The sequence below is a fragment of the Haemorhous mexicanus genome, chromosome 1 (genome assembly GCF_027477595.1).
Source record: "Haemorhous mexicanus isolate bHaeMex1 chromosome 1, bHaeMex1.pri, whole genome shotgun sequence".
In the NCBI taxonomy this organism is placed as follows: Eukaryota; Metazoa; Chordata; class Aves; order Passeriformes; family Fringillidae; genus Haemorhous; species Haemorhous mexicanus.
Genome location: NC_082341.1, coordinates 18,219,847 through 18,364,025, shown reverse-complemented (window position 1 = coordinate 18,364,025; position 144,179 = coordinate 18,219,847). Strand labels below are relative to the sequence as shown.

Here is a 144,179-nt window from a genome sequence, read left to right as displayed (position 1 = left end):
TCTGCAGGTGCTGCCCAGCCTCCTGTGTGTTCCCGTCGCCTTTTGGGAGGGAGAGAATGAGTGGCTCTCCAGCACAGGTGCCTTGAGTGGCCTGGCACCGTGTTGCTGAGGCAGAGGTGAGGCTACAGGGCAGAGCCAGGGTGTGTGGGTACAATGCTCCAGCCATGCCTCTCGCTCAACCAGCCCTCTGAGCAGTGGGCAGGGTGCCACTCCTGCAGCCTGCAGCCCTTCCCAGGGCACCCGGGGTCTGGGGCCTTCTTCAGGCTCATGAAATGAGCTTTGTCTTTCTCCAGAGTGCAGTGGTAGCTGAGGACACTGCTCCTGACCGAGGACATGATCATTCTGTGTGGAGCTGGGGTGCTCCACTGAAAGGAATACCAGGTTTATTGGGCCAGCAAGACAGACAACAAGAAGAGAGCCCAAAGTCCATGCTAAGGACCTTCTGCCAGGATGAGGGGACTCTGGGTCTCTGTCCTCTGAGAGATTTATGCACTTCATGCAGAAATTCTCATACAAAATACATAAGCAGCCTTTATGTCAGATGCTGGAGTTGTCCACCTGCGTGTGGTCTGCTAGTGCTACTGTTTGTGAGTCTGAAATCCTGCCTTCCAAGCTGAAAGGGTGAGAACTAATTGTTTGTGTGGAAACATGGCATCAGGCTTTCAGAAAACTTCTTAAAACCACAAGTTTTTAAATTGGTGCTCAGGAAATGATCTAGCACAGCCCTAGGTACAAGAGCCACGTGAGACAGCTTGTTGCTGCCCAGACAGGAGAGATGCTGCTGGCTCCAGTTGTGTGTGATCTCATGTTTGGTGGCAAGGCTGTGCAAGGAGCTCTTCCCCTCTTATCTCCAGTTTATTCATTCTTGTCCTTGTGCTGCCTGCTGTGCTGGACTTGCAGAGCTGTTTGAGTGGTGGTGAGTGATGAAGACTGAAGAACTGTTCCCCCTCCAATTCTAATAGCTCAGAATTCTACTGGGAAATTGTGCCCCTCCCTTTCCTAGGCACATCCCTACACTGGGCCTTCATTAGCACAGGCCACACAGGACTCACCTGCAGCTTCTGATTTCCCAAGCCATGTGATGGAGGGCAGGATAGATGGAATTATATTCAGCAAAAAGTTTACTTTTTGTGATGCGTAGTTTTCTCAGTGGAAGGTTTTTTTTCTGAGTAAGAAATTCACAGAATAGAAATCATAAGAAAAAGTACATAGAATGGAGCACTCAAAAGTAGGAAATAACAGGATGAAGCTTTCCCCTTCAAGTTTATGGTGCCTTACTATAAAGAGCTTTTGGTCCATTTAGATTTTGAGATTTTACCTTATCTTTGCTGGACTTGCAGGACTCCTGCCCTGCAAGAGAGTCCAGATTGTGTTTTTGTCCTTTCCAGGCACGGGCTGCAGTGCTGGGCAGGCAGCAGGAGCAGGCAATGCTCTTCCTGAGGGGGAACCCACAGGCAGCAGCTTTGCCTTTGTGACAGCGCATCTGTCACCTGGGCTGGCCTCTGTCACAAAATTTTCTGGTGTGGCTGTTCTGTGCTGTGCTTAGTTCTGGTCCTCAAAGAGCAGGTGAGACCTGAGGTGAAGAGGACCTGATCTGGGAAAAGCTTCTGTTTAAGTTGTTGAGAGCTGTGCTGTGAGCCCACGAGGTACTACAAAACATGAAGATATCCAAGACAGCTCTGAGGGCTTCCAGTTTGGAGATCCAAAACTCAAGGCACTGACACATCTCACTGTGTCTGCCCAGCCTCACCTGGGGCCTCCCTGACCCTGCCCTTGGCCCAGGGCCCTGTGCCAGCCCAGTCTGTGGCTGTCAGTCCCTGTCCCTGCCCTGCTGGCCCCAAGGCAGCAGCCAGACCTTATTGCTCCCTCAAGAAAACCCTTCAAAAGAACTGATATTTCTGCTTTCATTTTTTTCTTTCAATTTATGTCTTGCATATACAACTAAGAGAATAATGCCACCTTGCCTCACAGTGATGTAGTGCAAATACATTAGTATTTCTAACAAAATGAGCTGGCAAGGTGGGAAGGCCAGAGAAAGCCCCACAGAGAAACTGGTGGCAAAGTGAGAGGCTGGAGAGTCCCCACTGGAACACAGCTACAGCAGCTCCCACCTTAAGTTCTTCACATGGGAGTGAACAACTACGTGCTTCACTTTTTCTTGTTGTCTTGAGCAGCTTAATTTCTTAAAAACAAAAAGGTCCTTTGAAAGTCACCAGACGTGTTAGCTGCTCTGTAAATCTGAAAATGTTGCACTGTGATATTTTTCAGTCTGTGGCCTGTTACTTGCCTCCTCCAAAAATGTTACTTGCTGAAGTGCTTTACAGTGGCAGAGGTGACCCTGTTCTGGCCCTGTTGGAGTCAATGGGAATTTCCCTGTGACTCATGAGTGCCAGTATTTCCCATGGGGTAAAAAAATTTGCATTCCTTTGCCTCCTTAAATTCAGCCCAGGTCAGTGCAGATTTGGTGAGTCCTAAGTGTTACAGAAAGCTCTTTCCTTGAGCCTGCAGATACTGGCCCTGTTTGAGGTAAACTGAGTTGTGTTTTAAGTTCCAATTTTAGAAACAAACACAGATGTAATAATTACCACCTATGAGCAGGAAACCAAGATGGTGTAAATGGGTCAACATGCTGCCTGGGCTTGAGCCAGAGAAGTGTTTTATTTATGTAACAGAAACCATAGTGTGTTTAGAAGGGAAGTTTTAGATTCAATCACAGGCCTTTAGAAACAGCGACAGTCAGAGAAACTTGTGTTATTGTTAGTTCTCAGTAATTCTGCAGAGTTAACATCTGCTGCATGTTTTATTTGGTTTGGATATTATTTGCAACAGTATTAATAACGTTGTTTGCAGTATTAATAATGCAGGATTTCTGTGAACTTGTGCTGAACCGTGTGCAGAAAATGGGGCTGGTAACATACCACCTGTGAATTTGCAGCTATTAATTAGCAGCTTTGGTCGGAAGGGCCGCCATGCAGGAATTGCTGCCCTTGCCCTCAGTCTGAGCCTTGCCCCGGGGCAGCATCCCAGACCGAGGGGCACCAGCAGAGCAGGAGGGAGTGGTGCTGGCTCTGCCGTGCCTGAAGTCTGTGTGACAGCATGGAAATGGCACTCAGACGTCTCTGGCCTGCTTGCTAACAGAGGAGGATGTGAGGGTGAGCTTCTGGAGGAAAGAGGACGCTTTTCTGGAAAATGTATTTTTGCGCGGCTGAAGAATTTCCGCCGGGTACCCTCGCAGCAAAGAAAGGCGGCTAATGAGATGCAGAGCTCCTCTTTGCCCAGGCTCTCACGGCGCGCTCCTCGCCGGGATCCGGCCCTTGCTAGCTCTGCTAACAAAGTCTCAACCCCGATTTTCTTTGTGCCGGAAAAGAAGCGATTTTGGGAAGCAAGCCTTGTGCCCCGCCGCTCGGGAGAGGGAGGCAGGAGAGGCACCGTATCCCATGGAAACTGCAGGGGGCACAGTGTCATTACTAGAGGGCCGGGATAATTAGATGCTGCTAACTCGCCTTCCCTAAGGACGAGCTGAGAGGGGCTGTGGGCGGCAGGAGATCCAGCCCCGGCTCTGATCTGGCACGGCAGTGCAGGTGCGATGCCAGGCCAGCTCCGGATCCCGACGGTTCCTTGGCCCAGGAAGCCCCTGTCGCACCGCGACCGGCCCGTGTCACCCTGGAAAAAGCCTTCGCTCCTGCCCGCAGCACCAGGGACCCGGCTCGGGAGGATGCGCTAAACACCCTGACAATTTAAGGGAATAGTTTGCCTCACCTTTTCGAACATGCTAAAAAGCACCGAATAGAAAAGAATTCTTGTTAATGCATAAATTGTTTTACCTTCAAAATATATTAGTTTGGAAGCCGAATACATTCACTGTTACTTTTGGTGTATTTTTCTCACATGCAGCCGTGAGGCACAGATCCCTCTCCCCTGTTCTAGGTCAGCAGGATGAGGCATTTGCTTTCAATGTGAGCCATAGATAGGGCCTCTCAAACGGTGTCTTGTGGCAGGGTGTTTTTTCCCCCTGCAGAAATGCTTTGTATAGTTGACATCACTGGTTCAGCAATCTACAGTGCTGAATAATCATAAACATGTTTGTCCTAGTTATTCCCCTGGAGGATTTTCCACCTAATATATTTAAAGGAATATATTCTTGCTGTGACACAGGTCTATTTTAGAAATAATGTCAGATTATAGTACTGTTAAAGTTCATAGATTTAGTAATTGTTTTCCCACAATTAAAACCCAGAAGGTTTTGCCTATAGATATGGAGCTTTTTACCAGCTGAAAATGTCATAGCAGTCAAAGCAAAACCATTTATTCTATTTATATAAAACATCCTCTCATATTAAATACATGTAAGTGAAGTGACTGTTTTGTGGTCTTAGAACTGATAAAGTAACTCTGGAAATATTTTTTTCTCTGTGTGTCTTCTCTCTGAAATATAGGTGGGTACATAAGGAGTTTGATACTCCTTGAGCACTTGCCCTTTCTATACACTTTGGATAGTGATAGATTTTGTAAAGTTTTCCCCTCTAATACTTGTCTCAAGGGATCAGAATAAAAATGACAGCCTTTTCTTTTTTCTAATTATGTCTAGGAAAATGACAGTTAAACAAGAGAAAACGACTAACAAATTTTAAAAATATATAAGGATTGCTTACTCATATGTAAACTTAATCTTTGTGAAAACAGAGAAAAAAAATTATTGAGGAAATGGTGTTTCCTGAGCTTCCAAATTATTAGAATTTATTGTAGTAGTGAATAGAATTTCAATGAAAGTATTAATAATATTTATAGTATTTAATAATTATTACAGACTAATTAGTAATTATTGATTTTAGTAGTTTCCTGGGTTTGTTTTTATATGATACCAGTGTAATTTTCAGATTACCAGTCAAATGTAGCATTAGGATTTATTGATACTTTACTACAGTTAAGCTAGTTAATTAAGGAAGTTTATTAAACATTATCCAAAATACACTGTTTGTAACTGTACAGCGGGTTGGAACATTTATTCTCCTAGTAAAAAAAAAAAATTATCTAGTACTTCTACCTATATTTAACAGCAGAAGGATTCATTTAAGTTGGTAGAGGTTTCACCTATATTTAGCTGACTGCATTTCTAGCTACCGAAGGAATCAAGCAGAGAAGAAGAGAAGAGAAGCAGAGAAGACCTGCCAACTACTTTCACAGGTGGAATTAGGAAAGGAGTCCAATGGAGAAGAATCTTCTGAGTACCTTTCATACACAGAGTTACTTATAATCCATTTTTCAGCTCAGCAGGTTCCTGTGATGAAAGGGAACTGATCAGAGAAGACAGGGGCTGGGGATTCCTGCAGGTGAAACGTGGCTCAGCTGCAGGGAAGATGAACCTTCCCCACAGTTTCTCCCCTCTGACATGGCAGCACCACCTTGCCCAGGCCTGGCCAGCTCTGCCCTGGGTGTCCTGGAGCAGTGGTGCCAGGCACATCTCCGAGGGGCAGCTTTCTTCCCCTCCCTTGACTTCTGATCTGTCAGCACCTTGCAGCATCTGGGGCTAAGTAAGCTCTGCTATTTCTGAGGGGTACCAGAACAAATAATTCTGCCCATCTGCCTTTACCCCTTCCAGCACTTCCTACAGATTTTGTTTTGTGATTGATCCTGAGTTCCTGATGGAACTTTGCTGTGAGTAGATATTCACATGGTTACCTTGGGGGACTGTACTTCCACTTTTCCTTGTGCAGGGTGCTTAGTTCCCCTTTTCCACCTGAACTTCTGTTCCTCTGAAGATGGATAGGAACTGGGTAGCTCAAAGCAATCTGCACCTCCCTGTTAAATTTGGTTAAAGCTGGCCAGAGAACTGGATCAGACACGGAGAGAGTACACATGGTGCCTTTGCATCTCGGTTTCCTTAGGAAACAAAGTTAAAAAAGACATCCGTGTTTTTCCTAAGATCAGAAGCCAAATTAATGCATCTGTGTCCATGGGGAAATCCTTCCTCTGTGACTCCTGTACTTAATAGCAAAAAGCTTAAATGAAATACTTGAAGAAAATAATAGCTGGCTTCATGGGAGGCTACAAAGCATACAGGTCTGGCCAGTGTCCATAAAAGAGTTGGGTGGAAAACTAGTTCCAGGTCAGGAAGAACAACAGCTATCCAGCCCAACTTAGGCATGCAGTTGCTCCTTGGCTCACACTTTTATGACTTGTTTTCCAAATTTTTTATCACTTTTGTACAGCTGTCTATAAGGAAGCTGAGAGATTTAAAAAAGTGGGCATTGGGATTGCACAGTGTAGTGGTCTTGGGAGTGAATTATACTGTAGCAAAATCAATTCCTTTCACTCAATATTTCCATTTGCACCTTATGCCACAGGCTTGTGTTCTGGATGGCCTTTTCAGCTTCCCTCTGAGAAACTGATTTTCGAAGTAGTCTTCTGTCCTTCCAGCATCCCTTGCATTTCTGATTTCCATTAGACTTTCCTGAAATTTCCTGTGGGGCTGTGTCCATTTGTCAGAGCACATAAGAATAACATGTTCACTTCTTCCTGCAGACCTTGGTTTTAGTGCCATGCACCAGCTCTGCTGACCAAGCTCTTGAGATTGAGTAGACCATCGATGAGTATGAAAAGACTGAGAACTACACTCAGGAGGTTCTCACAGGAGAGGCCCTTTCAGATATCTTCTCATGAAATGCCATTTTACATTTTGATATTCTTCATTAAGACAGTTTTTAATCTATATGTGCCTAATTATTGCCATATGAAGTATCACCTGTTGTGTGGTTCCAAGTCAGACACCTGGAAGAGATCCAGCTGTCCAGGCATGGCCTCCTTCTGCTTTCCACTCACTGATGTCAGGCAAACTGGTCCTTAACTTCTGAGGCATTTTTCCATGTTTTAAAATAAGGAGGCACAATTTGGCATTTTCTGTACTTTTGAGGGAACTGGGGCTGTCCAGGCAGCGTTTGAGCTGAGAAGCTTTGTGTAGGTACAAGGGCTGTGGATGAAACACAGAGTGGAGGATGGGGCAGAAAGGGGTCAATCCCAAGGAGGAAGACTGGAAGTCTGTGTTGATTAAAGCAGGGATGGGATCTAAATCCCATCCCTGCTTTCTAAATCTTGCCTTTCTTTCGCAGTCACAAAATAGCTGAGACGTTTTCTGGTGAGTTGTGCTTAGTGTTCCCTTCCAGTGCTGGTCCATGCAGATGTAACAACCTGCTCCTGCTGCCAGCTGCTTCCTTACCTCAAGTGGCAGATGTGTTTGTGGTGAGCCCAAGGGTGTCAGCCCAGGTGCTGAGCCACGTGGTTCATCATCCATCCATCGGATACAATTGCTGATTCTTGGGGGTTTGCCTTCAGTAAAATGTCTTCATTTGCCATAGAGGTGGTATACCATTGTTTAATGATTAAGGCAGCCAAATGATGGTCTGGAGAGCAGCAGCCTATCTTTGCCCCTGCAGGGCTCTATGTTTCCCTCATCAGATTACTATTAAGGCCAAAATTTTTCCAGGCAATCACTGTTTTCATGTTTCTGAAATAAGACCTGTGGGAATGCAAGACACTCAGAGGTGGAGCTGGCATGATGTGACCTGTGCTTTAAATCTATGAAGTCCTATATAATGTCCAGTGCTTTGAAAATACGTTACAGGCATTTGATCCCTGATTAATGTCCACAACGAAATGAGTAATTCCTTTAGGATAGTAGAGTTTCAATAGCATGTACAAATAAAGTCTTGGATTACACCTTGAATAAGAGGAAGAAAACAGAATGCTGGGCTTCTGTTTGTTAAATTAACACTCCCTCCTCTGCATGAATAACCTAAAGACCTAGTGGCTAAACAGTGTGCATCAAAGATCATCTATTAAAATCTGATAAACAGATATGCATCTGGAGGCAAATCAAAGTCGCACAGATCTTTAGTTCTATTATTTTCCCAAATCCAGTGTCAGAAATCCACTAAAGTGTTAAATATTTTATTTCTATAGACCTCCTGAAAGATTATTTTTCAGAAAGCCACGCTAAAGAGCATCACGAGCGGTTTTGTGTCCGTCTCCCCACACTCCCTCCCTGCCTGTTGCCTCATACATGTCGTAAATCCTCCACATTGTTGCTCTCTAAGGAACTGTGCAACTGGTTCATTGTTCGTTTGTCAGTTTGCATATGCAAATGGCACGGCGCCATACATTTCAGCGGCAGAAAAAGCTGTTTCTATAATCAGGAAAACTAGCAATTAATGAGGTGGGAGTAGGAGCAGATATTGCTATAGGCAGGAGCAGCAGGCTTTTGTGCCGCTCCTCCACCACTTCTCGTGTCTCTGCCTGGGCTTTAAAACTGTTACGTGGTGGAGACAGCCCCTGGTCGTTGTCCTGCTGGTCACTTCTGCCTTCCCAGGGCTCAGTGCTATGTAAACATGCAATTGGAAACTCATTTGCTCTGAGAATGAATTGGAAGGTGAGGAGACTGATTTGAAGAAAACAGCCTAACTGAATGGCTTTCAGAAATGTCGTTCCCTCAGCACGTAGGCTGCTCTCTGGGCTGCCTGAAGGTGGGAAAATAAGAAACTGCAACAATCGAGGCAGACAGTGGCTAGAGATGTGTATGAGAGCTGGGACACCCTGCCTGAAGGGACCATGGACAGGAGATGCTTCCTTCTGGACACTTGCCCTGCCATATTTTCTGTGTATACTTCCACATAACCCCTGTATTTATCTAGTAGCACTCTACTCTGGTATAAACTGACATATTTTACAAATGGTTTGGATTGTAGCGTGGTATTTAAAAGGAAACACAGATGTTAGAGAGCAATTCAGAGAGGAAATGAAAAGAGGAAGAGCATCTGGAGACTTGAGTCTGGACTGGAGCTCTGGTTGCTGGTTGATTTAGTAGTCTGGGGTCTTTGCAATCAGATCTGGCCTTTCTGCTTTTAAGTAGGTGCTCCAAAGTATTCCCCAGCACACCTGACTTTGTTCTGGGTATGGGACTATGCACTGTGCAAGTCTGAGGCTCTGGAGAAAGGACAGACAGAGGAATTACTTTGATGCCAACTCCAGTTGCAGTATTCACAGCCACAAGTTTTAGATCCCTTTCAGATCTTATCATCCTTCTAGTAACACTGGTGTCCACCAACAGCTGTCTGTTTTACAAAAGCATTGGCAAAGGACAATCACCCAAGGGGAAGAGATTGTAGGGTCTCTACCTAAGGGGTTTGTGTTTCAGTCACTGCTCTGAGTCCAGGTAAAGCTGGCAAACCTGCTCCTTTCATAGATTTAATAGACAGGTTTGTGAGCATCTGCACAGCAAACTGTTACACCACCTGTGGCGATGATAAATATTTTATACTGTGCAGAATTTGTGACTTGGTTACAATTACTTGCATGTTTCTGCTGTGCTTGTGTCTGTTTGCTGAGTTTGTGCAGATGGTATCTGTGCATCTGAACAGGCTTGACAGAAAATTCTTGTGTTATTCATCTTCTCTCAGGCTGAGGAATAGAGAGTTCAGGAGCAGTTTTATGTTGGAAATGTAGCGGTGCAATGTTATTTTCATTCCCTGGTATTTGTTGGGAGAGGTGTTTCTTTAACATCCCCACAGCCTGGTACTTTCTCTCCCTCAACCTCTCTTTGTTCTCAGTGAAATGTGAGATTTAGTGAGTTCTAAGGCTTACACATAGCCAGTCTCTTTTCTCAGCTAATTTTATTATTTAAACAAACATTTTTCTATTTTGTCCCCTTCCACTGACTTTGTTAATGCATAGCCCTGCAAATACTGAGTGATTTATCTTTTACTATCAGGGATGTAGTTCATGTCTCCTAATAAGTAATATAGCCATTATCTGTGTTTAATGTAGAAATCTCTTTTTTTCCTTGAGGTTTGGTGCTGTATATTATATGCTATCTAAATCTAGTCAAACTTAAAAGCATCATAGAGGACATTTGATGGAAACCAACCATAGGGTTGGTTCTTTGTTGTCTTTGGAATTTTTTAGGAACTGCATGAAGGAAAAAGTAGAATCAGTGAGATGAAGAGATGCAGGGTTTTTTTCCTGCAGACTTTTTTCCAATTTATATTTAAACTTATAAAAGAGTAAATTCTAAAGACTTTTTTTTTTTTTGAGGTAGTTCTTCCTTCCATTTTAATTTTTGTTGGAGGAGGAGGAATATTTTACTCTGCTCTGGGGTATTGACCACCTTAATCCTCTAAACACAATATTCAAGCCTCCTGGATGTTTCTGCCAGTGCAGCTAATTCAGGCTCCTCGGGCTGCAGTGAGAGAACAGCATGAGAATACATGCAACACTTGTGGAGGCCAAAGGCATTAAAGGGAGGGGTGGGTCCACTGAGGGCTATTAAACATAATGGCCCAGATGCAACTGTGGTGTTCGTGGAGATGTAGACTCTAAATGCAAACTCATTGGTTAGATCAGAAGATTTTGTGGTATTATATATGTGGGTTTGGAGATATTTTTATTTAGTGTGTGTCTGTTTTCTAGATGACTAAATCGTGTATGAGTGTTGCAAGGGTATCAGGGTTTTTATTTCTCAAAGGTAGGAAAGAAAATGTACCCTTTATGTAGCTTCCTTTAAATAATATAACATGTAGGAGAGTATAATAGATTCAGCTCTAGGCAGGCTACACAGTACTTGTTTTTGAGGGAATTGTTCTGTTCTTTTTGTAAATCCATAGAATATTACCAACATGAATAGGATTGAATGGTAAATGCTTAAAATTATCAAAGCTAAATACATGCAATTTAGCCACAAATTGCATACAGTAACAAAAATATCACTAGCAGAACTTGTAAAGGAGTCTACATATGGGTTATGGTGAGCTTCAGCATTTAGAGGAAAAATGATGAAAAGAAAGAAGAAAAGCAAGCTGCTTATGGAAATCATTTTCTGGCTATCCTGGGTCATAAATAATCTGTGCCAAAATGCACAAAAAGCACTAAAAATGTTTCTTCAGTGCAAGTTTGACTGTTCTAGTATTGGACAAAGCAGCTAAGTTTGCACAACTGCGGAACTGCTGTGTGCATAAGCTAATTTTTTGCCTAATTTTTAAAAAAATTGCTGTTATCCCTTCTGTTATAATGAAGTCTCTATGGCTAGGACATAGAAAAGTTTGCAGTCTTTAACATTTTACAGGGCTAAAAGTAAAGTCCGTACGTTAAAAAAAAATCTGAATTTCTTTATAAAACCAAATGGCACCACTGTTGAACGGGAACATGTAGGTTGTTTTTACCCCACATTCATTGTCTTCTAAAGATAATACAAGTTTTGATGGTGCCTTTATGTGCCATGATTCTCTTCATATTGTGAAAAATGCTTTCATGTATCTGATGGAGAAATGATAATTTGCAATCTTGAAGAGATTGTCACATAAAGGAGACTGCATGTACTGAGCTGCATCTGCTGCACAGATGAGGTAATGTCTGTGGTGCACACTTGAGATTAACCTGTTTGAAGCACAGAATACCATTTTAATGATGAATTAAAAACCAAAGGGGTGTGTGTGTGTGAACATATTACTTTGGGCAAAAAGGTGAAATCCTTCTCTAAAAAGGTTAAACGTGAAAGAAAAGCACTGTGCTGCAGAAATGAGCTGGAGAATTAATTCATTGTCAGAGACAGTTTGGAGGAAAAAAGAATATCTTCCCAAGATGACATATGACTTACTGAGGGGCTGAAGAAATGTAGCGGAGGTGTAGAGGGGAAATAGATAAAAATAATTCCTGTTTCCTCTTACCTTCAGACTTCCAGGTGTTACATGTTTTCTTTGCCTCCTGAGCCTAATAAAGGACTTGTGGGAGTCGATGAAAACATTTTTGCCTCTGTATTCTATTTTCCCCCAATAACAGAAATTCTGAGGGGGAAAAAATGAAACACCATGGTAGTCTGAAAGGCATTTCTTTAGATGATGTAGATTGGAAATTATTTTCTTACAGGACAAGAAGTGCAGTCTTGGGTCATAGTCCAGCTATTACACCAGTTTGGATCAATTTTCACAAAACCAAGGCTTTAAGAAAACTAATTGCCAGAGAGCTTCAGAATTTACTTACTATTGCAAGTGATACATTGAAACATACCTTTTTGAAAAGAATTGAGGTATCATCAGTCCATATACTACTGAAATATACTGTTTTACCCACAAAGAGGGGAAAGAGCACGTTTGATAAACTACTCCACTGAAGCTTTAGAAATGCAGCACAGTATTGCATATCTAGATAGACTCAGTAATTGCTGAGACTTTGTAGCCTGATGATCAAGTCTTTTCATTTTCCAGATGTTAGGAATTTCAGCCCCTGTTATACAAAGAAACTTCTTGCTTTATTTGTATTTCTTTTAAACTGATATTGTAAGCTGCTTCACTAACATGCTCCATTTATCATGATACCGTTTAGAGTACACCTTCACAATGGATTTTGTGTAACTGCAGAAGGGGAAAGCTGAGAGGTAGTTTTAGTAATTGAAGAAGGTTAATCTTGTATGGTGAACTTCTTGCATGGATAATAACAAACTGAAACTTCAATTGTTTGCTGACGTCCCATTGCCACCAGTTACAATAATAAATGTCATATTAACAGGACAATTATATTAATACAGAAGTCCTTAGAGAATTGTTTTCATAATGGTAGTATCTAATTCTGGATAAGCAAGTGCAAGAAACACCTATTATTAAACAACTGTACCTCATGTTGATGGTTTCATACCAGCCAGCAAGAATCTTTCCCCTGGAAAGGCAGCCAAAATCCCAAGAGAAGCATGATGCAGGTCAGTGGACTTTAGCTCATGGATTAATGACATGAAGGTGTGTCAGGGGAAGTTTAGGCTGGGTAGAAGGAAAAAGTTCTTCCACTGGAGGGTGGCTGGGCACTAGAACAGGGTCCCCAGGGAAGTGACCACAGCACCAAGCCTGACAGAGTTCAAGAAGCATTTGGACAAAGCTCTCTGGCACAAGGGGTGACTCTTGGGATGGTTCTGTGCAGAGCCAGGAGCCGGACTCGATGATCCTGATGGGTCCCTTCCAACCCAGCAGATTCTGTGATTCCTTGCTGCCTGAAGTCAAACTGCAGCTGGGAGTGGTAAGTGATTTCAGTCGATGCACCTTCCTGTACAGCATCTAGAGGAGTGGAGGGAGGAGTTCTTATTGGATTTGCTTCATACTACACTGTGGAACAGGGGGGTTTTCCAGTAGTGTCCTTGTGTCTCTCAAGTCTAGCACCGTCAGTGATGCTGTGTTCATTTAATCCAAGGAGTGAAGGCTGCTGTGCCACCCCAACCCCCTGTGTGCTGGGGTGTTCCAGACAGAAACTGCTACACTTCTACTCTGCTCAGCCTGTGCAGCGAGCCTGAAGCTCTGGGAAGTGTTGGATTCACTGTAAATGTGCAATAAATTTAGCATTCGGGAAGTGTTTTGGGCTGACTGTGAATGTGTGAATCAGTTGTGCAGGCTGCTAATGGCAGATCTGAAGCTTCCAGGCAGTGTCAGACCTATGCTGTGTGAATATGCAGCCAGAATCACAGCTGGCTTGGCTTTGGAGGGACCTCTGAAGACCAGCCAGTCCAACCCTGCTGTCATGGGCCAGTCACCTTTCACTAGACGAGGCTGCTCAGAGTCCCCTCTGGCCTGGCTTTGAACATTTCAGGGATGGGGAACCCTCAGCTTCTATAGATGGCCTGTTCACCTCCCTCATGGTAAAAAACATGTTTTACTCCTAATCTAAATGTCCCCTCTTTAGATTAAAGCCATCACCCCTGGTCTTATCACAGTTGACCTGGACAAATCTTCAGGAAGTGCATTTCATTTCCAAGTGACAAGTAGCTGGAAAAGTGGCCTTGTTTGGGAAAACCCAGGCTAAGGCTGTCCAGCACAGATTGCTGTAAAGCTGGCCAATGCCTTCTGACCATCAGGGAGACTTCAGCCTTGTCTTGGGTTTGCTGTTCATTTAAGAGGGCTGTGTAAGGCCAGGAAAAAAAAAAAAGAACAAAAGTAAAAGTGGGGCTTCTTTCCTTATGGCTTTGCATTATGAGGCAGTGATGGAGAGGAGAATGTGGAGTTCCTGGAGATGAAGCATTTCAGGGAAACAAGTACAGGTATGCATCCAAGAAAGCAAAGTGTGCTTTGCCTCTTCCAATGAATCAGCTGAAAATGCTTTTTTTTTTAATCGCATTGAAAATAATTTTGCTGCCTAGTCTTGAAGTTGGAGGCTATTTTTAATTTTAAGAGGATTTCTCTCTTGATGAGGTGATAACCTGAAATGGCACAGGAGGATCAAATGCAGCATGTTTTCATTCAGGGACTCTGCTTTACAGTCAAGCCTAGCAATACGAGACGGAAGCTTGAAAAGAAATTGTTAACTTTATAGATCCAAAGTTGTTCACTTTTCTGCACATGTGTATTTTTGGTTTTGAACATTACACTACAACTTACATGCCAAAGAAATACTTGGATCCCATGCAGTCCTCCAACTGCTTATGTATATCCAGAATGTTGCTGTATATGTGGAAATAAACATATTGCACAAAAAGCATCTTGGAGAAGTAGCTAGGGAAATCTGCACAGGACAGGAGGGAATTTGAGGATGGACTCCTAACAAAAATTGAAAAAAATTATCTAATCATAGAGTAGCTTAGGTTGGAAAAGACCTTTTATATCACTGAGTCCAACCATTAACCCAGCACTGCCAAGCCCACCACAAAGCCATCTCTAAGTGCCACCTATATGTGTTATTTAAATACCTCCAGGGATGGGGAGCTGTGAAAGACTGAACTGTTAAGTGATAATGGCTCCACACCTTCCCCGGTTTGTGGAGTGTGTAACGGCCTTGGCTCAGACAGAGGTGAGCTTTTGGGTGTGTAATGGCCAAACCTCTGATCTGGAAAGGCAGAGAGAAAGAATGAGGGGCTATGAGTGAGAGAGGAGAGGATCCTGTGGAGATGGATGTGCTTCTCATCACAATTGTCCTTTCCTGCACAAACCACTGGGTTGTGGGGCTACCCCTTCCTCTCCAGGGAAGTAGGGACACTGGCTGTGGCCTGAGGCTGTTGGTCTCTGCTGATGGACCACAATCGACTCAGCTGCTGATGTGATGGGCAGCTGTGCTGTCTTAGAAGGAGTCAAGGGCTCCCAAGTTTCCATGATCAACACAACTGCATCAATCTCCCTGCCCCAGGGGAGGTCCCTGGGTGTTCCTGAGTGGATACAAACCCAATAGATGGTGTGCCCCTGAGACTTTTCCCCACCGCTTCTTAAGGACTTCCTCCTCCACCCGATGGATCCAGTCTGTGACCAAGACTACAAGCAGCCAAATCTTGTTGCAGGTCCTGTGGGTGGTGAGATCTTCATTCTGGTCCCCTCTCTTTCTTTATTTTGTGCTTCATGCTCCTGTCCTTTCTTTTCCCTCATGCATGTCCTTGGATGATGTTGTTGTACTTTCATATTGCAATGCTTTATATGTTGTTCTATTACTGCAGAAAGTAGTAACCAAAATGGCTACATACCAGCTTTCCTCTGCAACCAAATTGCTCTACAATAAACCCTACATATGTGTGCTCACCAACACCAAGCCTTCTGTGTTGTTCCCCTCTAACCTGCCCCATGGGATCTAATAACGAGAACCTGGGTTGCCCTCACCTTCTGTAGGGGGTTGTAACAGGACTCCACCATGGGCAGCCCATTTCTGTGCTTGATAACCTTGGTGAAGACTCTCTTCCTATTAGCCAATACTTAAATCTCCCCTGCTGCAACTTCAGGACATTTCTTCTTGTCCTGTCACTTGGGAATAGAGACCAACTCCCACATTTTAAGTAGAAGTACCCCAGGAGAACCATGACTAGCAATTGCAGGACTTCTCCCAGTTGCTTAAGGAATTTTTCATCTGCCTCTTCATCCTGGCTGGGAGGTCTGTAACAGACTCCCATCATGGTATCTGCCAGCTTCTCAGCCATAAAGATTCAATCCCACTGGTACCATCATTAAACTGCAGACAATCAAAACTGCCCCTAATGTACAGGGCTTCCCCACCTTCTCTCCTTCCTTGCATATCCATCCTGAAGAGTTTATACCCCTCCACTGCAGCTCTTCAGTCATGTGAGCCATCCCACCACGCTTCTGTCATAGCAAACAGTTTTCACAGTTGTCACAGTTGTCACAGTTTTCCTGCTGCACAACAGCTTCCAGCTGCTCCTGTGTGTTGCACTGGTGCAGATAGATTTGCACTGGTCACAAGGTTAAAGCCCAAACAAAAGGCAGAGGGCAGAAGGAATGTCACCACGTTGGGAAATATGCACTCACAGCTAATACTGTTGCTGCAGATGGATTTTCTGGGCACAATAGCTGGTAGCTGTCCCAGAACAAGCACAATTGGTGCTTCCACCCTACAAACAGCTGATTGTGGGTGGTGAAATTGCTGCCTTAAAATCAAGTCAGGCCATGAACATCCTTTTTCTTTGCCCTTGTTGCTTCTCTCTACAGTGACTTCCAGGGCATCTTTAATAACCTTTCCTTGGCACATACACCAAAGGTATCTATTTTTTTCACTTTTTACCAGAACAGCTGCATATTTCTTCTTGTTGCAGCCTCCACCCTCACCCCAAGGACATGATAGTAGGCTATGAACTTCTGGAGTCAAGAATCAGTCCCTTAACTGCCATAAAAAGTAAAAAAAAAAAAAAGAAAAAAAAAGAAAAAAGAAAAAAATCAATCTCAAAGAACCTTGGCATATTTTTCTAATTGATGTGAATGAGATGAAAGGGATAGCTGACTCCCGTGACCTCTGCTGGATAATTGTGTATCATGTGTTGCATGAATAAAGGGGTGTGCCATAGCTGCAAAAATGGGAATTGACACCATTCTGCTCTTTAACCACATCCACTGGTGTGTGACATCCAAGTACATTAACAGCTGTCACCCTTCATTTCTCTTCTGCTCCCCTCCCACCTTTGTTCATTTGCATGATGAAACTTGGTGAGCGAAACAGTTTGATGCTTTCAATTGTTGAGACTCTTGTTCCAACTTATTTTCATAAATGTGACTGTAGGTATTAGTCTGCTGATACTCTTTCCATCTTTACCAGAGCAAGACAGAAGGAAGGTCAGCAGAACATCTGGGCAGGTTCTTCCATATCTTGCAGTGTTGGAATTTGGAGAAGGAGTTCTTTGACAAAGGTCTACATTACAGATAAGACATTCCTTTGATTCCTTATCAAAGGAATAGGTTCTTCAGTGCTGCAAACTGACATGTGAATGGTTAGGACTTAAATTGCTCTCCAATGTTTTTTCCAATAAAACTATTTTGAGTTGATTTTGTGGTATTTCTTTCTCAATCAAGAATGAGTAGTATTGAAAATGTTTTGAGAAAAATCAGTTAATATTATGTATTTGTGAAAGAAATATTGCTTCCATGTTTTTATTTCATTAAAGCTTTTGTGTTTGGCTGTAAACCAAGCTTCTGTCACATCTTACTCCTCATGGAAGGTTCTGTAGCAACAAAAGCTGAATAGCATCATCTTACTACACCATTTCAGTCAACTTAGAGTTGAAATGGTCATGCTTGTGTTTTAAATTATGTATTTAAGTATCTTTTGGAATTGAGAAGGTCTAACACAGTGTGAGCTTGCTTTCCCTTCCCTTGGTTCGGGCAGAGAGTTCTCCTGTTGCATAGAGAAGCTGCATGGTACTAATTACACTATAGGAAAACCAGCACATACTCTGTGTGTGTGCTGGAGCTGGATTTGTTCTGCTCTCATCTGGTCTGTGGGAATTTATTTGACAGTTGAAAGGATGTTTGAGCTGGCTGTTAAGTACTACAAGAGCATTAGGCAAATGGGACTGAAGATTCTGTTCAGGAGAAGGTCTGCTCAAACATCTGTCTTGCTAAGTCATTATACCTAATATAGTTATACTCAGTAAACCTTTTGGTGAGAGGTTTGACTCTCCTTTTAAAGCTGCAGTTATGCTGTAGAGCTTTAGTACAAGAACCATCACACATCTTATGCTGGTACAAAGCAGAATAACTCCAACAAGCATCACAAGGAGATACTGGGATATGGGCTAACAACATGAGTACTTTTACCAAGATGTATGGTCTAGATGCATGGTAAGAAAGACTGGAAATACAAGTTTATCTTGGCACAGTTAAAATAGCAACACCTTTTAGTTTCACAGGGACTAATTTGTGTGAGTCATGGATGATGAAAAGGTTATGCTTGAAGAACCTGGTTCAATAACTATTGAATTTAGATGGAGTCTTTCCTGGGCTTTGGATCAAGTTATAATTTCCAACTCAAGTTTTTTGTAAGTTAGAAAATATTTCAAATGCCTCTGGATTTCTTTTGATGTGTTGAATGTGTTCCAGAGTGAATAATTTGAAGGAATAACATGTGCTTGACAGAGTGAACTTCAGAAATAGTACAACTTGCTTTTTACCATGGTAAATCCTTGCTACAGGAAACTCATAGCTAAAGCCTGACCTGATTGTGTCTGCACAGGGGGTAGTGCAAAGGAAGTTGATGAGACCATTTTCTATTATTCTGATTAAAAACCAGAACAGTGTACTCCAGGCTGTGAATTAGTCTGGAAGGCAACATTTTGATTTGTGGAATAAACAAGAAGGGGCTAAAGAAGTTTTTGTGAGCAGGTTGCTTAAAAACCACATTAAGCTACATAGGAGGTCTGTTTAAAATTATTTTGTTTAGCAAAAAGCAACAATTAGAATTAGAAACAGTTTGGCTGTTAACATCTAAAACTAATTTCCTAGTTGAGACTTCATGGCAATATCTGTATTATATGAAAGACCCAAACCCAAACATTGGTCAAAAAATCCTGAAAAGGTCTGGAAATATGTTAGAATGTGATCCTTGCCTGGTTTCTTTGAGCTATCCGAACTTTTCCACCTTTTATCTTCAGGAGAAACTGTGAAATGTAGCCCTCTGGTTATGCTTGGCTGTGACAGGCTTCTAGGAGCTGACAAGTCCCTTAACTCTCATATGCAATCTCCCTTCTTTAGCTGCCCTATGTAATGACAAAATGTATGCTTGGAAATGTTGCAAGCTTGAGAACACGGACTTTCTTTCCAACCACTCCTTTCTCCCAGACACAGCCTCTGTATTTATGTGGGCTGTGGCTGCCTTGCAAAAGCTACACCTGCTCTGGTGCCCACAAGCTCCAGCAAGCACAATTCTCTCTGAGCAGGGTCCCAGCAGGGTTTCTGTTCTACTCACAGCTTGTGCAACTCATTTACTCCCTGACTTCGGTTCCTCTGATCCTATTATGTCCCAGCTGCATTTTTCACACTGCCTGCCTATAAAGCATGGATTAATTCAAGCTGATAATTTTGATCTATAAAGCATTTAACAGCATAAAGCTTGGCTGTTTGAAGATCATCTTCAGCCTTCACCTTCTGGGTATTTGTGGTCAGCCACGGTTCACTGTGTAATGTTTCCCACCCTCTTGCTCTAAATTACAGAGGTATACTTGTCCTTAGTAGGGTGCAACCTGCTTTGTTTCTTTGTTTGAAAAAGCTTATGTTTTTGTTTGAGCATGTAATGGAATTTGATTAGTTCTGTAAATTCTTCCTCTTCTGTGAAGCCATGTTTGTCAAAATCTCCACAAATGCTGTTTCAGTAATAATCTTGGTAGTAAATGTACAGTTGCTCAGTGGTCCACTGTGCCTTTGGAGAGGGTCTGGATAATGAGCCCTGTTCACCAGTACAAGAAAATACATGACAGCAGCTCTTCTCCAGATGTTTTTAAGTACAGAATCCCATTTTGGGAAGGCATTTTTTATTTAAAACATTTGTATTCTAATTTTTCAGAATAACCATACATTTAAAGCATGAGCCTTCAACTGCTAAGTATATATCAGACTAGGTGACTTCTGATATGAGCTGTGATCTGCTCTTCCACTGCAGCATCATCCAACGAATTGATGAGATACATGATGCACCTTCCCCAAGCAGGCAAGTTAGGGCCCTGTTTGCTACCTTAAAGGCTGAACTGAGGGTTCAAAGCTACCTCCCAATACTTGAGAAGGAAGGGCTGCTTCCCAGTGGACCTTAAGAGAATGAAAGCCTTTTCAAACCTATCTTCTCATCTGAAGACACTGTTCCTCTCCTCTGTCAGCTCTCCCTTGCCCAAATGTGCCCATCAAAACAATTGTGTCAGACCAGACAACTCGGTCCTCTGAAGGAAAACACAAAGTGTTTGTGGGGACTGTGCCTGATGAAGAGGTTGAGTTAAAACAGGGAGAGATACAGGCTACACAGGGCACCAGGAAATGTTTCTGTCCAAAGAACATCCCCTCCAAACTAAGCATTTCCACGGACAGGTTTGGGCCACAGAAAGAGCTTATTTTGATGATAAATGTTCCATGTAGCCATCTTCCTGCTCAGTCTTTATCAGCATACTACCATATGACCCAAGTCCAGCAGTTTAATTATGTTTTACAGGGGTATCTCCTTCAACCTTTTACTGCATTGATTTTAAATATGCTGTGGGTCTAAGTTTTGTTTTTAGGGTTGCTATCATCTGCTCTCTAGGCTGATCAGTTCTCTCTGATTCGCTCTACTGCTCTACTTCCAACCTTACACCATAGCACTGTTCCCATTATTTCGGGTGAGAAGGTAATTATTGTAAAATGCTTTTATGGTGTTGTCAACATAGTAATTTATGTCTTTCCTTCTGCATCATAATCTTCATGGTCTGAGATTTTTCTCTGCTCCCATAAGGGACTGTCCTCCCTGACCCCAGAGCAGAAGCAGATAATGCCAAACCCAGTGCTGCTTCTTTGTATTTTGTGTCTTATTCTCAGCTTTATTTCTTTACTAGCCTCAGTACTGTCTCTTCAGAAGAGAAAAGGTTTTATGGTTTGTGCTCTCCTCTTACCCAAAACCCTTGTTACTGCAATCTGTGGAGCCCCACTAGTGACAGCTCACCAGTCTGATGTCACTTCATTCTCTGTTAACCTTTGTGCCTGAGCCATGAGCCAGCTGCTCACCCATCACATGATGTGTTTATCCAGCTCTGAGCTGGACATCTTGTGCAGAAGGACTCTGTGAGAGACAGCATTGAAAGCTTTACTGAAATCCAAAAATCTCGTTACACAAACAGGCTCCCCTTGATCACCCCCATGGGTTACCTTGTCACAAAAGGAAATCAGGTTGGATGAGCAGGACTTTCCTCTCATGAAGACGTGCTGTGACCAGTCACTGTGTTGTACAGCAAACACGTTTTTCTCCCTCCAGACCAGCACCTCCAAAAGCATCATTGTACTGCTGGGTCCAGTTTCAAGGCAACAAACACACTCAGCTTTCTCTCCTTGAGCTGACTTAGTGCCACCCTGCTCTCCTGCATCCAAAGAGCAGCCCAGCACAGAGATGCTGCAGCCTGTGGCATGTGAAACACGACTTGCAAACTTCTGCTCCAGAGCACTTCACAGTGTAATCAGATTAAACACTGCAATTCCTGCCACACAGATCTTTGCTGACTGAAGCAGCACAGCAGTACTAAGCAGGTGAGAATACACATCACTGCTTAACTAAAAGCAGATTCTTTCCAGTCTACCCTATGGAAAGATGATCATTATTGCATAGTAAAATTTGATATTTAACATCTTAAATACAAAGTCTTTGTGCAGTTGATGTACAAATAAATTTCTACCTAAGACTTACTTGGTTTTGTTATGCAATTCCACAGTGTGAAAGAAGACAGGGACCTGACCCAGAGTGTAAAGCTCAATTTAGCATAACATGCCTGGTTGAAGTAGGCACTAATTAATCAGACGTATTTGGCAGAAAGGATTCTTTTTGTATCACTCGAATCCAAGGTGCTGGGATAAACAGACACATCTTGGGAACACAGGACTTTGTCTTAGAATCAAACATGACCCTGTTATCCTCAGGTGATGGAAGACAAACCAGAACTGTTAGCCCAGCCACTGGAGCTAGCCCTTCCCTCTGCCTTGCTAGGACACATACACTCTAAACATTAGAGTGACTGAGATATTCTTGTAACAAAATAGCTTTGTGCATCCACTTAAAAATACATAAAACAGAAAAGAAAGTAGAGTGCTTTGGCCTTGGGCAAGGTGAAATACCAGAAATGTGATGAGTTAAATTACCTTCCAGGCTTGTGTGGAAGTGTTAAACCTCTTCAAAACACAAACACCATTTATTCCAATAGGACACACATTGCTAAATAAAATGAGTCACTATGAATGAATCAGATTGAGCTGAAACAAAGTAGAAGCTTTTTATGAACTCAAAGCATATTGGACAATAACTAAAATGCCTACAAATATTCAGAGTACTGGGTAAGAATGAATTTATGCCACCTTGCAAGAAGTATTTTCTGTATCTAAATACTTATGGCCAAATAATTATTTTCTTTGATTATCACTAACGGAGATGAGACAGGAAGCTGCTAAAAGGGAATGTGATGAGAATGTGATGAGAAAAGCTAAGATCATGATATTGTCTAGTTTGGGAAAAGGGAAAAGCAGGATTTTATTGCAGTTATAGCAACAACTACAGCCAAGGATTAGCTGTGCTCATTTTGAAACTGCACTTTGTGCACACAGCAATTATGACAATTTTTTTAGTAGATGGTAAATTAATGGCTACGAAATTCTCAAAACAGAAATTCAAGAAGCATCATTTTAACTTTTTTTTTTTAAATTAGGCATTACAGAAAATTGAATAGGCCATTCTGCCTTGCTCAAACCATTCTGATAATTTTGTTAAATAAGAGAGGGAATATTCAATTTAAAATGTGCAAAAGCTAATATTTACATTGTTCAGTACATAGAGGCAGGATTACATTAAGAGAAACTGGAAGAGGAAGAGAATAAACTGTTCTTAGAGTCCACTGTAGATAGAACAAATATTAATGAGCTTAAAGCATAGTAACATATTCAGGCAAGATTTTAGAAAAAAAAATCTTTGTAATGATAGAGCTAGTGAGGCATGGGAAGAGATAGCACAGGGAAGTCATGGGAGTAGCTCCCTGGAAAAGATTAACCCTATTTTCACCAATGTTTATTTACAGCTGAACTGCTCTGGGACAGACTATAATTACCTTTTCAAGTCCTCTCCAGACCTGTTTTTTAACAGTTTTAATAAAGCAATTTTTAATGATTTCACCTCACACACAAGGCCTTTGTCACTTGGCGTTGTAAGGGATGTGCTGATTGCTAGAAACAGTTCCTGCCATAGAGAAATCAGGACAGACTGAGATGAAAAAGATTTCTCCTTAAAGTTAACTGCTCTCTATTTTTGTATTTTTTCCCCCATTAAATATATGAATTTGAGAGAAACCAAAAGGACAGCACGTATAGAAAGCAGACACTGGATAAAGGCAGGATTTGCATCAGAATGCAACAGTGCCACTTGATGCAGGGACTTGCTAACTAGTATTACTTTGGAAAAGAAGAGTGCACAAGGGAGGGACCAGGAAATTCAGATTATATGTTTAGGTTATATAGTTGACATAGAAAATTATTGTTTCCAAGAATTTTTAATTTTTTATTTTGTTGCAGTCTTTGCATTGACAAGCCATCTGGATCTCCTATGTGGAATATCATCACTGCCTTCAGGAAAAAGAATATTTTTTTACACATTGCCATGTACACACTTCTGCTAAAGACAGGGTCTTGCAGCTGCTTGCTGCCCACCGTGGCTAATGGTCCACGTAATCTGAGCAGCATTCCTTGAGCACCATGTTCCCACTAAACTCTCAGCAGCTGGAGCAGTTGTGTGAAGTGCAACCTTAGGTTACTAGAGACATCATTAAGTGAGTAATTAAGGAGCTGAATCTCTCCAGTCTCTATCATTTCACCTACTTTTAATAGAATAGCTCCTCAGGCACCTTGTCTTTGGGGTATAGCTACTTTATCATGAATTCAGACATGTATTTTACACGTATTACTGCTGAAAATATTGCTTTGCTACATCTGTGCAATAAACTGAAAACACCAGAAAGTGACAAATGTATTAAAAGAATTAAAAGTTAAGTCAGAACAAAGACAAAAAGACACTTTTCTGCCATTTGCCCACAATGTGTAGCACAGGCTATATCATGCACTGAAAGCCTCGACAATCAAAGTCTTGGAATTCTAGAATAGAAATCCCTCCCTCCTTCCCATGAAAGTTTGGACTTATTCCCAAATATTTTTAAAATGATTGGTTTAGTATAAGAGCACAGCTAAAAAAGTTCTGCCTATCCTTCTATCAATTAACTATTGTGGATGATCTTCCTGTTTTGTCATTAATACTAGGATTTAGTCCACAGATTTGCCAATTACAAACCTCAGCATTTGCTCTCAGAGCCAGCCTCAGCCCAAAACCCCAGAGACTAAATGTTCAAGCCCCTTAAAGTAAGCATAGAAGAAGCATGTTAAAATCTAGTGAAAAATCTCAAGTTTAAATTTTGTCTTACTTTTTTTCCTTTGTGACACAGGCATTGAACATCCAAAATTCATCTGTAAGCAATCAAAACCACAGGTGAAACACAAGAACAAAGGATTTACCTAGTGAGTCATCAAAGTGCTTTATTTTATAAAGCCTTGCTCATGTTTGGAGTGTAATCTAAGCACTAACATACACAATAATGAGTCTTCCTTACCCTGTCCAAATAAACAGTTTATCAACAAGAGTGAGTGACAAAAATGCTACACAGACAAAAAGAATGCTTTGCTGTAAATGTCTAAAATGGTCTAAAATGTACACTCGTTGGCCGCAATTAAATATGTACTCTGAGTACCTTATTTTTACTCCAGGGTCTCCCTGTGGCCTCATACCTTCAGAAGCTTCAGAAAACGAAACTCAGGTGAGAACATAGACAACCAGGGTGTTTAGGGAGAAGACAAAAAAAAAAAAATCAAGCCACAGTACCAACTTATTTAAATACATACAATACAAAAGTATACACATACATTACAGTGCTGCAGACATCACTAAGTCAAACGTAACAAAAAATCCCTGTGGGAAAGGTTGGGGAAAGGAAGAAAAATTAGTACACAGCAACAGGGATAGTATTGCCTTTGGCCACTGGAAGTGTAATTAAGGGGTTGCTGTTGTAGGGGCTCCTCTGAAGTGAACCACAACACAGGTTATGCACAGTTGCAGGCTGAGCAGCACTGACACTGGTTATGGAGAAGGCATGCTGGCACTCCTGATCCCAGTTAGAAATGATGAGAGGGAGGTTTGACTTCTCTTATGTTGCCTACAAAACCTAACAATTTCAATAAAGAAATTTTAAAGGCACAGCTTTAGCACAGTGTATAAGTAGATAAACTTTTAAGCATATGTAAATTTGTCTCTTTCAAGCATGGAGTCTTTCAGGGAAAAATACAAGAGGAGAAGAAATACAATGTTGTTTAAAAATTTTAAACAAGTTAAACATGATCAGCACAGTTTCAGGCAATGTACTATACAATCAAAATTGAGTAAATGGTAGGACAGGTCGTTTTGATGCTGAAAGACAACCTTGGGAAAAATCCCTCCAAAATATCCTTTCGCATTTTATTGTAAAAGAGTCTATCATGGAGGTGAGCGAGACATTCACTTTAGTACACTACTGCATATTACCTCTTGGAAGATGACAAACATTACTTCATTTGTACTGCAAAATAACTTTACATGTAAACTCAAAAGTCTTATTTGTACACGGCTCTGAAATTCAGAAATATCCCTGCTTTCCTAATAATGTAAACAGTAAAATTCAGGGTTCATTTTTCAAGGGATAATCTATAATAAAATACTGCTATTTCAACAGTACAACATAAGCATTTAAACTTCAAATTCCCAGTAAATTACAAGGGAATGGAATTTCTATCAGTGTGCACATCTTTCAGGATGGGTAGAAGATGGAGCTACTATTGCCCAAAACTATGCGCTCCTTCAGATAAGCTACTTTTACACTTGTAACATTATTAGTTCCTATATTGCAAGAATATAAAACAAATGAAAACTTCAGGTAACAAAGAGAAATAAGCAAAGTTTTCCCTTAATGTAAGTTTACTATAGCAAAAATGTACACATAGCATGAATTATGTTAGCTCTTTGTAAGGTAAGAGATGCCAGCTCTCAGATATCTGAGAGGCTGAACTTCCTGATGCAATGTGCTGAAAAAGAAGACAAAAAAGAGAGGGAGGAAAGAAAAGGAAAAACCCAACTGCTAGGAAGCAAATGGGAAAAGCCTCCGGCACCAAGGGCTGTTGCAGCTGTGTTTTTAAGGAGTGCCAGTGTGCAGGGTGTAAGTGTAACATTCGCAGTAAGGTCTTCATTATTATCACCATCATCATCATGAAGAATACTGTCATGTATCTTTTTTCAAAATATAAACTGATCCACAGTTTACAGTTCAATATCAATATTGTAGATTTAACATGCATTTACTCTTCCCCACCCCCACCCCTCTCTGCTCATTTATTCCATTTCAGCTGGTAGCATCAGAGTATTACTGTCACAGTGCACTCTGAGTAAGCCTTTCTATTTATTTAAATTATTTTAAGGTTTTTTTTTTTTTTTTTTGCACACACAAAAGAGTCAGAAATAGCTAGAACTATGCTGGGAATATCAGGCAGCTGTTAAAGCGAGTACTCCACCCCACTTCAGTCATCTTTGCCAGCAGATGTAAACAAAGGGGTTGCTTTCTGTAAGATGAGTGCTTCTCTGAGTTCCTTTTTGTCCCTACACTTGTAGCCACTGCTGCTGTCCCCAGGTCTCGTGTCTGTCCTATGTAACATGATAGGTTACGTCAAGATGTTGGCAATAAAGTCCAAGAAGCGCTTTGAATACTGTTCTGGATTAACAGTTGAAATTTCTGCACCAGCCTATACAGAGAATTGGGACAAAAGAAGAAAGAAGGAAGAACCAGTGTTTTATTTGATGCTTTTGTCATTGAGGACGTCAATAAATTTCATGCGCAGTTTCCAGAACCAGAGACTAGAAACACAAACTGTAAATTGTGGCCCTCAAGCAGAATCTTACTGGTGCCTTTTTAGGCTTCACAGGAGGACACTGATAATCAGTACTCACCCTTGTGACAGCTATCTTCCATTTCTGAAAAATTTTCTTTTTACTTTCCATGCTTCTCTTTACTTTCATTGTACTTCAGTCTTCTATATGAATTTTTACAGCACATTAGCCATGCTACCCACTGATTCACCAGCAGATTCTGGTCTCTAGAGCAGCAGTGCCTTCATACAGAGAAGACTGAATTGCCATACTTACATCTGGCATGTCAACAGTTGTGTAACATGCATTGTTATCTGAATTCTACATAGCCTGGTTTGAGAATGGTAAGAGTAACACTTTTTCAATGTTTATGCATTTAAATCTGGACTCACTGAATAAGCCATACAACTGTTATTTCAATGAAGTAATGATTTAATTAATATTTTTATTCGAGTTTTTCAGAGCCTCACCCACGTTTTTTTTATCTTTTTCCTGTTTTAGAAAAGAGGCAAGTTGCATGCGTGCAATTAATGAATGAACTTCAGTGTGATGTGGCTCAGGATGGAGACAGAGAAATAAACAAAATGATTGTATGAAAGTAATGTTCTGCAGTAAGTTCCAATCACAATCAGCTTCAATAATCATAGTTGTTACTCACAACATATTTCTATCTGTTATTTAAGCCAGAAGTGTGAGTTTTTAAAGTCTGCTACTTTCAAAGTTCAGCAATAATTGCCAGATAATGGCTGCATATGGTCTGCATCAACTTTCAGCTGCCCAGAAAGCAGAGAGTAATGAGAGCATTGCTTTAGAGAGACAAAAAAATACCTCCTACAGGCCTTTGCAGGTCATATCATTCTCTACGGTAACTAAAAAGCCCAGGGCCCTTTGCCTAAAATTTCTCACAATGCCCTGACCCTTCAGACACTTAGACACAGGAGGGATTTAAGCCTCATGAATTAATATGCTCTTTTTAAGAAGTTTATGAAATCTGAATGTTAAATCACCACAGGAGTGATAACAGTAGACATAAATCATAAATCTGGAAGACTGGGCTGGTTCTTTGGTGTCTGCTGCTAAGCAGTAATTTCAGTCAAAATTAAATAATGGCAGTCAAGCAGAAGCCGTCACTGAACAGTCTCTGAGTATTTAATAAGTAAACAATATTTTTATGCCTGATTTTGTAAATTGTACTTTTTTTTTCTGAAGAAGTCTTCTGGAGTAAGCCACATTAGATGCTGAAGAAGTAACTTTCAGCAGGCTGTACCAAACAATGAAACCACCATTAGGGCCCTGCATCTGAAATTAGATTCATGACAGCTTTCATAGAGTGAACAGCTTTGTTTGCAAGAATACGGTGCATCTCACAAATTTAGGACCAAGTCTTAAAAAGCATCTCACTAGAGTTCTTTGTGGGTGAGAAAGCTGAAAAAGGGGTTCCACTCTCAGTATGTAATTTAGGATTTATTTCCCCTTTCCCTAGCTTTACTGAACTGTCCTGTATCAGGGCACTAAACAAAAATGCAGGAATATACACAAGTCAGAGGAAGAAACCAACCCAGATACTTACCCCATGTTTTACCGTCTTCGCAGCATGGGCAGCTTTCTTTTTTGCATCATAATGAGTAAGAATGTCAATAATGGCCATGAAGTACACCTCCTTCCTGGGAGCATCTGCCAACAGCAAACAGGGCAGTAAGAAGGACTTCTGAAACATCAATGAGTTCTCCTTCTAACAAAGGAGACTTGGTACAACTCAATCAGCAGCTAAGACAGGTCAATGTCAGTCATAATCAAGATGTGTAAAAAGCACAAGCTCAAGCTGTCCTTAATTCAGAGTTTAACTGCACTCATATATAATGCAAAATCTCCTAAATGAGTGTAAAATAAAAAAATAGCATACAGAAATAGAAATTATTGCTCAGTTAAGGTAATGTAGATTTCATCTTTGTGGAAAAACTATGAAGTTTTATATGAAAGGTAATGCTTCTGTGTCAACAAAGAGAACTGCAGAATAAACTAGGCTGGAAAAGACCTTTGAGATCATCAAGTCCAACCTATGACCTAACCCCTCCTCATCAACTAAAACAAGGCACTGAGTGCCATGTCCAGTCTTTTTTTAAACATGTCCAGGGATGGTGACTCCACCACGTCCCTGGGCAGATGATTCCAGTGCCCAATCACACTTTCAGTGAAGAATTTTTTCCTGACATCTAACCTAGACTTCCACTGGTGCAGCTTAAGATCATATTTTCTTTATGAATAAAATCATGCATTTATCCATGTCAATGCTTATAAACAAAAAGAAAAGGTAACTTTCCTGTATTGAACAGGCACAGGTACCCAATTATACTTAATTTTACACACTAACATTAAACTCAGTTTCAGGCTTCTTACACACTCCTTATGATGACTTTCTTAGCTGCAACACAGAAATTGGGTATGACTGCACAAATTTTCAAAAAGCAACCAAAAAAATGAACTATAACTTGGAACACTGCTTTTCTCATTCTCTTTAGACTGTTTTTAACAGTGTTATCTGCCAGAAAAGTTATAGTTACTAGACTTTCTGAAAGGGATGAAAACCCCATGAATTAACTGTTGAAGAACTGGTGAACCAGAATAGCTAAGCATTATAGAAATCTTCTTCTTTCTGCTGCCACCAAAGAGCAAATTTCCTTTCCACACAGTGAACTTGTTTTTCAGTTTACATTTGCCTTTACATGGTTGTGAGAACTTTAGAATTCTGATGCAAGGATCAAACCACCTTAACAGAAAGATATTTCTTACTGCTTACTTTCATGGGATTTTATTCCATAAACATCAATAGCTGGATCAAATTCCCCTGGGGCCAAAGGCAGCGAGCTGTTCAGTGTATTTCCTGGACTGTCTGGAGGAGTTCCAATAGGGTGAGTCCCATCACTTTCACCTTCCTCTTCTCCATCATTCTCTTCACACTCTATTTCTTCCTGTTCAGCTCTTTCAACATCATGAATTCCAACCAGCAAGCTGTAGTCCATGAGCTTTAACTGAGCAAGGAACTAGAAAGTGATAATAAGCAGTCTATCAATATTTCTGAAAAACACAAGCTCCACTTACAAAAAGATGTCACAAATTGAGAAAAACTTCTAAGGCACTTCTGAGAGAGAGCAAAGGGAAGATTAAGTGATAAAGCTGGCAAAGAGATACCTGATTTTACTAAAATGTATTAGCAGCACACAAATTACTTCAAACTTATTCTATAGCCCACTCTTCCAACAGCCTCAGGGGAAAAAAAATCTGTGAGTAGTGAAGACCAGTGTGCCTGCAAGCCAACAGCTGTTACTCCTGACTTGTTTCAGTAAAATTAGATTCACAAAATAGCCTGGGTTGGAAGTGACCCCCAAGGATCAAGTGCAACTGCTGGCCCTGCTGTACAGAAACATCCCCAAGAGTCACACCATGTGCCTGAGAATATTGACCAAATGCTTCTTGAACTCTGTCAGGCTTGGTGCTGTGGCACCATCCTCTCTGCCCTCCTTGGACAGCTTCCTTATGATGTGGTGCCCAAAACCACACACAGCAGCTGAGGTGGGGACTGCTCTGTCACTGCTCAGTGTCCAGAGCAGCCTCTGTGCTAGCAGGTGTAGAGCGTGCTATGATCTGGTGCAGAACCCACCCTCTCAATCCCTTTTAAGTCTTATTAAAGAATCATAAAAAATGTTCAAATGTTCTTGCAGTGGAAAGCTGTGAAGTTTCACACCCTGAAGACATGAAATGATGCTGTATTCTCTTCACAGTGACAGGCTCATGATTTACATCATGAAAGCAAAACATGTATGTGAATGAAAAGGTGGATTTGAATAAAGAAGAAGGATGGGAGATTTTAGGATATTGAAAGATAAATACACTCTATGTACAAACAAAGAGTTATTTTAGTTGAGGAGAACAGCATAAGGCAGAGAGAGGAGGATGGAAATAAGGAAGGTATAAAAGCAGGAAAATGGGGTAAACAGCCCAAGGGGGCAAAGGATAAGCAGGACAGAGCCATGCTGCAGCTTAAAAGCAGTACTGTGCTTTCAAACTTGTGAAGCCCATGCTTGTGGTATGCAGAGAAAGTGGCTGAAAATAAAAATTGCTTCAGTTTTTATAAACTCTAAGTGGTTATAAAAAGGAAGCTAGAGCAGACCAAGAAAGAAGGCATTGGTACAGAGAGACTGATGGGGATGAAAAAGATAAAATACTAGGTAATGAGAAACTCCAGTGTGTCAAAATCTGATTCTGGAAAAAAAAGATGAGCTGGAGATAAATGTAAATTCAAGTGCTAGAAGAAATATTGTGAGATTGAGAGGAGGTTTTAAGAAGAAGAAGAAACTGTTTTTTAAAGATTTCAGTATCATTTATTTCAGTATAATAAAACAAGAGATTCTCACAAGACTGGAAGAGATCTAAGTTTGAAGAGATGATGCACAACAATATACAATACAAACAAATGAGACTGGCCAAAGGCAATGGGGTGGAAGAACTCCAGGCATATTATTCACTACTTGGTAAATACAGGGAAAAAAAAAATCTACCAATAATAATACAGAACAGTATGAAAGAGAATGGACTCTTGGGAAAAAAACAGTGAGCTACAAATTAGAAGAGAATGGCTCTTGGAAAAAAATGTGCTGCTGCTAACAACAAAAAGACTGAGGGAGATCAGCACAAGGAAAAACTCTTATTTTAAATGGAAAAAATATGTAGTGTTTCTTGAGACACCTGCAATGGAATAAGGAGATGGGAAAACAGACAAGGGGACATCAAAACACAGTAATAACTGGTGTTTGAACATAGGAAGGGGACATAGGACTTGATTAGGAGAGAAATATTGAAACAAAGCTTAATGGAAAACAAGAACAGATATAAAGCTATCTAACTGAGCATAGTACTCCATTATATGTTTAACTATAAATACTGTCTGATAAGATAATCATATACTAAGTGTTGTGCATTTCCTTTCGTTGTAGTGAAATGTGAGCTTTTACACTCTGGTTACAAAGTGTGTCTATCAGTTATCTAATAAGGGCAAAAAGAACCAACAGAAGAAAAGTGAGGTTAAAGAGTAGCTTGCCATTGTCAAAATCAGGAGCCAGATCACTTCACACTAGTGGTTTACATGGACATTAAACATTTCTCTGTATAAACTTCAAACCCATCAAACCAACCTCTCAAGTCATAATCTGGAATCTGCCATTATATTCCCAGTCTGGTATATGATATAGATCATACACAATCTACTTTTCGGGGTAAGAAAGTACTTTCCACATTCCTTCCACACACTTAAGATATTATCTGCAACCTACTTGCTGTAAAAGCAGTAGTCAGCAACAGCAGTACATGTTAAAAGAGCACAAAATTTTAACCCAAATAAACTTATCTCTAGAGCTGTGACATCAGTAGAGCACAATATTTCAAATGTAAAATAAACACACATGGATATTTCACAAAGTATTTATGTTTTCATCGTCCTCACCACCATAAATTTCCCATTGTTACTATGATGGGATATTATATTTCCTCAGAAGCAAATTATTGGGCAAATTCTAAAGTAACAGTATTTTGTTTTGTACAACTAATGAGATAAAATCTGAAGAATTTGGAACATCAATTCACAGAGCTCTTTTGATATAAATAGCTGAAAGTCTTATTAAATCACAGACACATTTTGCTACCAAGTCTTTACCAAATCTGCCTTTTTACTTGAAAACAGATTTTAGTTTTTGAGTATAAAGCTGCAAAATACTGAGTTTAGGAAAAATATTTTAAATTATGCAAACTAAAGGCAAGTTGTGTGAACAAGTTAGTCTGATATTTATTATTTGAACAAAATCAGTGAAAATATTTCAATAAATTCATACATAAACACTTTTCTTTCAAGTATTTACTATATTCAGCCAAGTAAAATACAAATTTAAATGAAAGACTACATTAAGATAATGAGAATCCAATTGCTGTATTCAGATCACTGAAGCACTCAACTGTTGTGATACTTAGAATGATTTAAAACTGGATTACTAATGTGAAACAAAAAGGACATGCACAGCTGTGAGCAGGGCAGATGCCCCTCCTCTCTTATGGACTACAGTCCATGTCTGGCCTTTGCTCTGGTGGACCTCCACCTGTAAAATACAACTAACAATACTCACCTCTCTCTCGGGGGCATTTGGAAGCACTAGGCTTGTAAACCATTTAAGTACTAAGCAGTACCATCATTTTAACATCACATCATCAAGGCAGGAACAATGTATGGCAACCAGCTATGGCAGCAAGCCATTTATCACATCAGCAAAGCAGTGATCAACTCCTGAAAGTTTAAATTGTGTTTCATTTAAATCAGTCAGTGTTTACAGTTTTATAAACAAGAGCTTTTATTAATGAATTACAGGTATGATTTCCTGGGATATCCATAATTTGCCACACATTTTAATCACATGTAACCCAACAGGCACATTCTTACCTCAACATCCTTTTTGAGTTTCTCAAGGAACATCTTTTTGTTATTCTCATCAATATGAATCTTTTGGCCATCATTAATAAAATCATTGTCTTTGAACGTCGGCAGCTCTTTGGCCTAAAACAAACCAAAATTCCTGTAAGAGCAGGATTGTAAAGAGGAGCGTGGTGAAGCTGCTGGCCCTGTGCCTGAGAAGGCACCCCCGAGGTGCTTCTCCTCCATGGCACACAGCTCTCCATAACTGCACCCACACAGAGCTCTTTGCTCATCTTACCCCTCCTGGAATGGCCTGGAAGGTATGAGTTAGCTGGGCAGCAAATGCAGCTAGGACAAAATCTCCACTCAATACCAGATTTGCATTGAACACTGATTTGCATCGAGCTTCTTCCAAGATGTCATTTGTCAAAGCGACTGGCAGTAAGTGAAGTTAAAACAATCTATCCCTCAAAACAAAGGGCCTGCATCAGGTCTTACAGAGGAAGTTAAACAGGATTGCATTTTCCACATCTACTGTGAATGTTCACAAGTGCCAAATAATCATTGGAAAGCATCAAATGAATATTGAATTATGAAATTCTTCTTAAAAGCAGCAAATGCCAGAGAAGACCACTGCCTCTTCAATATGTAATTAAATATTCTTGATGTTGGAGCAACTTGATTACCTTCATCTTCAACTCCCTCAGTGATTTGCAATGCCTCAAATGGGCTCTGTTTTTAATGGACAGTGACTGGAAGTTTACTTAAAAAGCCCCAGCAAACTGACAAACAAAAGAGCAATTCCTTCAGGACATTTGGTCAAGCAAGTTAGAAGTAATACTAACTCCTGCAATCAGAGCTTTGAAAAAATTGGCCCATTAAGAGCAATGAACAGCCTTTCTCCCTGTCCCACCTTTAATCAATAGCATGGAAGAACAAGCTTCCTTTACAAAGAAAATGTTACAGAACAACCAGTGCTGCAATTTCTATGAGCTGTCAATGGCCAAGAACTAGTGAATACCCTGAATAAAAGAATTTCCCCTTAATCTGAAAGTCCTTCTGCTAGGAATAAAAGGCAGCTAAAATCAGTCTACAGGAATGTCCTCCATAAGTTTAACTAGTTAGACATGGCTTATAATCTTACTGGAGATGGTATTTTTCATGAAGTTTATTTTCTTCCTATGACACAGCAAGGAAAAGAACCTGAGAGCTTCTTTCCTCTACTCCAACAGGTATATCTCGAAAAGCACAGCATTCAAATGTGAGCACCACAGCAGACTCCGAGAGGCCCTCATAGATCTTCACAAAGGCTAACAGTTCTTTTTGCTGTTGAGCTGTGTGCACTGACGTGGCCAAAATACTCAGTTGCCCAACTGTCCAAATTAATTTTTTGGACCTCGAATTTGTAAATTGCTTGAGAATCCCACAATGCTACTTTTGTTTAGAAAAGTGATCCTTTCCTTCCAATAGCTGCTCAAAAACACTTGAGAAATTAGTAACTCTGTAATAGTTACAAATCCATTATTAAATCCATGGCATCCCAATACCTATGGAGTTTGAAAAAAAAAAAAGGTTTTAGTCTGGTTGCCCTGAATTATTATTGTCTAGCATCTAGAACATTCTGATATATTAAAATACCCTCTAACAGTGATCCTCTATCTATATTTAAAAAAAAAACCAACAAAACAAACACCCAAGCTGCTGAGGTGGAGCTAGAACATTCATCTGTCCCAGAGTCATTCAGCAGTGCTCTCCTGCTTTACTCAAAAACAATGCTGGACACCTCCTGAAGCTCACAACGAATTGTTTACCACAATATGACTGCACAGTATGGATTGATTTTCTTTCTGGCCTACTCAATAAGAGGTTTGGGACAAAAAGGAGCAGGGGTAACATTGGATAAGCATTCGTCTAACAGCTGTAGAGATTACCATACTCAATTGAGCAGAGTGTCCCATGGACAGGGCTAATTCGGCAGAGGCGGGACTGAGGATGCAGGGATGTTGCCAACACTGGAGGATGGAATCCAGTGCGTGGGATGCTTAAGAATGGAGAGGAGATTTGGATGAAATAATTTAAGATGAAGCAATAATGAAAAGAATGCAGGAAACCAAGCTTCCTTCATTTTTAGCCCAAAATCACTTTAAAAAATTCCCCAGATTATTTTTCCACCTAGTATTTCCAAGTTATTGATTAAATTAGGCAGAGGTTAAAGTGAAACAAACCCATTAAACAGAAACCCCCCCTACTAGTGCTGTTTAAAGCTGGAGGGTGAGCACAGAGGGAGGATGTGCTTGTGGTTAAGATGCTGAGATGCTTGTTTGCCTCTAGGCTCTGCCGCAGGCTTCCCGCAGAGCACAGCCCCAGCCACACCAGCGGGGCTGTGAGGGGAAGCTGCCTCGCCACTGAGGATAGTCCTATGGTGGTAAAAAAACCCTCAAATTACAAGTAGTGTCTTCTTTGGAAGATGCTAGGGCTGGTAAGCCAGTTGTGCAAGTGCCATACTTCACTTTAACCTTGTCTCTAACCTATTTTTAATAGAAGCGAGCTAGCAAAGCTGACACTGCTGCAGTTCTTGCCTGTCATCACAAGACCCAAGGGGCACTCCCAAGGACGTTCTGGGCAGTGAGTCAGCACTCCCAAAAAGCCAGACTCTTCACTGCCTTGTATGCAGGTTCCCCCAGACCACGATCATCCCTCTGACAACATTTTTCTGAGGTAATCTTTATTCACCCAAATACCCAAATATAGTTTTAAAGACTTGGCAAGTGTAGAACCATGTAAGTTAAAAGCCAGTTCTGAAGCAAGTGAAGAAAAAGGACAAAGTAAAAGCAGTGGGTCCCATCTGAGCAACTGAAGTTAAGAGCTCTGTGCCAGTGGTTGCTCTCACTACATTATTTGGATTATGCCCCTCAGAGTATTCTTTTCCCTCTTTCTAGGTGTTACTAGACAAACCCCTCTTTTTTTGTGTGTACTAGGCAATATTATTTTCCCTATTTATTTAAAGCTGGATAGTCCTAGGATACGGGTGCAGTCCCACATATTACTAATGACAGCCACTGGAAGAAGTGTTTCTAGTAGTACTTTAACTGAAATTCGTCTTAAAATTGATTTGTGAATTTAAGAATCAAAACCTATGAAATATTCAGCTAGGAGGGGCTCTTGTAGTTATGCCAAATTAATAACACATTCATTCATATTGAAAAATCCCACTATGTTCATTTCTTACATGCTGAAATAAACACAAATAGAATCACATTGTGGCAGTTTAGAACATTATCTGAATGAAAAAAAAATGAGGCTTTGCTTTAATGAAATAATTGATATGGTTAATTTTTTATGATGTCTCAAATATTTCCAATGAAGCAAAATCCTTCTTGGAAAATGATTCTCCTAGAATGTAATTCATTATAATGAACATATTACTGTCATTAAAGAACTAAATATTTTAAGAGCTGCACAGGAGATGAGCATCTAACTACTTCCACTAAATTAATAATAGATTTTCTTTCTGAACCACCTCCACTGTTTTTAATCTCCTACTTAAAAGACGCAAGAAAGGCACAACAGATTTTACAAATATAAAATATCTATTTATTAAAAAAGCATGTTATTGGCACACTTCAGGTTTGCATTCCATAGTTTGCCATGGTCACAGAGAATTTTAATGGCAGGAAGATCTCACTGTCTTTGAAAGGCTGAAAAATCAATAAAGATTTCTTAGTAACTAAGATGACAAATGCAAAGCCTCATTCAAAATAAAAGTATAGTGTAAGAGCTGATACTGTTTTGAGCTAAAAAAACCCCTTGGAAAGTAAGAACCAGGTGAAGTTTTATTTCTAGATGAACATGGTAACAGTTTTTGTATATTTCTTAGGACATCTCAATTCAGCATCCTACCCTAATGAGTTGAAATGAATTTAGCAATTTTGTTTCCCCCAAAGGGATTTTGCATGCATCATGATATCAAAAATAATGGTCACAGCTAACACTAATGCTGGCATTTTGGAAGCAGCTTGCTAAAATAGCTGTAGGTCAGGTAAGTTTCCAAATAAGTGATTAAAAAAGGAAAAAGACTAATTGTCCTCATGACTTGGCAGCAATTTCCTATCTAACAAAGACAAGGTTTAGGTTTTAGGAGAAATATTGCATAGCAGCCTTATTTTTTTCTCTGGAACTAGCCACAAGTCACATTATTCATGCAGCTAATCATGGAAAAATTTGGCTTACAACTTATAACTTTTGAAAATTATGTAAAACATCTGCCAAGAGTGAAGGTCCACACCCTGGGCTTTTTTAACAGCAAATGACCCACATACACCTTAATTTTTTAAAGTACTGGGCTCACCAGCAGATATGGAAGGCAGTGTTTGGGGAAAAAAAAGGCTATAATACTAAAAATAGTTTGCAATAATTTGGAGCAGGTGATTTTGAATTGAATCAAAACTCTGGAGTCACTAGATGTACAAGAGGGAAGAATAACTTCCTTTAGAATTACGCAGTTTCTTGCCTCCAATAGTTCTGTGAGCTGGCTCCAAACTTTTGTTCTACAAATTGCCTTGCTCTAGACAGGGGCTCTGATACAAAGGGCGTGCAGCTCAACTTAACATCACAGGTCTGTAAAAGGCAATGGAAATAGAGCTGTAACCCCAAAATAGTGTTTGAGGGTAAACACTGGAATGACTTTAGCCAGTACAACAGGCATGTTCTGTAGGAAAGAAAAGAATTGTGCAGGATGCTGTAGAAGGGTTAAGTACTCAAGCAAGTACCAAAATAGAAACTGTCTTCTCAATGCTCAAGGAAATGCATCCAGAATTATCCCTAGCATTAATGTCTTCCTGCTGCAAAATGAACATGTAACACATAAAATGCAACACAAAATTTCCCTTGTTATTTTTTAAATTCTTTCAACATATGGAAAGCAGACTTCTAAACAAAAATGAAACAAAACACCCCCACCCCTCAAAACCAAACAAAGGCAAACTAGCAATTTATTTTGAAAAACTGTTATGGGGTTGGTGTCATAAGAAGGCTAAATGCTGAAATCAAAACCCTGAATGTCTCTCCCTATCTTTGGAGTGAGATGTTTTGAAAGCTATAATATCTGTATATTGCAACATTTAGATTTATTTCACAGATAAGTGTCAGATACTTCACAAGTCTCTTGTGTGAGATCAGCACATGAAGCAGACTGAAATCACTAATTAGAGATAAGTACAAAAATGTTCTGAAATTAGTAATTCCTAAACAGCAGGAAAAAATAGCTCAGATTTTGGAATGATCTACCTGAAATAATGTTTTACATAGTGACACCAAAAATAAAAAAAAAAACCTGAGTCAAGACTGAGTGATCTTGTTCCTATGCTCCTCTCCTTCCTTAGGTTATACTTTCGTCTTAGAAATCATTTAATTACTATATGCTGTAATATATAAAGTTAAACACAAAGCTAACATCTAGTGACAACTTCCCATCTAATTATCATAGCTACATACTTTGCATACAATTTAATTAAGATGTAACATAGCTGTCAACTATGGCAATCTTTTTCCCAAAAGAAACTTGAATAGAAAATCCTTTATTCAATTGTATTGAGTATCATTTTACTGCACTTATGAATGGTGATTTATGAAACAACACATACTACAGAGGTGGCAGTGCAAACAGTTTTAGGTTGATTTAAAAACACGTGATAATCTCTGAAATTGCTTGAGAAAGATGAAATGTGGTGGGTATCAGTTCAGTTAGGATTCATTTTTCTTCTTCAAATTTCTTTCTGAACTGCTCACTCAGAAGCAAGAGCTTAGATTCTTTTACCAGTACAAGTAGACTCAGCTGTTACTGCTAATTTGATGTTGTACTGCAAGTATGGCATAATTGTGAGCAGCTAGACCACCAGGGGAGTTCTCCATTATCCTCATTTCACTTCAGAGGGCAAAATTGTGGCAAGAATGAACAGAAAATGCCCACTATTAAAATAATAAAAATTTCAGAAATAGTAGTAAAGCCCAAAAAATCAAAAGGATTTGATCAGCTGTCAGAATTTGACAACTGTTGAAACATACTGTTCTTTTAAAATCCAAGGCATCTGTAAGTGTATGTTATGATACATCTTGCCAAGAAAGTGCTGTCTTTATTATTAAAAGTATCATTTGTAACACAGATGAAAGGCATTGTGTGTTAAGGTGAAATTTAAGGGATTGGTGCTTGTTTCTGCACTGATTATCACAAAACATTGAAATGACAGTTTTGGAACTGCTCATCCATATGTTAGGATATTAAACAGCTGAAGAAAGTCAAACGGGAGGTAAACTGCAAACAGGATGGAAAAGTACCACTCTCAATCAGGCAACTTTTCATCCTAAAAAACTGATTTAAAAACAAGTTTGAATAGTAATACCTCTTTTACACTACTAAGCTAATGAAGAATTATACTATTTTCTCTGATTTCTTATCCATTAATATTTGTCTCTTCTTTATTGAGTAAATAACTTTTAGTTTGATAGGAAGAAGATTCAAGAACAGAAATTTCACCAAATTTGCATTTACAAAGTAATTTATCTAAAATTTACAGTCTGCATTAGCATGTGACTGAAAGACTTGCTCTTCTGTTTTCTGTCTTCTGCAGCTTTAAGAGAAGTAAACATATCATGCTTAATATTCTGAAAACCATTTGATTAGTTGAATGTTGTCATTTGAAACTTGATATGAATTGCTTAAAAGCCCATTTAAAAACTAGCCATTGCCAGAAAATTTAGCCATATATTTCAGTACCAAAAGCTTCCTTTATTACTCTCACATGTGAGTAGTCATACAGTTATAATAACTAATCATACTGCCACTAATTGAAATTTATTAATATTAATGTCATTTCAAGATAATATTAATAAATTAATGATTTAGCTTGCATCTGGCTAAAAATTAGCTAATAGTTTACTACACCAGCTCAGGTTTTCAGATTGTCTGGTTTTGTTTAATCCCTATGGCCAATTTCTTCTATGATAGGAGATGCCAAAATCTCTTAAGAGATTTTGCTAAAACTCCCCCCCTTCCCTTCAAATCAAATCTTTCCAGTTGTTTTCAAATTTTAAGATTGCTTTGAGATTCTCACAGATGACAACAAAAAGTTTGAAGCACTGACATCTATTTAAGAGAAAATGGAAGTAAAAAACCATTCTACAGAGCTCCACTTGCCACTCAGGAATAATGGATCATCTACATATTCAGGTCAACGGAGTCCTCAGGCTCTGGAGTCAGTGGCACATGTGCAGAAATACATCTCATGACAGCAGCTCTTTAGCACTGCTCAGAGTTTCAGAACCAAACTTCCCTTGTCTATTCATAGAAATATACAACACCCTTTTTATCTAAACCTAAAAGCTGTGTGTTAGATTTAGGTAGTCTTAGTGAGCAAATCTGTTGTCATGCCTACTGCAGGAGATTCAGATCATAGTGATGACAAATCTTCTGAACATATCCAGTGCACATGCAAAATGTATTGCGGCCCTTTCAAATCAAACAGCAGACTCCATAACTCAAACAAAACCCATGAAATAAGTAAAATACTAATTTTCCCTTGTTTGAATCCCTAAAAGTCTCAAAGTGTAAAATGATGTTCCCTCTATGAATGTAGAAGGCTACCCAATAATTACCTTTCTTAGTAATCTTTTTTTGGAATGCAAGCTTGTCACTTCCCTGCTGCATTGCACCGGGGTTTGAGGGGAATGCTGAGTGACAGAAAGCTGCTTCCAAAGCCTCAGACTGTGTGCTTACAACATCAATAGCCTTTGTGCAGTTCCATCCCCAAGAAACCACACCATTAAAAGAGCAGAATAAGAATCAGGGGGATGAGGCTTTTATACATTATTTTCAGAGACGTACTCAAAATCAAAGGGAAGGTTTTAGATGTGAAGTTGATAAGAATTTTTGTTATCTGCCATATGGAAGTTATGATTTCACATTAGATTCACAGAATCTAATGTGAAATCATTGTTTTATGCAGTTACATAAAACTACATAAATCTGTTTCAATTTATCTATAAGCAAATTCAATAGTAATTCTGCCATGAACTTACACAGGAGCAAAATTAAGGCACTGTTTCTTTAAGATTCTCACTCAATGTATTAACTACAATACACATATTATTAACCTATTTATTATTATGAGGCATATTCCAGAAATTGCTCAAAACTACTTTGCTAAACATCTGTATAGTATCAACTCCTGTATAGCTGACTATACCTAATATTTTAAAATTTTTATGTTACTAGTTCAAGCATTAATGTTGCAACCTGAAGCAGTCCCATCCAAATAATTTGTCCTCATCCTTTCTATCAGATTATTTTAATAGTACAGCTGAGGTTTCCAATGACATTAGGTATTGTTTCTAAGACACTGAAGGGTTACACCCTGCACATCAAAAACACTATAGTTGCCACTGAACAAGAACAAAAACAGATGACAAAAGAAAGAAAAGAGACCATTCAAGACATGATCTTGAGGGCCTGGTTCAGCAGAAGAGAGCTATTGCTGGCAATGGTAACTGCAGCTCGAAGGTGGGGCTGTGGTACTGCCTAATGCTAAGAAGAATTTAAAGTGTTCCATCATGCCTTAGGAAAGGTGGAAAAACCTGGCATGGAGTTTTTCATGCAATGAGAACTGACAGCTACTGCATGTCCCTTACTCCTTTAGTGCAGTTGAGTGATCTGTAGAAGACTCAGAGAGGCAGGTATGGCACAACTACTGCTTAGGAGAAAAACAAATGATCTGAATGGAATTTGGGGACAACAGAAAATGAAGTCTCTTAAGTGAACTCTTGAATTAGCTCATGCTAATTCAGGAGGAATGTGCTTGGACAAATTAAGAAAACAAGGGCCATCGGTTGTTAGACCTTGCCCAAATTTGAAATCTAAAAAGTCTCAGATGATGGAGACTATGTTACACTTCCAATTATCTGTAGAATCTCCAGAGAAACCTCTCCTATAACGCCATCTGGCTATTTCGCTAAAACCACAAAGAAAAACTGAGAACATTAAATTTTCCAAAAGAACCAAAGTTGGAGGTGAAGAAAAATAAAGCAATCTATTTCTGTTTAGAGCAAAGTTTCAGCCCAGAATTTGAGGGAGACTGTCTCTCATTACAGCTACATTTTCATCTAAGTCTGTCAGTCACTTGCTCATTTGTATGAACTTTACACACTCAAGGGTTCCCATAATTCAAGGTTTGATTCATCCTTACACCCAGTTTAGAAGTGGTGTCCCATCACATAATTCCATTAACTCACATGGAGTATTCATAAATTTCAATATTAAATAGGAAGAGAAAGAAGATGAAGCAGGAGAGAAGGGAACAAAGTTCTGATGTTTTCCTAGCATAGGGCAGGCCCTGAAGACACTAAGAGAAGAGAAAAGGAAAAGGAGGAGGTAGAGGATTGGCTCACTTACCTCTGAAATTACAACACCTTTGCAAACCAATATTCAAAGGTCTGCAGGAAATAGAGGACAGATAAAGGAGGGATAAAGTAGAACTCAAGAGGGAAGAATATGGCAGAAAAAAAGGAAAGGGTCAGAACAGCACTGGTTATGTTTGTTCTGAGTCTGGCTAAAAGGTTAATTAATTGAAAAAGAAACAGAAATGCACCATACCTTTTCTTTGTCACTGGCTTCTCGAGCCACAGTAGAGCCCTGAAACAGAAAAAATGGATCTAAAAATGTGCATATGTCAGAAACTAATTTGAAAATGTTATAACAGGTCAAAAAGAGGATGAACTGTATCCTTTTGAACTTGAGAAATGATTTAAAGAAAGGTGATACAGTAGGTAGAATGTCCAGGACTGCTGAACTGCTGTAATCATGTGAAGAAGATGCATCATGAGAGAAGAAAGATGGATTAAATCCTCAAATGCTCTACTTCTATTGTCCTCCTAATTATTGGAGCTTTTCCTCATCTCTCATCCTCATTTTGAGTGTATCATGCTGGAAGTTCAGTTTGCTTGGCAGACTTCTCATCTTTTTTTTTTTTTTTTTGGTGACAATTTAGCTGTATGGGTATGGACTAGCCTATTCTGTATAACAAATATCTGGACATTTGTAACACACATTTGAAAAGGATGTCACACAATACAAACACAAAAAGTATTTAAAAGATCATAAAGTACAAACAAGAACAATGCATCTCACAGCAACATGAAGTAAAAAGAAGAGAAGAGACCAGCTGTGGATTCACAAGACTTACAGTGCTTGCCAAAGATATTTTGGATTTTCTTTTTAAATTTAGTTTTTAGATTAAAACTAGTGAGCAATATGGTGCTTTCTGAATAACCTGGAGCTGACAAAAAAGAAGACTGTATACATTTCCTTAAAAATTTCTTGGAGCAGGACCACACCTTTAAATACCCAGCACGTGTTTATCATGTAACAGCACTGCAAGAAATAGTAACTACAAATATGGTAACTGGATATTGAAAGATGGGTAAATTACCTCTGCTGTTTGTTAAAGGGTGTGCATTGTGTAAAGAAGTGCTGGAGTGGAGTCCTACTAGCTTAAAGAATGTGAGGATCCCCAACCACACCCTTTTATAGCATGTTTTATTCTGTTTATGGAAAGAAACTTAGAAAACTCAGAAGTGATGGAAAGAAAAGATATATGGGACAGGATCTCTTAGTTATTATGTATGGCCCTGAAGCAGGGATTTCATTGAATTATTCTTAACTGATAATAAAGCCTGGTAAAAGCCTAACATTTCAGTTTACTCAGGAGACACCTTTTATATTATATTCTGTGCTCTAACAGATTATTAGGCCAGAAAAAAGATCAACTGAAAACCAAACTGAAGGAAAAGAAAAAAGGATTCACAATAGTAAAAATTAGGGAGGATGTCAAATTTGACATTTGGTAAAAAAAGGACATTGAAATAATTTTAACAAAATGCATCCATGGCCAAAAAAATACACTTGAAATCCTATGCTGATTTGTGATCTTTTTTTCTTGCATCTACAGAGGTAGAGACTTGTGCGACAAAGTGAGTTCTAAACTGGTGTCAAAAATATTCATGTACAAACAAAGAACTCTGAATCTACAACTGCAGATGACATAGCAAAGAATATCAAGAAAAAGTAATTTATAATAAATTCAGTGTCACTATAAATCTGTTCAGTGAAGGAATTTGTTCTGAGGAATATGATATTGATGTTAAATTTGAATTGCATGAGAAGTTAAAGCAATGCTGTCCAGCTGGACAAACTGAATAGACTACAGAAACATTCACAGGGGTAAATAACATATAGAGCTGTTGACACCAATGTTAAGAACACAGTGTATATAATTACTTTTTCTTTCTGTTATGCTTTCATGCCTTTTTAATGCATCTGTACATTATGATGCTCTAAATCACAGTTCTCTCAAATTAAAAAACCCAAAATTTCTCTGGTAACAACTGCTGCCAATAATACTGAATATCAGAAAGCAAATCGTCGACAATCTGGAAATCAGTTCTTATAAATCAAGTTCAGTCAACTATCTAAGCAATTGCTAAGGAGACTTGACAGTAGAAAAGGATGGTGCACTACATAGCATTACAAATCTCCTAATACAGAATGATAAATGAACACCTTAAAGCAAGCTTGTAAATGCACTTAGTGGTTCAGCACATAGAAATTAAATGTCTTAGAAAGAAGTAGGTTTCTAAGGGGATACTTTACAGAGGAAATTAAAATACCATCCCTTGGGTAGAAAGACTAAGGCTACATTTTGGGTATTTGTCGTAAGCCCTGTATACTAACTACTGGCAAAATTACAATGACAGATAAAGCTTCTGAAGCAAAACTAAAACAGATCTTATGACAAAGCAGATGTTTTGGTTTTTCAAAGACTCTTCTCCTTTTCACTTGAATTATTTTAAAAATATTATTAAACTTTTGCCATAGTGGTGTATTTGTTGGCAGCATTTATTGAAATGATGCTATTTAGTTGTTTTATAAATGCCCTCTGCAGAATCAACTGTGGCTTTCCACAATGTTGATAAAAACGTATAAGAAACAGAATTATTATTGTACTAGTGTGAAGGGTTTTACCTTTAACCATTAGCAACATTTAGCAAACATACCTTACTAAATTGCTGCACTTAAAAATGCACAAAAGAGATAAATTTCTATAATGTGTCTAAAACCACCCTTTAGTCTTGCTAAACCTAGGTGTAGAATGAAATAAGTTGTGCTGGTTCTTGCATAACAAAGTTTTAAATTAATTAAAATTCTGAGCAATATTCAAGCATCAGCATAATCTAACATTTATAGTAAAGATTTTCAGCTACTTTGTCAGTTATTTAATCAGCAGTTATTTCTCACCTTTAAATCATATTTTCTATAAACAGATAAACGATGGCTGAACACATTTCTTGTAACAACCATATATACTTCCACTCCATCAACAGTAAGCCGGTACATGCCCAAAAACTGGGGAAGAAGTGTATTCCCATGACACTCCACAATAAACTGCAGAATGAAAAGAAAAAACAGACATAGGATTAACATATATTACATAAACATACATTTAGATTTTAGATATAAAATACCAAGAAACAATTTTTTTTCTGAATATTTGTTTGGTGACAAACCTTCAAAAAATTATGCAAAAACAAACCCCCTCATGAGGAAGTTATTCTGCTTTGAGGCCAATGTTTGAAAATTAAAATCATAAACTGCTTAGCTTATAACACAACTTCCACAGACAGTCTCCTAGAAAGAGGAGACTCCATTGGACAGACCTTTTAACTTTTATGTTAACACAAAAAGCAAACCTAAAGCAGACAGCATATATTTGGTAGTTATGTCAAAACCCAAATATTTTTTTGAACATCACACTGCTGTAACCTGTACTGTGTTGTCCCAGACCATATTTAAATTGTATGTTTCTCCATTCTCGGTATTTGTTTATTATGATGAACATGCACGGTGCTGTCAGCAGCAAGGGGTATTATTTATTATCACCAACTTTCTCTTACTTCCTATGTGGTGGTTGCACTTTGGGGTCAATAGAGCTGAGCAATGAAGTGCAAATTCCCCGTATTTTTTTATTTATGAATCCTTATATTTCCTTAAGGTCACCCTATTCCATTAAAAATGGGCTATTAACCTTGAAAAAATTTGCCATCTGCAACTTGTCTTTTTTTTTTTTTAATCACTTGCCTTACAAGTAATTGTTCTATTAGAAAGACCACTGGAGGAAGCAGAAAAAGCAGACACACACTGATGATGAGAACTATTGAAGGATGAATTTTTATTCCCAGAATAAAAATGCCCATACTGTATTAAATCCTACTCTGAAATATTCACTTATATATTTTGTGGAACCAAGGAAAAGTTAAGCAACAATGATGCAAACGAGAAAGGACTTGCCAGCTTTCCTCTTTCTGTTAGTACCAAGTCTCAAACAGGAACTTGGAGAAAATGTAAAAACCCAAGGCCCACATAGGAAGCATGAAATCTAACCAACAGCCAGCTTTTAAACATTAATTGCATACTGAAGCTGCTGTTCCTTTGTACCAAAGTGACCCAGTTATTAGAAACACAGATTGTAGAAGAATTTAAAACAAGTTAACTGAATAAGCCATTTCATTTGTTTAACAAAGGCAGGTAGTATTTGGTAACAAATAATGGTAACAAAGCTCTTGAAACCCTGGAGATCTTGCAATTTTGGGCTCCTCTGCTAATTTTAATGAATTCTTCTCACTAACTTCATACTGGAATCTGCACATATCACAAGACAGACCTTTTAACTGGCAAAATAAAAACTGACTTAAGACTCCTGAAAACAATCTTGTCCACCAAGAAACAAAGGAAATGAACAACAAATATAGAAATTGTTGACTGTCAGTTGAACCCAATATTGACTGATTCACGAGCCCTGTTAAATCTTGCTGGCATATTTTGGGCTGTAACCCTGCTTTCCTACTGCCCTGGAGCTGTACTGGAGGTTCAAGCCCTAAAGCACAGAACAAAGTCACCAGTGTAGCTGCACCACTTCACAGCAAAGCACTTTAAAGTTCCAACTACCTATGAATAGGCAAATTATCTTATGGTGCTGCAGAGACTCGGTGAATACAAATCAGAATCTCAGGAAAGGAGTAGGATTGTATGCCCCAAAACACAAATAGAAGTTTGGCAGTAAAAGGCCACAAAAGCAAAGTCAGTCATGAGCAGTGCACGAAGATCGATCAGTTTGCACCTGAGAGGATTTCTGTATTTAAAAAAGTACTGAAGTTTTAAGTTGAAGTTCTCAGTTTGGAGGATTTTCAGAGTCACAGGGCTGTTAACAACAGCTGTTAACATCACAAAACAGTTATAACACATTACAGGATACACAACCTATTTTGACCATCCTTTCTGTTAAAGATTCAACCATAAAAGTACTAATCCATACTAGCAAAATGCATTGATTATTTTTCAATAAATTTAAAGTACTTGGCATATATTCTAAAAGTAAATACTTTTTTAAAGCTTTATAGAAAATAAGAGGGGTTGCTCCTATAGAAACATTTATTAACTGACTTCTACTTTAAGATGATTATGTTCTACAAGATGAAAATGAATCTAGCTTCCAACAAGAATTTAGTGTCACAGAACTTCTAGCTATTTTAATAGACCCAGCCATTCCTAATCTTACGGCTTTTAACTACAGAATTTGAATTAAAATAAATACTATTGTTCCAGTTTTCCATATGGGCATCTGAGATGCAGAACCTCTACCTGAAATCATACAGAGAGTTTGTGCCATGTGAAGGAATGCCAGCTAGGCATCTTGAGTACCAGACTAGTAACCCTGTGCCCTTCCTCTCAGCTGTGAGTGCCACAGTACTGACACTTTAACTATCACTTCAATCCGAGCTACTGCTAACACTCCAATTTTAGCCTTTCTGGTCCAAAGAGTACCCATCTGTAAAATGGCAATGCCATTAGCAGAGCACGAGCACCATACCCACTGTAACATCATAAAATAAATTACTTGGTTAGCAGTGTACAACCCCCCCCCCCCAAACCGCTCTGTACTATGTAACAAGGACAAAAAGGCCACTAGTGACAGTTGCTTCAGTCCTGTTTGTAAGTTAGGGTTTGGCATTTGCCAGCACTGTTGTTTCATTATCTTAGTGTGCAAACAAAGACTTCTGAAAGGGCAGTGTTACCAGCATGGAACACAAGACATGAGAAGCTCTGCTAGTATTGCTCCTCTTGATAAAAAGGGACATGGCTGGGCTTTCCCAGACTTCTAAGAGACACTCTCAAAGCAGACAAGGTACTGAACAGTTGTTTCCTATTTGCTGCTGACTATGGACACTCATGTCATTGCAATTGAAAGAAAAGCCTCTAAAATTATTTCAGTGTTTCCTACGACAGTATTTCTTATCCTAATGGGGAGACAAAAGAAAGAGGGAGGAATGTCACTTGCTTTCAGCATCTACAAGGTTGGTCTAGAACTTCCTACCTTTGCAACTATCAATCCCCCATATCTGCATCACAGAGGAGGCAAAACGTGTCATCTGTTTGGGTGGGAGTCCAGCAGGACTTGCACTGGTGACTGTGGTTGGCAGATTTTCAATTTGTCCATCTTGATATAAAGGAAGTAGCAATTTAGTCACCTCAAGGTGCTTTTTAGGAATGATTTCCTGAAGTTTCCCACTCACAGCTGGAAAAAAAGTGAGCCTAGAAAATAAGCCAGTACATGCTTAACAGGACTGCTAAATTTCAGTGAAAGAAAAAGACCTTCACTCCATTAATTTTTTCTAAAAAGAACATTAAAACAATTCTACTAAGCAGACTTGCTAAATAAAACTGTAATACTCAGCTAATACATTTACAAGTCTTTATATGCAGCAACAGAATATTTTTTTTTAAATGAGTGTTGTAATAAACACCCCATCATATTTTTTTGTTAGTTCAGGCAATTTTCATGTTTGTGCACAGCACGAGGACAATATTATTATTAACACAGTAAAGTAACATCAGCATATTGACACATTTAATCAGCTGTGCAGCACATTTCAAATAAGGAAATTTCTGAACTCTCTTGAACCCCATACTTCAAGTTGAAAATTAGTAAGAAATTCTTTATGAGCCTATTTTCTCATTAATTTTTGTATAAATACAGCTTCAGGATTCTTAGTAAGAATAAAACTTTACCGATCTAACTAGCTTCTTGCTTCCCTATGGCAATGCTAGTAAGGTATCAGATACATAAAAAGATAACATAATGCATACCATTTATTGGCAAAGAAGTTATACTACTTTTGGCTCTTTTTGGGAAAACATAGAATAAAATTTCTGTTTCTACCATTTCTCCTTCTCCACTTGGAGATCATCTGTGGAATGACTTGACATCGGTACAGATTAAATCCTGAATTATATCTATCTTCATTCTATATGAAAAGTCAGCATTCCTATTTCTCACAGCCCTATTTGGTAAACATTAATTCAGAAATACACAACATGCTAATTCTCTGTTACGCCTTTATATATTTTTTGGTATCATGATTAAGACAAGCATTTGATAATTCAAGCAGAATTATGTGACAAGTCTATACATTCACCAGGATACTTTCACTAAAGAAAGTGAATAGCGAGTTAGGTAATTATTTAAAACTATTTTAGACATTGTGCAAGCCTAGACATTGATAGTAACTTTTGTGCTCAACCTGTTCTTTTATAGCCTCTTGTTTGCAGTCAGAAATATCCTTCACTAATTTTGTGTACAAGCATTTGTATTTTGTGCACAAGCACTGACATGTGGAATCACTCCCCCCCAAAAAGATTGAGAACGTGTTCAGTTATAAATATTCAATTTATTGCCATTTTCCTGTACCCTAATAATTTCACAGAATATTATGCATTGGATACTTATGTGATGTAGTGCAAGTATTAATTAGCCAAATTACAGCATACACCAGAAAGTTACAGATTTCCAAGGCATATAAAGCTGTTTTCTTCAAATAAGCCATGTAAGAAAGTAATTTCATTTAAAGAAGTAATCAATAAATATACAGGTTTTTATATACAAGCCGTGCGATTCACAGCCTTACACTTCACATTGTTTCAGACATGGCCAGTTATTTTTACTTCTAATTGCAGTGTAACCTCAATGTCACCACCACACGTGATTATCTAGGCTGCAGATCTGTTACCAGGAACATCATACCTCATATTGCTACAACTGACTCACTGTGTGGATTGATCCCTTCTGAAAAGTGCTGTGCCCAACATCAATAACTCATATATGCAAAAACCAATAGAAAATACCTGCCTAGTGAAACCCAGGCCTCAACAGAGCCAGTGCAGCCAAGACCATTTTGCCATTTTGTGTAGTTATTTACCTATGAAATGTCTTTCAGGGAAGACTTTCAATGTGGTTTTCTTTGCTACAATTCCAGTCTGTGTGGTCCCTTTGCATATCAGCCCTCTTCAATTCCATCTGACAATCACCCTAGCGAGTTTCCCATTTTTAGGGTCACCTATAAGAAGAGTGGGCCTGTTGGGTGCAGGTGAAAGACAGACTGCTTAGATGAGAACACGTACATTCTCACGTCTCCTTTTTCTGCCTCTCCTGTTTTTTCAGATCAAAGTTGCTTTAAGTGAGTTATCTTCACACAGGGCAGAAGCTGTGTTCTGTGCTGCCTCTGGATTCTCACACAGAACTGCTGAAAGGCTTTTTTTCATTGCATTTCTTTGCAAACCTCCCAGAAATCTTCACCTCTTACTATCTGAGGACACAGAGAGTCAAGGACACCATTACATCCTTCTTCATTCACGTCTGTGTTTAAATAACATTACATTATACTGCCTTGCTTTGCCTTTTTATCTTTTTCCTTTTTTGTGATACACATGAACAAAACTCACGCAGCAAAAGCAGAGATGGGGGTTGGGAGGAAACCACTGATAACCTGTGCAAGTACTGATGTGGAGGGAGGATGACACAAACTTTAATGTAGCTCTGATTCAGCAACCTACCAGCTTGACAAACCCATTTACACCAGTGCAAATTCCTAGGCACCCACTCCCCATTTTCTTTTCTGGGTTATTCTCCAGTGTATGTTGTCATCAATTCTTTGACAAAATTGTTTTTAGCCTACTATAATGTTTCTCTATTTCAATATTTATCTGTTTATGATTTTAATTTTTCTCCTACATTCCACACAACAATCTGCTGCTGTTCCTTGATTCCTGTGTAGCCCTGAACACTGTTACTGGTGCAATTCCTCCCATTTTCACCTTATTGCCTACATTTCCTCCCTTTAATTTGCTTTCTTCTTTCTTTCATATTTTTTCCCGTCCAGCAGCTAAGGTAGTATTTTCCTGCCTTTGTTCTGTCTTTTATTTCTGCCTGTTTTTGTCTGTCATTTCCTCCTTTTTGCTCATTCTATTCTTTCCTTTCTTCCCATTCACTTCCTCATGACTCCACTGTTTGCTGTGTCTGGTAAATGGGCAGTCCCTCTCCTTTACCGCTATCCACTATTTCTGCTGGTTGCCAGGGAGACAAACAGGCAGTGCAATAGGTGTCAGTTCTGCATACAATTACCTGTGCAGGGAAGAGAACTGTGCCTTCAGCAGGGACAGCTGTCCACAGAAAACCTAAAAGGGACCAGCACTCAGGTCCCTTTTAAGAGCTTTATGCTGTAAGGTTTGTATGCTAACAATTCTCTCCTGTTCACCTGCTTTGAGATGGCTTCTCTTTTCTTTACTAGTTACTTGGGTGTCAGCAATGAGAAGTCATCCCTTCTGAAGTAATTTTAATAAAAAAGAAAGTGTTTAAAAGAGATACTAAAATTGCTTTATTTTATTTTTAAAAATTTCTAACCTGCCCATAATCTGTTCTCAAAGAGCAAAGGACTCCTCTTTTACTCCAATTTAAGATTTAAAGCAAGTTAATGTCACTGTAAAGGGCAGAATGTCTTGATTCTGACATTCCAGATACTATAAAATCTGCCTTCAGAATTTTACTCAACTATTACTGATTTCTGCCCTTGAAAATAACACTTGTACTTTAGAAAATATCTACAAATACAGTAATATCTACAATACATATTTTATATAAATTCATAAACTTTTTACACAGGACAATATATAAAATATAGATATATAAAACTAACTTGAATATATGATAAAATAGAAAGTTTTCCTTTAGGAGGATGGAGGGTATTACCCATTACTTAAACACTGGGTCAAATTCTGACAACACACTTATCACAGATGACTATGCTGAACTCTTCCTTAACAATGCCAAAGGTAGCAGTAGGTTTTAAATCCATTTTTCTGGTCCACGTTCTTGGGGTCAGGAGGCTAGGTTTAAAACATGATTGCACTAGATTTGGAGGTGTTTACAGTGAATATTTGATTTTGCTCTCAAATACTATTTAATAAAAACATGCTTGATTAACTTGCACAATTTTAAATGGTCCAACTACATCTATGAGCCCATACAGCAGAAGTTTTTCTAATACTTGAAAGTCTGATCCATTTGAGCATATCAATGGTTCTACTGCATTTGATAAGTAAATGACATTCAGCTGAGTAACACTGAAGAGTGGTGAGAGGAGTTCTAGTCATAACTGACAATATACCAATAATACAAGCAGTCCAAACTGATTGCAAATTACTAATAAATGTGTCTAAAAGCAGTATTTCAAACTGTGTACCAAAAATTATTACAGTAGTTAGAAACTGGCTAGAACGGCTAGTCACAGCAAAAGAACCTAGCAGGCCACATATCTGTATTTACCCTAACACTTCAAAGCCTAGCTCTAGGCCATTTTGTCTTTCAAACATAGATAGAAGGCTGATCCATGCATGATGGTCTTTAATAGTCTTGTCATAAAACACAGGAGGATTTGCTGCTTTAAACACGGTGAAAAGTATAATTCCTCCTGTTTGCTTAATGGTCTGTTTTGCTCAGTGTTTTGGTTTTTTTTCCCTTTTAACTTTGGAAAAGAAAATAATTATCTCTAGTGTTTCTACTCAATACTAAAAGTGTCAGACTCATCGGATGAGTTGACAGAATGTGTCAGTGTTTAGACTGAAGTGTTCACCATCTGTCTGAGGTTGTGGGCCTGACTGCCACTTAAAAAAAGGCATCATAGGGTAAATGATTTTGGAAGCCCACAATTTTTGAAAACTCATGATTTTGAATAGGAAGTATAATTTACAATTGTCAAGATTATTTACAGTTCAACAATTTTAAGTCAGAATCACCATATATACAACAATATATGCTGTTTCTGTAACTTCTCCTAACACTCCTTCAAGCCCAGGCCATTTTCAGTTATTTATACATTTCTAGCATGTAGCCCTGGACTTGGAATTTATCTTTGATCAGATCATCTTTGATGATTTAAAAACATCACTCTAGATTTGGGATTTTTAAACTTAAAAGTGTCTACAGCTATGAACTATTCCTGCTCCTTTTGTAAACTCCTACATATACAGACTGTGTAATTACAACCTCAGCTCCTCTGCGCTCCAAAGAACAGACAGGTTATTACATCTTCAGACAGCTGGAGAGAGGAAGGACTAACAGAACTGCATGGGCTTGTGAAATATACATTTCCATGATGTCCAGTTACTGACAAAATAACCTTCATTTCTACCTGCCAATAGCAGTGTACATGTCTGTATCTAACCCTTTGGTGACTTTCCAAAAAAATAACTGATACCTGGAATTAGATTTTGGAGGTTCATGGGAAAAGCTGCTGCACTGTATTTCTCTGCCAACCACACAAACTCCCAGATGCCTCATTGGTAGCTCTGTAGTTCAAAAAGGTGCAAGGAAAACAATAGCTTTTTTGCAAAGCCATGATCAAAATGGTTTTGGTGAATGAAGGACGACACATGGAGTCTCCCACTTCTGCCTTGTGATGGCTCCCTCTCCAGCATTCTTTGTTTCAACATAGATGTCTCCTCTGGCATTTACTGGTAAGCAGCTCAAGCAGTCTTGGAAAATATTTGATAAGGCTTGTTTGGTCCAAGTAAAGACAGAGGTGTTTTCAAGGTCTAGAATGATTCTATCAGCCTTGTGCTATTAGCCTTAATAAGGAAACGAGAAGGTGAGTAAATATTATGGTTTAAATGAAACTCATTCAGAGGTTCAAACAGGGAAAGGAACCTGGAATGAATTTGCAGAGGGGAGAAAACAAAAACTGGAAGAGATCTTCTGTCATAAATGGCATAAATTTCACTCATACTTATGTCAGAAGAAATGGAAGATAATTACTGCCTTCGTGGGCACTTGAAAGAGGGTGCAAGATAATGGTTTACAAGACAGTTCTTAATGGAGAGATGATCTAACTTCAGCTCCTTTAGGGGAACGAGGGAGAAAAAGCCTAAAATTCACACAAACCACTTCCCTAGACTTCATGCACCTGAAAAAGGGTGTACTTTCCAGGATGATCCCTGTACTACCTAACTGGGTATACTCCCTTTCTCAGAAGGCTGAATCTTTAAAATACAGCTCTGCTCTCAGGGCAGCCTGGCACAGGGTGTGCTGCAGGGGCATGCCACTAGAAGTTCCAAACCATTCCCACTCGGGCTGTGAAACACAGCTCGGCCAGGAATTTTCACATATGTGAAGAGTGATGCTGACAATCAGAGAACTGAAACTGGAGAAAAGCTAACTAGCAGAGTTCTCCCTAAAAATCCCATATTTGGTACTCTAGGGTAAAATTATTAACAATCAAAAAAGATATTGGACAGTAAGGTATGAAAATCAATAGAGGGAACTTGACAATTCCTGTATTGGCAGAAGAGAGTATGCCAAAATAAAACTAAACTCATGAGAACTTGTTTTACTGACAAAGATTTCTACAAGAGTACCAATACAGCATCAGAAAAGTCTTATGCTACTGCAACTGTGCCATCCTACAGAACCATACAGTTACATCCACACCAGTGAAACAGACAGGTCTTGAAGTGTCCTCAGGCATCAGTTCAAGCTGGAATGGAATAACTCACGTCTAAGTTATTAACCTCCCCTCTAAAAAAAAGGATGCTTACATTCAAACTCCTAAGTAGGAATATTAACTCATCTTAATTAACACCTTTATTCTTGCCCAGAATTACTTGAGAGACAATAAGCTGGCCCAAACCAAAACCATGATAGGCACCACTAATGAGCTCAAGTGCCAGTGGATGGTATCTGGCATTGCACTGGTTGCTAGCAGAAGGCCAAACTGTGTGGGACTATTTGGCTGAGGCCAATCTTTGTGGGACAACTTGGTCAAGGGAATAATAATACCTTTCCACCAGGACAATGGGTTTGCTAGACTTTGAAAAGCAAGTGAAGATAACCTTTGCATGCCTGAAAAACATCTAGAGAAACGGGAGGACAAGCTGCTGTATCTAGTGATCCCAAGTATTCAACTTCCAGCAGCAGCATAGAGGACACTGTGTCAGCTGTCATTAGAGCTAGTGAATTTAATTTAGATCTTGTTCAGCACATTGCTGAAGATATTGAAATGAATTTATTTAAATTAAAAAATCCAATTATTAAACTGTCTTTAATTTACTTTGTACTTGAGTGCTTCTGTATTTAGTTTGTACAGTGCTTTCAAGTTCTGAGACAAAAAGAAATACAAGTTGTATCTTTATGAATCTCTTGGAGGCATTAGACAGAACTATTTTATACAAAACATTTACCAGTATAAATTGAAATTAGGTGCCTGGTAGAGATAAATTTCAGATCACTATTCCTTGTAACGTAGCCTAATATGAACCCTGATGTTGGAAAGCATTAATGAAAAATATTCAAATTATTAAATTCATTAATGTTAGCACTGCCTTCATTGATACTCTTGAAAAGCAAAGTTACTGTTTTGAAAAGCAAAATGACTTTTCAGCTGGATTAGGTCTCAAAATCTGTATCATTAATACTAGCTTCTAGTGCCAAATATGAAACAAACTAAACTTTAATTCTGCTGTACAGTTTCACAAATCAAACCCTTTCAGATGAAAACAAAAATAATAAGTTGGAAAACTCACTTAAAAATAACCCCCAAAATACAATTAGATTTAAATTAGGTTTAGAATTTTTTTGTGGTAAAACTGTCATTAGGAGAATGTCTTAAGAAAATTTCTGATAGTAATATTTATTCACATTAAAACAAACACATGATGGTCCTATGTGTTTAAACAGAGGAACACCACAGGAAGAGAGAAAAGAGTTCATATCTAACATCCTGATGGCTTCCCAAGTTACTCTGGACTTGGAAGGCCTTCAGAGGTCTCCCTTTGAGATTTACAAAGATGGCTGGCAATATCTTCAGTTCCAAGTATCCTGAAAGAATGCTTTGGCTTCCCACCTCAGAAGTTAAAACCGGTTTTACAAAATTAATGTATTAAAAAAAACCTACTACAAACAAGAGCATTGCACAACAAAAAATAAACCACCTAAACAACAATAAAAAAGCCCAACCCTAAATGTCCTTAAGTCTTTACCTGGAGTTCCAACCCACAGAAAGAAGAAGGAAGATGGAAAGAGGGACAAAACACCCCAAGCATATTTTAGGTGATCTTTTAGAGTCTTTTCTGACTTCTGTAGCTTTAGAACAGTATTCAAACAGATGTAGGGCTAAGAAAACTAGCACAGATTTTCATAAAGCCTTTTGTAATTCCCAGGTTCTACTCCCCTCTGTGCCAGCCACAGAAACTATGCACCAGCACAGTATGGCAGCTGTCAAGGTTGATTTGAGGGATCTCTGCTGTTCACTTTTAACATTCCAGTTGTGTATGAAAATTCACATTATCAAAACCAATTTTTTTAATAGTAGGATTTTTACATTAGTCATATCCAGTTTTTAATTTCTTATATAATGCCTTAATCTTTGAAATTTGTTGTGAAACACAGAACATTCACTAACCACACCAGAAAGAGAAGGTCACCTGCAGCACTCATACACATGTACACAGACATCTTCAAGCAAGCCCAGAAGAAAATACCTTCAAGCCTGGGAGGCCACCAGCCGAAAGAAAGACCTGCTTTTTAGCAAGGCAAAGGACCTTACAGCCTCCAAGTTACCTCTATAATATAGACATTTCTTTTTCATTAAATGCTAATGCAGGTATTTAGAAAAGTCCATCCTTGTGAATTACACACATACAGTAAATTGCTGATGCAAAAGGGAAAAAGTCTGAAGTGACTTTTTCCATAATTATTAATTTAAAACTTTTAAGCCTCTAAAAAAGATTGGCATTCTAATATTTAAGAAGACATCCCACACCTTGGTAGAGTTAATTTATTACCTGATGGTACTTCTTGAGTATGTTGTGCATTTCTGCTACATCTTCACTTGTTATAGTTTTGATGATATATCTTTTGTCGTAAGATGTATGAAAGCGGGCACCACTGCGTGCTTGGGAATCATTGGCAAGGGGTGCACTTCTTGTCAATGAATTCTGTCAATTGATTTAAAACAAAAAAAGCATCAAGTCAGACAGAAGTACTTAACTTTTATTTAGAGCACATGTAAACAATTGACGCTTATTTTAAAATGTTTTTCAATACATCTGCACCAAGCTGAGTTCTGAAAAGCATGTATTCACGGACTACATTATCTTGAGAAAACACTTCAAAAATATTCTGAGAAGAAAAGCATGTTTGAGGAGGAAGGTATTGCTCATCAGTGGTTCAAAACCCATCCTCAATATTTAATAAGAGTTTATTGGACATTGGTACACATATATTATCAGCTTTGGGGAAGAAAACATACAGAAATTAAAAATCCAGAAGGAACACTGCATTACACCACAATAATCATAAAGAGACACTTCATCCATATAGTTTCCCTTAACATTAGCAGGATTTGCTCTTGAGACAGTGTGATCTCGTACATAACCAAGATCACAGTTACATTTCTGAGTTCTAGTACCAGAGCTATTCCCATGATTTCATATCTAGAGTTAAGCAAATAATATTGTAAAATACCTCCTTTTGTAAAATAAGCCTACCTACATACTGTCTCAAGAGGAGAAAATTAGTTAATGACTGTATAGCATTTAGAAGAGAGATTAAGGGCTATTTTTAGACTGACGTTTAAAATTACTGGTGCTTCAACAGAACCAAGAGAAGCCCTCTGCTTTTTTCAGAGAAGAAACAGTATTTAGATTAGATTTCTTTACACTTATAAAAACAAAACCAAGAATAAAATAGACTAAGTATAACAAATTCTTAATTGCCTGGAAACACCTTTCTTTAACAATAAGAATTTATGCCAATTGTTATAAACTTGAATTGCACTAAAAAAAAGAAAAGTAGTAACAGCAGCAACACAGCCATGAGAAAACAACATTTTGGACCCCTTGTATATTTCCATAAATACAAACATTCTCTGAAAAGGTTAAACAAGTTAATGATAGATTAATGGAACACTTCTATGTTTATGAAACAAACTTGCAGTAACCATCTGGAATATCCCTACTAGTAGCAGAAAATCCCAGCTCCTGCTATGCTTCCTCATTGTACCATGCTGCACAACCAGCTCTTGTTAAATTGAAATATACCTCCCTTCTTTCCACATTCACATAGCATAATGTTCTCCCTGCTAGCTGAAAAGCCATTTTACTTTCAAAGATTATTTAAATAAAATGTTACATATAAATGCAAACATTGCAGATTCCTAAACAGCAAAAGTTCAGCTCCAAGTTACAGAATGAATGTTTGTGTGGTTCATGCTGTGACCATGAACTAAGTCACAAAACAGATTTGCCCTAGAAGAACGATGATGCTCTGAGAGAGTAATTACCAATACACTCCATCTACCACATTCAGGAACCAAACCCACACATCTTATTTTTGTAAGACCTGTGTTTTATTTGGAGGTTTTAATCATTGGTAAATCTGTTTACATGCTCTATGGACTTCAGCAGGAGTTGGACATGCAGATTCAACCCCTGCAACAGAAGGTCAGTAGTTACTATGAAGTAATAACCTCAGCCAAGAAATTAGGGTAACTATAGCCCCCAGTTTAAGAAGACACGTGTACACATACAGTTATGTCTCTGTATTTTGGAGATCCATTGATTTCAATAAGCCTTCAAGCATTGTTTAATTTATCCTAACTGTGGGGTGCTTTCTGAAATCAATTTGACATGAAATAAAACCATTTCCCCACAAGGTTACTTAGTTCAACAGAAATACTCATGAGTGGTGGGAATAACAGTAAATCACGTAAAAGCACATAGCTCTACAAGGGCTTATTAGAATGAAAACTTTAATTATGACATGTAGGAGAAATAAATCTTTTGTACCTCTTGCTATATATTTCTAGGCTTGTACAGTGAACCAGAATAATTACTGATGTCTATGATAAAAAGTGACATCTTTCTCTATTATCCTCTCTACTCAGTAATGAATGAAAGGATGTGGGTGCTTCTTTAAGGTTTATAAATCAACATTTTTTCTAGACTAATCAGAAGAGAGCTTTAGGGACACCACTGTAGAAATTGCAGTTCCTCTCTACACTGGCTTTTGGACAGTCAATTTTAGTATGTCTTGATACACCCTCACCTCACACAGTATTGAAGATCGTAAAGAATTCAAGTATTACAGCAGTTTTCTTTGCCTGTTTTTGGATTTTTTTCTGTTGAAATTGATTTCCCACCACTCCATTACTGAAAAGTTTTAATGTACTCAAGTCTATTCAAGCAAACGAGTATTATAAACTGATTAAATTTTCTTAATGCTACACTTGATACCAGCGTTCCATTAATTTTCAAATTGAATTGTGGAGGTAGTGTTAGAAACCCCTTGTGCTCTATAGTCAGAAATTGGTTTTGTTTCCAGGCCTATATTTAATAGTTCAAGATGAAGAGCTGATAATAGAAGTTAAGATCAAAAAAGAAATACAAATTTAGTTGCCTTCATCACAAATTGAAAATATGATGTAATGTAATAATTATTTTTAATTTTAAAAAGAAGTGAACACATGGGTAACCATTAGTGTATGTAATGAATTAAACTACTGCTAAGTTACTCATCTATAATTTAGTTAGTAATAATAAAGGCTACTGAGTAATTACTTGTTATTGTTCCCAGCAGAAAAGGGTACATTATTCTGAGGTTAACTATTGCAATAAAGCAGTAACCACAGTATTCTGAATGTGTTTTTCCCACAGAACTCTAGTCTTCAGACTGTAATCCATATAATATAAACCTTGAAAGCAATTAACCTGGCAGGAGACTGAAGTTGTTTTGCTATAAAAAGCTGCAAAAGAGGGTATTGGCTAGTCAGCCACTGAACATCTGAAGGGGGCAAAGAAGGAAAATGTGAAGTACATGAACTCAAAGTTTCAAGTACTCTTAAGGTGTATTTTAATATCCTTCATGAATAGATTTTCATATTTGAGTGAAATACAGGAATGGGCTGTACTTGGTATAAAAGATGCTAGTTGACCGGCCATTAGAAAATGTGATGCCCACCCACAAGAAGATCCAGAAGGAAGATCCCGGGAACTACAGGTCTGTCAGTCTGACCTTGGTGCCAGGGAAGGCCATGGAGCAGATCCTCTTGAGTGCCATCATATGTGCAGGACAGCCAGGGGACCAGGCCCAGCCAGCACAGGTTTGTGAAAGGCAGGTCCTGCTTGCCTGACCTGATCTCCTTTTCTGTGATAAGATGACCCACTTAGTGGACGGGTGAAAGGCTGGGGATGTGCCTACCTGGACTTCAGGAAAGCCTTTGCCACCACTTCCCACAGCATCTCCTGCAGGACCTGGCTGCTCACGGCTTGCCCGGGGGCTCTGTTGGATGCGTAGGAAACTGTTGGCACGGCCGGGCCCAGAGGCTGCTGGTGAATGGAACTGCACCCAGCAGTGCTCCCCAGGGCTCAGTGCTGGCACCAGCTCTGTTTAATATCTTTATCAATGAGCCACACCAGGGGATCCAGGGCACCCTCAGGCAGCCTGCAGACACACTGAGCTGGCTGGAGGGCAGGAAGGCTCTGCAGGGGGATCTGGACAGGCTGCATTGATGGGCAGAGCCCAGAGCTCTGAGCTCCAACAAGGCCGAGTGCCTGGGCCTGCTCCTGCCCTTGGCTCACAACAAGCCCTGCAGCTGCAGGCTGGGGCACAGTGGCTGGAAAGATGCCTGGAGGGAAAGGTGCTGGGGGTGCTGCTCAACAGCAGCTGAACATGAGCCAGAGAGTGCCCAGGTGGCCAAGAAGGCCAAAGGCACCCTGGCCTGGATCAGCACCAGTATGGCCAGCAGGACCAGGGCAGTGACCATAACCCTGTACCCGGCACTGGTGAGGCCACACCTTGAGTTCTGGGTCCAGTTCTGTGCCCCTCACTTACAAGAAGGACATTGAGGTGCTGGAGCGAGTCCAGAGAAGGGCAGTGGAGCTGGGGAAGGGTCTGGAGCACAAGTCTGATGAGGAGCAGCTGAGGGAGCTGGGGATGTTTAGCCTGGAGGAAAGGAGGCTCAGGGGTGACCTTATCCCCTCTCTACAAGTGCCTGAAAGGAGGGTGCAGCCAGGTCAGAGTCAGTCTCCTCTCCCAGGTGATAAGCAAAAGGACAAGAGGAAATGGCCTGAGGTTGCCTTCATCTAAACAGATCCCTGTTTTTCCAGCAATAGGTTTTTCTTCCCCTAATGAAAATTTATTCTGCCTGATTGCTAACTATAATGAAAATCAATTTGCAAATACAACTATCATACCAAAAATGTTGCTAACAAGAAAATACATCTCTGGATAATTATTTAGCTGCACTTTACTTTTTATTAATATTTTAATGGGTTACAGATAGTGATGCATTTATTTTTTAGTAGATGGTTATTTTATTAGTAGTTATCTATATCAAGATTAATTAAGAATGCACATAGCTATCATTTTACCACATGCATATTAATTTGTCAGAATAAACCAACCAACTTCATGCTAAGCAGCATCTTTCCATACATGCACAGATAACCCAAGTGCCCTCTCTACAATACTTTGACCCTACTAATAAATTAAGAGCAAATGTTTAAACATTAAACATGTTTAAATAAAAAACAACCTCTACTTAAACCTTTAATTAAATTAAAGTCTTTGAGGCTTTATTTTTACTAACTCCCTACTCTTGTGATAGCTCTCTCAATACAATGCACTTTTCAGGTACAAAATGTAGTTACTTTGAACTTTAAAAGCACATAGAACATAGAAGACATTTAATATTACTATTTTCTGTGTTTTCTTTTGATACTTGCCCAAGTTTGTTAAATAAGTGTGGTTTAAAAAGCAGAAAAAATAAATCTAATTACATCATATTGTGCAGATTACTAGTAATTGCCACTTTCTTGTGTTGATAAATACATAGTTGAGTTTTGTCAGTAGATGATTCTATTTGCAATGGCTAATTCTCCCTTCTGTGAATAGAGAAAAGTTCAAATGCCTTCTCAAGTAAACCTTCCAGGTACCTTGCAAAATACCCCATCTCTCAACTATACTAGTTATACTTGTTTATAGATAGAAATCAGTCTTCAGTAAAACACATTGACTGTTGCCTGGTGATGATAACCAATCTTTAAGTAGAGTGATAACAAGTATTGGCTTCACTGGCAAATCATAGTTAACAAGTAAGATCAAGAAACAGCTTCGCTGAAAGGATCAAACTGGGAGATTTCAGGGTCTTCAAAGAGGAAGCTATATGGCTTTTTAAATCCACTATGATTTTTCCCTTCTGCTGAAGGTGTTGTACTCAGACTGTTCAGGCATCTCATTGAGCCAAATACTAACATTAACACTACAAACATTAACACAATACAAACACTAACTAATATTAACTAAGTAAATAGTACATATTTTGGAATTGAAGGGATTCTTCATTAGAAAATGTTTCTTCTGTGAGTTAAGACACTAAATGGCCAAGAAGGTCCTGCACTTAAGCCACTTTGAAGCACAGACATTAGTTAACAAGTTTAACTTACTCTGGGGTTATCTTGTGCAAGTTTTTAAGAACTTTATCTTAAGACAGACAATAATAACAAAGTTATGCAATTGTGCTCATTAGACTAAAAAGAGACATTTATTTGAATTGTACTGCCCTGTTGTTCAGACAGCTATTGGTCACATTGTACAGACTCTTCTCTTACTGTTGAATGCAGTTTTGAGATACAAATGGTAGTTTCTGGGATCCAGACAACTTTTGCCAGAACACACAGATAAATTTCAGTGATGACTTGTACAAAAAGTAAGAAAGATAAGTTGCACTGTAGACATCTGTGCACACATTTCTTGGAAGCAAAGCTGATTGAACCTGCCTAAAGAAAGCAGCTGTAGGCCTTTTCCTCTGCTTGAATCCAGGAGGAAATTCAGCTAAGAGAGACCCTTCTTAAGTGAGGCATCTCTAGTGGACTAGGGAGGAAATAAATAATGAAATTTAAGCATCTCCCTTTTCCAAAAGGAAAATATAAACGGGGTTGAGGGAGGGGGAAAGGCGAGACACAGAGAGAGAGAGATCATGGCAAATACCAGATTGAATTCCCTCTGGCTCTGCTTTTTAATTAGAGGAAGTCTAAGTGGAATATGAACAGATGGGAAATGAGCCACTCCTCACTTAGCACAGACAGATCTATGAGCTACAAAGCCAGAACAGGGAGAATATCCTTCAGATGGAGACAAAAAAATGCTCAGCTCTTACCCTCCAAGAGACAGAGGTTTGATGCTGTGACAACCCTTGTACCACCACTTACTGCTAGGACAAGCTCCTCCCTACCGTGCCAGGAGGCAGCAGAACATGTCTCCAGCTGGACAACGTTGGAGGTATTAGCCCCATTAGGTTAATAAAAATCAGCTGCTTATACAATAGCATTAGTGAGCTCAAAATTCAAAAGTAAGGGTCAGACTGCCCTGTACCCTTCAGATTTTCCCAGCCTTCTCCAACTCTTCCACGGTGTGCCTTGGATCTCTGGCACAATTAAAACATCTGTCAGCCACGCATACCCTGTTCCACTTAACAGCTTCACTTAGCAACTCACTGCAAGTCTCCTGCTCCCAGTGTGCCAATTCCCCATTCACTTCTCATTTGTGAAGTTTTAATCTTGTGCCTGCTGGTTTTTTGGTCTCAGGAGAAAGAAAAGGTTTTGTACTTTTAAAGTGTGAATACTTTCATGAGGTCACTTAAAGACTACACTAAATTACTTGTGTAATTACTTATACAACTGAAGACACATTTAACATGCCAAACTCACAGATACCTCTAATAAATTTCTCCATACATTCCCCTCTTTCCCAAATAGTTTCCCTCTAACAAGTCACTGTCTGGAAGCTTACACACCCTTACATAAATGAATATATTAAAAAACAAATTACCCATACTGCATTGACTAGCAGGCAACTAGAAATATTCACTTCATCTTCAGTGCTGAGAAGCTACAAATCACAAAGAATTTGTCTCATACACATAGTAATTTCTGATAAAATAAGTAAAAAAGAAAAAGCTTTAAATATAAATTACCGAAAGCTACACCATTTACTAGTACATCTAGTACTTAACTTCCCAGAGAGTTCTTGAGAAAAAAAGGTTAATGAGCACACCTAAATTACATGTCATCATTTCACCCAAAACCAGGATATTCTTCAGCAAATTACCTGAAAGGTTCCTTAATTTCACTATAGACTCACTCTCTCTTCTTTCCCAAACCCTCAGCAATCTGCACAGTTTTATTTCCTACAACAAATATCTAACAGGTAAGGAAAAAGGGTTTTTTCCATAGGTGTTTTTAGGACCTGATCTACAGTTCTTTGACATTCACAGGAGCTGCTTCTGGAGATTTCAACAAAATTTCATCAACTAGAATCCAACAGAACTGCTTCCATCAGAAGCTATTTCATTTCACCCAGCACTTCCTAAACTGAACTCCAACCTCTACTTTTGGATTAGGTAAATTCCAGAAAGGCAGGCCTGATTTTTTCTATCTTCAAAAGACCAAGATCCACCACAACAGTTTTTCCAGTATTTAGCCATTTGTGGTGCTGGAAAGATGAGTTTAATTCTGAATTTTAATTATTTCCTTCTCTGGTCATTCATATTTATTCCTGAAGAACCTAGTACTCTTTTTCTGCAAAGATATTCACACACTACTTACTTCTTAACTCTAATTTTTACAAGTGCAGCAGATCAGACTCTGTCACTCCCAACCAAATGGCATTTTCTAGTCCTTAAATTCCTTTGACAACTTTCTGGTATTTTTTCTACATCCAAATTTCAACCTCCTCTCTTAAAGACTACTAGCATCAAAACTATATATAGTGATAGCTTCAGGTATAAAACAAACAGATGTCAAAAAGAAGTTAGAACTCTTCCGGATCTTCTTTTTATGCCTTCTAATTTATCCACCCTAGTGTGCAGTTACTCCTAATCTGAAGGTTCCTCTAGTGCTAAATTCTCATCCTCTTTGACCTCTTGTTCCTTCTCAGAGCTACCATCTCCCTGAACAGAGCCCTCACCTCTGTAGTTCTGCACTCCTTTTTTAATCATATAAGTATTCATCTCACCATATTAACAAGACCTCATTTGGACAGGCTCAGAATGCCAGGTGATCAAAGTGGGTTTTATACAAAATCTTTGACTTTATTCCGCTTCAACATTTTAATGGATTTTGCATCCTCTGCAAGATTTCACTACATGAAATGTCAATTGCTTGTTGACAATTAAATTTTGACTGTTATTTAATTATCCATTATTTATATAATTTTTTTTGGCTTTTTATTATAAAGCTCTGCAATAATTAGCATTTTAAAAGTCCAAGACAAAAAATATCACAACAAATAGTTTGTAAGAAGCATCCTCAAGAGTCCTTAGATGCCAAATAAAACACTAATGCTTTATCCATTGGAAGTTTATTTTTACCTCACACATTGGTCAATAAAAATAGCAACCTACTGTAATTAAATAACAATAATGATCTGACTCAATGTCAGATATCAACAAAATTAAGCTAATTTCCAGAGAGGCTTTGATTATTTCTAAGAGTAACAAGTTAAGCTTGTTTGGAGCTATTTTATCTAAGGGAAACTATTTTTGTGAAGAAAACACATGGGGCAAAGCCACTGAAGTACAGGAAGAACTTGTCCCCCATCTCACATCATAACTGCAAGCTATATTTATAACTGGCAAAGCATTGCTCCCCTCTTCAAAGACAAACTGCTGGTGAGGCTCTTCTTCTCTGCCCACTTTGCTTAAAATGTTCACAGCATGAATTTTTATCTCCACAGTGGGAGGCCAAGGATTAGCCCCAGTCTCCAAGAGGGTGGAGAGATTTAAAGGTCAATTTAATTAGCTCATTCTAATCTCTCGCACGCCTAATGTAAATGTCATTGTTTTCTAACTGCTACTTTAGCAGACAAGATCGTATTTTAGAAACTTTGAACACATGAACTATGTGTTGGATGCAATACAAACACTCTGTGTAACTAATTTAAAAAGGGATCCTAATAAAATTGCCATTGAGTCAGACCTTTTCCTAAGAAAGAGAAAAAGGGCAATAGGAAAATTCTGGTGGTAAAGCATAGAGAGCTTTAGAAGAACAGTAATCTTTCAAACTGACTGGCTTAACAGCTTCTCATTGATTTAAATCTTCCCTGTTTCATGATGTCTGGACAAAGGCAAACAATGGTTTCTGATGCTGTGATCTCATCCAAAAGCTCTGGAAAACTAAAATGAGCTTTACAAGCTCAACGTACCCTAAAGACAAATCAGATCACATCCCAGACTATTTAAGAGTGCCTCTGGGCAAGCTTTGCATGAACAAATAGGCAAAAACAAGTGCACAGATGATGCTCTGTGATGACTGAAATCATAGGTCAGTGGAAAAGCCTGACAGTGGCTCATGACTCTTGGATGATGGTGTACACATGGTCTGGCTGTTCTCCTGCAGCAGAAGTCACGGTGCTGCTCTCTGGCCCAGGCACAGCTTCCCAACAAGACAAACCTGGAGCTTCCCCCAACCTTTTTTTTTCCTTCTTTTTTTTACAAGACTTCAGGAATGACAAATATAGAAATTAGACCAGGATTACTGATTAAGAAAGACATCAGATAGACAGCGTCATACAACTGACATAGATGCCCCCAAGGTTATATGTTGTAATTTGAAACAAGTAGGCCACTTGTGAGATGATTTTCAGGACAGTTTTGTCAGTGACTTGTAGAGTGAAGAAAGGCAAAGCACTGGGCTTTTTTTAAAAACAGAAGCAACAAACGCAGAGATATCTGGGTGGTCATACAGGGACAGGTAGGGATGACTTTTGGGTCTATTTTGCATGGTTCTTGCCATTAAGAAGGTGCTTATCTGGAAATCCTGTTGCAGAAGTGTGACCAGACAACACTGATTTCTGACACTGGAAGATCTGTAAGGAATCTGATGTGGAGAAAATCCTACCTGACCTACCAGTAACATGCTTCAAGCACATTCAGGGATGCAATCTCCCCTGCCTTTGCCAGATATATGAACAATTTTGCACGATGATTTCTTGTCAGCTCATAAGCATGGCTCTCAAAAGGCTTATGGTGAATGCCATGGGACCCCCAAAAGATGAAAGCAGGACACCACAGGTCCTGTGCTGCACCCATCAAAAATACAGAGCTCCTTCTATGATCTTGCTAAGGTGTGGATGCACACACTCCAAACACCTATGAACACTTATAAAAAAATTGTATTCAGAGAGTGATTACTATAGAGAAAGATGTGAAAAACTTTGACAGAGAAACAGGAATAACTTATTTTTTGCATTGAGCTATCCTTCCAGGAGAAGGTTTATGGGTTCCTTGATTTCCTTGAATCAGAGTTAATGAATAAAACATGAGGGTCTTTCCTCAATCAAGCTATCCTATTGAGACCATAGATCTGGATTTGGAGCTGTCAGCTCAAGGCATGCACTTGCTCTGGAAAGAGTTGTGGCTCTTTTTCTGGAAGCCTTTTCGCTTTAGCCCTGCAAAGCTTGGCTTAATGCCTTCCTTTCAATATCTGTAAGAACTCGGGAGTACCTATCAGTTTGTTCTTTTCATGTTGCCAGCACATGCAAAATTACTATTTTCCAGTTTGAATGCCCAGCTGTGAGTGACACTCAGTTTAGGCAAGGAACAGCCAAAAGCAAGGCAAATTAAATGTTTTCTAGGGAAAACTGAGAGAAACCACAAGTTAGAATTTCTGTTGCCATATGTACTAAGGTTAACTCCCACCATCACTAAATTATTATTTGGGCTGACACTTAAGGCACTAAATCTTAGAACATTAGATTTTGATTGAAAACTTCAATTTTTTATGTGCTGGAAAGACTACAAACAACAGAGGTTTTGTTACTAAAGCTGGTTCAACACTTTACTACCACCACTGCCTATACTCATATCAAACAAGATGTCAGCAGATCTGAATATCTTGGTGTCAATGCCCCTTTGGGATTTACAAACTGTATACTCTGCTATAGGAATCTCATCTGACAGACAAGCCCAGGAACTTCTCAGGCACTGACAGATTCACCATGCTAAAATACAATGACTAGCACTGGCATTTTCTTTACAAGACACTTCTTGCTTTGATGATTTTTAATGCACTCTATGGAATTAATTGAAGAGATTGTCTTAGGAATATGCTCCAACTTCTAACACAGCTGCTGCTGAACTCGCTGTCTGTAGTTTGATGCTGGAGGTGGCTTGTTCTTTCCCAAACCAAGGGCCAAGAAATAAAAGCATGAATTTTATTGCAGAAGCACCAGCTGAGAGCACTGATTAGTATTTGTTTTTCTAAAAAAACATATCATCTTGGATTGCAAAGTACTTTAAGTTCTTAAGATGATGTCTTAGAATTGGATAAGTCATGTAAAATGAATAAAAATTTAGAGATTAGTAAGAATTTTGATGATTTGAAGTTTAGATACCTCAAAATAAAATTATATTGAAGGCTGACATCTAAAGAACAAACCTGGAATTTGCATTGTTTTCCTGATGCCTTGATATGAGCCTAGACTACAAATCTTTCTGCATTGAAAGCTCTGGGAGATATTGAAAAGTATCCTTATCAGAAAAAGCTGGACATGAATTCAGATGGTTTGTTATTAGAGAAATTGCTTAAAAGCAGGGATTCTCATTAATTATTTTGGATTTCAAGCTTTTATATGGAAAAACGCTTAGGGAAATATCAAGCATAGGTAAATGAAAAAGAACTTACAGAACCATCTGCTAAAAGTTCTTTATTAATTCTTTGTCCTGTACAGAGATCTCTACAAACTGCTCCTGAAGAGAGGAAAAGTCAGATCTGAGCCTGTCTCCTACTACAGCGAGTACCAGAACTTCAAGGGCAGTCAGCTGTGCTCTCCCTCATCCCCACAGAAGGCTCATTAGGCACACTGGGACATTGGTGCCCTCTGGTATGAGCAACTGTACTTTACTGGGCAAGAACCCAGTCTTCCTCTTCTGCCTGGCAGAACCCAGATGTAGGATTCAGCAATAACTTTAAGTAAAACCAGATGTGGTGGAACATAGTAAAAAAAGTTTCCCTTCCCCATAACAGCAGCAGAAGCATTTGTAACAGTAGTAAATCCTATTTTTCTACAGATTATTGGGGGTTGTTAGGTGAGCTGTCGGCCTGTTAATCTCTCATAATTTTGCAGTTTACAGAAGCTAACCCTGTAATTCTTCTAACAGAACTCTACTCTTGGATTTTCTAAGGTAACAAAGTATGTCAAATGACTTGAGAAGTAATCCCAAATTAAAAGAGCTATCCCATTAATTGGGCAGAGAGGGAACAGGGTGGGGGGGTTGGTAGAGGGGGTAGAAATCTTTCTGTAGAATACCCTTTACAGTGTCTAAAGCTGGGGGGGAATGCAAAAATTAAAATTTAGTGCTTAGTGAGGGACTTTACAATATCTGTTTTCTAATCAATTTTTTTCTGTTCTACTAGAAACAGTTAAGGCTCTCAAGTATTCTCCCATGAATATTAGAAGGATTCTTTTTCAATTAAACAAGAAAATACTAACAAAAATACATCATTTACCCTATCAAGGCAAAAATCTGTCATTACTTAGTAATCTGGCTTTTGGAATTGACACTCTAAAAAGTAATCTTCAATCAGAGATCCATATGTGCTTGTAACATCCAGCAGTACAAAACAAAAGTCTCTTTCCCTTTGATAATTTATAGTTTTTGTAAGTGGTTAAAATGGTTTTGAAGTTTTTCCACCATTTAAATGCAATTTTGATTCATACTGACTGATCATCAGTTGTGTTCCCCCTTTTAAGAAAAAACAGCCAGACCAGTTTTTAATTTAATGCAGTAACTGTTTTAGAATTTTTTTAAATATAACAACATTGTTTCTTTGCCTAGATTAAGGACCTCATTTATCATAACAAGTTTGTATAGGCAATCTTTGAACGAATCTCAATGTTTCACTAACTTTATACTGTATTTTCTATGCTGCTGTCCATTACAAAGCATGAAGCACAAAAAAGTCCACACTGTATTAGCAACTGCACTGTATCTCCACAAAACTTGAATCCCAGTTCAGTACTAAATGTCTCTTGGAGATGCCCAACTAGCTATGAAATATAGACAGATGCAGGACAGATTATCAAAACCATCTCAAAAAAGGGAGTTGGTTTGTGTCATGTCAAGGAAGGGAGCTCATTCCAAGAACTGTAATTGCCATTACTAGAAATGGCTTCCTGTAAGGCATGAACCATACACAATTTAAGGAATTCCTCTGACTCCTAAGTCAAGACTACTTGTAGGAAAAAGCCATGTACTTTGAGATTTAAATCTCTCTTCAGAGACCTAAGGAGATCTCTGTAAGACAAGTTTCATATATTAATTATTTCACATGTGAACTAAATCAATGCATTAAACAGTCCACAAAATTACTACAAAATGAGAAACACAATGTAAAGAATTAAAATTAGTATAGCCCACTACTTAGAGCATATGCTACCAATTTTTTTCATGAGGTAGGTTTTGTTTTATTAGTGCTTACTCATAAGGAAAGACTATTTGCCCTCTGGAACAACTCATCAAGGATATCAGCAGAACATTTTGAAAACAAAGGCATTTAAAATGAATGTTCTTTGAGACTGTGACTGATGTCTGACTAATGAACAAGGTAATTGGTTTATTTATCTAAACCAATCCTTTCTGCCTCAATAATGGGAATGACATTGTTCACAGTTGACTAGGACTCCCTTCCTGAAAATCACTATATAAGAAAAACTAGAGAAAGTAACTTGATATTTCTTCCATAAGCTTTCCCTTACTTTTACACTGCAAATAATTTTTCAATTTCATGTTTGATTCTAAGACAATCATTTTAACCAATAATAATTGAAATAAATTCCTTGAAGATAAAGATTATCTGAAAAAAAGTATATATATTAGATTCCCTTTTAAAATCACAGAGACTGTAACATTAAATTAAACGCAACTTCTACTTTTAATAGGGATAATACCTATCTTACACGCAAGGAGACAAATTTTCTTTTCGTTTAGTTCTGAAAAAATAATTTATTTTAAAAGTGAGTTCAAAATACATTAATATTTTAAGCATTTATTTTATTTTCTTTTTAATCAAATTAGTCCAGTAGAAAAAGAATTCAGAGTGATAAATTGCTTGGGCTGAGGAAAAAAGCAATACTGAAGGCAGACATTGTCTTCCCTTAGGTTAAAACTAACTATCTTCTGTTTTTCAATAAATATGCTTTAAACACTAAAAACCATGAGATTCTTTTTGTAATACATAATTTTGTTGTATCAAAACCAGGATGTAGTTACATGTTCTAATTTTGGGTTGTTGATTGGTTACATTACCAAAACACATAGCTACAAAGAAGTATTTTTGGGTTTAATCTGAAAATATAGACAATTCATCCAGTGACAGTTACTTAATGCAGTTTTATCATTGTTATCATTAATAAATCCAAACAGTAGTATAACATAGTTACAACAGCAATTTCTGCTGTAGAACAGCAGTGCATTTCACAGCAGAGTGGAATGCAGCACTTTGGATTATGCCAAGTTTGCCAGTTTTAACTCATTGTAGCATCTCAAGTCTAACATTTACTGAACTCTACCTTCCACTGTCTAGTAACGTCAAAAGCCCATGCTCTAAAGACAGTAAGCATGAATTGACATCACAATTTTAAGAGCAATCACATGTCTTCCTTCTTTATCAAGAAAAATGAAATCTTCATATAAAGGGATCAAGTAACTTCTCAAGCAATAGGATCCTGCTAGGTCCAAGAGCAGACCTGAACCAGGAATGCCATTTGATACATCTATTTAAACTGCTGACCTCAGCCTTGGTGCACTTCCTTTTAAACAGCTCTTCATAAACAGGATAATGAAAAATCATGGAACACGATCATGACAGCTCCAAAATAAAGCAACAATCCTCTTCTCCACTGACTGGCAGTGTCTTAGCAAGGCTACAATGGCTATAAACTGAGATTCATAACCTAATCTCTGTCTACAACCCTGCACATTTTAACACACCTATACATTTCTAACACATTGATCCTGAAAACGGGCAAATTGGGAAAAAGAATTGTTGAAGGACTCAGATATAGATTTTGGCTGCAACATTCAGTTTACTCCATCAGCAAGAATGGGAGTGTTATTGTACAAATGCATTTTGTACCATTTGTTTAGCTACATTAAACTATTTCTTAAAAATTCTCTTAATATATCTTAGTGACATAAATATAACTGCAACCCACATCAAAATAGTTTAAAAAAGCAAAAAATATGAGAGGAAGCAGTACTGGGTTACACAGCAAGCATTCTTTAGGACAGGACATCTTGCAGTGTGACTGCAGAAGGACTTATCTCCGTGACTGAAATGCTGTGCATTAGGAACTGTTAATGGAAAAGGGAACTGTCAGTGAGAACTGGCAAGTCAGGCTGAAGCAGAGTTCAGGGACTTTCTTTTGCGAAGGCAGAAAGAAACTCTGACTGCATGGAACAGCCCTGCCAAATCTAGAGCAATTTCTTGGTTTGCTGTATCTACTTTACACAAGCAATTTGTTTCCAGATCCTCTTAACAGCAGGAAAATGAGACATGATGAAGCAGGATGAAGCTCGCAGGCCATAGGTCACTCTCCTGTAACCAAAAAAAGCATGAGGGGAAAAAAGAAAAAAACAGGCTGTGGTCATTTCAGAAACCACACGTCATACAGACAGAACACTGAACCAACTGTTATCTAAGCGACTGGGCTGAATACAGAATCTCTTGCCAGAAGTGTCCAGACATTATTTTTCCTCCTTATTGCAAGAAGTATTACCCTGCAGCTTCAATAAATGTGGCTTATATGCAGGCACTTTAATGAGAAACACAGAGGACTAAAGATGGCAGAAGGGCAGGAACCAGAGGAAAGCTGGGGCAGGCTGAAAGGTTAAACAGAAAAGTGCATTTCATCAGTCTAGGTCTTTTTCAAAGTGAACTTACCTGAAAGTCTTGATCATCAATTCCAAATCTCTCTCTTAGATTGCGGAAAACCATTGGACAATATTCTTTAAATTTGAAATGACTTGGCATGTTTTCTCTGAAAGAAGATAAAACCAATTAAACTTCATTACTGCGCATATATAATAAGCAACGAGATTTTTGTTTCAAAGCTGTTCATAGAAAGCTCAGGGTAACAATCCTCTTACAATTTCTATTCTAATGCTTTTTTTTTTTCAGAGATTGGGTTATCTTATCTCGTTTTTCTTCACAATGTTTCATGAATGTTTATTAGCTCACTATAACATCATTATGTTGTAGCTAAGGAACTACAACAATGATGAAATGAACACAAACTCCATTTTGACAATTCTGAAATATGGACTCAAAAGAAGAAAAGAATGCTTTCCCACTGCCCTAAACTTCAAAGGTGAAATCTTAGATTGGATTATACAAGAATTACTATACATCAAAAAATACTAACAGTGCCAAAACTTCAAGAAAATTTGACTCATTCAATAGAGAACCAGTTTTAATATCCTAGTGTTCATTTTAGACTTATACAACAGAAAAGTTATTTTTACCTTTGTAACAGAGCTGAAGACCCAAAGTAGCAGTATTTTTCTTTTCTACATATATTCTTGAATAAAATTCAGGTTATACACACACCAATATTAATAGTTTTGTAGGTCTGTATGTACTGCTCATGAGGCATTTTATTTTTAAGAGACAACAGATATTACATGAAATTACCATAATGCTTTTGAAGCTTTTATATGATGGGTTTGATTTTCGTCTTATGGAAAATAAGCTGAACATTCCTCACACTTGATATAGGCTTTATATTCTCATTCTTATTCAAATACAACACTTTATAAAGAGCACATGAAGTTATATTTTTAGAAATGCACAAATAAATGCTTATATCAGCCATAAATACTCACACCAAGAAAGGATCACCTTCAGTATCTAATATGCTCATAAAGCAATAATAAACCATATGGAGGAAAAAATTCTACCCAGCAGTCTTTGCTGTTGCTTTTTAGAACAGCACAGACGGTTATGTTTATCTCAGGATTAACTTAATCATCAAAACTTCAGTTCCATGCACTGAAAAATAACAGAGTTCACAGTACTTCATAAAAATATCACTATCACTATCCACTTCTGCACAAAATTGTTACTTGCTTGTACTTACTTGTTGAAAAGGTGATTGTCCACCTTTATCTTTGAGTACGCTTTGAAATCATCTGGCATCAACATAACAGGGATTTGAACATGGCTCAGTTCATTGATCTAGAGAAAACAGAATATATTTAGTTGCTGCTGTCTTTGCAAAGATACTACATATATGTCTTAATCCTGAAAGTCTACTATTTCCTGTGTATATATCCCAGGAGTGAATGCAGGTAATGGAAGAATGTAAAAGCAATGTTATTCTTTCCAGATCAAACACAATCTCAAGAGTGACACTTTGGAAGAGAAGAAACAGCATTCCATATTTAGACTTGTTTCAGGAATAAAAAAGTGCTTTAAAGCACAGCTGGAGTGTACTTTTTATGGAAGGTCAATGACAATGCCAGCAAAATGCTTCCTATACCAACACATTGTTCTTGTTTTGCCAGTCAAGCTATGTTTTCCAAAGATAATTCAACTTCTTTATTTCCAATGACTATTTACCCCGGCAGCTTATGAAGAAATCTTATATGCCTGTGTCTTGAACTGTTTGTAGATAAAGTGAAATTTTGCATGCATGTGAATGTACATATTTTCAGTTCAATAAGCAGAAATTTGTTTCTTACAGTAGTGCAAAACTCAGAAGTTGTAGTATTCAGTATTTCCTTGATTGTTCACATTGGACAAACCATTTAATTAGATAAATTTTTGCTTAGAAATAGAGATGCACATAAGTACTAAGGTTTTCCTTATTTTCTTACATTTATGTAGACCATCTACTCTTTCTAGCTTTGAAATTAACATTGTCAGTATTCTCCAGATTAGGATTTTCCCACTTATATTTGTAATTTACTTCTGACCACATCTCTATTATAAAATGTAGACAACTTTACCATGACCTAGTTTGTAGGCATGTTTTTAGTATTACATGTATTAATCTACTCTTACTTGATTTAAGTTTAACTAGAACATGATAAATACAAGACAGAATTGTTAAGCTTGCAATGGTCCTTCCAAACCAGGAATGAGATACCCATTACAACAACAGTTACCAAATACCCATGACATATGTTTTATCCATGTTTTGATGGCACTCTACACTCTGGTCATGCATCTCAATTTACCCACTCAAATCTTTTTGCTCATACAGAGCACATTTTTCTCAGTAGTTTTCTACAGGGTTTATAGGGAAGTCCCACCCTTTAAGAATGGGAACATACACCGGTGCTGGAGGTAGCAACACAGGTGTGCTCCTCTGCTCCCTAGCACTGCTTACCCACCGGTGTTTTCCAACTAGGAAGATGTTAATTGCTTGTAAATGCTGCCCTGCTTAAGAGAGGCTTTTGGAGAAACCTTCACTGAAGCAGCTATAGGTTAAAAATACTGGAAAAAAAAAAAAAAAAAGCACTTTCTGCAAGCATGACCTTTAGAAGAGTTGAAGTTAAACAAAACAGGAGAAGAATGAAGAGTCCTCTAGCTCTTAAGCAAAAGAAAGAAACCTCCCTTTTGGCAGGAAGGTCAGGCAGTCTCCTTACCTTTCTATACTTTAAAGCCCCAGTAATGTTCCCTGCTATGCCTCATTTTTGTCATTCAGATCTTGCAGCCTACATGAAAAGTGCAAAGAATGCTTCTTTGGAAAGACCTGAAAAGTTCTTGATAGAAGCCTGGCAGCTCTAAGCAGAGCAGAGAAAGGAAAGAGAAATGTTGGGGATGAGCTCAAAGTGTTCCACTCCTTGGTGTTGTAGGGAGAATGCTCTTTTCCCACTCCAAAGGGAGAGAAAAAAGAAACTTCAATAAATTTTTGAAAACACAGCTGTACAAGCCTAATAAATCATGATGACACCTCATTAAATACAACATAAAATAACAAAACACTGATTGAAAAATCACTACATCCAACATACACGCTCTTTACTGAAGCTGATACTGCTGTACATCAATCTCACCCTGAAGTCACAAGGCAGCTCATGAGTCTGCAGAACCAGTCTAGCTGCTGTACAAACAAAACTAGGGACACTTAGATATATTACACAGAGAGATGAAATTCTGAATTTGTTTTACAGAATTACCATCTCTTTCAGATTGCCAGATCACACAACTAATTTCACACTTGAACAAAGAGTAGCAGAAATGTACATGCATATACATTACAGACAAAAATGATCCCAAGAACACCTTCGGCTGAATACCGTAAAAAATTATGAACTCATATCCTCGACTATCTTCAACAAGTTTGCTTGCAAAATTTCATTTTAGGTTATCAAAATTGCATTGATCCAATTTTTGTGTACTTGCTTTCTTAATTTGCTGATATGAAGTTTCCCTGCATACATCTATAGATTAGCTTTCATGCTGTGGATATTTAAATTTGTGCTACATAATGGCACAGTTTTACTTGTGCCTGTAGGCCTTACAAGCATCACCTACACAGTAGAATGAAAAAGCCTTTGTATGTGCATACTTTAGGGATTCTTTGATTTTAGGAAAAAAAATTCCAAAATACTTCTCCTAAGAAGTTCCCTACAAGATGTAAATGTACACTCTCCCCATTCCTCAGTCAGCAGGTTTGACGGTTTTGTTCTTTTCAGGAGGGATTAATTTTTCAGGGTGCTTTTTGTCTTGGTTTGGTTTTTTTTTGTTGTTGTTGTTTTTGGGGGTTTTTTGTGTTGTTGGTTGCTTTTTTTTAAGATTCATCCAAATTAGAGGTAAGTAAAAGTAATTCCTCTAATATTTCTAGGAATTCCTCTCTAGCAGAGCAGGAAAACAAGAAAGGTGATGAACACACAGTAGAAGTGACCTTTGGTAGAGCACACCAGCTGAGTAATGGCATATCCCAGCAGCACAGACCATTCACTAATTTAAACCTTTTGAAGTATAAGGTTTGGTTCTCTCTGCAATAGGACATTTTTGGACAAATTTGTTGAGGCTAGACTGGAAAATGTGCACAAGAGAGAATGGAACACCCGTGTCATTAGATCTTGGTGGAAACTGGAACCACATTGTGGTGGGGGAGGGAGACGAAACAATATCCAAAACACACCCCCCCCCCCACCCAACCAGCTCTTGAAAAGCTAAAAGAAAAGGGAAAGGTCAGAGGGATCAATTCTCCACTTTGCCATCACTGTGTGAAGAAACAGTCACATCTAAAAGACACTAAATATGAAATGCAAAGAAAACATTTTGAGTCTTCCAACTTATCTCAAATGAATATCTTGCTTCTTTTTCTGTGTTTGAAAGTTAAGCACAACAGAAAATGTGTTAAGACGCCTGTGATACCTTTGACAAGTATTATGTCCATCTCTTCATGTTACCCTTTAAATACAGTTAGCTCTCTTAGTAATAGCAAATGAGATGTGTGTGTGAGGATGAAAGTTCAGTGTTCCAAATTACAATAGAAACTGTTACAAGAGCTGTAATAATTACATAAGAAATACCCATTTTCCTCTAAGGAGTGCTTTTGAATGTAATAAAATCATAAGCAAGAAACAATTGCCCAAGAAATTGAGGTAAACAAGAGATAATTGCAAAGCATAAATGAAATTAAAAGAGCTCACTGGACAGAGGACTGAGGGTTCGGGATCAAACATTCATTTAACTGCAATTACTTCTGAACACCCACATGTACAGCATCTCTATAATAAATGCATGTGCATCATATCAGGAAAAATCTTTTAGTCCTGCAACCTACATCCTTTAACTGCCTTGAATTATTGTTGCCAATGCAAATTTTTGCTCCAGTTTGTCTTTTTTGAAAGGGACAAATCCCATTAAATAGCCTTAGAGAACGTATTGCTTTAAATATGAATGACTAAAATTTTAGTTGCAGAGTAACCATGTATATTATGTATAAATATCTCATGTGTATGTATTAATAACATTTGTAAACTCACACACACATGATATTAACAAGTGACTCAGAAACCTCCCTTTAAGTAATTCATTCAGTATCTTTTGTGATATTAGTATAAACACAGGTGGTTATGCGACTTGGAAACATTGCCAGACAACTTACAAGCTTTAGGACAGAAGAATGTTAAAAGCCTTAGACTGGCATTGCCCCTTTAAACATGCATACAAAAAATTGTGGCTCAGAGTGGTGGCTTGGCCACGAGAGGTGAGAGAGGGCTAAAGCAAAAAGAAGTTTTCAGGCAAAAAACAACTGATTGCAACTCATTTTGCTCCTGCAGGTTTAGCATTGAATTCACACTGTCAGGATAACAGAGGCTGTAATTAAACTGCAAATAAGGGAATAATAAAAGCCTACTGGACACTGAATAAATAGTAAGACTCAGCTGGTAATGATTTTGAAATTAGCACACAGAGAGGTGTTCCCACAAAGCCATCTTATATTGGTGACATTTCAAATAAGCTTCTCTAATTTATATGATCTGAAATCAAGCTATGACTATATCATAAATTGTTAGGCATTATTAATGGCCCTTATTTAATTCAGATACATTCACCCTAAACACCACATTACTAGGGCAATGCATAATTAAGCATTAGTTTTCATTCTGTCAGAACATAAGCAGCAATAAATTGCTTGTATGCAAAGCAGACAATGAGATATTTAAACTGCATATAATAAAGGCAATTTACAACATATATTGCACGTTTAGCTAGAAGAATCAGAACAATAATCCTGTTTTCCAACAGATACAAGCTGATGTTTACTGCTACAATGCTACAGCAAGTAACCTGTATAACACGTTACAGCTAATATTACTAATATAAAAACCCAAATCAAGGAATCAACCAACCAACCAAAAAAACCCCATAAAAAAACCCAATAAAGCTATGCACAATGTCCAAAATTTAATCCCAAGTAGACCACAAATCACATTCAGACTACTCAGCAATGCTTGGTTTCTTTTGAAACTCTTCCTATTTAAAGCCTTCATACTCTATGGGTTTTTTAGAATTTAATGTTGCAGCTTTAGTATACAGCATATATACTGTTTCCTTTTAACATCTCAGCCCGCCAGACTCGCTGAAACTATGGAGGGATGAGGTGTTTTCACACCGAACAGCCTGATAAAACATCTCAATTGCAGTTACAGCTCTTGGCAGTTTCACACACAGGAAAATCCCTGCTGCTCCTGATGCTGGATGTGGCAGAAGTTGAAGTGCTACTTCTTTTCAGCTGTTTATCTCCCAGCTCTCTTTCTGTGCTGAAAGCTAATTCACAGCAGTCTGATCTGTTGAGACAAACAAGCTACAACTGGTTTGTTACTCTAGGAGAAAGTCAAGCTCATTTTTCACAAATTTGTGTATTTTTAAACACTGATTTTGGAAGAAGTGGGAGTGATAGAGACTTCAGAAAAAAGAAATTATTGGGATGTAAAAACAGAACTGAACTTTTAACACCACCAACAGTACTGAGATTTTTATGTTCAGGGTTTTACTTTCTGCATCACAGCTTGTACTTTGGCAAAGAAACTTGCACAGAAATCTGAAGAGAAAAAATATCAAACCATTTTTTTGGTTCAGACACAAAGTCACCATTTTGAACGGGCCACAGACTTCCTCAACAGCACAGTTAACTCATTTACTGGTAGGTTAATGCTTATGAAAGCAAGCCTATGGGCTTTTGGTGGACTGGTCTTACAAAACGGGGCTGTAGAACAAGAACACAACAGAGGAAACTCTCTGGAGTATAAAACTCCACATTTAGGGTCTTCCAGCAGCTTCTTGACCCTGCAGGTCTTACCAAACAGAGCATTTTCCTGCTCACTAGAGCAGGCGCCTACAAGAGAAAGTTTCTTCAACTTATTCATTCTATTGTCCTGCAAAAAGCCCTTTCCAAAGCTGCTCCTATTTTGTAAGGAGCAGAGGTTTAGGTTAAAGCAGCAGGCCAAGTGGTGACAGGCAGAGCTATAGGCAGGCATTTACATCCTCTCCTTCCCAGATGTGGAACACACTGTGGTATTGCTACCAGGACAGTAAACGCCTTGTGCTGAAGTATAAACTGAAAGTGAAGTGATTATTTTACAACTCTTTGAAATCTACCTTGAAGGGTCTGAAAAGGGTGGATGAGGTCAGCAGCTAATCAATTTTGTGGAAGACATTTGCCTGTTACAGGGCAAAACCATCATTTGATAAATGTCATTTGACAGTTTAAATTACACTCAAACCCATTCTTGCAAGAGAAATAAAAGGTTAAGTTAAGTTCTGCTGTAGAGAAATAAATCAGTTCAGCAAAATACTCCTTAATATGTTTTAAATGAGGTTTTCATCATTTCAATCACACAAAAATTCATCTCTTTCCTCTACCTCCCCCTGCTACCCTGCAAGGTAAAAACTTCCAGGCTTTTTTTTTTTTTAAATTTTGCAATGCATTAAACTTTAAAGGGCATAGAAGGCTTCTATAAAAGGAATATCCAGTTACCTATTCAGAATCAAGTCCCCAAATTAATGCAATTATATGACTAAGAAAAACAGAGGGCAAAGCATTGAACTTTTTCTGAGTCTCTGGAATCATTGCAATTTAAAGTATATGAACAGAAAAAACCTAAAAAACCTCCCAAATTCAAACAAGTGACTGGCAGCTACATAAAAGAATCTAAATTTTACATGTCTCAAAACATCTACTGTAATTACCATGCAGCTTTGTGTTTTTTACAGTTCAGGTGATGCCTATCATTAGATTTCTGGTTTTCAATAAAATTCAGTAATTTAATACTAGAAAAGGAGGCCAAACTGTACCAAGAGTATTCCAAACTGCCTTAACATGTACTTTCCCTAAAGTACTAACCACAGAAAATCTGAAGTACTCTGCAAGAGTAAGAAATATGTATCATATTTACCAATACTGAGAAATGAACACCTTAATAACAGCTATCAGATTTTATCAAAAAGAGTACCAAGAACTTTGTGAAGTCTTACAGTCTGCCTCTGAATTGTGAAGTCTTACAGTCTGCCTCTAAAAAAAAATAAACCAAAATAAATCCACAGCAGACCCCAAATATTTTCATGAGGCTTCTTGGCTGCTGTTTTCCACAGGAAAAGGATCTGTTTGGGCAGGGAAGGTCTGCAGTATATGCATCCATGTGGAAAACAGGATATTGTGACATACTCAAGAAAGCTCTGGACAGGATATTGTCCAAACACAGTCCTAAAACACAGCAAAGAAATGGTTTCCAAAATGCATTAATGTTTGTTTTTAAATTTGGAGTATCAGGGTCCAAAAATCTAGACAAAGGATTTTGGTTATCACTCCTGTTCAGAGAGTTTGGAATGTCAGAGTTTAAAGAATCTATAACAAAAGCACTTAAATTGCATTTCCTTCCCAACTATTTTGATTGAAAACTTTTAATTCTTTAAGTCTCTTGGACACTTGTACAGTCTAGAATATCCAGAACAGCTGCTGTACACTGTTAGATAAGCATTAAGTCACATTTCTACAGATTTGGTTAAAGTTCCCATGAATCTCCTTACACATTTCATTGAGTGCAAAAATTTACACTTCATAATGTGCCAAATAATCAAAGGCCAAAAATAAATTAAGCAGCTCAGATATAATGTCTGCCATGATAATCCCTCATTCTCCTAAAAGCTAGGTCAAATGGCATAATATGTACAAATACATTAATGCCCATTAATGAACTGGGAAATAGAATAATAGAAATATTACTTGTTTGTAGTGGAGATTTTTGACAAGCTAAATAATTCTAGTAGCAACTGGCTGGCACACAAAAAGAAAGTCCTGTCTCAGTCCAAAAGAAAATTGTAAAAGACTGTAAGCTCTTTGTACTTGGATGAGTAGTGAGGCACACTTTAGACATGAGCTCATCCTTGTTTGCAAATGAAATTGTTAAGAAGACAACAAGACAAGGGACACAGCTCAGACAACAATTTGCAAGCTATTAGCTTGCCACAAATCTGATAAAAGAGCATTTTATTTTTTGAGGAAAAATATCAAGTCATCCTCTTGAAACTTAAATTTGTGCTGGGAGGTTGATGCACTTTGACAATTTTTCATATCAATGGGCATCCTCAATTATTGCTTGGAATAGTGATTCAAAATGCACACACTTGTCACAAGGTCTGATTGCCATCTGGTCTGTATTTTTCTAATTAAAAAACAAAATGCTTATCTGGCAACAGATAAACTTTTAGCTCACTTGACTTTGTCCTAAAATCTTCACAACAGAATGACTAAAAAGAGGAAGATGGTAAAAAAATGACTAAAAAGAGGAGGCACCAGGTATTTATTATGACATAGAAAGGTTTGAAGAAGACAAGTTCAATTCTATATACAAAGTAAAATTTACAACTCACAGACAGATGTTCTGCTAAGTCTCTAAATTATCTAACTTGTGGATTCTAGAAGAAGAATTCAACAAGGAAGAACACAATGAAATAAAATTTTACTTATATAATGAATCATGTTACTAAGATTTGGAGAAAAAGCAAACTTGCCAAGCAACCAGAAAACAAGCCTAAAGGAGTCTATTAAATAATGGTCATCTCACAACAGTTTTTAAGATTATATTTTTCAAGTATAATATTTCTGAAAAGGAAAAATGACGTAATGAAATAAATATAAAATTCTAGTATGCCGTTGAACAAACAAGGAGATGTTGTAACCTTATGTGAATGCTATAACTAAAAAATGAAAATCAATAGAAAAAACTTCTCTTCAACACAGAAAGGCAAAGTATAATGGGAAGAGAAACCTGAGGAACCCTTTTGCCTATAACAAAAGGGGGTTTAATGTGCTGTCATATATTCCAACCCTCACAAATATGTTATTACTTAGAAAACTGTTGACTTGTGAAAAGATGACATTAAAGCACGATTCCTTCTGGCCATTTCTGACTATGCATTAGGTGAAGACTGGAACTGTGAGGCAAATTTTCTGCAAACAGCAGCAATGCTATTTGCATAATAGAAATCTAATTTAAAAAGTTAATTAACTGACCAAGAGTGACACTGGAGGTACACGAAGGTCACACCACCTGTATTTCTGTGCTCTGTACGGCGGTGCAGCAGTTGCTCTTGGTAACATGGACCAACAGAAAAACTGGAGAGCACAAGGGACAGAACTTGCTCTGCCAGCTTGTCTTAGCCTGCAGCTAAATGAACCTTTTTCAGCCTCAACCTAAATCTCCTATCCTTCAGAAGTAATAACTTTACATGTAAGCACCATGCAAAAATATTGTCCTAGAGGTCCAAATGGGTAAGAATTGCATTTCCTTGGTTTAGAGAAACCCCTCCATTCACCTCTCTGATGCATCTTGGTTGTGGCACTGTATTTCTCTTGTATTTACCATACAGTCTTTTATTTCAAAGTAGTGTAATGCCTGATGTTGGGCTAACAGGTCTGTAGTCACCTATGAGGGTTATCAGTACTTGAGGTGATGCGTTCCCCTCCATACCCTGTTCAGGCTGCACTGTGATCTGAGAACTGCTCATTAGGTCTTGAAAACAGCACCTGGGCTCAGCTCCTCGTGAGCTTATCAGAAAGACTATCTGTTCCCAGGAATGGCTAATGAGCTCCTGTTTCCCTTACGAACAACGTTGGAAAATTTTTCTTGCCTGAATGGCATAACATTCCTGTTCTTACACTTTCAAAGAAAGTGCCGACCCAAACTGTGGCCAGGATGAAACTGAAACAAACAAAACAAATTATTTTGTTTTGAAAACAAATTATGACTAAAGCCCACTCTCTTGTGACCCTATAAACAGTGGTCCAAAATGAGCTCTTCTGGGCTGCAGTGGGCTGTGGCCAGTGACCTCCCTCTGACTGGGGCCTCTCAGAGCCAGAGAACCCTCATGGCTTGCCAGACTTGGAGTCTGAACAATGAGTCCTGGACTTACACATCCACTCCTCGAGGCTCAGCCCTTCACCCATCAGGAGATGCAGGACACTCAAATCAAGTCTTTCACTGACCTCTGATGGGAATTTTTCACAGGTGCCTTGCCTGCACTGACTCTATGTCTGTGTGCATATGCTACAGCAAATCTGAGAGGAATGCTGCTTTCTTAGATGTTTAACTACCCTGGATATTGAAGCAAGATAGGCCTGTAAGTAAGCTTGTGACATATGACTTAACCTTACTTAAATACTGCTAAGCGTTCTTTCGCTGAGTTGCTAAGTATAACTTCAAAGTTACAAAGTTAGGTTACATGCTAGTAAGTGTTATTCCTTTGTTAAATTGTCATGATTAAGTCATAAATTAAAATTAAGGTGTAAGTTAAGTTAGGTATAAATTAAGTGTTGTTCCTTCATTAAATTATCTGGCTTAAGGTAAAAGGCATAAGTAAAGTACTGTTGAGAGCTGTTAAATGCTGTTTTAGGCCATGTTCCTTTTTATCTCACCCTCACTGCCCTTAACAAACACATCCCTAGACAGTTCACAGTTCATTTCTGTTTTGATTGCCTGGATTTTGTTTGGTTTTGTTGTTGCTTGTTTTTCCTTGCTGTCCCTTCTGTCCTGTAAGTAGTAGAGTGAATCTTGCCAATGAACTTTGTCATGCTGTCACTTAATATTAAATCTGGCTTTTGCTGATACCCTTGCCGATGATTTTTTAAGTGATCTCAAACACTCCTTCATAATAGGAAGCCATCCAGACAGTTTTTGCTACATGAAGCCACTGTATGAGCTTCATTGAAGAAAATGCTCTCACAGCAATAGCAGAAGCTCTTGCTGGTCAAGACACCATGACATCTGGAAGAAGACATGGAAGGCCTAAAGTCCCAAGGAAACCCAAAGAAAGCCTAAGCTGAGTAGCAAGCTCAGAACAGACATCTGGGATTGTTTAAAGGTTGTTTTAGCACTTTCCTGTCCACCTCATGGTCACTGACTTCTCCTGTATATAATTTCTAAATATGCATTAATCTCCCCTTCTCACAGACAGTAAAATACACTGTTGCTGTTTGGATATAAACTCTGCAGCTTCTGGCTACTGAAGCAACGAGTTTACACGCTGCTCCTTCAGTGTTTGGGAAGGACCAGTATCCAGGCATGGTTATAAAGAGCTGGGTTTTGCTACTGCTCAGGATCTCCTTTTTCCTCACAGAATCTCAATTTATTTTGGCAGCAATACCACATACAAAATTTCATTAATTTGTTATCATTACTCATGAGATATTAACTGCCTAGCTGCAACAACTGTAACATTGATTTTGTTGAAGGCCAAGTATTTAAATTACTGCACATTATTTCAAAACCCCAGAAAGCCTTCCCAGCCCTGCAGAAGAAGAGGGGTGTAAGGGGAGGGTGCAGCAGAGCTACCAGGGGCTCATTGTCTCCCAAGTCCTGTAACTCTCCTAGTTCAACTAAATTATGAGCTGAGATAATTATACAACTCAAGGTAAGCATCTTCTTTATCCCTTGATATGAAATATAATTTCTTAAAAGCAACATAATATAACCGTGCAACCCTTTTCCTCTGTTTACAGGTCAGAATTTAGCTATCAGAGGATTTCCATAAGCTTAGGGGGACAATAGGACACATTCAATGGGCGAAGATGACATAAATCCGCTTTCCATTTATACTTTTTATAGCCCACAAATAAAAAGCAACCCCAGTGGTTTTAGTGCTGTTAATCTGAACATGCACCAGTGCCACAGTGCCTCTGAAAGGAGATCAAACAGAAACTACCAAATTTGTCATTCAGTAAGCACAACAACAACAAAACATCGCTTTAACTGTAAAGCCAAACTGTAAGGACAAAGTTTTCTGCAGCAGTTTCTACTATGCTAGCCGTGGTAACACTGCTCCAAATCCAGTCAAAAAGCATTTCCCATGATGAGGTGGTTGGTGACAGTATTTGATCAGCTGCCACTCATTTCCTCTCCTGAACCCAGGAATCAGATTTCCACTACTCAGAGAGCAGAACCACCCCACAGAAACTCTCATCACTGACATTTGACTCAGGTTATGTATTGCTAATGAACAGTATGAGAAAGAAAATCTAGCTTTTTGATTATTTCCATATGTGAAAATCCAAATTAAAAACATTTAATGATTTAATTTATCCCTTAAGCAAGAATTTCATATACATACATATTTTATATATACACAGAAATAATTTAATAAAAAAGCCCTGAGCTGCCAACACCATTTTCAACCATTAATGCTAATCTGAACACAGCAAATTCTCCAATGCAAATTACAAAAAACAAACAAACAAACAAAACAAAACCAAAATTTAAGAGTTCTAAATAATGCACCCATGGTGAACACGACATTGCATTTTTGAAGAGCTGAAGACACACGTTATGAAACCAAGCAATATTTTTGGGAGCAGAGGCAGGAGCAGGCTGCCTGCACAGCACAAGGGCTGCTTAACTCAACTCACAGCTGCTTTGCATCATTGCACCAGCACAGGCGATCTGGAACGTGCACCCTCCTGCCCTCCACGTTCCTCTGGGCACACATACTCATTTTCCCCTTTTCAGGCTAAGAAATATTTTCTGAAAAACAGCGTTAAAAGGGAAATACTGCCCTTAGTTTTCATTTACATATAAAGATCTGAAAAACATACTTGATTTTTTTTTTCAAAGAGAAACTCACAGTAAGAGCCACTGCCATTTTTCTCAAGAAGACTGAGACCACAAGCTGCCATACTTTGTAAAATACATCATAAAACGAGAAGTAACAGCAATCTGCACTAATGACAACACAGACACTGATTTCTACACCAGCAGAAAAGTGAAGGGGCTGCAGGGTCAGGTGTGATGTGTTGGCCCTCCAAGACACAAGAGAGGGAAGTTCACATGCAGCCAGTTTAGGATCCTGCTTGTCACTTTTAATGCATCAGGTAACACACAAAACCCAGGATGGATTAAAAGTATCTACTTCAAGCTTGTAAGCTCAGGCTTTTATTTCTGGTATTTGATGCCCCACCATTATTTATGGAAACATTTATGATTTTGTACAAATTTGACTGAAAATGTGCAGTTAATACTGGGGCACTTTACAGGAAATCTAGAAGAAACACCTCTGTCTAGTTACAAGAAAGCTTTTGAGAAGAAAACAGGCTCAGTGAGCCACAGGTGTTCTCAGAAAAACATACAAAGGCCTGTGCTTCAAACAAGTCAGTGTTGCCACCATTGCCACAAAAGGAACATTTCACATCTGACCCATTTTTTTCTGCTTTTGCAGCAAGATTTTTCCCCTTCTGACATGCCTGGGTGTGTTGTCAGTTGTGTGGCAAACCAGAGCTAGAACCCCAACTAAACCTGCCAAAAAAGGACTTTTGTTCATTTGGATGACTTGCCAAACCTTCTCACTGCGAGTTTGCAGGGAAGTGGAGGCAGCAGAGAAATGTTTCCTTCTGCAATTCCTTACCCTAAAGTGTTCGGACCATGAGCTAAAGCCCCTCAAGCTGGGAGCACTGCTTGCAGTCTGAGATGTAATTGTTATAAAGTGAAGAAAAATTAATCCAAAAATGTACTTTAAAAGTTAAATGAAATTTTAACTTCAATACCTTGTACAACACATGACAAAATGAAAAATAACAGTTACCAAAACTAATGACTGAACCTCCTGGACATAAACCTACTTTGACATTTGATTTTGCTGCCAACATTTAAGTACTTAAAAGACCCCAAGTTTGCTGGAATGCAAAACTAACTTTGGGTAACAAACTTTTTTTTCAGGTGAAGACAGAATATTTTCCTCATTTCTGCTAACAAAGTTGTACAGATAGGTCATTCAGAGTTGAGAAACCAATTGGGACTCAAAAAGCAGAAAAAGACTTGTTTTCCTTTTCTGGTCCCCTAATTAAAAAATGTTATGGAAGATGAGATCTGGTTTTGAAATCTTAAAGCATGGTTGTGAGTTGAACTGATTATAGTCTTCAGATAATACTTCTGTTGTTTAAAAAAAATATTACGATGTCAAGTATAAAACTTAGTTTTATTAACTTATTTTCCAGTTTGTCTATCTAGGACATTTAAGGCTGCTTTATTTAACTCAGGAAAAAGAATGCTGGTTTAGTGCATTGCTTTGCAATTTATCAGATGGAGCTTGACAAAGGGGATTTAAAAAAGGATCTTTCTTAAAAAACAAACTCTTGCCTGCCAGCCCACTGTCAAGAACCTTCAAAGCAGACTGGCATTCAGTGGACCTACCTTCCTACTTAGATAATACTGACTTCATTAAATATAAATACAAAACTGAATTAAAATCAGTTACATTTCAATACCAATCAGTTGCTTATCAATTTAAGCTTCATTTAAACTTCTGCTTTAGAATTCACAACAATCTGCTGCCTCAGAGTCACTTAAGCCTCAGAGTCACTTAAACTTGACATGTTTTTTGTCTCATACTACCTTTTGGAACCTAAATGGATGAGATTTCCCTAATGCCCAAGTAAACAGAATTTCATCTACTCACAGCAAGAAAATGTACAATTGCTAAGCAGTCACCAAGAAAATAGAATAATCCTCAGTTCTTGGCTTAGAACTGCCATGCCTAAGCATCAACAAGACTGAAAAAGTATACATCACTTGAAAGAAAAACATTAGGTTTCTTTTTGTCTTAAAATATTATTGTTCTTTAATTCAAGTCTGTATGACAAATTTTCAATACTTATACATCTTTCCCAGGTAAATTTACTGTCTCGGTATAAAAAGACTTGTAAAAACTTTGCGTATTGGTCAAATGCAAGACAAACATTTCTTTTTTTTGGACAGCCAGATATTAGAAAAAAAACATTTACTCTAATTAATTTCTGAAGTTCTACAAACTTAGTGTTGAATTTTTCTTTTTAAAGTTTGAAGCAACAAATAGTGACACACACTATCTCTGCCCAGGCTTGCAGAAACAGTTATGTCAATAAAATCTTTATCAGCCAACAAACTTTATACCACAACCTAAAACTTGAATTCAAACAGCAGTGAAGCCAAAAGCTCTGCTGAACTTTTGGCTAGGAAGATTATCTTTCCAATTCTCGTTTCTGTTTCCCTTAGACTGAAGACATCTTTGCAGGCTTCAAACACAGGAAGGCTGCCAGCACTGTAAGGACATCTTCCTGTCTTCAGGCTCCCTGTATTGTCTCCCTCCCACCTCTACTGTCTAGCAGTAGATAAACCCAGAAGGCAAGACAGATCAAGTAAAGCCAGTTTTCAGAGCTGCATTTGGCACAACATGAGGAATATGTTGTTTTTATAAGGTCATAATCCGGGGGAAAAAAACCACCAGAAAAAAGAAATTAAAAAAAAAAAGAAAAAGAGGCAAAAAAAAATGTTTTGGACTACAACGTGTAAATTCAGCCGGATAAAAATGACTCATGCAGCCTGGCTAGTTCAAGTGATCTCAAATACTAACACAGATACCATTAAAGAAAATACTAAATAAATACACATTCTAAAATAACATACCATCTATCTGCCAGTGCTAAGAATAGCCTTGCACTAAGCTTTTCAAATACTGAATGATGGATAAACAGATGCTGTCGTACTGTGATCTCTCTAACCACAGCAGAGGTTGTGCTTACCCGACCCAGGACTGAAAGATCTAAAAGCAAGCACAAGTATTTTGTGCATGTCTGCCCACTGCCTAAGAGAAAAGGTCCTCCATTTCCTAACACACAAGGGCTCCTGAGAATCACCTGCAGGGCAAATGGGCTCTAGAGGACCCAATGTACAGGTATCCACAAACAATCAAGGTAATTTATCGCTCTCTGAAGAAGCAGAGGTTTTGTTTCTCAATGTCATCTTAATGAAATAAAACATGTCAAAGAATACAGCTAGCTCAGACGAACCCCACAAGGAAAGCAGCCCAATTTCCTCAACAGTAAGGTGGAATTGAGGACTAGTACCAACCAGGAAGGCATTTGAGTTACTTCTTTTGAAGTGTTAGTTACTTCTTTTGAAGTGTTAGTCCACACGAAGCATATATACACAATACTGTATTCTCGTATTTCATTTTGGTTTACCATCTGGAAATTAGTTTTATTCAGGTTGTAATGCAGTTATAGCTAGCTCTGCACCTGACAGTGTCACCAATAAACCACAAAGTAGACCTAATTTATGCCAGCAGAAAATTGCACCTCTGCCAGCACAGCTTACTTCATCTCACGTGAGCTGGAGACATCGGTACAAGCTGTTTCGGAAGGAGTGCAGTTTCACAAACAAATCGAAAACACAAACCAGCTCTTGTCTATCAACTATGCTTGTCAGAAACCAACTCCCTTTGAAAGGATGGCTGGTGCACCTGGGTCTTTTGCATCCAACCTTACACGGATTTTTAGAGTACTCCTCACCTGGTTTTCAGGAGAGCACAACAGAAACAGCTCCCACTGACTCGTGTTCAATTTTGGAAAGTCTGGACTTCCAAGAATTAGCTCGACAATATTTCTAATTAAGGTTTGAACATGAAAAATTGATCTCTGCAGATAAGGTTTAAGTCAGAGCTTTCAAACTGAGGGAGCATTAATTGTTGTTGAAATGTCTCTAAATTACAGTCAAAATAGAAGTCCACTATTGATTTTTATTAGCATTAAATGATGAGTTTACTACTGGCTGTTGGTACTATACAAGCCATGTTTTCTGTAAAATATACAGCTCTTACAGCCTAAAAGTAATAAAAGGTCAGTGACATAAAACAGGAACGACTTTAACTTCAGAAAGTATGAATTTTGCTATTTAAAGAATCTCCTGATAAAGCAAATGCTGGAGAGAGTGTGATATGAAAACAACTATTGTCCTATTTCCCTTTCAGAAGTGCTAACTCACAAACTCACCAGCTACACGTTTTCTTTGTTTTTGAAAAAAACAGGAACAATTTTTAAAACCAGTATCACTGTAACAACCTCTCTTTCAGCTCCTGACACCATCTCACACACCAGACATTTCAGCTCTGTTTTAACGAGTGCTCTGGAGGAAGCAAAACATCCAGAGGACTTAAGGCTCCACTCAGAGATAAGAAATGCATTTGCAGTAAAATTATTGAAATGCTTATGTGGCTCTTTAATAGCATGTATCCCATCTTTATACAATTAGTCACTTTAAATTTTTTTTTATAGGAGATTGTTTGAGAAGAGGGTGTTTAAAGGAAAGATGTTCCTGAGGTCACAAATTACTGCAAATTTGTTGTTTTATGGAACCTAGGGGAAAACACAAGTATAATTTATCCTTAAAACATCCACTTCATTGTAACACTTTAAAAGTATATGGAAAGCATTTCAAGCAATAAAGAGGAAAATAATATTCAAAACATTAAATAAATAGTTTCAACAAAGAAGTTTATGCAACTTGCTTTTTACCTTAATAAGAATTACAGATTGCCTTCTTTCCTTGTGCCACTAATATATTTGAATAACAGGCTGAATTTGGCCACAAAGTGCTTTTTAACGGTATGCTTAAGTGCGCTGCTTACATTAATGCCTTCAGGCAAGCAGTAAAGCCAAAAGCAAATCTGGCTTTCACTAGCTGAGGTGTAGGCACTTCCAAAGCAGTTTAGTTGTGTGCTTTTACTAAAAAAAGCCCAAACAAACATTCTGCTCCCAAAACAACCCCCACGACACTTCACTAGCATCTACTTACCTGTCAGATTGTTGCTGTTTCAGTTGCTATGACACACTTCCCATTCCCGAGTGTAAATCACATCCAAGATCCAGCCTGCCAGAGCCTGTTACCAGCTCACAGCTACATAGTGACCAAGAGCACCTCAAGTGCTCATACCAAGTCATTAACAGCCTCTTAACCTCCTCTCTTCTTCAATCCACCCAACCAAAATCATATTTTAACAACTCCTGATGTACAGGAAATACAGCAAACACCTACATAATTTCTCACTTGCTTCGCTTTCCTTCCTCTACCCTCCTTCAACAAACTTTGGTCTTCCCCAGATAGAAATTATATTGATTGAAGGATTTAACTGTAGGCTGCTTAAAGATTCAATGCGCTCATTTAAGTTGTAATTAATTAATTCTGCAACTATTAATTAAGCAGAATTCAACTGACAGTGGAAATAACAAGAGATGAAGTACAAGTTGGTAAGTGCATCTGGGCCTTATCATGATGGTGATCTAGTCAACAACAAACTGGGTCCAGAATGATCTTGCTATGGTCAAGTATTTTTAACAGGAAATAAGACATAATGACCTTCGTGCAGAGAAAGTGGTGCTTTAATTCCCAGTGGAGTTGAGGGTGACTAGTTCAGCTCTAGACATCTGCTGCTGTGGAGGCATGGAGGATTGATTTCATTTATCATTCTTTGCTGCTCTGCTACTCAAATATTTGCAAAGCACCTACTTACTGGAATCTATTATGTAGTATGAACAACTTTTGGAGACCAAGGAAAAAGACTGTTGACTGTCATGCAAAATACATTTTACCTAGCAGAGAATACAAATACACACAAGCAAACAGCCAGGGGGACATGCAAAGGTGCTAGGAGAAAAAACCAAACCAGACATACAGCAAGCAGAAGGCCTGTGAGCAGCTGCTCTTTTTGCAAGAACCAGACCTCTGCAAGTGCTCTGAAGTATCAGTAATGCTCACCGCAGGCTGAGAAGGGGGCAGAGAAGGAAGGAAGAAAAAAAAATAAAAAGCCTTCGTTTTGGTTTCTTAAACTTGATGAGACTTATAAATAAGCATGTGTCTTGTCAACACATTTCAACATGAAATATGCAGTGTTATTGACAGAAAATATTTTCCTGGCTCCAAGTCTGAACTATCTGTCATTTACACTGTAACTAGTTTGAGATCTGTTCTCTTTTTAAATAGGTATATTATGCTTCCTGAATATTTTTCTGATGTCTTTAAGTCGTATTTTGCAATTAGCCACAGATTATTAACTGTTTTTTAATAAAAGTACAGGTAGGGAAAAGGGAAAAAAAAAGAAGTCATTAGTTAAAATAATCCTGGACTAGAAAGAGCAGCTAGCAAACACATTTATACCATCAAAAATTATTTACTGAAATCTTAACCAGGCCAGACTTTCCACCTCATGTGGAGTGAATCTAATTTTTTGATTAGTATATAACCATTAGCATATGTAATTTCCACGTGGAATATTTCTATTTCATGCACTAATTTACCCATACTTTCAACTGTAGAAAGACTCCTAAACACTTAAAATATAAAATCATGGGTACAATATTTAACCTATAATCACATCAGTTTTGATTTTGTGAGATTTTTAGTTAGGAAATCTAAGTTACTAAAACCAAGAGTGCTGCAATTCAAGGGCAAATTATGCTCTTCTTATCAGTCATTGCCCAAATTACAATATTTAGTTATAGCCAAAGCATTGAGAAATGGTTAATGAACTGCAGGTGCTTAACTATACTTCAGGAAAGAGCTGACAGGCCTTAGATCAACTCTTACAAAATGCAACACACCTTTATCCCAAGAGCACAGAGGGAAAAACTTGCTGCCACATTGCTAAATGGCTCCTCACCAATGTGGTGACGTACAGCACCCTGGAAAGCTTGTGCTAAAAATATCCACTTTTTCTTTTTCTGGAAAAACCAAAACATGCTCAACCTCCAGAAACAGTAATCTGCCTTATCAGAAAAGGAAGACTGCAACAACAATATAAGTCACAAATACAGTTTCAACGTGCAAGACAAGTAATTAACTGATTACAGGCTGGATTTGCCTGTTGAGAGGACCAGAACAATCCCAGGAGGATGCTCTGTTCACAGTAGCCGTTTACCTCCCAGTGTTACAGCTCCAGTGAAGATCTCTGCCTTTGGGCAAAGCAGCATTTAAATCCAAGCATCTTCATTTCCTTCTCCCCCCTCCCTCAAAATGTGCTCTACAAGAAGCCTTAGACCAGGTGTGACAAATCTGTGGCTGCAGACATAATCAAGTCAAGTTACTATGAGAAGTGCATAAAAGTTTACAGTCACAAGAAAGATTCCTTGCAAACACTTTTCAGCAGTCAGGAACAGGGACTCATCTCAATGGTGTCTTTCATAAATGCATGTCAGGGTCTCTTCCAAAACAATCTTTGTTTTCTGCAGAATCATTAGTAATAAAAAAAAACCCACCCAACCCATAACAGATTAAACTAGTTTCACAGCAGGTTTTTTGTGGGTAGCCTTCCTCTCTCTCTGAAATGCCACACCAAGACATTGAATTTATGATAAAACAAGCCAGAGCCTTTAAAACAGAAAGAACAAAACAATTCTTTTATCTAGAGGAGGAAAAAAGCCACCATTGTTTGCACAACAGAATGAATGCTGATTCAGTTTCAAGACCAACTAATACTCTATGGAACCTCCAAGGTAGGACAGATACCTTAAAGACATTTGAAGTGCCTTTGACAGGAGTATTAAGTGTTCAGATAGATAAGAAGTGCTAAAGAGACCTTCAGTGTTTCTGACTTTGACATAACCACAGCCCTGAGTCTCAGGCAGTATGCAGCAGCCTGGTGTCCCCTGACACCAAACATTATGCACAGACATCATGTTATAAGCTGCTGATGACTTTGTATCCCAAAAGCTGTGGATCAAAAACATCTACGATGATGTCTGTGGAACGGGCTCCTGAACCCACTGAAATAAAAAGGTGAATCACACACTCAGTGTCTGTCTTCCCTATATCCAAGAGAAGGAGGGCTAGGCTGCAGAATTGGAACGATGGTAACTTAATGGAAATACCCACTGATACTGACAGTTTAGGAGGAAGAAAAGCCAAGAGCTGTGTAGAAGGAATCTCTCTCCTAAATGAAGGAGAGAGAAACTCAGTGGTAGCAAGGAAGAAACAATAAAAAGAGAATCCAGGCAACTCCCAAGGTATCAGCATGACGCTCAACCTAAACCAGCTATTTTTGGAATACAAGTTGTTCTGGGCACATCACCTGCCCAACCAGCTTCGTAGTTGTGCATGTTTCTAAAATAAACCAACAGAAGGTTACCTGGCCTTTCATACACCGTGATTTGGAAGGGAAACAAAAGACTGAACAATAATATGGGTAAAATGGCAATCCTGCATTGTAAATAAAGCACTGCAAGTTCATCAGCGTTATTCTTGTTTCAGTCTTTTCTGACCCAGATCTTGTTATTGCAAGGAAGAGCTAAGTCAGCTGCTTCCTGAATTAAATTTAACTGCTTTTCTACAAGCTGAACAAAAAAAATTGTAAACCCTCAGTAAGAAGAAATGGCAAAAAGCCCTCCAAATGGTATTTCCTTTTTTCCTGAAAACCACTTTTCATATGAATCCTAACATCAAAGCAGTTTTTTGGTGGGGAGCTAACACAAAGAGCCTGACACCCTAGTGCATCCCACCCCTGTGCCTCTCCTCTTGCTGAGCCACAGGAACAGCTACTGAGATTCCTCCTTCTCTCTTCAGTGGTTAACTGGCTGAGATGGCTCATCACTGATGGCACCACATCAGTGCCACAGCCAGCACGAGACAGCAGGATGGGGTGACACAGCACAACGGCAAGCAACAAATTAAGCAAAATATTATTACTGTACTTTTGTACAGTATTTCATCCTGAGCAGTGCCCAGCACAACCCCATGACAGTCCTTCTGTCCATATCAAGGCTTTCCATTCATTTGTGTCAAGTTATCAACTGGATCTAAGCAACTGTTGTCTTACCTCAGACTGAAGGGGACATTGCCAGGAGATCAATGGGGCACGACAGTGGCAGTCTAAATTGCTGGACCACAGATATAACTAAGCAAATGACATAGCATATATTCTGAAGCTCCAGAATCCTTCTGAGCTTTCCAAGCTTTCAAAGACCTAATTAAGGAAACTAATTCTTCTCATATTATCCTATATTGCTAAGCTAGCAGTAAGTTCTAGCACCTGATTATTCCAAGGTATTTTCAGTTAACCAAGAAATCCAAAGATGCTTTTCCCCAATGATAAAAAAAACCCAAAAAAAACCCATTCAAACCCCCAATAAAAAACAGTGTTTGTAGAAAATCCACTCTACAGCCTGCTTAAACAGGGATATTTAGTGCTCACATGGAGTCTACAGTTCATTCGATTTTTACTTTACCTCTTTAGATAATCTCTGCTTACTTGAATGACAAAGATTCTTATGAACCACCATATTTATTGGTTGATACTAACTCATGTATTAACTTCCATTGTACTACATGCATACAGCCATAATAAATTATTAGTATTAAGAAAATGACATTTTTTTAAACTGTAATGTCTCACTGCCTGTTTAGAGACAGCTTTAACACCAAACAGTGTGAAACTGCACTCCCCAGTAGTAAGCTACCACTATTTCCCTGAAAAAAACCAATTAAATCAGGGATTCTCATGAGAAATTACATATTTGATTACAGCACTCATCTTTCTGGAAGTTTAAGAATTAGTTTAAAAATACCGTGCTCCAGCTAGAAAACATAAACATGCATTGAAAGCCCCACATGTGGCTCAGATCCAATAGATCAATCCCAAAGCACATCTTCAAGACTTAGAAACACAAGGCAATTTTTTCAAGTTTCCTCCAGCAGCACTTAAGGAAGCAAGCAGTAAAGCTGAGAACATACATGCAAGTAATTTCAACCTTATCAGACCTGCAGTTTTACCTAGGTGTACACAGGGGCAATAGGAACTCAGACAGTATTTAAATAGGCCCCACCTGCACAACAGTGAAACTCTGCCCACTTAGAGCCTCACCCAGGGCACAAAACCCATCCCTGAAGCTATAAAGCTTGCACTTCTGGGGAGCACAGAACTCTGTGTTGCTCCTGCAGTAGCAACAGATGAGTCCAAGTAACAACACTGAGCATCTGTAACAGCATTAGACATCCCTAACCAAGCAAGGAGAGGTCTTGGAGCTGGATGCCATTTACACTGATGGTTAAACCTCAAAGCAAAAAGAACTGGGACAGAAAGAGAAGGGTTGAGTCTGACTTCAGCTATTGTTATTTCATTATTTTAGCACATTAAAAAAACCAGTAACACTTCCTTCAACTCAAGAACTTGAAACTACACCACTATTTTGTTCTCATGATAAATATTTATCAGTCCAGATGTAAGAACTTCAGAGTCGACTATTCTAACAAGTCCTTCTAGTCTCACTTAATTCAGTCTTGTTTTGACTTTTTAACAGGAGTTTCTTATCTATACAAATCACATTACATTACATGAAGATCAATGAATAAGCTAGCATGAATTCAAGACCAGCATTTTTTCCCCAGAATTGCCAGAGAAGATAACAAGCTCACTTGTGCAAGTCTGCTGGAGCACACTGGCACACACTGTCAACTCCTGACTTTTACACATCCCTACTGTGCTTTTGAGAACTACAGGGTGCTGCAGCAAAACATATACTCTGATTAAACTAAAGGTTTAAGGACTTTTTCATTTAAAAAAACCAAAACACACAAATGCCAAGCCTTGCTAATTATCCCAAAGACTTCAAAGTAACAAAGATATATCTGAAATAGGAATAGTAAAGTCACACCACAAAATACTCTTCCTCTGTCCTTGCAGAGGTTAGGATTAGAGAAGTAGTAGTGCAGATCTGTACTCTGGCTATATTTTACTCAGCCTACACTTTCAAACCAGTGCCTGATAAACAGAAAACCAAACATCTAGAAAACCTGTATCTTATAGATTTTAATACATTGATTTTGAAGTGCAGTTGATGAAATTTTGAGCAGGCAATATAACTAAATACTGCAGACCTGGTTTTTGTCCTGTCTTACCAAGTGTTAAATGTAATAAAGAGAGCTTCTATAACTCCCTCACACACTTTCTGTTTGGTAAGGAAACTAGACACATCAAACATAAGAAGCTGACTGTTCATTACATGAAGCATTTCTTCCACAGGGAGGAAATTCCTTTATTCCTTCCTGAAGCCCATCACCACTGCAGTTTGGTATCCCAGGCTTTGCAGAGCTCCCCCCAGTCCCACCTCTTTGGCTGAGTTCCCAGCAAGCACAACAGCTCAGGGCAACAGCTGCCACTCCAGTTATGGGCTATTGGTCAACTAATCTGTTTTTATTTCAGAGGAGAAAGTACTGCTTTCCAAAGTGCTAGGCTGACTACAGACGAGGCTCCCTTTCCTCCTTCAGTAGTGATGACAAGGAAAATGCAGGGCTTGTGCAGCTCCTGTGAGGCTGAGGATGAGGGTAGTTTTGGGAGATTAACTCCCACACCACTGAGCACAGCAAGCTGCTGGGATTGTTTTGGAACAGTCAGGACCACTGCCACCTGTGCCTTGCAGCTGTCTTACAGCTTACCTCAGTACAAGAAGAAAGTGAATCATGACAAGGACAGTGACAGTACCCAGAAATTACCTTAAGGATGCAGTGACTTTTTTTAAAGCATCAGAGATGAGCGTGGGCTAAGGAAAGCAGACTATACCATTCTGATCAGCTACTGTACCATGCCAGAATGAAAAGGAGCATTTTCCTTCCCTTCTGCACAATCCTGAGCTGTAGAGATCACACAGTACCACAAGAATCTCTGTTCTGTTTCAAGCCAACTATCATCAGCTGACAGCACGGCAGAAATCAAAGGATCCATTTAATTGCTAACCACTTGTTGTCAGATCAGCTGTAGATGCTTCTCTGACAAGGGTGCACGTAATTTAAAAGAGAAAGATACCACAACAGGAATGACTTGATATTTCATAGTAAGATGATGGTGCTTGTGTACAATTTTTTCATTGATACTACTGAACTTGTTATTTTTGATACATCCTTCAGCCCATAAGAACAGAGGTCTGTTTTGTTTGCCCTGGTGCTTGATCAAACCATCACACGTTCCAAACACTTCCATGTAAAAATGCAGAATGTTACAGGAGCCTTGCCTATTTTCCTTTGAAAGTTTACAGCTCAGTAGCAGCTTACAGCAGCATTCACACGCTCCAGCAATCCACCTTTTGTCCGTAGAATCTCCACTATGTTCTGCAACCAGGTAACTAAAGAAATCTCCCTACTGGTTAACTTGTATCATATGAAGAAACCAACTTTTACAGTGATACAAGTGTATGGAAGAGCTGCAGTAGCAACAAAGAACCAAGAGCCTTGAAACTCCTGAGGTCGACCTGCAATGGATTATAAACACCACGTTATCCCAGCTAAATCTTAAAATGTGAGGAAGGCGTAAGTAATCTAGTCTAAAGCAATGAACACCTCCTGCTGAAACAGGGACTTCCACTACTAAGTGAGGTTCTTCTCCAGAAAGCAAATTCACTCCTAAAACATCTACTGCTGGTAAGGGGAACAACATCCTTTGTCATTTACACCCTCTTTTTCAACATGAATTATTTTTTATCAACAAAACATCAGAAAAGCAGATTAACATACTGATTTTTTTTCCCCCCGATTTCACACAAAAAGAAAAACTATTAAACACTACACTGATAAAACTTAAGTAAGGAGAAAACAGCACAAATAACACCATTACTGAGACATACCACTTAGTTAACTAATGTTTTTAAACCCTAAGGAAACAGTAAAAGCAGAAATTGAGTGCTGTTTCCAGCACCAAGAGAGCTAGGCACCAAGTTTTTCTTAGGTGCTCACTAACCAATCTCAATCTCCAAGTTGCTTAAAAAAATCCAATTAAAAACACCTTATAATTTGTCTAATTCAGAAGAAGTCACAACCAGATATCAGAACAATTAACATTCCCTTTACTCCTTTTTTACATTATAACAGATATTTAGGATAGAGAGCATAAATGCAAGCCATCACCCAGATAGCAAACTGACCTGCTCTCTAGAGTACATCACATGAGTAAAGACTATTTGATTAAGGAAAGTCTTGACAGCAAGTTTCTTGGCTGGTAATAGCTCATTCTTTTCTTTCTGGAGGTGTTTGAATGAGTAAGGAGGGAGTGAGATCCTCTGTAGCACAAACCTGGAATCTGTCACTGAAATCCCCTGCACATTGTCACAGTGGCATCAACTCCTACTGCAGGAGCCACTGCTATTTACTTCAGAAACATGTTATCCTGAAGACAGTATCCAATTCTCTGAGCAAGCAGTAACTGATATTCCATTACATTTCCATCAGACTTCAAGTCTCTACAAGTTATTTAACTCTGAATTTCATATTCCCTGTGTTTTTAAGTTTCCACAGAAACTTGTGAACAAAGCACTATATTCTAAAAACCAAATAACTCACTGATAAAGGGGTTGCTGCAGCTGGCTCACTGTTGTTTCCTCTGGGGCCTCAATATTTAGGGTTTAAAATGAGACTTCAATGGAAAGTGTCAGTTTGATTCCTTTCATTAAATCATCAATTGCCTCTTTATACAAGGATGTTTTTTCATTGTAGGAGGATCTGTACTAGCCATTCCCATCTCGGGAGGAACATGGTGTCATTAATTGTCACACAGTGCTCTGAAGCTGCATAAACACTGCCAGGCTTGGCCAGTTTTTGCTCTTTTCTCAGGCAATATAGAGGCAACTGAAGGATCTAGACTAATTAACGTGTAAAAATATTTAAGTGTTGGTCTGTAAGCTGTATTTCTTCTAATTTTCCTGTCACAAAAAAGATGTTTTTCTAAACATTCATCACTTGCAAAAAGCATGATAAAGTTGTTACAGCTGCTACTTATAATGCATTTAAAGTCTAGCAATAGTATTTTAATTGAAATAGTAAGGAAAATGTGAAGATCAAATTCCTTTTAATAGCTCAAAGGCATGTATTATGATCAGTCAGTAACAAAATTAGATTGAAATGTTTTAACAGCAACCATACAGAACTGTAATCCTCCAGTCCAAAATGGCAAATTCCAGAGCAAAGTGATTATAATCCTTAGTAGAACCATGGTACAGTCTTAACATTTTCTACTGACAGAGAACACCCCCAGCCCCACAATCCAGTCTTGTCAGTTTAGAGTCAGAAGCCATCATAAAAACCACCCTGCACAGACAAGAATTTGCAGTAAAACTCAGCTAAGAAAGTAAGAGAGACTATGCTGCTGGTGTCAAGGTGCAAAATTTCTATTCAGAAACTCCTTTGTGGGTTCTAATGCTTGTGGATTAAGATGTACAGCTGATGGCAAGTAAAGATACCAGACCCACCCCAGACTAAGCAGTTTGTAACAGATCCTTCCCTGAGATAAAGTGACTAAACTCTGGCTTGAGCAGCAGCATGAGGAGCTGAGCTCCAGTGGTCCTGCAGCACAAGCACAAACCCTGCTTCCCCTGCACACCAAACACCTGGAACTGGTAACCATTGCAAGAGTGGGAATTCTCCTTCAACTGAGGGAGCAGTTTGAGCCTGATGCAGGTTGATAAACCAGCCCTGTGGTCTTTCAGACTTTTTAATAAAAATGTATTAATAACACAAGGAAACAAAAAGAAAAACTTTCACTGGGTTGTAGAGAACAATGGCTGACGGTCTTGTCAGAGAATTTTGGATTACCTTTTTCTTCTCATTGCTTGATCATGGTGGTGATAAGCAAGTAAGAATTATTTATGTTCATCAACCATGAATAATTAGCTACACTCATAAACCCTCTTCACATACTTACAGAGTAATATGAATATCTTTGATTTCACAGAAGTATTAAATACTATTAGGTCTCTGCTTTCAGCAAGAAAAAAATGGTTATTTCCTAGAATGAGGTGCAGCTTTCCTTTCTCCCTGTCCTTACATTTGGCCATAGAGTGTCTTGCAAATGCAGATCCACAGGTAGTGTTTGCTCACTGTCTATCAAGAACCACCTCTTCTCCTCCCAAGCCAGAGCATTTTTTTTTTCCTCTGGAGTTGGAGGTTTTGCAGGTTCCTGTATCCACTTTAATTAGTTCACAGTTTAATGTGGTAGCTTCACATGCCAGTACATCTGGCATATCTCTATGATGCCCCTTGGCATTCCTCACTGCTTTCAGCAGCCTCATGTAATGCTGTAACTATGAGGGCAGAAGGACTCCTCTTCAAGAACTCAAGAGTCCTCCAATGTTTTACTGCAAATTGTTCTCCAGAAATCTTTTAGAGCCAACATACTCAGGCAACAACTTAGGTGCTCTTAACCTCAGTTTTTTGTCAGAAGTGCTGTCAAGACAAAAGTTGAAGATTCACCAGGAGCACTAGGATAGTCCATTCCTAGATAAGGATGGCAGAGAAGGTGCTGCTTCCCTATGGTAAATACTATCAGCATGACAAGGAATCTCAAATTTAAGATTTCCTTTTTTTGTATAATAAATGTTACAGAGTTCTTAGCTAACCTTCTGTATATCTACCTACCTCCCAGCAGAAAGCTGGATTATAAGTAAATATACCTGATACTGTATTGCCTCTCCGTGTTCAGGGATCTTTCAACCCTTTTTTAACAAACTTAAAGTTCCCTAACAAATTCAGAGGTCAAAAATAGTAAAGTAAAATAGCAGCAAGTTAAATATTTATCTTACAGAAAGCTATTGCAGAGGAATTCACACCATGCAGCCCAGTACAGGACTACAAGAAAGATAAAATAAAAGGAAAAAAAAAAAGCAAGTTGATTTTACACCTTCACACTTTCAGATTTCACTCGCTCTCACGCCCACATAATCCAAAGAACTTGTGATGGAAACAGCATCTTGGTATTGGCAGAAGGAAAACAACTAGCCTTAAAATTTTTGGGGTCCCCAACTGGTGATTAAAAAAATCAATTTTAGGCCTTTTTTCTTTTATTGTTTAAGAATCACTGATTAATATCAGGCAGCTCTTTGTCTCAGAATCACAAACTTCAGTCTCAGTGATCATTAGGTCAGGTTGTCTGTCCATTATCAGGTTTTCCATTCCTGTTAAGAAGAATGGGGAGCACTTGGGGCATGCTGCTCCTTCATAACTGTTCTCCCAGTGCTAGGATGCAGCATCCTCAGGGCCTTCTTTCCAGCCTTTTGGTCTTGAAAAAACCAGCACACCCCTCACATTTTACAGCTAGGAATGGTGACCTTGGTTATCAACACAGGCCACATTTTTAACACTTTTTTCTGCAGTTTTCTAAGACCTTTACTATGCACACTTCTATTCATATTGCTTTTGGATCAATTTTAATGTTTCTTTTACAAAACTTCAATTCCACAAATTTTTCAAATGACCACAGAGTTCATGCCTACATATGCTTAAAGGATTAAGTCTCTAAGATATCTTCAGGCTTTTCTGTGGTCTAGTTTTGCTACAGAAAACACAACACATCTTGTTGCTTCTCCTTTTGACTCTGCACGTAAATGCCCAATAGTATATTAGCACTACTTCAAGCTGAAAAACATGGTTGGGATGTCACAACTAACCACCTGTATGTAGCCTTGAAGATTGTTGTTCAGCAATAAAACTGTAAGAGGTCAAAGGAAAAGGAAAAACTTGTTTCAGAACAGAAGACTACTATTGCATGAAACAGAATGGGTATAACATGAAGGGATGCATCACATACATCAAAAACCCCTTGGATTTATATAATACATATTAATCTTAATGCTTGAGCTTTAACTATTATTTTAATTTACCAGTGACTACATATACTTTCCACTGTATTAATTTTATTTTTTATGTTTTGCTGAGTAGTAAGGCATGTGCAAGCACACATGTAAACTTGTAGAACACAGAAAAACTAAAGACATTCTTGGCTTTTTAGAAAATTAGAAAATAGCAGTTAACAATTGTTTATCATAAAGTAGCCTTTTAATTCAGAATTTGTATAGCTTACTGAAAAATAGCTTTAAAATGGAAACCAGTTCATGATAACTGCCTGAACAGTCTTGACTAGTGGCTTTAGCAAAGCTGCTTTTTACAAGTTATCTGCGCTTTTCTACCCAACCTGGTTACTTTTAATCACTTTTCTACCCAACCTGGTTACTTTTAATCACTTTTCTACCCAACCTGGTTACTTTTAATCACTTTCAAGACTTTAAGGGCAGCATATTTCACTCTCTTATACCTCAGTTTTATTCCCATGTGGAGCAAGGAAAAAAATCTTCAAATTTTAAATTACCAAGCTAAATAAGTTGAAATAAAAAACCTCTTTTGATACCTACAAATAGACCGCTGCCAGACAAAGGTAATTTTAGCAGTCTGAAGTTTGAATCAAGGTACCTGCTGTACATGAGCTTTTATTCCAGTTTAGTATTCTGATCTTTAAAATCTGGAAAAAAAAAAAACTTTAAAATTTCAACTACTGCCACACTACTGGCACCACCACTTTCAGCTTTAGAAAACGACGGACATTGTTGCCTATTGAACCAATTAAACACAAAAAAGCCCTATTTAAAATGCAGTTTTGACCTTAGTGTGTAAGAGATGACTGCTTGCCTGAGTAATTTATTGGTGCAAAGGCATTAAGATGATGCCTTCATTGGCACCTCCTTGTAAAGTTATTTTTAAAACCCTAGACAAAAGCTTTTTTATTATTGCTATTCTTCAATCATACCTTTCACCTCCTGAAGTACTAGGACAAATTCCTGTGCCTAGGTGGGGAGATCTGGTGAGCAATAGGCTTGAGGAGGAGAGCCCACCTTCCCAAGGGAAATGGGAGCCACAGGGCATGTACCTTCACATCTCTGCTTTAATTAAAGCCAACACACATCCAAACCCCACTTTGCTTTTCAGTCCAAATTCTGTGTCCAGACAAAGCTGCTGATAGTATCCATCTGGCAGCAGAGTCAGATCTGAGATGAGAAGGGAGTGCCAGAAATAATTTTTACATTGAGTTAGGAGGAGAACCAAGTCCCTTGTGTCCCCAAAGCCATCAGCAAATGGACAGAATGAGAATCAGAACTCCATTAGGATCAGTTAGTCTTATTGATTAAACTAGAAACTAGATAAAGCCTTAGATATCTGATTTTATAACAATGCTTCCCTACTGTGCTTCAGTCAAACCATGGGTTGTCCCACCGGGAAGCCATGGCACACCTTCTCAAAGGAATCACTTTTTCTGTAATTTCAGTTCTTACTGTATTTATCTCCAGTAATGGCCAATGCATGTCAAATGAGACTACAAATGCATTAGAGAAAATAAGCCATATTTATGCTCCTGCCACATTCTTCATTCTCCTACTCAAAAATGATTTTATGAAATTATTTACACATTCAAGAACATTTAATATTAAAAGTTCAGACTCTACTGATACAATTTAAAGCTGAGGGTGACCATTGGTAGGAAGAAGACCTGGGAGAGCCAGCAATCAAGTGACCATACACACCTTCTGCCAAAACACACCCATGGCAGATCCTGGGCAAACCAAAAAGCACTGTTGGTGCAGCTTATTCCACTGTTGTTTCACCATAAGCACTTACCCCTACCATCTGTTTTGTGAATTCATCTCTTGATAAGTATCTAAAATAGTACAGTTACAATAGGTTCAAAGGGTTACTGTCTTCAAAAAGTAAGATACTCTTTTCTTTCCTAGCAGGAAAAAAAAAAAAGTGTCTACTATCCAAAGATCTAAAGAAAAAAAACATAGTAGCTTCATATACTATAAATAAAATCCTTACTTGCCCCAGTTACATACAGAAATCCATTACTACTGAATGTTATGGTGCAACAACATTGGTTTGACATTAGTAACCACTGCTAATTTATAAAAAGTATTATCAGAAAGTTCCAGTTTCTAGGATTATTGCTGGCTGTTTCTATATAAGAGCAAAGTTAATGCCTAGTCCACATGCTTGAGAAACCCATGTATATAACCCACAGAAGTTTGAAGCTAAAAACAATCACTGAATGAGTTTTAATTTTTGTAACTTCTCATTTCACATTTTCCAGACAGAGCTAGCCAGTTGACGCTGCTTTGTAGGCAGTGAAGATGTGAATTCAATGTACACCCTGGAACAATCTCCTAAGTTTGAAAGGAGCACTTTTTTAAAAAACAGTATTTTAATTTTCAAACAGCCTCCTTTACCTTTTACAACTAAGTCTCTCCACTTAGCTTCTGCCCATCTTTGCCTAGTGCATTCAATAATCAGCTGGATATAGCAGGATTAATTCTGACCCTCAAAACAACACTACTGTGTTGTAGTTTTAGAGGAAAGGATGTCAGGAAGAAAAAAAAAAAAAGTCCTATCTTATCCCCTCTCCAGCTTCATCTGCTATCAGTCAGATTTCTCCAAATCACCCTTTAGAAATATGTTGGGGGCAGTTGGGCTTTTTGCAAAAAGGGGGAGGAGGAAATGAAAGGCAGGAGAAAGGCAGCAGTGGGTGGTTTGTTGCTTGTCTCCTTTAAAAAGAGGATGGATTAGATGAGACCTTTTAATGTATTTTCTCATGACATATGTTTAAAATCCCTACATTATGAACACCAGAATCTAGATGTTTATAAATACATTTAATGCACTCTAAAAACTGAAAGAAGCCATTCATCCATCTGGGAAATGGAATGGGCACAGTGCTGACAGGTCTGAAGGCAGAGCCCACCCTTGGAGAGAAGAGGCTCTCCATTACATCAGCACCTCAGCTCACCTGGTCCTGACTCTGCACTTTAAGAAAGTTTCAAGACATTACAAATCTCTTAAATTTATTTTTATTTTTGATGTTTCTATTGTTTGCTTTTCCCCTCTAGACAAGGCAGAGTTATTTTTCATTCTGGGGGGGCACTGACAGCTGTTACTGATGAATTCAGGCTGCAAAACATTACAGGGAAATTTTAATTCAACAAAATCTCAATTTTGATACTTATCAAAAAATTTCTGAGAGTATTTGCAGACATAATATCAGACTTAAACCTTGTAATGGCACATGTCTTTGTACTTGTGTCAGGGACAGAAAAGACAAGAACATAACTTGCTACAGTATCAGGAACTTAGTTTTGAAGTTTTTTCTAAAAATTTGTTGGTGTGATTAAATTTAAGACTAATTTGACCTCTCATTCACTGCAACAGATGTTTTCAACACACAACAGTTTAAAACAGGTGTACTTCTCCACATCCCCTCTGGCCCCTGCACACAGTTATCAGTAACTAACAGCTGAACACATACATGGAATCCTGAAGAATGCAAGAACAGCCTTCTTTTTCCTTAAACTAAAACACAGTTACACTTTTAAGTTCAACGTTTCTCCTTTAGTACAGAAATACTTTCTCCTTATTGAGGTTAGCTCTGCTGGGGAATCAGTCTTGCAGTATCTTCTCCCATGTGCTTCAGCCACCACCCAGTGAGTGCATTCTACTCATCCAGCACTGTTAAATAAAATTCAGCTCGTGTTCCTTCTTCCTTCTAGAGAAGTCATCAAATGACACCATACACACAAATTACTCCCTTTTATTATAATAAATAAACCTGCACTAGATTTTATTCTGCTGCTTTGAAGGAAGAACAATCAAATACAGGAGTTCTATACACTTTTCAGGGATGATCATAATGACTGAACCAACTTTGCCAAGATAGGAGTCCCTAACCAGAGAAACAGAGCTGGTATCACTTCTACCAGATATCAGTAGCCTTAAGGATTTTTAAGAGTTTAGCATCTTCTAAAGGTATTGCTAGAATCTGAGACCAGACATCTATTTTACAGATTACTCTACTTTCTTGTTCTTTCTCTCTGCACAGATGCAAGAGATAGAGGCAAACAGAATATAAAACAACCTATGTGTGCAAATGATTATAAAGACTTAATGTTACTGGATCTAACAAGATGCCATCAGCACATGAGTAAACTACAGGAGTTAGAACAGTAGTCCAAGTTTTTATATACTTTGAAGCCTTCCATCAATGTACATCAAAGAGCAGAAACATTATCAGCTAACAGCATAACACATCAGACCTGTGTGAGGCAAAGATGATGTACAACCAGAACTGCCTTGGACTATTCATTAAGGTCCAAGACAAAAGGATGAGATTCTGATGACCCTAAAACACACTTAATATCTTCAAATTACTCTAAAACACACTCTAAATACCCTTTAAATCAAATTACAGATTACAAGTCAACAGTGCAGACAGTATTTTTTCAGAACCATGAAATTGAACAGTTTTGGATGTTTCAATAACACATTGTGATGCTGCTTCATCGTGGAACAGAACCAATGTTCTCCACATCCACGAAGCCTGATGATGAGGAGCTTGCAGATTCAACTGTTTAAATTCCAAATAAAATAAGTGAGAAACACAAATAAGGGAGAAGCTATCACATAGAGAAAAACTTTGGTACATTTTTATTCTCTATCAATCAGGCACAACAATTAGATTGATAGGCTACTGAGAATACATAGAAGCTTATTTATAACCAAGACTGCATATAGTCATGTCAACAAGATTTAAGAGGTTTTTATCAAATTATGTCTAACTTTCAGCTATACTAATTACTAGTTTTTACAAATCATCTTTTCCTGTAAGCTCAGTCTAAGCAATCTAAATTATAATCTTACAGAGCACATGAGATCTACCTTATAAGTGGGCAAGTGAATCTGATCACAAACTATCCAGAAACTGCAAGTCCACCAGAACATAAAGAATGTAAGGCATTTAAATTTCATGTTGTCTTATATGAAAGCCTTTTTTATTACAATATTCATCTAAATAAGAAAAAACCCCTTTCACATTAACAAAAGGACACTGAACAGAAAGCCTTTAACTACACATCATGTAGAGAAGTAGGTAAGTAGTCATTAATTGATTTCCTTTAATGCTTTGATGTTTTGTCATAAAGTCATGTTAGGAACTGCTTAGATCCTGTTAAAGCCAAAGTAAAAGCATCAAAGCAATTTTACTGTTCTTGTTAGACACTGTAAAGAGATTGCATAGTTTTCACCTCTGACCACTCATTGTAGCTCCTTTCTTTCACTTCATCATTACATTTTTTCATCAAGACTCAAACAGAACAAGCAGCAACCTCAAACTTTGATAAAAGCTCACTTCTCAATTTTGTATTTTATTCATCTCCTAAAAGTTGTATGAAAAATTAAAATTACAGCTCATTCTTATATATCAACACAAAGTAAATTATATCACTCCATGAAAGACCAGATTTTAGTTATGTTTACAAAAAATGGTACGTGGTGAAACTAACACATCACAAATACATATATGCCAAAGGAAGCCAGTGGTCATAGAAGCAGGCACTGCTGCTCCTGGATGATGCAGCAGTGAGGTGAAGTTTTGAAACTCATCAACTGTAAAAATCCTGTGTTTAAATAAACTATTTAACCAAGCTGCCAGCTACATGATTTAAATAAAGAAAGCAATCTTTAATGAAGCAATCTTTAATTTTAGCTGACATGGTGTGTTGAGGACAAGGGCAAGATTTACTTCTTATAATCAACTCTTCAGCAGAGCTTTCCCTCCATCTGTCCCTTTAGAAGGGTCATCTGTTCAATTATTCAGATGTGCAGCTGAAAGCACCAAGAGATGGTGAAGCAAAGGATAAATACAGGTCTTGATTATCAGCTGCCTTGCTCCCAGTGATGAGCTTTTTGTATAGTGTCTAACAAAATTCATTGAACTCCTACAGCTTAAACTGAGGAAGAGGACATTAGGCTTGATCAGAAGAGCATTCCCATGTAAACTTGTACAGGCAGCTACAAATCACAACACTTCTCAAACAGTAGTATTTTTCTTCAGATTTTAATAATAAATATTAAGCACATAACCAAACTTCAACTAGTCAGCTAAGAAAGGCTTTACAATAAGCAAAAGACATTAAAAACAAAGGCAGCCTTTATTTGGATTGGTTTCAAATTCTCTACAGTAAAATCATTAGAATCCACTTAAGTTTCTACTGTGCTGTTTAAGAATGAATATAGAAAATATGCACTATTTTTGGACTGGAGGAGCAGCAATAGCTTATCATTGACAAAGTAGAAGTCTATGACTGATAGTTTGAAATTCAGTCCTTTTCTTTCAATGTAGACAGCAAGTCTATTGTACATCACAACAATGTGTACTCAAAGATGAAATAAAGATTGTTAGTTTTTATCTCCTAAAGTCTCAAATTTGTTGCATGAAGAACCACTTGGTGTTTTGAACCCAACTTCTACATCTTCCATGGAAAAAGGCAGAAATCAGTTCCTGCCCAGTCCTCACTTTAACTCAACTTTTGATACTTCAGATCTCCTTCCTGACAACTCTTGATGCTTAGTCAAGTATCTACACCAAAGCTGTTCTCTATTTTTCATCATCCTTCATGCCCTAAACTGAGCTTTAGGCTCTACTATACCTTTTAGCAGGAGGAGACCATACAAAGTATTTAAAATGCTGATTTACAAACTGGATTTATGCAGTAACACAGAAACCTTTTCTACCTTACTCTGTATTCCTCTTCTGGTAACTGACAATTGCTTGTTTGACACCCACTAAATAATAATACTAAGACCTTGCTCCTGCACAGTTATGGCCAGTTTAGCATGCACCACTATATGTAAAACTGGGGCTGTTCTCCTCAATGCAGCTACCTGTTCTCCTGACAAGCAACAACACTGGAAATTCAGTCATATTACTTTGTGGTTCTTTTCAGCTGTACCTCACCCTGACTATCCCCATTAATTTGATATCAGCAGCAAGCTTTCTTCCCCACTGGTCACCAGGGCTTTTAGGTAATTTAGCAAAGTCTTATATTCCTACAGCAATTTGCTGATACAGCCAATAATTTATTTCCACATTATTTTCTTTACAAAATAAGGAATTATTTATCAGCACAAAGACCATCCCTTCTTATTCTATGGCTTATTAACTCCCTTTAAAGCTAGTGAGAGACCCTCTCAAAATTCACTTAGAAACTAGAGACACCTAAATCACTTTTATCCACATGGTTAATGACCCTCCATCAGCCTCCATAAAGTTAGAAGACAGGTTTCCTTACAAAAGGCGCATTGATTGTAAGAGAGAAGGCAGAGACTACAAGGACAGAAGTAGTGGATAGCTGCATAAATAACACTATTAACTGAGCCATGTCAGACATTTGCACCAGAGCCTTACAAGTACTACAGTCTCCTTTACCTAAATTTTGGCACCTCACCTGCCATTCTCTATAGCACTGGCTACACAGCAGATTTATACAAGAATTTACACATCATCAGCATTCTGCTATTTCTGCTCTGAGTATTTAGAACCAGAGTGAATACCACCCTGTCCTTGTGCTTCACTGCTGATAATGCTATCAGCTACATCAACAAACTCTTCTCCTGCCTCCACCATGTTAGACCCACTAGCTGAGGAATCCCTCACAAAGTTCCAAAATTGAAACCTTCCATTTCCTCCCCACTGAACAAAGACACAAGTAATTTATTTTCCTGCAAAAGCTGTATCTACTATATGTGCTACATTCATACCCTCATCCTCAATTCCTACAGGCAGTAGAACTCTTCTGATCTGTAAGAAGAAAGTAACATCATCAATTTTGATGCCTTTTGTTAACCACAAACTTCTCAGTGCATTTCTACATTAATTACTAGACTCATGATTTTAACACGTTTGAACATTCCTTCTGCTCTTATGTTTGTTTGCTTTGAAGGCAGTTGTCTCCACACTTCTTCTGCTCAGGTAATTCTGCTCTTGTAATTCTGCTAGATGGCACACACTGGCACTCTGTTTCACAGTCTATCTCCATACTGTACCTACACCGGCTTCACTGTGCTCTAGGTAACCATGACAGATCTAGATTTTAAGAGCTGTCTGGTTACTATCTTTTTAAGAAGGCTTTTTTTTTCTATTTTTTATACCATCTCTTTGAATGAGATGGACTTTGATACATGTATTTGATGGTGTACAAAAGACTAGAATGGCTTAAATCTTCCTTTAAAAATGCAAATTAGTCTGTTCTCACCTACCGTTTGTTTGAAACATGCTGTGTGGTGCTAAGTGTGTAATAAGAACAGCTGGGCCACATCACATGTGGTGTGCAGTTACAAAAGCAGACACTTCCATTGACTCAAGTTAGGCTCCAACACCCTTAAAAATCCAAAACCAAGCCAGGGCAGGAGGGACAATACAAAAAAAAAAACCAAAAAAAAAAAAACCCAAACCCACAGAAGCATGGATTTGATAAAGTTAAATTTATGGCTCTCCTAAATCTCTGGCAGATTGTTTTTTGTTTTGTTTAAAACACAGAGTGGTAATTGAACTTTATTTGTTCACCAACTTACTTTCTTATTCCAAGATATTAGCACTGGAATAAATCCAGTTTTCACATAAGTAATTCATATGCACCTATAACATTACATTCAAAATTTGTGCTGAACAACAACAGTTAAAAGTCTATAAGATCTACAAAGACTGAACAGTATTATTCTGACTTAATTTTGTTCATTTTCCCACCCACAGACTGCAGACTGTGCATCGCTTCTTATAGAAAAGAGATATGAATAGCTATCATTTACACCACAACATTAAATTTGCATTAGCTATAGAATCAGTTCTCATCAGTTTCCAGAATAATGGTGTTCAGAATGAGACTAATGCATTTCAAAACAGTTTACCTTATAGCTCAAGACTGCAAAGGCAGGACCTTGATCTACCCACAAGACAAGGTGAAAGTTCAGAAATATTATTTCTTCCATCTTTCTCTTAAACCTCAGTGCTTAAAACAACATTTTAGCACTTGGCATATTTAACATCCAACTGACAGGCACATTTCACTTCCCAATATTCAATATTCCTTCAGAGCAAAACACTTGCTTTAGAACACACTGGAAGAGGTGTAGCTAATGCTCACCACATCATAGCAACTAACAAGTCACTTAGCTACATTTTTTCAGTGAGGGACAGAACATAGCTCCCTAGTTTCACATCCCTTAGATTCAGCCTTAAGTCTCAAAATAATTTTTTCTAGCTCCTCTACACAATAAACATTCCCATTTTTATAAGAAACAAGGTACTACTCTGCACATAATGCCTCCCCTCACTACAGAGTCTTGGTTCACCTCTTCAGCATGAAAAGAATGTATAGTGAAGACAAAGGAGTCTTGCTTAAAGTTGTAACACAGTTAAGTATTGCTGGAGTCTCATCAAATTCTGGGAAGTTTAGCAGGAGCTTTGAAGCCTTGCTACACAGACTTTCATCTGCTCACTTCCAACAATTTGAAGCTAACCAGCATAAGTAACAAAAGACTGGAGAAAGAAATGCAGCAGTAAATCACTTTTTTTTTCATAACCAGAAAGTAATTATTTAAAATTCATAGACCTCTATATCACATGTAATGGCACCCTAAAACATTGCAAATATTACAGAATTTAACAAAACTGAAGGCATGAAAAGGCATTTCAAATATACTAAAACCTATCTGACATCACTGCAGTTACATCACAGTAGTATGATATATTATTAACTGGGAAGAAAAATCACTTAAACAAGAACCTAAAAAGTTTCTCAAGTAATTCACATGGGTGACTTCTCTTACAGATAGTCTTCCTTGAAGGTTCCTATAATTGTATTGAAGCATAGCCTTTCATTTTTGTAGACTCTAATGCAGATATGTTCTTGCATTAATTAAGATATTTTCCGTGAAGAGTATTACTTCACCTTTTACTGCTGACTTCAATTAGATTGACACCCTGACCTGAAAAATTCATAAGGTAAAAAAAAAAATTTCTAACACACTTCTATGTAGAGAGCTGAACTAATCCAATATACAGCCACCTACTCTGTAGGATCATACCAGCACTCACAAATGCTACAGTAATCTACTTTCCCCTTGTCTCAAACTATTGGTGGTATTGATGTAAAAAGCATTTGTAGCCTTTTAACAGGAACGCTTTTGCAGAACTGAAGTTGCCTTTGGCATGAGCCTGGCAATTCCTATGAATTTATTCTTTGGGGTTTAAGATACTTCCCATTTCTTCCAAATTAAAATAATAACCTCATCCTAAAGCCAACTTACTTTAATATATTCTTCCTTTCACTGATGTATCTGGAAGTACAAGGGATTGCCCTATGAGTCCATTTCTTTGCAACATTTTCAGCTACAGTAAAATGGAAAAGCAGCCAATCCAGCAGGCTCATGTCCAAACTACCACCCTGAAGTCTTGTCAATGACCCCATTGACCATGCCACAATTCTACTATATTAGATTTTATTTTTTGTAATCAGTTAATTATGTCAACTATAGAATGGATTTCACATAACTAATGCAGCAGTATTCCTTGGGAGGCTGCAAGGCTGCCAGCACAAATATTTCAAGGCTTTTACAACAGCTAGTTTTTATGGCAGGGCTTCTCTCATGCTGCTGGAGCTTCAGTCTTCATTGTGCTTAACATAAAGGAGAGATCTATGTCGTGAGGATACTGTAAAGCTGCTTTTGAGTATTAAAACAGATTTTAAAATTAAATATTAATTGTTAGAAAAGAGTACATTAACACATACAGAGACAAGCAGACCAAGACTCAGTGGCCACAGTAAATTTAATCAGAACCCACACTCCATTAACAGCTGGAAGAGTTCCAGAAGCCGCTTGTGCCCTTGGCCATCTGCCAAGACCACTGATTGTATTTTAAGTCCCTGAAATTACAAGGATTTACTCAAATATGCCATTCTCTGCTCCTGGTGCAGTATTTACAATTTTCTTTTGTGGCACATATAAAAAGTAGCTGCCTACCTTGCCACCAGTAAACTTGCATGCTACAGATGTACACAGTCAGACATACTTCATGCCATCTAAATTGCAACTCTGGCACATTTTGCAAATGAACTGTAGAAAAGGCACTAGAGACACCTAACATCAACAAATCGTAAGTAGCATCTAAGATTTGAATTCAAGTATGAAATTTAATCTATTGAGACACAAAATTAAAGCTTTTGAGCATTTACCAGAGCTGTCTACAAGTATGTTAGAGACAGGCATCAAAATGCTTGTCTCCAAAGCTTCACTCAAGTCTACTGCTCATTAGTCATGGCATGCACTAATGCATAGCTCTTACAATAGTGTTGTGCAGAGAATCCTGAAAGGAGGGGCAAGTGTTAAAACTAATCACAAAATCTGAAAGTCTTCAATATCAAAATGAGAAGTCAGTTTGGCCACAATCCAAGAAATCGGGTGACAGTATCTCCCAAGAACATCTGCTATGCAGTCACAAATCTTTTTAGAGACCTTCATATGATACAATATTTTACTTAGGTAAGATACAAGAACATCCAGGTTATGAAAATAAATAAAAACCAAGGCAGGTAGTGATGACTAAAAGCTCTTTGCAGAAATAGCGATAGAAAGGGAAGCAGAAAACACCCCAGAAAGCACAGTGGTGTTTGTTCAGTTGCAGGTCCTGAATACTCTGGAAGTATTTGATGCACATGTTGTATGTGGAGTCAACTCAACTCTAAATTCCTCAAGCCCACACCAAGATCTGCCATCATTAGAGGAAGAGCTAGAATATTTGCACAAAGTATGTGCATTACAGCTCACCCAGACTAGAAGCTGCTCTTGAAAGCACATCAGTGCAAGCACCTAAGTACTGCCAGGTATCAGGTTTGATGTATGGAAGCCTAACAGCATAAGAAAGGGAAAATAGTCATTGTCAGAATAACTCTTTCAAACTCAGAAGCCTACTGTACAATACAATGCAGCCCTAGAGTGCTAACTCTGTTCACCGCCTCCTCCAATGTAGCTCCATGGCAGAGTGACCCAGCTTGTCAGCCAGATCCAGCCTCCTACCCCCTGGCATTCAACATGCCTTTTGTTGAGCTCAGCTGGTGACCTACCCTGACACTAGCCAGCAGCAAGACCAGCTCTGGTGGTTTTTCCAGCCTTTTGCTTCCTAGCTAAGCTGAATTACATGGTTTGCCACCTGGCAAGTGGGAATAGTCTTGCCTCCTTTTCCCCTTTCTACCAACAACCCCTTCGACCAGAAAGCAAGTTGATTCAGCCTATGAACCCAGCAAAAATGAGAACAAAATAAAAGCCCAAACCAGACTTTTTGCCAGATTAGTCTCTGGTCTTTTAGCAAGCTGAATTGATTTACTGGATCATCAGACAAATACTAGAGCCAGCATAAACTAAGCAGTAGGAACTCAGCCTCCTTTTATTGAAGCCACAGACACAGCTGAGAAGGGCTTGATCAGTTATTTATCCCTGTACCTTAAGCCACAGGTAGCACTGCTGCTCTGCTGCAATTCATACTGCTGGGACACAGCCTAATAGAAAGACCACAGGAGAAAATACAAATAGGTCACTAAGGAGAGAAAGCACTTGAATCTGAAGCATGTCTCTTATTGAAGCAGCAGAGAGAGGAGATGTCAGTCTCTGAACAAAGGCAAATTAAAATGGTATGTTGGACCAACAGTAGATGCTGAAGGTCTTTTTTAGTAAGCCAGCTAACTATTAGATGCATCATGTAAAACATATGGCAGTGCACAGTGGCTGCACAGACATAGGTAATTTCAATGAGAGTTCTCTTACTTTTTCACCCATGTAGATATTATACCTGCTTGCCAAGGCACCCATAGAGTAGCACTGCTGTGAGAGTCTGCAAGTGCCCCCAATATGTGAAGTTAAAAACTGGGATGTAGGACACCAAAGCCTACACAGTTTGCTCTTATCACAAGGGGACAGACTCATTGCTCCTGCATCCCACCAGGCAGCTCTGCCTATCGCTTTTCCAGTGACTGCAGTACTTGTCAGATCCCACCAGAAACTAAGTACTCAATTTCCTAAAAATATTTCCTCCTCTCTATAAAACAGTTTGGCCAAAACTACAATACAGTGGTGGGGGTGGGGGGGGGGGGAAGGAAGAATAAGACCAAAAACCAACAACAACTGTTGCTGAAAGAAAGAAGAAAGTAAAAGCAAAGCAACACCTGAAATGAACCACAAGCTATCACTTCCAACACTCCTACTCTACTAGGAGCATAGAGTCAGGGTCCCTAAAGACATATAGATGCAAGCAAGCTAACACAGCTTTACCTATCTGGCAAATTGTTATTAAGAGTAAGCATAAATTGTTTGTCAGGGGAAAGATTTACTAGAAACACGACCCTAAACTGAAGGGGACACAGCAATGGAGGTGTAAGTGACGTACATTCAAAAATAGAAGGGAAGAGACTCTAGGCATGGAAAAAAGGATATAATTTCTGTGAAGAAGATTTCCAATAGTCTCATATAATGCCAGGAAGGAGTCTCATCAGAGTACTAACTGAAAAAAGTGGAATGACTTTTCCATTTCTTGGCAAAGAGGCAGGAGAATGGTTTGTTCAGGTTTCCTTATCACTGACTCCAAAACCCACAACATTAAAGACAGAATACTGTCTTTATGATGGACTTGATGGACTAAGTCCAACACATTCATTTTTAGGTTCAGCTGTAGACTAAAACTTGTGTCAGTGCCTCCCGCTGGGTCAGGCAGAAGCACTTCAAGATACCAAAAGCTACCATGGATATGGGCTATCTGTATTCCAAAGGGATTTTTAAAAAATCACATACCAGAGACTATACTTTCATTTCCTTTGCATTTTAGTTGCCTAGCATTTCTTGTATACACATCTAAAAAACATCTCCCCTAAAAGACTGATATTGAAACTGGCAATATCAAAGTTGTCAGATTTTACTGCTTCTTTTCTTGACACAGAAAGCACAAAATTGATTAAGTGTTAAGAGACTTGGTATCTGTTGTTAGAGGACAACAAGCTCAAGAATAAAGAGGCTTATTAGAATAAGGCTGCTGGTAAAACCTATAGAAGCAGTAACTTCAAGCAGCAGCTGACAGATTTCACTTTTTCATCTATTGCTCCTCCTCTTGGGGATCACCATTACAACCTTCCAAGTTTCAAAATCACTACCCTCCATGCACTGAAAGAAACCAACAGAGTCCCAAAGAGGAACTATGTGAACTCTGCCAGTTCACAGCTGGCATAGATCAAGGCTTAGCCTTATCTCTGCAGCAAGGCATCACACAGCTCAACTCCCAGTGTGCTCTCCTGCCCACTGTTCCCAGCAGGGCTTGCATCCCATTCCTGTCCTTTCTGCTCTCTGCTGCCTGCCCTCACACAGCGTTAGTTTTCATCAGGCAAGCAGCTGACCAGACACACACACTGCTAGCAGCTGAGCTCACCCGTGGAAAGGACAGGTTTTAGGGAGGCCCACACTCCCGATGAAGCCATGCTTTTATATAACAACTTGGCCAGAAATCAGAGAAAGACAACTGAAAGCCACGTAAATCCCCAAACAAAATTCCCCTCTAGTCTGCAAAACACCCTTCCTCTTCCACATGTGGAGAGTGAAAGTACAATGCCAGCTTCAGAGCTTTAGAAATCTTCAGGAGTGAAGGTATTACACTGCAGTATTACTGGTGTCAGGTTCAGTTATTTCATACTTCCTGACCTTAAGTACACCTTGGAAGGAGGTGGGGGAGAAAAGCCAATAAATAATTTAAATAGTTCATTAGTAAATCACCACGGAAAATTAACAAGATTAAATGTCTTCGATTTCACACTGCTGGACCAAAGTGACAAGGGAAGTGTCACTTAGGTAGAAGATGTTTATACTAACACAGTATATATTTTATATTTACAATAGTCATGCAACAATTTTGCAGTCATGGCCTGGATAATTGAAGATGACTAACAATGTTGTGGAGTTTTCACTGGTGGTTAAGCTTAACTTGGCTTTGAAGTAATCATGCACAATTTTTTAATTCATTCTAATTTATGGTGACAATTACCATTCCAAAACTTAAGATATCCACAGCATAGGCACCTCTCTCAGGGTGATCAGTCACCCTGGATGCTTTAAGAGCAGATTTCAGTGTCCATGACCTGTGCCAGCTTGACTGGCCCAAAGGCAGAGCTGCAGGCTGGATTTGTTTGACAGCACTTCTATCACTGCTCCATTTACCATGCCCCTAAAGGTGGCTGCAAAGCTGTCTGCTCGCTGGGGGAGCTGTGAAACAGGTACCTTGTGCAACAGTGAGTGCTGCCAACTCAGCCAGAAGCCCCAGTCACATTCTCCTGAGCACTTTCCTTTGAGCATTACTTATGCAAATACATGTAAATGCACAGGATCTCAAAGCTTTAGGAAACACTTCAGAAAGCAATAAGTTAATTAGGCAGGAAATCAGCTTATCTGTCCTGGAAGTTACAGTAAAATTCAACAACACCAGTCCTTTGGATAGTCCATTAAAAAAAAAAATTAAAACTTGCATGCTCCCCTCAGTTATTTAGCAGCAGTGCTGTGACTCTGTACACTGTTTATTTTATGTTCAAAGAGTCCAAAAGCTGAGCATTTTCACTCCTTGTTTGTTAGGTCCCCTTTATCCACCCTACCTCAAGCTCTGAGACATTAGATATATCTGAAAACTCAAATAAAACTGCATGTTTTTTAAAGAGTGGTCACAAAGTCTAGCACAAACTGTAGAGATTTCTGTATGGCATAACTACATCAACAGCTATGCCGTAACAAAGTTTAGCATCCCTGGACAAAACAACAACTGAGAGATCACTTCCACAAACTAAGTAAGTACCCTATACCCTTACAGCCCACAGAACTGCATTTCAATTAGTTGACATACTCAAGGAGTATTTCTCACTTGAGGAGAGAGACAAACACTACTACCTAAACAATTACTATTAGTCCATATTGCATGGTGTGGAAAAGCAGGATGCATCAAAAGCATGGAGCAAGGCTCCACATACACTCCATAGTACCTAGAAAGATTTTGTATCCCTCAGCAGAGCTGCATAGCATGGGAGGTTACACAGCAACTTCTGTGAAAAACTTATATTCAAGGGGAAAAACACAGCAAGCACAGATCTGACAAACCAATTCTGAGCCCAGACTTGCTAGCTAGTGAAGCAAAGGTAAGTAGTAGAGAAAATGTACCTCAAGGATCATGCTTTATCTTGGCTCTCAGTTGCTTCTTCCACCTACTTGAAGGCACAGTATTAGATTTCATCATCCAAAAGATCCATGCCAGCTCACACCACTATTTGAGTCTGTTTGCAACAGCAGGTGACAAAAATCAGGGAAACCTTTGCAGTAAAACTATTCATCTTTACAGGTAGCTATACAACTTGATCTTGAGAACTCCACACAACCAAATCTATGTTCTTCCTTTAATCAAGGCCTAGGTTTTTATTATTTAAATACAGTGCTTCCCATGTCAGAAATCAGTGTGTCCCAAATTATCTCATTTCAAAGCCTTTCACCAGCAAGCCAAATGTTCATAGGACATTTCAAACTCTCATACTTTTTTATTCCTTTTTTTTGATGAATAGGCTGTATATATTTCAAGACTATCAGCAAGACACAGACAATCCAGGTTCTTTACCATTTTGCTTATCAAAAGGCCACTATTGGTCAGAACACAAGTCTGACTGAAAAACAAGCAATGCTGAAATCTCAGTTATGTGCTTATGTGTGACAGATCTCCTGGATGGTGTCTTCAATTCAAAAGGGGTCCCATGGCAACACAAATAAAACCAAGCCAGTTACTTCAGTTGTTACTTTACACCACCTAAATACATAGATGTCTACGCCCTTGTGTCCAGGTTCCACCAGACATCTTGGCCAACTTAACTACATAAATTTACATCCATTAAAATATGATGGTTTAAATCAGTTTCACCTTGTAAATAAAAAAACCACAGGATCTCTAAAGCTATGAATGCAGTTTTAAAGTGAATTTTAGCCTTGCATATTATTGAGATAATCATATGCACATAGCAACAGCATGAATTACTGTCTGCCAGCTAAACATATTTCTAAATGCTTCAGCTGTTTTTAATTTCTGAACTTTTCGGCATTGTGCTGCCACAAGAAGAGTACTCTACCTTGTGACAAAAATCAAACAAGAATGTTTTCATGACACTAGTAAGTCTTAAGGCACACGGTTAAAACAAGCATTTTTACATGTCAAATACTATAAGGATGGCTTAACTTCAGCAAAACAAAGACACCCCTCAAACGACCAATCATTACACACATTCTCCTGTACAACAGTTAGAAACATGGCTTTTCAGGAAAGAGTCTCTAGATTTTGAAGGGCATTTATAATGGGGTAAAGAAGACCTCAGGCACATTGTTCTAGAGTAGTGAGCAAGAAGCAGCCCATTGTAAAAGAGTTATCACCCATCAGAACCCAATAAATCTGTATCTTTCAGGTGATCAGCACATTATGCAGGAGCAACCATTACTTTCAGGCTCTTCCAGTAACTTCTTAGGTGCTTAACCTTTTATTGTGAAGCAAGTCATGTTCAGCCAGGAACCTCAGCAAGTCATTCACTGGAAAATTAAAAACTTGACTTAAATATTTAAGACTGGGAGATTTCCTCAACAAGACAGGAATATTAAAAATAGCCTATGGAATGGCATCTTCCAAGGAGAAACTTGCAATATACTTCTCTGATAGAGTCACTGAGTAGAAAAATAATGTCTGAAGAGTAAAATGAACTAAAAGCACCAATACCAACACTAGGTAACTTTTGTACCATGGGGAAAAAACCTCAACAGGTGGGAGAGATTGGGGAGAAGAAGAGAAATCCACCACACTCACACCAAGAAAAAGGCATGTACTGCAACAGAACAATCAGAAGAGTTGGGGTGGGGGGAAGGTGTGGTGGTGCAGGATTGTGTGAGCTCACAGACATCTGAACCCTATTAACATCCCTGAGCCAACACAGCCTGAAGGACATTGCTCATTCAAATGAAATAACCAGCCACAACTGCCTGCAGCTATAGGTAGAAAGAGAAAGCAGTATTGTTGAATCAGCTGAAGCCCAAAATAACAGCTGGAAAAGCTGCTATATCAGGAACAGAATGAGCAAGAGGTTCCAAAATCAGTTGTTGCAGTGCTTTTTGCCTGCAAGCAGGTACACAGGTTTGTTAATAAGAACTATGGTTTTGTTTCTGTAAATGACTTTTACCACTTGTCTTCTGTAAGCCTGAGGAATATCCAGAAAGCTTTTCTTGTGTGGTCCTGTCCACTGTGTCATCACAGGAGAAGGCTGGTTAACATACCACACACTGCAAAGCAAATCATGAGTCAGACTGAAAGCACATTAATCTGACAATTCTGCTTAAGACCTAAAAGAATTATTAAACAAGAACATTTCTTTTCAATTCTCCTCTGCTACTAAGGGCAGGGGGAACACACACTGAGAGCAGCAGGGACACCCTAATTAGCATCAATCCCAAGGCACTGCACAGGAAGCTGGTGTCAAGCATCTGCCACCACATTTCAGTTTGAGTGAGTCATTTCTAAGCCCTCTACCTGCAAGTTTGCAGTGACTGAGGAGGTTTGGAATGGACTTTCCAGTAAAGTCAGCCTGTCTGAGACTGCTGTCCTTCCCAGAGAGAAAACCAGCTCTTTTGAACAGCCAGCTGAGACAGCATGTGTTGGTAAGTCCTTCCTCTTTCAGAAACAAAAATAGATATCCCATTCCTCAGCTCAACTGTTTTCTCAATTTTTGGTATTTTGCAACTTGGTCTGCCACAACTAACTTTATGCTCAGCTCAAAATACAAAAAGTCAGAAAGACCAAAGCGGGAGCTCAGAGATTAGCAACCTTGCTTTTGTTATGCCAATTTTCCAACTTTTGCTCAGCTCCAGGAAACCATAATACATGAGATTTGCACATTGTAAAGGGCCCCAACAACCACAAACTTTAACAACTATTTCTCTCTTAACTCCTCTAGAAAGTTTTGTTATAATCACTGAGAACCCAACCCACAAGGGTCACACCACACCATAACACCAATAAACACTAACTACAGAAAACTTACATTTCTGAGAGAGAAAAGCATATTGAACAAATAAAAAGCACAGCCAGCAACACTGACATCATAACCTGGTGTACCAAAAATGCTTTTGTTACCCACATCATCTACCAAGGGTCTACAAAATATTGAACAAAAAGATTGAGGCTTGGCACCACAAGCTAATCAGATATTTCTCAATTTCAGTTCAGTACAGTAAAACTATTAATAAACCACTTTCTTTTACCTGGTCTTTGGCTAATCAAGTTGGGTATTTTCCTAGCTCCCCACAAAAACCCTAAAATATCCCCTCTCCCCCCAACAAAAAAAGTCAGTGACTGTTACAGCCACATACTTGATAAGCTGCAAGAGACTATTTAAAGGTAGGATTCTCAAGAATTGTTATTGTTTAGAAGTTCTTCCAGATGTTGGCAGTTACCTCGAAAAGCAACCTCAAACTCCTGCCCCTAGGAAACCATTACAACTTTTCTGAAGACATTCAGAATGTCACTGGATATGATGACATCAGAGGGTTGACCATGTTCTAAAAACCAAGACTGTAGAGATGACCAGAAACCATTGGGTGCCATATAGACACTCAATGTGTTTTACAGTTGGGTGCCATATAGACACTCAATGTGTTTTACAGTTGGGTGCCATATAGACACTCAATGTGTTTTACAGTTTTGTCTTTTTCAAAATACCCTATTTCAAGAGACTAAAATAGTTGAAAAAGGTCTCCTCATTATAAGTGCAGAATCTAGTGAGAGTTCTCTACTCAAGTGGATTTTTTTACTGTGGACAACAGTTTAACTTGAGGTTATTACACATGAAACTGAACTATAGACAGGAGACAAGTGGTCAGTCAAAGAGCCCACTCTAGAGCTATACAAGTCCCTCCAACTGTCCTTAAGCTGCTATAAAAACTCATGTCTAAGTATACATACATTAGACTCTTCCCTTTATGCTCCCTGCAGTGTTTGCAATTCCTCTTTTAAGCTGGGACTGACACTTATGAATATGGCCTTTTGTGGTACACAACTCCTACCCCATCCACTTTCCTGCATTTCTTTTTCTGTTGGTGTATCTCCCCAAATGAATTTGCCATAGGATCAGACCAGTACCAGGGAGAATGGAAGCTAGTCCAGCAGCCCCAGCCTTAGCAGCCTTCAGTATTATGGAGGTTGTAGTCTGTCTAACCTTATGCTAGCTTAAAGTGGCACTTCCTTACAAGGAAGTTATTTTCCTGCCTCTTCTGTTTTTGCATCAACTCCACATTCTTTTTGCTGGCACAGCTGTTTGCATAGTTAGACCATGAACTTCAATGACTTATGGTCCACCTAAAAAAACTCCATAAAATGTATTATTTTTGACGGATTATTACTTCAGAGCTGAGCAATAACTAATAAGGAAAACAGATACGGCTGAACTTGTTAACCAGGAAGACTGTAATGGCAGAGATTGATAAAATGCAAACAGGTATAGCAGAGTTGTGACACAGCATATGACTAAGACATCAGGAGGGAGATGAGGAAAAGTGAGACTAACCCAGTTAGCTCAAGCTGAAAGCTTTAAGTCTCAATCTCACCAAGGAGCTCCACAGGCTTTCTAATAACGGCACATAAGGGAATGTGATTTATTTCAGTTTTGTCTTACAATCTAAAAGGATCACACATATACTCACAGTTGTGTTAAGAATGTTAGGATTGCCTTGGGAACTTACAATGCACAGGAAAGAGCTGGATTAGACTACCTTGCTTCAGTACACAAGGTAGCTGTTCCCCAAGCCTGATGAAAATCAAGTACTCTAAAAGGTGTATGGCCATTAAGTACTTCTACTGCAAACTATCCAACCCCATCCTTTGAAGATAAAGCTAACATTTTCTTTTCAGTTTAAGATCCATCACTAAAGCATTCAGTTACTTCAAACAATTTTCACAACACTCTTAAGCAATCTCTCAACACAAAACTAATTAACTTATTATAGAAGCTCAACAGGAAGATCATAAGACAGATGATCATGTAGCAAACCACATGCAAGAAGTCACTACCTCAACAATTCAAAGCTAACCCATTTCACCATGCACCAGGATGCAGACTTTGAAACCTAACAAGATTTGTCATTCATTACCATCCATAGCAAAGCAGTCATTTCTTAGAGTGCTTCAACTATTTTGCTAAGTGCAAACACACGAGTTACCAATAGTGAAAATGAGGAAGGGAAATCAGAACTTGGGCTAGATATGGCATAGTAAGTACCAAGTAAAAGAAATGGAAACACATGGAAATATGTCGTGGAAGTAAAGATAAAATAATGAATTCATACTGGAGTATGGAGATGAATATATACTACTTTCAAACCTTTACAACCTCATAGTTAACAACCAAGATGACTAATCTCTCAACAAGTCAAGATATCCATAAGCCAAAATGACTACAACTCCCAAGTGCTTAGTTTTGGCAAGATTACACTGAAGACCTGTAAATAATGAGTAGTTTCACCTTCCTCTAAGGTTGTCATGAGGTTGCACAATGTACAGCCTGTGTACAGATCCCTAAGGCACAAGATGTTTTCAAGGAAGAACAGAAAATGGGACTGTAGAACAGGAACTGAATAATGGGGTGAGTCAGTTATTGTAAACAAAATTTGCCACCCTGAAACTACAGGCCCTGGCAATGGGCATAATGCAAGTGTCTGCTTTAATGAGCAAGGAATTAAAAAATAATACCCTAGAGACTCTTAAGGCATCTGGTGCAGGATACTCAAATAAGACAACTAAGTTGAGCCAACAGAATCAATTCATGCCGACTGTTTGCTTCATGGAACATTGTCCAGCCCTTTCTGCTGGGGTTAATGAAATTCAGTTTCAAAAACCCACAGGAAAAAAAAAATTACCCTAGCCTTTGGAGCACCTTATCTTGTAGATTGGAAAAAACTACAGAAAGTAGTTTTAAAACTGCTGTCAGAGCTCTTTCATAGCTCTCCCACTCTCATCCCTAACAGAAGCTATTTTATGTGTCCCTTTCAATAGTTTACAGAAGGACATGAAGTATCACTCCCATTTGTATTTCATGAAGGCATGTTTATTACTCTTAACCTAACCATAATATTTACAATTTATTTTATTAGTACATCCACTCAGTTGCAAAAGCAGTATCAAATTAATTTCTGCAGTACACAGAGCCTGACACCCAAAAAAAGAACTAAGTTTTCAATAAACAGCTCTTCCTGTTCTGCTTCCTTCTATATGCAAACATCTGGGCTGAGTGCCCAACTGACTAGTTTAAAATAGTTTTAATTGCTTTATTATCTGCTCTGATGTAATCAATGCTTTTTAATGCATTGTTTCTTCCGGCTTCTTAGAAAGAGCCTTCTCCCATAGTCTAACACCACCTTCACTAAACAACTCAAAAGATGGTTTTTTTCTAAACTCACTGTTGAAAATCTTTATTAATACCTTTAGTTTTACCTGGCCTTAGTTTTGAAAAGCCACTTATAACACAGCTGCAGCAGTGATGTTTTGCATTAAACACAAATAGTAAGAACACACCTGACAAGTGAAAAGTAACCCTCCCCACCCCAAGACAGTTTCCAACCAACCTGCTGTACTGACAGCCAGTGCCATGAGTCAGTATTATGGTTCCATATCCTCAGGGTGCCACCAGTCACATCATCATTTATGACTACATTAAAAATATGGACACAGAAGTTATCAGTTCCTGTAACTAGTACTAAGTGCTGTGGGCTTGTTTTTGTCAACCGATCTCACCCTTTCTTTAATGAAAACTAATCATAAACATGGAGTTTCTATTCCAGAGGACATCACCTAGTTTTCAATTACTTAGGTTTCATCTTCCTACAGAACAACTCAATAATACTTCTTCAGTGTAATTTTCCTATATGTACCATGTGTCAGGACAGAAGGTTCCTAGGAGAGATGCTAGGTAAATCAGGACTAAGAAAAGAGGTTCCACTTAACCCAACATGCTCTCCAGTGGCATGTTAAAATATAAGGACAAGTATTAAGTGAGCTACTTGTGTATTTGTCTGGATGGAAGTTTCTAACAGGAAAGACCAGTATACTAGCTAAGAAAACCCCCAAACTGAAAACTGACATTTTATAGCTTTCTGGAGATACAGAAACATTCTTAAAGGGATCAAATATATCTTACTGCATGAGAGGGGAAGAAAGATACATTTACTTGTCATGCTTTTTTCCCCCCCTCCCAGTTTCTAACTCTAAGGTGAAGGAATCCAAGAGGTACACTGACAGATTGGAGTCCCACAGCTCTCTTTTCATTACTCTGTCCTGGTGTTGTTCCACTTCTGTTAAAAATATCAAGTAAGAATACAAGGAACAGTGCAACAGTAGCATGAAGCTCACAGTGCCTCATGTGAGCAGTTGAAGAAGGTCATGGAGTTCACTGTGTGTTGAATTCTTTAGCCACAGAATAATACACTCCTTCTGATGTACTCCACAAAGTGCTGGGGGGGAAGTAATTTTATCCATGTATTCTTGTTTCTCCACACTTGCTTATTAGGCAGCAAGTGCCCCTGAGAAGTCAGGCACTGTTAAATTTTTGGATCAGCTTGTAATCATCCAAGAAACAGATGGTGATTACAGATTCCAGGGGCTGGGGAGGTGGGGGGGGGGGGGGGCGTGTTTGTTTTTGGTTGTTTTGTTGGGGTTTTTTTAAACTTATACAATGTGCTCAATAACTTCATTAGGCATTCATCCTCTTTTCCTAAATACATTTAATGATTGACACACTAGGCAAGCTCTCCAGCAGTCTGTTCTTTACCTCAAAATTAGTCACAAAAAACCCCACTTATATTAGTTTTCTGCCATCTTTCAGGATGATGTTTTGGAGGACCTAAGCCTACAAATTCCCAGCTTTCCTAACAAGCTCCTAACAGAAACAGGCAACCAATTCTAGTGAGAGTGCACCATCATTGTGCCAGGGATGATTATCATAGGATGCAGAAAACACAGAATCTGTGGCTTTCATTTTTAGGCACAGAAAACAAGATAGATGCCGCCTTCCTTCCCTCTCCTCCTTCCTACCATTATTGGAAATTCAGCAGCAGTGACAATATAGAGGTAACAATGTTATTTGCCACAGCAGTTGTAAATTAAGGTGCACAATTATGGTGCTAGCTAAAAATACAGCTTTAAGTCATACTAACCACTGAGTTTAAATATTTATTTCAGTAGCACAGCCGGATTATCTTTGACACAGAGTAAAAGACCAAGATAAAATCAACTGTTAATGATGCAGATGCCTGCAAGATCCAAGCAGTGACAATTAGTCTTTGCTGCTACAAGTCATCAGTATTATAATCAGATCTACAAAATGGGACACAGTTGCTTTCCCTTTCACTTAGCAGCAAGCTTCATTCTACAACATATGTCAGAACACTGAGAAATTAATTCACAGCTCTGAAAGCGAACACATTTTTTCTTGCTTCGTAAGACACTGGGTAATGTTCACATGTTCTCCTCTCACATGCCCTCCGAAGTTTACTGAATTTGACTGTACTACCAAGCAGGATTTTACATTAGGTATCTCTCTACTTCTACCTAAACAACAAGTTGCTTACCGTTTCTTGAATGTGTGGGTAATTGATAAGAACCCTGGGTAACAGACATGCCTCTAAAAATTTTTCCCCCTCATTAAGAATTCACACCTCTGCTGCCAGCCCTCAGCTTTGTGACACCAATGTTTAGGTTTTCCCTTTAGAGTCATGTTTCCTTCTAGGACAGGAGAGTTAAGACAACAGTTTGTTAGGGTTTTTTTTCTTAACTTCTTCACATTCAATTCAAACTCTGAAAATCCTCCAAAACTCAACAACCAAGTTTAGACCTAAGATTAAAAATCTAATAAACCTGCAGAAAAATAATTTTTCCTTTTTCATCTTCACCAAGTGTTTCCTTTCAAAACAAGCAGCAATATCAGAAACATAGGAACTGCATCTCAGCTTCACTGTTTCAATATATATACTCATTCCCCAAGACAGTTAGCAAGACTCAGAGACTTCTATTGTCTCATTAACTGATAGGCACTACAGGCAGTCTTAAGTATAATTTTTCAGATGATTACTGTGTTCTAAGTTTAATTACTCCCATAACGAACTATGATGTATGCGCTTAGTCTAGCCTTTGCTTATGGATTTCTGTTTATTCTGCTAAGAAACCTAAGGATTTCTAATTCCTGTTCCTAATTAATCCACACACATTGTTTGTATTTCTCCCATGAGAAACTCTTATTTGTGATAACAGAGTTAAAGCATGCCGCACACTTATTTTCATTTGCTGGACATTGCCACATGAAGCATTACAAAATGACAGGAAAAGCATCTAACAGAGGAGTCTGCAACACTTCAATGCTGCATTCTTGGCCAAGAAGAGATGTTTAATTTGGACACATCAAATTAACTTTTTTTCCATGCTCTCTTTCAGCAGGATTTCACTTCCACAGGGCCTCCAAGCATTACTCATGACTACATTTTGCAGTGGGGTAAGGAAATGGAATGCCATCTGCAGAACACAACAGATATTCACACCTACAACCATCACCTTCATGTGAATGTGAAGCCTCTATTCTCTGAGCCTGTAGTGTTGCTGGTGCTGGTTTTTTGAGCCTCTCCAATGAGAGGATTTCAGTTTACAATTTTGCATCTTCTGTGCATGAACTAACACACTTTATTACATTTCCTACTGGGAACAGTTATGCACACTACAGCACATGACTACAGGATAGTGAGGATGGCATATGGTGCTGTATTTGTCACTATATGCTTGGTTATTACTTGTAGTGAAGAGGTCTTTCCTCTAAAAGTAGTGGTATTTCCACTGTGAACTCACATAGCAACGAGCTGTTGCAACAGGAAGATCTCTGCTTTCATCAGTGATCTTCTCCCTCTTTCCACGGGGAGATAGTGAACAGCTAGCACATGCTGCCATTCAGTTCGAGTCTCTCACCCTGTAATTACCAGCTTGCTTTCTTTCATTAATGAGGCCTGATTGGGAATTTTCTATAAGACTAGCCACTACAAAAGGATCAAAAGAAATGTGTGTATTTAAGCTCAAATCAGGCAAACAGAATATCATGCACTTCCACAATTAAAGATATTTCTGCTGAGTAGATAAATAACTACTGTCTTATCAGTTCATGACATACCACATCACTGCTCCCAACCGACCTACAGAAAACTTGAAATCCTTTGTCACCACTTCCTACCGACTCACACTGCTACCTTAAGCAGACTATTCAACTTCACTGAAGCTTCTGCTCTGTCTGATACATACAGGCAAAGCACTTCCCCATGATCCTCACTTCTGGCACTGTGCTGTTTAATATCACTCTAATAGAGCTCAATCTTGATGCACAGACTCCAGGCTATGGGCAAAAATTACTCAAACATCCACAGAGGTAAAAAACTCATGGGATATGGATGCGTAGGAAACAAAAGGAATAGTAATACTTCAGACTGCTCTGTCGGTTTCATGTGGCCGTTTTAAAATTTGTAGTCTGATCTCAAATTGCACACTAGCATTCTTACAAGCTCGTTACTCAGCAGCAGACGTAACCCATGCTAACCCGACACAGGCGTACAGGCTTCGCTCCGCCAGCAGAAGGGAATACGCTCTTTGCTCAGCTGCCCTGATACCCGATTTTTGGCGATCTTTGGGCCTTACACTTTTAACCTGCCATGGTGGCTATTTAAAGATGCAAAGCTGCGACCTGAACCTCGTAATGCCCAAACCATGTGACATCTTTACCAGGCTCCTAATTTTAACGCAGACCAGCGCCCGGCCGGGGGTTCTCCCGGAGCCCGGGCCGCCCGTCCCCGCAGGGTGATGGAGCACTTCGCAAATGGTGCAGTTCTGCCGCCTTACCACATCAGCCCTTCCTCTTCCCCTCCCCCGCGCACACCGGCAGCGGACACTTGCACGGACACGGGACGAACTTGGCCAGTTCCTACTGATAACCGGGATTTTTCCCAACTGCAGTACATCCATGCGACGCCCGCGCGCGGCCGGAGGCAGGAGCGGAGCTACTCAGGCTCCGCTCGCAGCACCGTCCCCTCCCGGGCACCTCCCGCCCGCTGCCACCGAGCGGAACCGCGGGGCCAAAGGGCGGACAGGGGCTACCGCAGGCACTCCGCGCATCACCCGCGCCCGGGCAGGGCACAGCAGCAGCTCCGCGCCGCACGCCCCACGCTCGGTACCGCGCTCCCGGCCCCGCCGGGCGAGGGGCGACAGCCGGCGGGGGGCTCCCGGCGGCACGTGCCTGCCCCGGTCCCGCCCGTGCCTCCGCAGCCCCCGGGTGCGATGCCACAGCGAGGCGGGCGGGCTTGTGTGGGTCGAACGGCGGCGCTTACCGAGTGGTTGACCCCCCACATGAGGACGCTGAGCAGCGGGTCGCTAGCCCGGAACAACTTCACTTTTTGCGCCACGAAGTGCTTTTTCTTGGTCTTGGTTTTACTCGCCATGACGGGCACGATGCTGCTGGGGGCCGCCATGGCGCTGCCGGCGGCAGAGGTGGAAGGGGCTGGTGTGGGGTAGAGCAGTGGGCGGGCAGGAGAGAAGGGCAGGGGCGATCAGCGCCGCAGCCCCCCGGGCAAGCGGGCGGCGGGCGGGCAGCCGCGGGACGCCGGGCGCATCCCGGCCTGGCGGCTGAAATGGCCCCGCTCGGCGCGGCGGCCCCGCCCCGCCCCCCCCCCGCGGGGAGCGGCCGCCGCCCGCCCGCCACGCACCGCGCGCCCGCCCCGCCCCCGCGGAAACCGCGAAGAGCCGGCTCTGCCGCCCCACTGCGCATGTTCCTCTCGCGCGGCGCCTGCGCGGCCGCGGGCAGCGAGGCCGGGGGGCCGCCCGCGCTTCCCTCCCTCAGGGACAGGGGCCTGTGGAGGTGGGGGCTGACGCGGCCCTGCCCGGGGGAGAGGGTGGTTCTCGTCCGCTGCCCTCCGGCCCTCACGCCTATCGCCAGCCTTCTGAGAAACCAAACCTCCCTTCGCCGTACTCTTTAGCTAGCTAGTCGCTCACACCGTAACTTGGTGCAGTTTGTGTAATAGTTACTCTGGTTCCAGTTCCCTCTCTGTAAAGCGATCTGTAGCAATGAGAGGGATCTCTGCGGCAGGGCTTTGCCTGCTGCTCCAGCCCCAGCTCGGCTCCCTGGATAGAGCGGCTCCTTACAGCCGCCGTGCAGCAAAGACAGAAAGCTCGGTCCCCTGCTACAGTATTGCACCCTTGTAACCTCACTGTGCTGTTACGCCCCCGGCAGAATGTTTCTTGATTGCCTCCGTGGCCACAGAGGATGTGGTCAATGACAGCTGAGCATCTGCGCAGCTCAGAAATACCAAACACCACATAGATCTTTGCTCTGCTGTATGATGAGGAACTCAATGACATCTGCCATCACTGTTCGGGGTCAGTACCCACGGGTAACACAGAGCATACAGCTCCTGTGCCTTTACAAGAACTTGTACATCTGCTTCTGAATAATACAAACTTACCTGCCTGCAGTAGATCTTGCTGCTCATTGCTTCAGCAAGGTGACCAGATCCTTAGGGAGAAGCAAGAGCAGAGCAGCTCCATGAGGTGGACAAACCACAAGTGAGGGTCATCCCACTGCTACCAGTGCCCTCAGAGACAAGGCATGGGCACACACTCAGTGGGTAGGGTGCTGGCAAGAGCACACATCACATCAGCAGTCCCAGAGAAGCTGAGGAGGTGAACCAGGTCCATCCAGGAAGGCACAATGTAGGCACGGGGTCTATCCGGAGCCAGAAAGAGAGGTGCAGGCAAGCTGCCTATGAGAGAGGCCCAAGGTATAACCAGAACACAAAGCTGGAGACAGGTATACAATGTAGCTCAGGCAAAGACCTAAACTGTGGCCTGCCTGAGCTTAAGTGGAGGTCCTGGGCAGAATGTGTTCCCAGCGGTGGCTGTTCAGGGCAACTAAGGTCAATACAATAGAGTCTGGGACCCTAACACAGGCTTACATAAATTTAAAAATGTGTTGCACATCTCCATTTCTCTTTTGCCATTGTGATCTCAACAGCAAAGTTATCTGTCATGCTGGAATCCAAAGCAGTAATGTTTCACTTCCCTTCTTCATAGAAACAGTTACTGGGATTTATTATATGGTTCCTTGCCTTCATCTTATGGAGAGTAGGACAAAACAGAGAAAAAACAGGACAAAACTTTCTGTCTTTTTTTTCCCCAGCAGAATTACTTAGGAGTTACAAAGATACTAAATTGTAATTTTTGTTCTTGAAAATAGATTTGACAACATAAAAATCTATTATGTTCTGCTGCAGTCAATGGAAGCAGCTGAGCAGTCAGCACCTTTGAATAAAAGCAGGTCGCTTATATACCTAAATGTAGATTTGAACTCAGACTTTTGGAAGAGTTCAGTACCCATTTTATCCTTTACATTACACTTAGAACATGACATCTGAGCATTGTGCAGTGCTACACACATCAACATGACTAACATCTGCTATATATGTGTCTTTCTTCATCTTTCCAGAGTAAATCCATATAGTGAAGCATTTTGGTTTATAAATAATAAAAGTAGCAAACATTTTAGTAGGTTTGTTATAGGGAAGGCTGAAGAGGGAAGTTGCTCTTTTTTTCCAGACTTTCTTGTCATCTGGGTGTAGATTCTAAAGAGCTCTTCCCTGCAAAGATGAGTTTTCACTAAAGAAAGTTATTTTATCAGAAGAACAAAAGATCTTGACCATAACAATTACAACAAAATTTTTAAAAAATTCAAGAGCTGGGGCTATCTACGTGACAAGGTCTGAAGCAAAGATTTGTCCTCCTTAATATTAAGTGCCACAAACAAAGATGGTTGCCTGTACTTGCCTTTCCTGTAGGAACCACTGTGGGCACAGGTTTTCCACTGAATCCACAATACAGATACAGCTAGACTCAGGGGTCATTTGAAGAGACAAAACTTGATTACATTTGCAGCCTACACTCCTCTTGGGATGTCTTTCCCTCAATTATAATCCTGTCCCTTAAAACAGAACAGAGGCTGAGGCCCTCCAGCCAGTGCCCACAATAAAAATGTTCCCAGTCCACTTCTTGCAGTCCACTTCTTCTCCCTTTCAAACCTCATTTAACTCACCTTCAGCTGGAGCTCCAGGGCTCTCTCTTCACCAGTTCTAGCACTGACCCTGAGGGAAAACGTAATTTTATGCTGAGTCACAATGCAGGGTCCCAGCCATTGCCCACACCAAAATGTTGTCACAGCCACATTCTTCTCACAGTCCACCCTTTCCTTTGACATGTTCCCTTTTTAAGCTTCGTCCATCTGCAGCTTTAGGCTCTCTCTCTCTCCAAATGGCCACCTTAACACTCACACAGATCTTTAGACCAGGACCCCCAGCCAGTGCCCTCAATAAAATATTCTCCCTACCACATTTGCTCTACCCCACACCTTTTTTTTTAAAGTCTCCTTTCTAGCTCCATTCCAGCTGCAGCTCCAGGTCCTCTGTGTCTCATAGCTCTAACCTTAAGCCTCAAACAAACCAAATGCTGGGCTTTGGATGTGGTGCCAGTGCCCACTCCAGGAAGTTCTTGCTGCCAAGTTCTTCTGGCAGCCTACACTTCCCTGGGACAGTCACTTTCTAGCTCTGAGCCAGCTGCAGCTGTTGTCCCTTTCCTTCTGTCAAACATAACCTCAAACCTCACCCTACACCTAGAAGTTATGTTGAGCCTTGGACCAGGCCCCTCAGCCATTGCTTCCACCACCAAGTTTTTGCAGGCAAGCTATCCCTGTGGCCCAACCTTTTCACAATCAGCTGCTCTCAAGCTTCCCTTCATCTGCAGCTCCAGGCTCTCTGTGTCTCCCAGCATCAGGCCTAACCTTCACATAAGCTGTATGGTGGACTTCAGACCAGGATTGGTATGAAGAGCACCAGTCACAACAAAAAGGTCTTGTAACAAAGCTCTTCCTGCACCCCAGGTGTGCTAGGCCTGTTCTAACTGTAGCACTACACTCTCTTGTCAAAAATAACCTGAGCCATAACTGCAACCATAAGAGTAGGCTGGGCCTCAGACCAGGCAGCCCTAACAAGTTCCTTGAACTTAGACTTCCCCTTAAAAGCCCTTCTCTAACTCCCCTCCTGCTGGAATTCTAGGCTGTCTGTTTCTCCCAGCCTTAACTCTAATCCTGATGTAAACATAATCAAATGCTGTCCCCCCCTTTTAATTCCCAAGCCAAAACCGTCTCCCAGCCAAGTTCTCTTAGCAGCCCACCTCCTTTCTAACTCAACTCTCAGTGCAGCTCTGGGCTCTCTTTCTTTCTACCCTAATTTTAACCCTAGCCACTATTGGATTTGCATGGCAAGGTTTTGGTTGTGCAGAGGTCTATTGGGGTGGCTTCTGGGAGAAGATGCCAACCCACATTGGAGCAGTCTGCTCCTGAAGGACTTGCATCCCGCAGAAATGGGCCATACAAAAGCAGCTTGTGAACTGCAGCCTGTGGGAGTGACTCATGTTGGAGAAGTTCATGGAGAACTGTCTCCTGTAGGAGGGACCTGACATTGGAGCAAGGGAGGAAGAAGGAGAATGGAGCAGCAAAGACAATGTAAGATGACCTAACCACAGGCACCCATTCCCCCAGTGGGGGGAAAAGATAAATAAAATTGGCAGTGAAGTTGAACCTGGCTAGGAGGCTCCCCCTGTCCAGTTGAGGAGGGGAGTGAGAGCGTAACTTGATGGGCTCCTGATATCCAGCCAAGGTCAACCCATCTCAGCCATATCAATAAACCCAACCCAAGGCTTGGGCTAAAATTTACCTTGGGCTAGGTCAAACAAAAAACTTCTGGGAACAAAATTCTCCTTGAAGCTAACACTTCCAGTTATCCATTCTTTCACAGTCCCACTGCAGCAGAAGCTCGTGGCTCCCCCTCTCAAGCCTAACCCTGACTTTTATCTCAGAGGCTGAGCTTCAGACATGACCCTCAGCTACTGCCCAGAACAAGAAGTTCTTGAAGCCAATTTCTCTTTGCAGCCCACCCTTCACTTTGAGAGCCCTCTTCTAGCCTCTTCCTACTGTCTACCCTTCCCCTAGGCTTTCTCTTTTTCTCAGCCCTAAGTATGACCACAGGGTGAGCCTTAGACTAGGACACCCCAACAATGCCCACACCAAAACATTTTCCCTTCCAAATTCTCTCTGCACTGTTTTTCGCTGAAGCTCCTTTGTAAACCCATTCCAAGTGAAGCAGCAGGCTGTCCTTCCCTCGACCCTAATCCTTGCTGTAAACTAAGCCTTAGAGACAGGCTTTCTACAGAGAGAGCAAACACACAGTCCAGGTCTTTTCTTTGTTCCCTTATGCCTTAGGGACTGTTCGGTGCAGGTGTGAGGGAAGTTTTAGTCATACAGCCTGTCATGACATGGAAGTTGTATTTCAGTCTATTAACATATTTTTTTGTAGCATGACCCTGTGAGTATATGTTGCAGTCAGCATTCATGGTGCCTATACAGAAATGGGAGATGAAAGACCTTTGGGGTCAGTATTTAAACATGTCAGAGTTAAGACTAAACCTGGTACCATGTTGCCTATAATGACCATGGAGAGACATCTACATTAGGAACCTGGTTTCGTGATGGACTTGGGAGTGCTAGGTTAATAGTTAGACTGGTTCTTAGAGGTATTTTTCAACCTAAAGAACTCTATAATTCTGTCTCTTGGATCACATATTTCCACAACTGCATTCATGCTGCATTGCAGGCAACACTGCTTTTTTCACTTCACAGATAACTGATCAACAAACTAACTTAAATGTTGTGATGATGGTCCAGACACTAACAAAAAAATGAAGGGCCAAGTTGTGACGGTAAAACCTCTTTTGAAGTTTCAGTGAGTCCTTGGCTGCCTCTTAGAAATCTGATCAGGATCTGGTTCCCATGTAAAGCACTTAGGAAAATGGAGGAGGAGATTAATTCTCTGGGTTACTGTGCATTTCAAATCCTGACTGGTAGTTCCTACTCCACTTTAAAGAAATCCACCCCTCAATATATACTAGTGTTTGAGACTTTGAATGTCCAGTTTTTTGATAACTGAATGTAAAGCTTCTGCACTCCGCAAGGACTGAATAAAAGAGCACAACCAGAGCAAACTCACATTGCTTGGAAAACTTATTAAAGAGGTGTGATGCCACCAGTGGACTAAGCTGATCTCTTTGCAAGCCCAGAATGTACTCTGTCTCTCATGAAGTAGTTTACTCTCTTTAACAGATTAGTGCATATGTACAAGCATCAATGGAGACCAAAAGGAAGAGCCTCTAGGCTTGTAAAATGTAGCAAAGTAGGCTTGGGTGAACTGTTTATTTTGCATTGTCCAGTCTGCTCTATTTGTTCTGCCATTAGTACTAAAATTCCTGCTTTGTCCCATTTTTTGGTGCAAGATAGTCCCAACTGGAAGCTGGTGGACAAGGGAGAGAGAAGAATCGTGAACAATCTAGCAAGACTGCTAATGAATGGCTGTTCTTGGCTGACTTCATCAACAGTTAGAATAAACTAAAACAGGAGTGTGAGCTCTCACCTCCAATTTTAAGAAAGTCCTGGGATTAACCATGATTTAGCAAGCTTGCTTCTAAAACCTATGTGCTCTTTTTGATGCATGCCACAGAGTTTTGTTTAGCATGGTTGTTTAAACATAAAACTTGTTTGTTACTTTATTTCAGTATGAAAAAGGATATGAATCACTTGATTTTTCTCTCACTGGTCACCCAGAGCATTTCTGCTGGTGAGTTAGGGTCTCCATTTTGAAGGACAGGGATATCACATAGTTTGTGAGGCTTTGCCTAGCTACTGGAAGGTAATATTTCCCTTTACAATTATTTTCTGCAGCTGCAAAGAACAGAAGGCTCACAGAGTTTCCCTGGGCCAACTGCCATAGAAACTAATTTCAGCTAAGGCAGACTCATAAATTGTTCCATTACTCCATAAATTGGTCTGGGCACATGTCACTTCAAGCCAAGCTGGGTTACTTTAAATCTACCCTGTAGTTCTGAAATGCTACTGCTTTTTTAAAAGAACATGCCTTAAAGACATGATGAAAATAAATAATGTCTGAAATCAGTTAATATGCTACAAGAGCACAAAACCTACAAGGATGTCAAATTATTAACCATTACCATTTTTTTTGGAAATACAAAAAGACCAGACCAAATATTTTTAAGACAAATACTTTCCTTCATTTGTAAAACAGAAAAGGGTAAATAAAAATGCAGACTCCTTAATTGCTCCATATTCAGAAGAGCAAGTCAATCTGTATGGGGGAATGATTACTGGATACATATGTTTATAGGCAGAAAGCATTGCCTGCACTTTTCAGATGTGCCAGTAAGAGCTATAGGATTCACAGAATTTCACAGTATTACAGAAGATTCCAAGTGGTCTATGGAACAAAATTTAAAATACAAATTCAAATTTGTTAAAATTAATTTGCAAAGATAAATGTAATAATTTCTTAAGCCAAAAGGATTCTGACATTTCATTTTCAGCAGTACCAGTTTATTTTTGTTCCTCAACAGGAAGCACAGTAAAAAACCAAGGCCCTGCAAAGAGATTATCAGCTCCAATTTGAGATCAAGCAACTAACATAAGTGATGCTTTCTTTTTTTTGTTTGGTTGAGTTTTTTAAGGGTGAAAAAATAGTATCCCACTTCAGTCGAGGCTTAGGAAATTAGTATAGCCAGGTGCAGCTCCTGTAGTCACAATCCCAAACAGTGGAAGCCAGGACAGCTGATTTTCACCTTGTTTGGCTCTCCATAAACAAGCCAACTAAGAGTCCCTATGATCAGCATCCAGCAGTAGCAGTGTCCATTTTCATTCAAACAAAGTCAATTCTCCAAGGCAGAGAAATGCAAAACCCAACTGTCCTGCTCCCTCTGGGGCCCTCTGCTTCCCTTTTATGACTTCCCCACTTCAGCAGCACAGCTGCCAGTTCCACCTCCCAGCAGTTTAACAAGCCACAACTGCCAGGTTTTGCAGCTTATATGGTTTTTAAGGGCTAACCTCTTCCTTTTTCTGTAGAAAAGGCTTTTAACCCTTTATAGGTTCACAGGGCCTACAATTCAACCTCGTGAGTTGTTTGTATGCAGCTCTCTAGAGTAACTGAGATTTTCCAGCGTCTCTCTGGAGATACAATTCCTACTTTATCAGGTCTTATCAGCTGGGAAATTGCAGAACTGTTCCTGTACATTGTTACTCCAGCTGTGGGGTTACAGGGCAGTATATACAATACATAAACCTTTTATTCCCCCAGCAAATTCCTCAAACTTATTAGATTTCACTATTAAAATAATGATATTTTACAAAAGGCACAAATATAAGCTTAATAAGGACATTCTGTATATACATTTTCTTGTTGACTCTTTAATTTTAAAGGTGTTTTGCTCAACATCAAGTAATGTCATTTTGAATAATCTATCTATTGCTCTCATGCCAGTATAAAAGCTTTCTTTTTCTTTCTTTTTTTTTTTCAAAATATGCTCTTTATCATATTGAAAAGATATTAAGCTTCCTATATCTGCTTTTAATAACCCCTAAAACATAATAGATTGAGAAATAAGATGTAGTATTTAATTTTTTAAATGCATATCCTTTAATAAAAAATGCTTGGTGCAGAGTTTACCTAATTTTGTAGAAAACCCCAAACACTGTAAGTTCCATTTTACTCTAGCTGTTATATTTATAATTTTCAAAGTTTCAGAAGAATTCTCAATTCATAGCCTAGAAATATAGGTTCCTTAGCATCTGCCATTTTAGCATTTTGTGCTTACCGTGGTTAATCACAGGAACTACAATAGCTGAAGAGCTGTCACAGAATTACAGTTCTAACATGTTCAAATTAGAAACAAATTAGAACATGTTCCCACAAGTTCTAATTTGGACAGTTGTCCCTGGAACTGAAGGTTTTGTTTTGAGAAAAGGTTATGCTTGTGCATTCTTTCAGTGTTGCTTTAGGACTTTTTAGCATTCTTCTGCTGGAGACCTTGAAATGCTCCACTGATAACAGTTAGGTTAGCTCTGGAAATTCTCCTGAAAGTTATGGAAAAGTAACATACAGAGTATTCAAAGCTCAATTTACAGAAACGTTCTTTTATTTTGAATGCCTCCATTCAAAACCTCAGATACCAAGACCCTGAGTGCTGACAGCAATAACTGAACTCTGCAGCTCTAGTAGACCTTGTGAAAATCAGGTCTCCCATGTATCTAAACAGTATCTATACAGTATCTAAACAAAGTAACAGGTAAACATCAGCCCAGTTTACACTGAAGGAAATCCCATGGTCACCATTGCGCCACCTATCAGTTTGATCTGTTCCAGTTTTGAAATCTCCGAAGAAGGAAATTCTGCAACTTTTCCAGTATTTGGCCACCTGCTCAGGGGAAACATTTTTCTGTATATCTAATAAGAGTTCTAAATGGTCCAACTTGTAGCTGTTTTTCCTTGTCCTGTCTCTGGGCTCTTCTGCAAAGAGCCTGGATGTCTCTTCTCTGTGCTCCTCTCCCATCAGGTGTTTGGATCCAGCAGTAGGACCTTCTCTTTGCCTTAATTTCTCACAGATGAACACACCCAGGTGTCTCAGTGTGCACTCACAAGCACGTGATGCAGCTCTGTAGCTCCTGGTGGCTCTGCACTGCACTTGCCCCAGTATATCAATGCCTTTCGTCTCCTGCATACCCCCAAAGAGACACCTCAGATACAGCCTCAGAAGTGCTGAACAGGGGGCAATAAATGCTTTCCACCCGAGTGGCTACATTGTTGTTATAGCAACCTATTTAATCTGTCCCAGATGCAAGATCCCAGACCTCATTTTCCCTTGAACTTCATGAGTTTCTGTCAGATCATTCTCCAGTCTGCCGAGATTCTTTGAACCACAGCTGCTCCCTCCAGTGTCATATTGCCTACAAACTTGCTGAGAGTGCACTCCATCCCACCACCTAGGTCATGAATAAAGATATTGAACAGTGTTATGCCCACTATGAATCCCTGAGGGAGGCCACTTGTACAACCAGTCACCAGTTCTGCTTCATGTTGTTGATTGCAGCTCTTCCAGCATGGTGGTCCAGCTGATTTTCTACCCCTGCTATCATCCACTTACAGAATCCATACACCACTAATTTGGCTGTAAGGAGATAATGGGAAACCAAATCAAAGGCCTTGCTAGAATCAAAGTACACAACATTGACTGCTCCTCCCTTCATCCCAGAGCAAGTCAACTCATCACAGAAGGCAATCAGGTTGTTCAGGTATAATTTACCCTTGATAATTCTGTGCCGGCTGTTCTCAATCACCTTCTTATCTTTCCTGTGCTTGGAAGTGCTTGTAGGAGATTCAGTATTTAACATTTCCAGGGAGTGCAGCTCATCTGAGTGGCCTGTACAGCCTCAAATTCTCCTTGTCCTTCTTGAAGACGGATGTGTGTTTGCCTTCTTTCTTTCTGGCTTCTTTGTAATATATTATTATTTTAGTCAATTAAAAAAACCTACAACAGACCCATATATGCTATTAGAGGGTTAAAATCTATCAGGTCTCTCTTTTATGGAATTTTTTTTGTTCTAATGTAAGAAACTTTCAATATTTAGGTTTCAGGAAATTGTGATGTGGTTCTGCTAGAGAAACTTTTGCCCTAGATAACAATCTTGTCTCAAATTCTTTTGATTTACATGGAAAATACACATAGTATTCTCCTTAAATCTCTTTCCATTACTTAAAAAAGTTCCATGGGGCCAAAATATATTTAAAATATTACTTTTTTATAAAATAAGTGCAAACAGTCAGCTTTGTAAATACCAGAATACAAAAGGAAAGAAAACAAATTATGTGCTTGTCCATCTAACTATTTTGTAATTACTACATAAAACCCAAGGACTTCAGAGAAGAACAAACTGATTTCTCATGAGACCAGAAGGAAGATCAGTTTAAGAGCTGCTTAAGCACAAGACCAAAAGAGATTCTAGTGACATCTCCAAGAAACTGCACAAAATGCTGTAGACCAGAAGAGAAAGGTGTTTGTGCATGGCAATGTGCTGCAAACCTGTGCTTGGTCTTGTCTGTGAAAGGTCTAGGCAGCTGCAAGCCAGAAGGCCACCACTGCTCTTCGTGAGGCCACGGTAATGATTTTGTTCAGTGTACTAAACTCTTTGTACGTGTTTGAAAGCACACATGTATGAGGCCTGATCTACACATTTCTTTTTTGCTAATGTTTCATCGTTAGATGGGTAGTGTAACATTTAATGTAAATAGTTATCCAGGTGCAGAGGTAACTGCAACTGTTTACACTAAACAATCTTACTAGCAAAGGTAGGTTACTTCCTGTTCTTAGGAAAAGTTGCTACACTGTAAGAGCACATATATGACATCTTCTACCCTCAGATACGGTAGTGCTTGCCTGTTCTGGTTTAAAAGAGTACACTGAACAGAACCATTCTGAGGAGGTGCCTCTTTGCCCAAGGTTTCTTCCTTGTAAGCTTTAGCAGTGAAGGTGGCACTTCCTGGCGATCATGGGGATGATAAGACACCGCTCAGTCTGCATGTGTGGCTTGGTGTCAGCAACCAGAGTCCTGGTGTGAGATTAATTAGCAGGGATTATCAGTGTTGTTCAAGCACTGTGACCTGTGTGCAGACAAAGCTTTGATCATTATACGTCATAGAAAACTTCATAGCAGTCTTCAGTAGCACATCTCTCAGGTTTGTTATCAGAGCTAACAGGTTTTAGGTTCTCTCAGTTTCACTGGGGAAGCATGACAATTTTCAGAAATTCAGCTTTTGGAGAAAGCCAGTGGTCCCATGAGGAAAAAGGAGCCTTGTAGGTAGGAGAGCTGGATCAGTTTGCTTGCTCCAAATTGATTATGTTACATCATTACCAATCTGTAGTAGAGGACTTAGGAAGTTAGATAGGGCCAGGGCTAGGACTAGCACCATTTACATTGCAGATACTGTTTTGACAATTAAATGAAAGTAGACTTGCCCCATTTTTCACTGGGGGCAAGTTTTAAAAATTGTAAAAATATGGCCAAATAATATGGGTCAGGTTTTATTTTAAAGTGACACAATATAAGCATGAGATTAATAGTAGTTTAAAATTGGTTATTAGTGTATTCTGTGTTGTTTTTAACTACCTTCCTTACTTTTTTTTTTCCTTTTAATGTTCAAGAATCCAGTTTGTATTCATTCTGCATGAGAGCAAAATCCAGCAGAGTGGGATGACAATTGACATAGCACAGAGGAAGTGAGGGTATAGAATTATCTATGTAAGTTACTAAAAGCAAAAAGGAATGTCTTTTCTAAGCACAGAACATACTTTAACCCCAGCTAGTTCCTTTTCTTACAAAATAAAAAAAAAAAAAGAGCATAGCTCCTTTAAAATCAAAGAAATGACAATGATTAGTACCAGGAGAGCATCTTATCTGTGATTAAAGTAGACTTGGTGATTGATTCATTGTAGGGGTGGGGGGTGTTGTGGGGGGGAGGACTGAAATCACAGGTGAACAAATATAAATGCCCAAAGCTCGCTCTCTAGAGTAAATGGGCTTACATGTGTGAGGTGGGTAGGATTAGAGGGCAGAAAATGGAAGCAGAAGAAGAAATACCACAAACCACAGCTAATTTGGCCCTCCGCTTTCTTATGCTGTCACTGTTTCTGCACTTGGAGATGAAGCTGCAGCCACATTTCCTCTGCAAGGCAAGCAGAAAGGGTAGCTGAGATACCTGCAAACTGCAGAGAAAAGTGCAGCACTAC

The 144,179-nt window shown here is 39.1% G+C and overlaps 1 protein-coding gene across 3 annotated transcripts; it reads right to left on the bottom strand.

Moving 5' to 3' along the window:
• Positions 1 to 24,483: 24,483 nt before the first annotated feature.
• Positions 24,484 to 132,110, bottom strand: PIP4K2A (phosphatidylinositol-5-phosphate 4-kinase type 2 alpha). 3 transcript variants are annotated; one of them, XM_059841843.1, is made up of 10 exons: positions 131,792 to 132,109; positions 74,998 to 75,095; positions 73,803 to 73,899; positions 57,645 to 57,797; positions 45,717 to 45,863; positions 43,017 to 43,055; positions 33,401 to 33,514; positions 29,717 to 29,960; positions 28,490 to 28,593; positions 24,484 to 26,795 (listed from the first exon to the last, which is right to left on the bottom strand). In XM_059841843.1, the coding sequence occupies exons 1-10, from the start codon at positions 131,930 to 131,932 to the stop codon at positions 26,715 to 26,717; spliced, it is 1,218 nt and encodes a 405-aa protein (XP_059697826.1). In that variant the 5' UTR covers positions 131,933 to 132,109; the 3' UTR covers positions 24,484 to 26,714. The 3 variants fall into 3 exon arrangements, with proteins under 3 accessions (XP_059697826.1, XP_059697843.1, XP_059697834.1); XM_059841860.1 differs by lacking the exon at positions 131,792 to 132,109 and adding an exon at positions 92,480 to 92,627; XM_059841851.1 differs by lacking the exon at positions 57,645 to 57,797 and having other exon boundaries at positions 131,792 to 132,110.
• Between the last annotated feature and the right edge of the window lie 12,069 nt (positions 132,111 to 144,179).

Coding starts and splice junctions, on each gene's coding strand:
- PIP4K2A (XM_059841843.1), bottom strand. CDS start 131,932: ATGGCGGCCCCCAGCAGCATCGTGCCCGTCATGGCGAGTAAAACCAAG. Junction 57,798..73,802: donor TTGATGATCAAGACTTTCAG/GTAAGTTCACTT, acceptor ATCAATTGACAG/AATTCATTGACAAGAAGTGC. Junction 28,594..29,716: donor TGGAATAAAATCCCATGAAA/GTAAGCAGTAAG, acceptor TGCTGTTGGCAG/ATGCTCCCAGGAAGGAGGTG.